Source organism: Pithys albifrons, chromosome 20 (assembly GCF_047495875.1).
Source record: "Pithys albifrons albifrons isolate INPA30051 chromosome 20, PitAlb_v1, whole genome shotgun sequence".
Lineage (NCBI taxonomy): Eukaryota > Metazoa > Chordata > Aves > Passeriformes > Thamnophilidae > Pithys > Pithys albifrons.
This window is the reverse complement of record NC_092477.1, coordinates 6,994,478-7,137,805: the sequence shown is the minus strand read 5'-3', so window position 1 is coordinate 7,137,805 and position 143,328 is coordinate 6,994,478. Positions and strand designations below refer to the sequence as shown.

Sequence of the window (143,328 nt, the reverse complement as noted above, 5' to 3'; positions counted from 1 at the left end):
TCTTTGCTTTTTCTGAAAGAAACAGAATGGCTTAAGATTAGGAATTGCTGATAAAGGTAGGATGGGTTGAATGTTCTTAAAGCAAAAGGCATTTGCTCTGTTGTGCCATGATCAAACTGAATTGACTGAACAACTCACTGGCATGTGCAGTGTGACCCTCTGGGTGCCAAACAGGGGGATGCAGGTGCTCACCCAACAATTCCTTGAGCACATTTCCTTCTCTGACCTCCTGTGTTGTTTTCCATCAGTATCAGGTGCCATCGTCTCTACCACCCCTGGGCTCCAGTGGCTTTATCAAGAGCATTGCTCGTATGGGCCAAGTGACAAGTTCATTGCAAGGCATGAGGTGACTGGTTTAGCAGTGGCTTTGGGATGCTCCCAGATGTCCATGTGGGATGCTCACATTACATCCTTTGTCTTTTGCCATAGGAGCTGTCAGGGATACAAGTTGGGGGGATTTTGTGTCTAATCCCTGTGCTGCCAGGGGCCACCCTCACCTCTGTGTTTCAGTTCTCACTTGCTAAATGGGATAATTGAGGATGAGCACTCCTCTCTGCCATCCCTGGGTGTGCTGAAGCCTGTATTGTGGAGGCCAGCATCACTCTTTGAAGTTTTAAAGTGCTAATTATTAATGGCTACAGCTGCTTGATCTCAAAATTGCTCTCTGATGCCTTTATGCTGTGTTGGTGGCCAGAGTAGGAATGCATGGGCAGATCATGTCTTCTCCAACAGGCCAGTTTGTTAGTCCTGAGGATGACAGTTCAGATTAGCCCTGGGCTGAGGAGGGATTGCCCCTGGGGAAGCAGCATCCCCCTGTGAGATGTGTGAGCTCGTGGAGGTGCTGTGGGTGGGTGGTACAGCTGGAGTCTGTGTGGGAGCTGGTCTCAGTGGGTTTTGTGGGGCTTCTCTGTGCTGCCATGGCTGCTTTGACACTGGAATCCTGTGCAGAGGTTTGCTCAGAAAGGGCATTAAAGCATGGAAGGTACAGCAAAGCCAGTGAACAAAGTGGGTTTAGCTGAAACCCTCCTTTTGCTTTAATTCAAGCATGTTTTCAACATTACTTTTCCGATTCAATAGGTAATTAATGCATTATATGCTCTGTTGCATGAAACAAATGGGCCTTTTCTCATGCACATTATTAGAACAGCTTCCCTTAATGCCCACGGTGTTATCACTGATGGGTGTGTGAGTCCTCACTGTCAGTGTTGTTCAGCACTACCAAGATTTCAAGTCTGACTACTATTCATTTCTCATTCCAATTTAAGAAGCACTTCTGCTTTCACTGAGCTGCCTGTTTGCTCCTCTATCCTCCCCTTCCCTCTCCCAGTTTCATGATGTTTATTTTTCTTTCCAAGCCTGTGATCATGTTAAAATCCCGGATTTTTTTAAGAGAAGCAAATTGCTAATCCTCATGTTTGTGGAGACAAGGTTAGAAGTATCCCCTGCGTTATCGCCAAAGCCTCCAACACCCGCCGTGGAGACTCTGCCTTCTTCCTTTTATCCACAATAGTCTTGTTTTAAGCAGGAGCTGGAGCTTTGCTGGGGAGGCTGTTCTGGGGGTGGCTGCTGCTCGGGTGGATGCTTGTGTTGGAGCAGAGATGCAGCTGCTGTGGCCAGTGTAGTCCTGGTTGGACTTTGCCTGCCTAAAGAACAAAACTGCTTTATTCCACCCATTTCTGTGGGGTGGTGTTGAACAATATGGGTCTCTTAAAAGGACATTTTGCTCTGACTCTTTTCCAGCCCCATGCACAGCTGATGGGTGGGCTGAAAACCCAAATCTGCTTTCACAGCCTCGCTGTGTCTATGCTGTGCTGGGTCAGCACAGGAGTTGCACCCAAACCTTTGGTTTAGGCATCTTTAGACTACACTAAATGTTTCAGATCCTGAGAACTGTTGCCTTCTCTCCTCCCTGGGTTTTCTGTTGTGCTCCACCTGCCTTGCAGGGTCACCAGCTCCCAGAGGCAATGCTGGGCCTGACTCCTCACTTCTGTACCTCGTAGGAGGGGACAATTTCTGCTGCAGCCACAGGGCAGGAAATGCAGCCACCCAATGGCTCAGAGCAGTTAACCACGGGAAGGTGTCACAGGCTGCTAAGGAAATGTGTGAAAGCTGAGTCAGGGTGTGCACTGATGTCTGATGGGTCTCTAACCTCTCACATGGGGCCACATCTTGCTGAGGTGCTGCAGCTCAGATGAAGTGCAGCCAAAGCCCCCTCCATGGGTGATAGCTGTGGCTTTGGGTGGGATTAGCTGATGGACTTAGCATGTAAAGAGGAGCCTGGCAAATCTGCAGGGGTGTAGGGGGTGACCTGAGTGACTGGCTGGGAGGAGGGAAGGTGGTGAGGTGAGGGGGCTGGTCAGTTTTGGCTTCAGCTCTTCATTAGAGAACAAGGAGGGTTTTATTTTTCTGCAGGTACATGGAGAAAGGGGTGTGCACTCTGTTCTTACACAATGTATAGTGGGGCCATGTTTGTGGGGGGGGTTCCTACAGTACCAACAGTATTGTTGTGGGGAAAAGACTTTGGTCCAAGCCATGGAGCCATCAGCAGCCAGACCTTGCCATGCTGGGGCTGTGCTTTTTGAGGGGTTGGGAGCGCTCCAATCCTGGTAGGACAAACAGCCAACTTGCTGAAGGCAGTGCCAGGACATTGTGCCAGTGCTGGTCCCTTCTGTAGCTCTGGGTGACTCCTTCCCTTGTCCCATTACACCCTTTGGGAGAGGTCTTCCCACCCATGTATGCCTTGAAACAGGTGCCTGCCTGAATGTCCCTGTTCTGCCTCAGACCCTATGGGGGGTGAGCTGGGGAGCCAGTGGGACTGAGCTGGAACTCTCTTCCTGCTCATTGCTTGGGAAGGCAGCTTAAGCTTTCCTTGTTTGAGGGCTTGGGATTGTGTTCAATGTGTTTACTGAGATAACTTGTGTTCAAGGTGTCAGCAGGATTAAAATTTATTTAAAGAAATGGAAATGAAGTTATGGATGTGAAGGCTGAGGATAAGAAGGATGGTCTGGTTCCTTGGGATGAGTATGGGAGCAGCCAGGGTAGAGAGTGCCTTTTTTCAATCAAGTAATAAATTGTGAGGTTTGTATCTTTGAGCTTAAAATAAAGGGATGTTGCCCACAGCAGAAAATGTCACTCCCTGCCTCCATGTTCCCGTCTGAGTCATTCTTACATCAGATACATCCAACTGTCCTGACTCAAGATTTTGAGATTCTGGGACTTAGTGATGCTCATGAATATCAGGATATTTTTGGGAGGATCTTCAGAGCATCCAAGGTCTTGTTTGTTACCTTCTCTTTGCTGGGATGCTGCTTTTCTCAATTTTATTTTAAATGATGGCTTAGATTCAGACATCACATCACTGAGTTGCCACTTGAAAAATGCCCTCTGTAAAATGGCACTGACACTGTGTGGTGATTTTACTTATCTGACTGCTCTTGGTAATACCCAAACACCAGCCTGTGGGGAGGCAAAGGTGCTGGAGCACTGAATAAAGTGGTTTGTCTGGAGCTGTGTGGTGGGCAGGAGTTATGTCAGTCTCTTGGCTGATGCCAGCTGTCCTCTGGGCAATGTGAGTGTGATGGGGACAGTTGGGGCAGTGCTGGAGTGTGACCGGGGGACTCTTGCATCACTGACTGGGGTTTGCATGGGGTGCAAAGGTTGTGCCTGTCCAAACAGCGGGGAAATGGGTGGCTGAGTGTGGGATGGGCTTCCTGGTCACCGGTTGATGTTGCCCTTGGAGTATCCTCCTGGTGCTGCCAGTTCCCAGAGAGGCACCTTGGCCTCAATCCTGTCGACTGCCTGGTTGTGCCAGAGGGGACAGGACCACTGTGGTTATGGAGTGATGGTGCTAAGCTGCCAGCAGAGCTCATTTCATGGGTCACACCGAGGTGTAACCTCAGGGCTGAATGACCCCATCCTGGGGGTGACCATGGTCCTCGTGCTGCTGCAGTACAGCCTTGGAAGTGTCTGCAGCATGCTGGGATCTGCCCAGCTGTGTGGTGGTGATGGTGGGCATCAAGCCTGTCCTGAAGTCTGTCCTCACCAGCTGCCTGTGGGTGAGCAGCATGACAGGGACATCCAGGACATCCCACACCCTGTGGCTATGGGCAGAGAAACACAGAACAAGCTGTCCCTGAGGAGCAGAGGGCCTGGATGCGAGTCTGCTGGAGTCAGGGGAAAGATTTCAGAGGGTTTTGATGGGAGCCTGTGGCCTATAAATACCCAGGGCTGAGGCACTGTGTGGCACTAACATTTGTGGAGCTGACGCCAGCTGACTGTCAGGAAGCGTTGCTGAGGATCCAAGGTGCTCTCTGGTGCTTCCAAGATCTTAGTGATGTGGTGCATCTGCCAGCATTAGGAATAAACTCATGCCAAGGCAGGGATTTCTCTTACAGCCGTCTGGCTGGATGGGAAGGCTCCTTCTGCTTTGCCTCTGTCAAGCACTTAAAAGATAAAACAAAAAAATTATGTTAAGGAACTGAATTGTTGTTCAGCACCTTGACTGCACCTGAGACTTCACTGAGCTCTGAGATGAGGATGGAGCAAGGGCTCAAACTTCCTTCAGAGGTCCTGGAAAGCCACAGGCTTTGCTGCCCTGGCAGGTGCTGCATGTCTGAGCTCAACAGGGCTGCCTTGTGCATTGAGGCATTGCTCGGTGGGAATAGGGGCCAGAGGGGCAGAGTCTGGCACTTTATAATTGGTTGGGGATATTAATATGTTTTATGAGCTAAAGGCGAGATTGCAATCCAGCCATCTGCCCTGCCTTGGGGGGCCGTGTGTCTCCACCACCCCAGGAGAACAGAACCAGTTGCTAGTCAGTCTCATTAAACTGCCTAAAAAACAGATTTCTGGTTCACAGGAAATTATTTTCTTTTCATTTTTTTTTTTAATTTGACTTTTGGGTTCTGTCAGACTGAAACGAAATGGTTGTTCTTACTTTTCTTCTGCTTGAGCTTCCAGTAAGGTCAAGGGCCCTGTGCCTGGAGGCTGCCCTGTAAGATTGATGTGCTTGTTGTGCTTGGGGCTAAATCCACCCCCAGTTTGGGGTTGGGGACTGCTGGGTCCCTGCCAGGGAAAGAAGCTCCCAAAATCCCAGCAGGGCTCGTCTGGAAGGGTCTTTTATTGGATTAGAGTTTGTCAGTCTGGAAGGGTTTCCAGCAAGATATTCTGGACTTGGAATAATTGAACTTCATTTGTCTGGCAGAACATTTTCCCCCCTATTCACTAGGAGACTTCCCAGTGGTGCTGGTCCTGGCTTCTCCACAGCCGCCTTTCCCAGAGGAGCAGTGGAGGCTGTCACCTCTTCTGATGGGGTCACTTGTTCTCCCATGGCTCTGCTCCCTGATTCTTCACAGTGAGGGATGCTGGAAGAGTGGTCCAGCTCCTCCTGCATCCCAGCTGGCTGGTGTCCTGGCGCTGAGGGACTGAGAGCAGCTTGGCTGTCTCCCCTTATTTTCTCCGGCGATTTAATAAAGGCAGGGAACAGAGAGGGGGATGCTGGATCCACGTGGTTTCCCGGGACTGCGCCTTGCTGCCTGCGAAGAATAGACCCTCCAAACACTCTGCCGGGGCACTAATCGCCTGGGGACCATTTGAGCTGCCCAAAGCGGCTCTTTTGTTGGAGGCTGAATTCCTCCTCTGGCTGGTGCTCATCCCGGATCTTCCCATGAAAAATTCCTATCGCCCTTCGTCACCCCTCACCCGAAATGCAGCAGCGTGGTGATGCCACGCAGGCTGCCAGCCCTCCTGTTTGGCAGCAGCTCTGCTCCAACCCTTCAGGGCTTTTATTCTCCTCTCTGGAACAGGTTTTTGAGGTCTCTGCTCCTGCTTCACACACACGGGTCCTATTTCAGTGAATGAGGAGCTTCCCCAGAGCTGCATGAACTAATGTAAAGCCTTAGTTTGGTCTTGTGCTGCTTAAAGGAGGATTTTTTTTTTTTTATTTCTGAACACCTGCTGTATGAATTACAATTTGCCTTGTAAATGTAACCAATTCAGAGTCTGAGCATGAGTGATGGGGGTTCACTTTTCTCCTGGAAAACCAAAAAGCTAAACCTTTTTCCTTTCTAGCATCTTGGCCTTAAAGCAGAGAAACTCAAGATGCTTTTTTATTTTTTTTTACCATTTTTAATTCAATTGCCCCCTGTCCTTATAAATAAGCCCCCAGACACATGACAAGGCAACCATCCCTGCTATTTATAGCTCGAGCTGCTCCACATGCCTGTTTTAAAAATCAGGCAGCTAAATGGCTCTGCAGCCTTTCAGCAAAAGGCTTAATGACACAGGCATTTTCTATGCATGGATGGCTGGATGTTTAAAGGCCATTGGTGTTGTGCCTTCACCCTGAGCAGGACGGATTGTTTCTGTAGGGGATGGTTTCTCCTGGGCAAAGGGGAGCCCCTGGGCACTGCCCTGACCCTGGGCAGGGGCTCTGGGTAGGCTCATACCCCATGACTCCCACCTGCTCCAGCCACTGGGGATGCTCCCAGCAGGATTGGTCCTCGCACCTTTCCCCCTCCTTACCGCTTCCTGGGTTACCACTAGACAAGATACATTGATATTCCCCAAGCTTTTTTTTTTTTTAAATGTTTTAAGCTGCATTAACCCTTTATATTTTAACCATTTTTTGATTCCTTTGTGGCATCACCTCCCTATAGTGATGAGGCTGCTGGTAACCTTTACCCGTTTAACTGGTTGTGCCACTTCTCAGATGAATCTGCTTTATTCCTGGCAAATTATACAGCCACAGTTTTCAGGCAGCTTTACTCTATTTTGACTGACTGGCTGACTATATTAACTGATAGTGCTGCTTGGGCTGCTTTGATCCTGTATTATTTATGGAAATGATGGCACATAACTCTGCGTAGCTGATTAATGCTGCATGTATTTTTAATATGCTAGTTCTCCTGTTTGATCTGTGCTAAATGATTATTCTCTGATGTGTTCCTGGGTTCATTTTGGCTCTTTATGAAAAAGAGATTGAAATGGACTGTTTGTTTTGTTGCCTTTTTTTTTTTCTCCCAGTGGTCTCATCGTGTGCTGGTTTTTAAGCTTTCACAGGACGTTTTCCCCAGCATGACTCTGCTGCTGCCACGTGGAGCACTTACACTTTATTGCTATTAATTTGTGCATTTCATTGGTGGCAATACTCTAAATTCATTGCTGTGTGTGCGGTTTTGTGAAATTCCAGGGAGATACAAGATGAAACAACCTTTTAGGTGATGCTCCCTCTTTCCTTGTGTGCAATTGCTGAATGCCAACTTGGCTGTGACTCAGGTCCAGCACCACCTGAATGAGAAAGAAATTGGTCTGAATTGGAAAGGGTGTCATTAATATTTTCTGTGGCCTGTCACAGGATGGCTGGGACTGGTGGATATGAAGATGACTTTAATTGCCAGGGAGGTTTGTGCCTGACCCACAGCTTCCTCCTGTGTGGTGTGAGATGTGGTTGTGATTGGGGAGGGATCAGAGGGCAAAGGTGGTGTTTCATCCCAGGAAATACCCACCACATCCCGTGGTGCATCCCATGGCATGCACAGCATGTGCAGAGTTGCTGCTGCTGACGTCGAGGGAGGGAGTCTGATGTCCTTCTTCACCCCTCCTCCAAAATCCTTCCCCATCACTAGACGTGGCCAGTGGGGTGGAAACTGGGAGGTTGTTCCAGACGAACCATCTGTGAGCTGGAAGATCAGCATTTCCCCCTCCCCAGGGGCAAAATGGAGGGGAGGAAGTTGATTATTTTTTTAAATACATATTTTTTCCCCTGTCTTTTGTAATACCTGCTCATTTTCATGATACAAGCAAGGGTTGTCTCCAAACCCCTGCCTGCACCTGGCATATGGTCAGACCCTCCTTCTCCTTGGGCACACCATGTTCCAGCAATAACAGGTTTGTGAGGATGCTTTCATGAGCAGCACTGTAAAGGTGCAAAGCAGTGCTTGTTAAAGACATTCAAATGAAAGCTTTTTTCCCCTCCTCTGAACAGGCCTTTTTGTCAGAATCAGCAAAATATGTATCTTTCTGCAAAAGATCCCTTTTCCTTTAATGGGCTTTTCCATTGAAAACAGTTTAAACTCGGTGTTTTGTTCCTTCCCTCCAGATTTTTCAAAGCTCCTTGGGCCATGGAAACTTCAATGATTCCATTTTCCTTCTTCCCTCAATTTCAAAAGAGGTATATAGATATACATATATATATTGTAATATTTTTTTCCTGCTTGTTAAAACTCTAGTCTTTTATCACCAGGAACAAAGCAAACATTAGAGACAGGTTTTTAGGATGTTCTTTTTCTGTCCCAAAATAGAGACATGCTCACCTGAGCAGTTATTTGGGGGGGGAAATCAGGAGGGATGCACCATGTTGGGTGCTGAGGAAACAGGCAGGATTTTGGGATGTGGCTCCTACAAACCAAACTGCCTCCCCAAACATGTCTCGATGGCAGATGTGTGAGTAATGGGGCAGAGCCACCCAACCTTTGTGTGGTGCCTTTTGTTTGGAGCATTGCTGGATGGGGAAAGGACACTGAGCCTTGTGCAACAGCGTGGCTGGGTGGGATGGGGGTGAGGGGGGGCATTTCCATGCTCCCCTTCCCACCCAAACTGTGGGCAGCTGGGCTGGGATGCAATAAGAACCCCAGGGTATCCCAGGAACGTGGAGGATCTGCCCCAGGTTGTTTATCAAAGCTAAAGAGTTATTGGAACTGAAGTGGAGCACAGCGACCTGTCAGCTCCTGCCTGGGCTGGGTGTTTGCTCACTCGCTGCCAACACAGGCAATGTCTCTGGAGCCTCCCCAGCTTCTGCTCTGCCCTTCCATGTCAAGGCCACTATTTTTTTTTCTTTTTGGTCCCATTGCTTAAGGAATGATTTGGGGAGGATTTTCCTTGTTTTTCAGCTCCCCAATTGACTTGGATGTGAGTGCAGCCATCCCAGCTCCCAGCACTCCCCTCCCTTCAACAGTTGTGTTAAGATCTGTCCTGTGGGGTTTTCCAGTGGTGTCCCCCTTTCCTGGATAGGGCTGGGGGTCCCTGTTTGTGTCTGGGGAGCCGGTGGGCTGTGTGGCATTGCCATGGCTTGCCCAGCATCCCCTGGGCTGCGGGGCCAGCTGGCACAGGGAGCAGATGGGGAGGTGGAGCTGGGCTGCTCGGCCGGGTTTCAGGCTACGATAAAGCGAAGTGACGTAGAAAACTAAATACCTGTTATCAGAGAACAGCAAACAGAGCCTCCACCTGCCTCCAGCCTTTCTCCCTTCAAGGGCAGGCTGCATGCCTGGCATGTAGCTCCCTGTAAACGATGTTCTGTTATTAATGTGCTTGCTTTGGCTTAGCTGTGTTGTTGAGAAATCCAAGTTTGACTCCAGATAATGAATGACAAATGCTTATCTGGTCTTAACTGTTTTATTCTGAGCATTTTTTCCCTCCTGGAAGTTTACAGTGAGTTGTTGACAGCGTGCCCTTTGACATGGATTACTGCTGATGCCTCGCATCTTGGTTGTTTCATTTCAAGGGAGGCTTTTGTACATGTCTAATCCATTTAAAATGAAAAATAAACAAGAAATGGACCAGTCTCTGAAGGGACAGTCGGTGGTACTGACTTCCCTACAGAGAAAGGCAAGCTCTGGGTTGGGATGGTCAGAATGACAGTCCTGCCATGCCCAGGAGAGGGCCTTTTCCCCCAGCACCCCAGTTTGGTGTCAAGGGATGCCTGGAGCAGTGGTTGTCTTTGATTTTTGCTTACAAATGCCTTAAAAGCTTTCCAGGAGGTGTGTAGATGGTGAGTTCAAATCTATGGGTTGGGGAGTTGTTGCTCTCCTCTCTCTTCTGCACCACCTATCACTTTGTGATCCCTCTTAGGGGATCCCTTGTGTATACATGGTGTAGGAGGTCTTTGCCTTACAGCTAATTCTCTCCCACCTGTATATATGTATTACCAGGTCATGTATTTGGCATTGGGTGCACTGTTGGCCATATCAAAGCAGAGCTTCAGGGTTGTGTCATGTGCCTGCACTCCCTGGGTTTGGTTGGATTTTGGATGTGTCTTTGCAGATGGCACTCAGATCATCTTTTTGCGGGTTTCTCATTAGCAGCAGAGCTGGTGGAAGAGGAAGAACCACTCCTCCTCCTCCTCCTGCAATGCCAAAACAGTCATTATGAAGCCCTCAAAAATGGGGAAATGGTCAGGATAGAAATGTCAACAAACCTCTTCTGGCTGCCCCACTGGCTGCTAAGGAAACTCTGTGGTTTTGAGCATCTCTTTGGATTGTGATTGGTCTTGGTTTTGCCAGCCTGAGACTGAGTGTGCTGCCTTTGCTGAGGGTAATTCCCCTTTGGTGATAATGGGAGGCTTGACTCTGACCCTGCAAATCACAGTTTGGTTTGAGACAAAGTCTGAGCCAAGATGCTAAGTGCCCAAGCTGTGGGAGAGACAGAGTGTGCTGCACAGGATGCCTGCAACTCTTGTGCCTGGCTGCCTCCATCCTTCCTGTCATGCTTTTAAGGGTTTTGCCTATTGAAAGAGGATTTGGGTGTTCTGTGGGACAGGGCTGTTACCTGTTGTACTCTACTGGATGTCCTGGTATTTATTGTGGGGGTTTCAGAGAATTGGCTTAGGCTTGAAGTCACTGTTTGTGGTTGCTGGGAACTTGTGCTGTTTAATGGAAACATTTCCCTTTGAAAGGTGAGCTATTGCTAGAAATAAGTACAGGTAAGGCAGGAGTTGGGACAGGATGGAGCTGCAGGGTCTGTCGTGGTGACTCAAGAGAGAGGAATGAAAAGCTGATGTGCAGCCCTGATTGGAGTCACTCATCTGCTACAGGGCTCAGGGGCTCAAAGCTGAGGTGAGGGAGAACCAGGGACTGGCAGCTGCCCTTAAACCCCTGTGGGTGGGCTCTGCCTCTGCTCTGTGGGCTGGGGTGGGGAGGATTTATGCTCTCTAAATTCATGCCATTGCTGCAGTTACTGGAGGAAAGTTTGGAGTTCAGTTTAGGTGCATCATGGTGGCTGCTCCCCCTCAGCAGGCCCTCAGCAGATGATCCTGGAGCTGCTGCAGTTCCCTGTTTCCAGTGGTAAGTGATGGCTTTCTCTGTCCAAGTGTCTTTTTCCATGATGTGTCCTGACCCGTATCAGTTCCCTCTTTGAAAGCTCAACTTCTCCTCCATGGATTTGCCAGCAGATTTTGTCTTGCTGCAGTATTTGCAACCCAGTTGGGCAGGTGCTGGATGAAGGTGTGAAACAAGTTCTGAGAGAGGGAATTTAAATCCCCTGATGTGAACTGGAGGTGGATACATCACCATGTGCCGTGCAAAGCACAGCAGGACAGGCACAAGGCTGCATTATAAAATAAGGGAATAAAACTTCTGGAGCAGGGAACTTCTCTTCCCAGCTCAGATGACATTCTGCTTGCTCTGTCCCAGCAGCTCTCCCTGCTTACAGCACGTTGTAGCTCACAACTCCCTGTCTGGCAGGAGTTCTGGTAACTCCAAACCAGCCCGTAGCACTATGTCATCATAACCTTGAAACAGGACCCAAATGGCAAAACCTGCCTGAAACCAGTTGTGATTACTCATGCCTCGTGCTATCCCTCTGCCCCGCTGGGGTTTCTGCTATGGTAATTCCACTTATTAAGCAAGGAGACAAAACACCTTTATTAAAGTTGGAACCAAGCTCAGGAGCAGTGAGAGAACTGGGACTTGCTGGCTGCAGGCTGGCAAAGGGTTTTCTTCTCTTCAAGTCCCTCTCCCTTCCTCTGCATGGCCTTTAAAGGTGTGATAAAGGAAGAAGGGATATTTTGCTGTTTGTGGTGAATAAAAGTCTGCATTTAAATATGTTTTGGAGTAGGAAAAGAAATTAGGAATGTGTATTGGGAATGAATCCTGTGATGTTGGGGCCTTCCAACTCAGAATATTCTGTGAAATCTCCAAGCTTGAAAATGCATTGAACTGAGATGGACTGGGGTCATAGCTCAGGCTCTGGAAAGCTTCTTTTTATTAACACTTTACTGAAAGTGTTTATTAACACCGTGGATAAAAGGGGCCTTTGTTAATGGAACTGTCCCTTTGCTCCTCAGCTGGAGGAGCCGAATCTTAAAAGGAACTGCCCTGGGCACCTGCTGGAGTTACTGATGAAAGTTTTCATTCCAGATTTTCCCAACAGGCTTAAACATAAAATAACCAGAAACCCTCCAAAGCAAGTCTGCCCTCTGTTCCTCATTAAAAAAAAAAAAAGGCAAAAAAAGTTGTTAAAATGCTTGGCACATGGGCAGTAAGAGGCGTGGTGGGCCCCTTCCCTGTGTGGAGAGCATCACATCTCACAGCAGTGTGACCCTCCTTTGGTCCATCCTCCACTTCTGGGTGCCCAGAGTCTCCTTCTGAGTGCATCTGTTGTCTTGGGGAATTATTAGAGCCATTTAAAAATCACTTCTGCTCACTCAGAGAGAAGGGTGGGCCTGATGCTTGTGAAGACCTTCTCCAGAAGTTGTGTGTACCCCAAAGCCATCTGGGGGGCTGTGGCAGCCATCTGAGGAGCATCTGCTGCTTCCAGGAGATGCAGAGTGTTCCTCTGCCTCTGGCTGGGGGAGAATGTGCTTCCCAGCATTTTTATATTGAATTATGGATTGACTGCACACCTGCACCGTTGCTGTTGGCATCTCCATGCTTTTGTTCTGTCTTCCCTCCCAGTGTAAGAGTGACTGCTGTAAAAGAGAAGGAGGGGAAGAATGACTTCCTACCACAGGCATTCTAATCTAGACTGAGCTTTGGTAACTCTGCCTGGTGTCAGTGGGGAGGCAAAGCTGCAGATCCCTCCACACATCAGTGAAGGACCTGGTTACACCACGGCTACACCTGCTGTAAAGAAATTGGGTTGTGTCTTTGCAACAAAAATAAGCTGCATTTTGCAGTGAGATCAGCCATGAGATCCTCCCTAGAGATCCAAGCCCTGCAGCTCGTACCGTGATGTACCTGCATGGAGGTGTGGAGGCTGTCACAGTCCCCACCAGCTCACCTCCCTTCAGTGCAGCTTTCAGCAGCTGATGGTGCTGAAGCAGGTGTGTTATCACCTAGTCTGTGATTTCTGTGCTAAGTGAAAAATGGCTTTCCAGCAGCCTGAACTTGGCCATTCCCTTTTCTTCTCACAGGCAGTGTGAGCACACCCAGGATCTGGAGCAGCAATGGCCGAGGGTGACAAACTCTGCTCACCTGCACCCACAGAGCTCTTGGAGTGGATAGTTCAGTGGATGCTCAGTGCCAAGCTGGGTTCAAGGTGATCTGGAAGGAGGAGCTTGGAGATCACATCCATTCCTGCCAGAGCTGAGGTTGTCACTGAGAGCATGAGGAGTTGATTGCAGTGATTTGGGAGAAGAGGAGCTGTTGTATCTGCAGGCAAGGTCCAGAGGGAAGAAGGCACTGGAAGGCTGAATGCCTTGCAGCAATGTATTTTGGTTTTAAGCAACTTAATTATGTCAGACAAATGTGCAGGCAGGAGGCAGCTCCTGTAGCTGGGCAGATTAGTTCCTTCCAAGCTGGATGAAGTCCCTGCTCTGCAGCCTGTGCAGCATCCCTGGAAGGGAGCCTTGGGAGTGCGGGGTGAGATGAACCAGCCACTGCTTTTGTGCAGAAAAGCTCTTGGATAGAGAGTAGGAGGCAAGCCCCGGTTTCATTAGTGGAGCAAAGGAGTCCTCTGCATTCTTCACCTGGGCTTTTGGTGTTGAAGATTTGCCTTTCTTGATGTGCAGTTTTGTAACCATCTCAGAAATGAAGGCACAGAGGGAGCAGGTCTCTGGTGATTCCTTCCTGAACTGCTCTATGCTTATGCAATGCAGTGGCTGCAATCTGCATCTTACTGGAGTTCCTTGCAAGGAAGTTTTTTATTTGTTAATTCAAGCAAGTACAAATAGGTTGTATAGTTTAACTTCCCAGCACACAGCTCTGCCAGGGAGGTGCTGCCTTAATGCACTGGGCCATGGTCAGAGCTGGATCTCCCCAAGGTCTCACTCAGAGGAGTCTGTAACGTGTCACTGGGAGCTGTGCTGGGAAGGCTGGGCTGTGATAAAGGGTGTTCATCCAAACTCATCCTCCAGCTCATCTCCTAACCCCTGTTTTCTTGCTGGTTGCTCATGCAGCACAACTTTATAGCCCAAACACAAATAGTTGGAAGGACGGTTCTTGCTCAGGGTTTTCTCCACAGTGTGTTAAAGCTCCTGTATAAATTAATGTGTTCGTTCATTAACTGCAACTCCCCAAAGCACTGAGCAAAGTTTGTGAGTTTAATTACTTTTTGCAGGAGTCTGAGCACACAGAGCCTTCAACAGATGATTATAGTTTGTATTATTCATGTAGCTCTTTTTAATCCCTCTCTCTGCTAGGGCATGGGACATAGATATTAAAATTGGAATCTGCAAATAAATTCCCAGCCCCATCCCGTGTGAGGTGTCTTGATCTTTGACTGAAAGCATTTTGCTGACAAAACAATTTAATTTCCTGAGAGGTGCCACACAAGTACATCTGTCAGGAGGGCACAAGCTGCCAGGGTTGCTGTGCTCTGATGGGGAGGTATTTGCCAAAGTGACTTTTCATCCTGTTTATTTCTAAACCCCGAGTTGGATTGTCTGTGTCACACACTGGGTGGTGAAAAATACGGAGGTTTTCAAACAGAAACATGGAATATTTATGTGGTTGCAGACATTTGTGGAAATATTAGTGGGAAAATCTAACCAACTAAAGTAAAATGCCAACAAAACTATTTTTAAATTAATTAAAAGGCTTGGATTTTTTTTAAACTGTAGAGGTTTTAATCCTCAAGCATTTATTTGGTCTATTTGAAGTTACTGTAGCTTCTTGTATCATAAACATTTTAGGGCCACATTCCACTTTGTACACAGTCTGCTTTGTAAGAGACCTGGAGGGTTTGTCTGCATATGGAAATTTATTGTTATATAGGGATGAATAATTCCTCAGCTGCAGCTGTGCAATCCTCCTGCAATCTCTCTGTGCAATCCCTCCTGCACAGCTTTCTGCGTTATAACCTGGAGCTTAATGACTCCAGGACCACTCCTTCTTCTCCTGACATCGCCTTGTCCCATCCATGGGAGCTCCTCAGGTGTTGTGCCCCAGCTGTGCTGTGACATGGGATCTCTCAGTGCAGGAGGAATACAAAGTTAATGAGAATCCATATTTTGCTTTTTCTTTTCTTTCCCCTAATGTTTGCAGAGCTTTATCCTTTAGTCTTCCAAGACAGTTTTACACCTGTGAGTCTGACTTTTAAAACATGTTTACTGGGGAATGAGCAGGTTCAAAGCTCCCTGTGCAGGTTGCTGACTTGTTTAGCATCAAAAAGGAAGAAAAAGCAACAAAATTCCTCTGTGTGGAGTATCTTTCAGGAACTCCTTGGAAGCCAAATGCCTGTATGTTCATTGCAGGTGCAGGGAAGGAATAGAAATAACTAATCCCAGGGAGTAAGCAGCCTCTGCATTTGGGGAGGGTCTGAGGGTGGATTTGCTGAGGGAGAAGGGGGTTCTGAGCTGTGATGGGTAGTGATGCTCCATCCCTTTAGAATGGCAGAAGTGTGACTGTGTTGGGATTGAGCTGGAGTTTGGCTGAAGCCCCAAACCTGCCTGCTTCATGCTGATGCAAAGTGCTTTTTGGTGACCCCAAGAGTTGGGGCCTTGGCTTTGTACTTCTTTCCAAGTGATAAGAGAGAGATTTAATCTGATTAAATTTTCCTCAACAAATATGCTTAATCTTTTAATGACATTAGAAGTGATGTATAAGCATTGAGAAATTCTTGTATTTTTCCCCTTGTTGACTCATAAAAACCTTTTATTGGAACAACACAAGTGGCTCATGTAAAGCTCTTAACAGTATTAATGTGGATGTTGTTGTTCTCTTCACCACCAACACACCTGACTCTGCAGTGCCCAGAGCTTGATGGAGTCTGTAAGTGCCCTGAATCTGGTGCACTCAGAAATAAAATGAGTGCAAAGTAACACAAGACACTCCTATAGGTGTATAAAATTTTTTTGGAGTAGGCAGAGATACTCTTCCTACCACTCTGGCTTTGCATTGTAGCCTCAAGGGAGAGTAAATTACAGGTCTGAGCACTTTAATGCACCTTCGTGACGCAAGAGTTGACTATTATTTTGTGCTGAGTGCTGTCTAGGTGGGAATGAGTCCTGGGACTTGGCAGAACACCTCTCTTTAGGAAGTTACAGTGCAACAGCTCATCTCTGATCCTGTTGTGGCAGGAGCTCTCACCCCATGGCAGATGTTCCTCAGCTCTGTGTGGGAGAGCTCAGCCAGGCTGTGCCCTCTCAGATGTGCTGCAGGCTGGGGGGGGAAGGTTGGAGGCCAAAACATCCTTACACTGGGATGGCAACAGCTCCCACACTCACCATCAGTGGGGGTTGTATCCAGGTGAGGAGTGCTGGAGTTGAACGCAAATACCAGTCCAGGGCTAGACTGGACCACACTGAGATGGTGCATTGGAGATGTGTGAGGGAGGGGCTGGAGCTCAGCGCGTTGTTTTACAAGGACTGTGTAAAGTAGGACCTTCTCTTTTAACAGGCAGCTCATGGGTACTCTTGTTATCCTGTGCTGGGACAGCACTGCCCTGACCTTCAGCCCATTGCTGGGGGAGATTTGGCTCATCAGTGGATTGTACTGAGGGGATGAATTGTCTTCTCAGGGGTAAGAGAAAGAGCCTGTTGAGAGGCAAGGGGGAAAGGAAGAGCACTGGTGCAGCACAGCTGTGCCTTTGGCTGTAATAAGAGAAAATTCCCACTGGAAAAAGCCATGCCTAAACTCTTTAAGGGGGATTTGTGTGTTTGAGGGGAGCACTGGAGCCTCCACCATCCCAAGTAGTGGAAATGAGGAGAAAATCAGAACTGCTAGGCTGGCTCAGAACAAAGCTTCACCCATCCAAGACTGGCCAGAAGAAGATGCCAAGAGGGCATGCCATAATCCTGACTTTTTGCAGCCAGCATTTCAGGGACTTTTCCATCAATACGCTTCCTTCAGATCCCTGTGTTTAACAGCTACCAGCAGACCTGTCCTCTGTGAGCTTTTCCAGTCCTGCTTTGAAACTGTAGGTATTTCTGGCAGCCAGAACATCCCCTGACAATGAGTTCCACAGTTTAATTACAAGGGGAAAGGAAATGACCTTGGATAGATTTTTAAACCTGCTGCCTGATCCCTTTATTCCTGTGTTGTCAGGAATAGGGTGCCTGGAGAGGGATTGAGAAGGGGAAATGAGAGAGAAGGGAGAGAAGGTAGGGCTTGAGTTTAGGAATGAAGTGTGGGGGTGGGAGGTGAAACTGCTAAATTAATACCAAAACGGAGCCTTTCCAGCCATGGGATGCTGTTGTGTGCAGTGGATATAGTGCCGTCATCCTCTCTGTGAAAGTGAATGGGATATCGAGTTGGAGCTGCCTTTGGAAGGTCAGGCTGGTGGGAAGGGAGGCTGGTTATAAACCCAGGGTAACTACAAGTGTTCTGTAATCAAGAAGCAGGTGTCTCCAGCCTTGGGCTGGGCTTAAGGATGCTCACCTTAGTGTGCAGGTGAGGGAGGGAGGAGGTGAGGACATCTGGCTTTGCCCCGAGTCCCCATCCCTGGAGGTGCTCAAGGAATGACTGGACGTGGTACTCAGTGCTCTGGTCTGGTTGACAAGGTGGTGGTCGGTCAAAGGTTGGACTCTGTGATCTTGGAAGTCTTTTCCAACCTTACTGATTCTGTGAAATGACAGGAGGTGCCCCTTGCCAGGCATCGTTCCTGCTGATTTAAATCCAGCAGGAGACTTGTGAGGTGCTTTGGAGGTCAAGTTCTTGTTGAACTGTGTATTGGCTCCAGTGCTGCCAAGGCTGTGCTATGACCCAAAACCACAGCAGTACCTCCAGGTTAGATATATTACTTTTTTTCCCTTCATCTAGTCCAGAGAACACAGAATGTCTGTCTCCTTGGAGGTGCTTTTGCAACAGGACAATAAATACCATCCCTGGAGTTTCACTTGCTCTTACAGCTGCATGTTCTTATGACAAAAAATGTGAATCTTAGATTTTCCATACTGGCTCTCAGAGAGCAGGTGAGTTTGTTCAGGATTTGCACTGTTTCAGGATGTCCCCAGCAAATATGGTTTCATAGAGACCTTCGTGCTTTTCACAGTGTTGGCTTCTTTATCCCTTTGTAAATATTTCACCTGTTTTTAAATTATTCATTCACTAAGTGGCTTGGAGGGGAGAAAGAATCATGCTTAAAATATGTGTGAGGACCTAAAACACTGCAAAGCTGAAAGCAGGTAAAAAAATAACTTGAGAAAGGATTTTTACACTGAAAGAAGCCCTGTTTAAGTACTAGGAGGGGATGGGAGATGAAGGGATGTGGTGTCATGATGGACCTGGCACAGGCTGAGATGTTGCTGGGGTTTGCAGAGCTGGGTTTTGCATTGGGGTGAGATTTGGAAGCTGAGATCCATGTTGGGGGGGGCTGTCACTGAGCTTGAGGTGGCCACACTGAGGGGTCACAGGGCACCTGAAAACCCAGAGGTTCTTGCTTTTGTCAGTGCTGTTTACAACCATGGTGTGCCTCCAGTGAAATGAAACATAGAAATATCTGTTCTCTGGTTTATTAATAACCTATGGGTTTTGTATAACAATAATTAATCAGTTTGGGGTTGGAGCTAACTGAAATTGCATATTAAATCTATGTCCCACCCAGCAGTGTGACCCTTGCTGTACCAAACTGGGAACTTTCACTCAAGCTGCCTCTAAGCAATGAAAAGTGAAGGTTAAATGTTGTTCCTGAAGGGAGTGGTGTTTGGGTTTTTGTTTGAAAGAGTAATATGTGGCAATGATGTGCAGTTTTATGGTGCCTCTATTCTGGGACCTCAAAATAGCATTGGGCTGTTAATTAATTAAAAGCTGCCCATGCCATCATGAGCAAAGGTGGTGGGTTTTATCAGTGAAAACCACATGCTTAGAGTTGTTGTGTGGTGCTTTGTGGGGAAGGAACGGGAACCTTGATGGTTTAATAATGGGAAGGGGCAGAGAGGAGCAGGGCTTGGAGGCCCTGGGGGGGTTGGTGAACACCCTGAGATGGGGAAACTGAGACAGGGCAAGGAGGAGTCAGTACAGCAAGCTGGGGAGAATCAGAGCTTGGACTCGTGCGCCATCCCTGAGAGGTTGTTGCCCTTGGCTCTCCTTGCTGGTGGTATTATGCCAACTTCAACACAATATCTCCAGCTGAGGCTGGGCAGCCAGAAGCAGGGACAGCTCCAGGGTTCATCCACCCCTGTTCATTCCTTTGTGCTCACAAAAGCTCTCAGTGAGGTGTTTTTGAAGGTTACCTTCAAAAGCAAAACATTTGCTTGAGAAAACTGAATAAAGGCTCCAAAAAGCCAGGATATGGCTTGGAGCCAGGACAATGTTCCCTAATTTTCTTCTGTAGTGCTCATCATCTGTGCTGTGTTCCCAGAGTCCAGGGCAGATGTTCCTTATCTGGCTGAAGGACCGTTCTTGCCTTCTCAAACCTGGCTGCTGTCAGGACACAAAGTGTCTTTTAAATTAGGCCTCGGGTTTTCAGAGTCTGGTACATCATCTTGTCAAGCCTGGACCTCAATGCCAGGGGATGGGTTTCAGTGCTGTGTCTGGATCTCCCCCACTGCCTGACCTTGGGGGCATCTGGGTTGCATCAGCCAAGTGAGCGTGTGAGCCGAGCTGGGAGCATTTGTGGTGGATGGGGACTGTTATCCCTGCTCAGAGATCTCTGGGGTGGTTTGGAGGAGGCAGAGCCCTCAAGGAAACAACCCTTTTTAGGATATGTCTTCTGGATTTGCCCCATTGTGTCTTGCATTCGGGGGTGATTTCGTGGCCTCTGCAGCTGACGGGCTCAGCTCTGTGCCCCCATCACCAGCAGAACCTGCCTTCCCTGGTGCTGCCAGTGCAGCTGGAGCTGGTGTTCTCCAGTCTCCCAAAAAAAAGCTACTTTTGCCGGTATTATTTTGGATTATTGCAGCAGTTCTTGCTCTCCTGAGGAGCCAGTGTTGCAGAGCTGGTGGTTTCTGCATGGCTGTTGGGTTCTGCCCATTGCTGCTGGTTTGCTGGGTGGAGAGGGCAGAAGCAGGACAGTGCTTACACATGGTCCCCACTGGCATGGGGGAGCTCCTCCCCATCACATCCACTCCAGCAGGATGGCAGCACTTGAAACAGGAGTTTGACTTGTAGCATTCATTGCTTCCTGACTGAAGGAGTTCAGCTCTCAGCTGGAGCAGTGGGATGGTCTCAGGTGACTCTGGCTTTGGTGCTTCTGGAGCCAAAGGGTGGTCTCCACGTGGAGCAGCTCATTACCTTTGTGGGATCTGCCCCCTCAGTGCCACCCATACCGTTGGAAGGGATATGATGCTTGTTTTTCTTTTCCTAATCAAGACTGGCAGGTCTAATGGCACCGCGCGTAATGAGCTTTGAAAGGGAAATTTGTTTTGAGGCATGTTTGACAAACACCAAAGTGCTTTTACTCAACAAGTTTTCCTGGCGTCTGTTGACAGGGGGAAGCCCAAGTGCCCAAATCGATAAGGTTCTGCTTGGATAATTGAGCTGGGAATTTGGTTCATTATGTGAAGTGGCTGCTGAAGTGGATAATTGCAGATCTTGAGGTGTTTGTCCTATTTGCTACTTTGGATTGAAGGAACTTTAGGTGCAATTTCACAGGTGTATAGGGACAACATGACTTCTGTGGGGATCCTGTGGTAGAGTAACAGAGCTAAATAACTCATATTTATTTGTGTGTTAGAAGGAAATGGATGACAAGGAAAAGTACTGGGAGCTGCTTAACAGGCCTTTGCTCCAGAATGGTCCCTTTTTGGGGAGAATGGGATCCTTCCTACGTGGCTTGTAGCGTTTCTTGAAAAGCCACTGCTGTGATGAGAAAGACTTTATTGTTTGTGTCTCCAAAGATACACTTAGGTCTTCAGTATGGTTTGATTTCAGCAAATCACTCACAGATTCATAAATCCATCTTTATTTGGTCACTGGGTTTTCAGTGTGTTTGGATCTGGGCACCTGCTGAGGCCCTTTCCATTGGATTGGGGCACAAGTGTGCAACATGAGTGTTGAGTAATCTGTAATACTTGTGCTGCTGCAGACAATTAGTGCTAGGTCTTCTTGGCATGAGTTGAGCTTTAAGTCAAGTTTTTTTGGGATGGAGGCCTGGCCTCTCCCCTCTCCACTGGCTCTTCTCAGACAATAACAAACACCAGCAGTTGCGTAAGGCCCCCGATACTTTATGCACTATTTCTGCAAATAATCCTTGTTTATAATTCACTCTTGGCAGAGAAAGACTTTAAATTATTAAGGCACTAAATATTTTGCAGTGAAAGAATGGAGATAAAGCTCTTGGCAGAAACAAATTGCTGAGGAGAAGTTGTTCTCTTCAGTGTGTTGGGGCTTTAAAGTATTATGAGAAATAACGTGTGAGGGGACTGGGAATTCATCACTTGATCAAAAGATTTACTTGTTTCTTAAAAAGCAGCTGCTCAGTGTGTGCTTTCCAGAACATCTGTAAGTAGAGTGTCCCCATATTAGAGGTGTGGGTCCCCAGAGCTGTCCCAGCTCACCTGTTGTGGTTTAGGTGGTGGAGGTCTCTGTTTGCCCACAGCTCAACCACCTTGGTTTTTAAAGCTGTTTTCACATGCTCAGTGCTCCCCTGGGGGCAGATTTTCAGGGGTGACCCTGCCATTGGCCCAAATGCCTGGAGCTCCTCCACTTCCCTGTCAGGGTATTCTGTATCCCTTCTTCAGGAATGGAAGATGCTGATTCCAGTTCATTGTGTGGGTGTGTGTCCTGTGCCAGAACGACCAGGAGTATTCCAGTGGTGTGAAATGGAGAGTCTTGTTTGATTTTGCCACCTGTTGCTGATTTTTATCCTAATATTATACAGGTAATGCTCCTGGAGTCACAGAACCAGACAGCCATGAGGGTGGATATGGATGTATATATATGCAGACATTATATAAAGCTACATACATATATATAACACATATGTATTTTAGGTAGCTGTACTTGTAATCATCTAGCTCTTCTTTGGAGAGATATTTAGATAATAAACCATGGGATTTCAAACCCCAATGTGCTCCCAATGTTCGTTTTTATCATGTCAACATTTTAAAGCAAAAATCATCCTTACAATGATGATGTTTCCAACCTGGGGTACACAAAGGGAATGATGAGGCCTTGGATCAGGTTGCCCAGAGAAGCTGAGGCTGCCCCATCCCGGGAAGTGTCCAAGGCCAGGTTGGATGGGGCTTGTAGCAACCTGGGCTAGTGGAAGGTGTCCTTGCCCATGAAAGTGGGTGGAACAAGATAAGCTTTAAGTTCCCTTCCAATCCAAGCCATTCTGTGATTCTATGATTGTGTTTCTCTTTGCCTTGCAGGAGACCTGTGCAACTGCAGCTCTGTGGGCAGTGCCAGCGTGGCCGAATGCAACCGCACGACGGGGCAGTGCCGGTGCCTCGCCGGGTACGTGGGGCTGCACTGCGAGAGCTGTGCCCATGGATTCTACCCAGAGCAGGGCACCCAGAGGTGCCAGCCCTGTGCCTGCAGCCCTTCTGGATCCACCAGTGCCCAGTGTGACCAGTGAGTAAGGCCAGGCGTCCATCCTGAGTGGACTCCGTGTGTGGTGTTGGGATTTTGGGGTATTTTGGAATTAGGGATTGGGCAAGAGTGGATCTTGTCATCTGGTGCCAGTATTTAAAAGAAAAATAAGAAAAAAAGGCAGGAAGGAAGCTGATCTTATAAAAATTCATGAAGATTATTCTTCCTCTTTCAAGGGCTGGATTATAAAAATATCCATAGCTGTGGCAAAAGCCCTGGCAGCCCCCAAGGGAGTCAACTTGCAGTTCTGAGTCTCACGGAAGCAGAACCTCTTGTCTAATGCCTTGTGCATCTGTTAGTCCCTGTCGGACAGGGCGGCCTTCACGCCTGAGCTGGGGAGGGGAGCGAAGGCTGGGGTGGAGCACAGGGGCTTTGGAAAGGTTTATCTTCCAAAGGCATATTCATTGTGCCAGAGGCAGGCGAAGCTTTTTGCCCTACTCTTGCTGAGCATCGAGATGGAAGCAGCAGCTTGACCGCAGAGTCGGCTCCTGCCTTGCCTGGTGTTTACAGTCACCGGAGCTGATGCTTTGAGCTCCTGTATAATGAATGTGTTCCTCTTCATTTCACCTCACCCACCCTCACATCTTGCCTTTTAGAACCTGGCACGCAAGTATTCTTCTCCAACCAGTGATCCATCAGCCATTAGAGATTTGTGGCGGAGTTGAGGGTGTCTCTGTATCCCTGCAAGAACAGACTGAGCAGCATCCTGACCCACTGGGTCCCCAACTCATGCTCACAGGCAGCAGGCTTCAAGGTCTGTCCTTGGAGGAGATCCCAACAAACCACCCTGCGGTGTCTTCCAGCCTTTCCCAGGCTCCTGCTGCCTTTTTGTCTTTTAGGGCTTGGTCTGGGCTCAGCGTGTGTTGAACACCTGCACTTCCCTGCCAAAGCTGGGGCTGAGTCAGAGTCGAAATGCTCTGCAGGGACATGCTGCCTGTAATTATTTTATACATTATCTTTTCCCAAACCCCCAAACCCTCTGTTGATGTCCTTCCTTTTTGTTTCAATGCTGCATTTTTCTGCTTGCATAAGCTCTGAAAAATCGGAACTTAAAAGTAACACTCCAGTTGTCTGAAGTGACCTTCTTACTAAAAAAGGTGATTCTTGGGGGTGGAAAGTATGGAGTTTTTCACCTTTTTTTTTAAGTGGCTGTTTTAGGTTTGGGAAGATGTGCCTGGAAGCATCAGGGTTTGTCACAGAATTGAGAGAGTGAGTTTGGTGGGATCTACTGGAAAGGCAAGTTGGGCAAAGGCAGATGGGGCAAATCTTATCTTTGAGAACTGGAAGAGGAGGGAAAGTTCTGCTGGAGCTACTGGGTTAACTGGGAGGGAGCATTCTTGCCCCAACTCTGAGTCACAGGGCAGTGGGTAAAGCATGAACATGTGTGATGTCTCCCCATGTCTCTCTGCATGGGGTGAGCCAAGAAATGCCCTTGAGAACTTCAGGTGAGGTGCTTTGAGTTGTGAAGGAGAACAAGGTGGAGTTGGTGCATGTAGTGAGCCATCACACCACACCCCAGCGTGTGTGCACCCAGAAAGGACAGGAACCTCCCTAGCTTCTCCTCAGCACCATTTCACAGCCTTGAAGTTTGTGGGAGATGCTCATTCCCAGCCATTTAGAAGAGGCAGCACAGGGCAAAATGTGGAGGAAGATTTGGGGAGGGGGGATGTTGCTAACAGAGGTTGCTCTGTGTTTCTCTCCCTGGCTCAGCAGGGTTTTGCTGCAGACGGAGATGACCTCTGGGTGTTTAAAAAGAGGAAAATTAGGTCAGTTGTCTGTGTTGTAGGGCTGGGGGCATCAGAATGGTTGCAAGACAGGCAGCCTCATGTGTGGTGATGTCTGGGAAAATAGAGTGGGACACAAAACCTGGTGGAGGCAAATTCTCTTCTTGTTTCTGTTGTGTTAAAGTGGGACCCTGTGGCTGGGCACAACTCCTGCCTGTGTGCAGCTGAGATGGATGGGATGTGGGTCCCAGGGTGGGATCTGTCCTGATGGGTGGTAGAGCCTCTTCTGCATTGCAGGGAAATTGGTGTGTGAATCCAGGAATGAGATTTTTGGCTCTCGTGCTGGAAGCCCTGGGTGTCTGCTGTCGACTCTGTGAGGAGCGGTGCGTGTGTGTCCCTCCGGGCAATCCCTGCTCGGGACAAGGCACGCAGGCATTGCCCAATACCAGCAGCCAGCTACTGTCTTGTTGACATGAAAAATCTTGTGAGCTGCATTATTTATTTATTTTTTTATCTAATCGAGCACCAGCCCAACTCTTAAGTTGCACAAGTGAATTCCTGCCTTCAGAGAAGTGTGGCCGCTGTTCAGATCAGTCTCTGGGTGAAGCAGCAGCCTCGTTTTTGGACTCTGACCCTTTTTGAGGGCAGCTTATTGGAGAGGCAAACTGCCCGAAGGCCAAGCCCTCGGGGCACACAAAACATGCCTGATAGGTTTCAATCAGCTTGCCCAGGCTTTTGTAAAACTGCCTTTTAAAGCACCACCATATGATGATTATTAGTATTATTTCTCAGCATGCTCTTGGGCCGTCCAGATGGCAACCCAAGTCTGCTGTTTGTTAACTAGACCTCAAATGCAGACCATCAAATAAAAATAAAAAAAATCCCTTTCCTGAGGCACAGAGTTGATTTTGGGAGTGAACATTGACCTGACATGCTGTCGCTATGAATGGGCTCCATGGCTGCTAATCAAAGGTCTGTTTTGGTGGTGGTTTAAATTTGATTATCTGGGAAGATCCACATAGATCCCCCTCTGGGATGGCACAGAATTTCTGTCCTCTGGTTTGGGTGATTATGTTTTTGTTAGATGAAGAGCTGTGTGTGGTTCAAGCTAGAGATTACTGTGAAGCTGGATGGAGTCCTGGGCTGCTCAGAGAGGGCTGACACATCTCAGAGAAGGGGAATGAGTTGTTCCTGTTGCGGTTAACGCCTAGAAACCTCAGAGAAAACCACATTTCTCTGGGTTGGATGCTGTGCAGATGCTTGCTAAACATAGCAGTGGCCTGGAAGTGTTCATAGTCCATAGAGGAAGGGTGGAGAATGAAGCTGAAGTTTCAAGGGCCATGGTCAAGGTCAGAGTAGTGAAGAATGAGGATGGTGACTCATGTGGGTGCACGGGCTGAGCTGGAAGGGCTGTGCTCCTGCTGCAAAGCCCCTGGGGATGGGATGGGAACAGGGAGGGGACGGTGGCTGGTGATGTAGCCCCAGCCAGGAGCTGCCCCCACCAACTGCATCTCACACCATCTTCTGGGCACCTCAAGTGGGAAGCTGTGTTATCTCTCTGTCCTCTGAGGAAGGAGGAGCCTCCCTCCTGGTGGAGGAGACAAAGGTGAAGCTGATGCTGCTGGAGAAGATGGTCACTGTGCCAGGGCTGCCCAGCCCACACCTCCTTCCAGCCTTGCATCCCTGGGTATTTATTTTTCCTTTTTTCTTCATGCGAGCAGAATCCTGTGCCTGAACTTCAACCTCCTGCTCTATAGGGCTGGGCAGGGGGCCAAGCCAGAGGCAGCAAAGGTGGGCTGGGGGCCTCCAGCCCCACCAGCTGGGGCAGCAGCGGGAGTGCTGGGGCTCCTTGCAATGTTTCTGGCTCTCTGCACCTTGTGCAGCTTTGCCCAAAATGCCACTTGTGTCCCCAGCAGAGTTGTGGCACACAGGCTGCTCCCCACAGCACCCCTGGGATGTGCAGGCTGAGGGGCAAAGGTTTAGTTTGAGTAATCCTTTTAGTTTCATAACCATGGTGCCCATGCAGGAGGAGCCCTGTGGGCACAGCTCCTTAACCACACACAGAAATAATTCTCCCGTGTAAACCTGTCCTCTGGCTGATGAATTTAAAGGAGCAGGACAAGGCCAGCCTGGATGAGGCAGCATGTGGTACCCTCCTGGGGAGCAGGAGACGTCAAATGACTCTGCAGTTTTGGATTTATTTATTTTTACCTCACTGCCAGCACTGCCCATCCCCACATGGGGCTGCCAACCCTGGTCAAGGGCAACCCAGTGTGACACAGTGGTGTGGGGCCCTGACAGCTCATCTGACAGGTGCTGCTTGGGGCTTTCCTGTAGCCAAGCAGAGAGGGAGAGGTGGGATGACCCTGATTTACCTCCTGCGAGTCGTTCCCCTGAGGCTTTCCTGGGCAGGCCTTTGTGGCTTTGCTTTTCTTGCAGCTTTGAAGGCAGTGAGTTGAGCCCAGGAGCAGCTGTCCCTGTGTGGGTGCTCCTGCTCCCCAGGATCTGGGATGTGCTTGGGGAGTAGAGCTGTGAAGTGGAGCTGGTGCCATGAGATGCCTGGCAGAAAGGTTCAGCCTCAATTCCCTATTTCCCTGGGAGGTTTTGTGTTTTAAACCCTTGCCCTGGCTCTAGGAAGACAAGGTGATGCACCCATCAACTTTTGGGGCACCGTTACCTGTGCCAGTGAACAAAGGAGAGCTGTGGCTGCCATGGGGTGTTCTAAGGATCAGAGAATCACAGAATATGCTGACTTGGAAGGGACGCACAAGGATCATAAAAGTCCAACTCCTGGCCCTGCACAGACACCCCAACAATCCCACCCTGTCCCTGAGAGTGTTGTACAAATGCTCCTGGAGCTCTGGCAGTCTTGGGCCATGACCACTGCCCTGGGGAGCCTGTTCAGTGCCTGATGAACCTCTGGGGGAGTGACCTTTTCCTGAGATCCAACCTAAATCTCCCCTGGCAGAGCTTCACTGCGTGGTTTACCTAAACCTGGGTTAAGCATCTAAATTGGGTGAGATTTTTCCAGTTCCCTTAAAAAGCTGTAGACTAAACACACATACTTGCTACCATTGTCCCAGTGAAAACAGATGATGTTAAATTGAAGTCTGTGGATTAATTCAAGTTGCTCTCTTTGCCTGTGCCTCAGTTTTCCCACAGTCAGAAAGGTGATGGGAAGCAGAGGTGATGTGAGCTTTGGTTCCTGTGAGCTGAAACCCACTGCCCAAGGGTGCAGTGCTCTGTTCCTTTGCTGTCTGAGCAGCTTTTCCTCGCTGCTGGCTGTGGAGACAGCTCTGTGCTCCTGGTTCCTGCACTGTTTGTGCTGTGGGCTTGGCATAAGTCATGTAAGAGACAGCTCCTGTCGCTCAGTTACAGTAACAAAAAAGAATAACACATGCATATAAATGCCCAAGTGTTAATTCAGAAACGTTTTGCCCCCTCAAGGGGACCTTGTGCTTTATGTTCATATTACAAAGAATGAAGGAAGGCAGAGTGTCCCTGAGGGCATCTGTATGTGGCTGTTCCCCAGAGCAGGGATGCTGAGATACTGAGCAGGGAGGGCAGTGACCATCCCTGTGTGCTGCCTTTGTGGTGGGAGTCTGTGTGGAGAGGCTGATCTTGTGACCCCTCCTCATGGGGGGTTGCAAGAGCCTTGCTGACAAGAGGAAGGTCAGCAGCACTGGACAATGGGTTTTGTTGAGGCCTTTGAATAAGGCCTGGGGTTTCTGGAGGAGATGGGCAGGGAGAGCCACACACTGGGCTTGCAGAGCTGGTGGGATGTGGAAAGATGCAAAGAGATCACGGAGAGAAAAGCAGTAAGGAACGTTGGTCCTGATGGTGTTGGGAGGCAGTCAGGTGGGTCACAGTCTAGAGGCACCTTCAGCATCACGTGGGGTAGAATTTGGTGTTGGCTTTGTTAGTCAGGAAGAGCAGATCCATTGAAATTCAAGGTTTTGGTGGTGCTCCACCAACATGCACAGGAAGGATGCTCATGGCTGTGGTTTGCGATCAGAGAAGCCTCATGTTCCCAGGGCTGCTGCCCATCCCAACCCCAGGAGGTTATTTGGGGAAAGTGATGGAGTTTTCATTTTGCATAGATAAAATCTTAGCTTTCTGTCTGTAGAGTGTCATCACACTTCTGAAATGTCTCCTCTTTGCGTGGGATCTGTATTTCCATTCTGCTATATTTTAGCAGCCCAGTAAACCACCTTGGGCGCTGCTCCCCTTTGGAGGTATGACCTTGGGAGCTCAAGTCCTTAAGGATTTGTGTTCTAAAACCCTCCAAAAAACAGACAAAAAGCCTCCCCCTTTTCCCCTTTAAAAAGACTGTTCTCCCTTTTATAGATCAGCTGAGCACAACCGGTGGCTCATTATCTCCCAGTAATGCCTTGTCAGCATCACTCTGCAGAGAACAGATCTTGTTTTGTAGCGGAAATTATTACATGTGGACGTCAGAAAAGCAGAAGAATACCCTGTTAGAGCCTATTTTTCTGCATCCTTTAATTATCTAAATCTCTCCTGTTCCAACCTCTTGCATCCTTTACATCTGATTAGCTCTCTGCTCTTCCCCCATAAACAGGTAAATATGGTACCTGCACCTGTTTTTATTTGGTGCAGACAGGGATAGGGAATGAATGAGTGACTGGACACAGCGTCAGGGAAAGGTGGATTGTTATCATCTCCCCTGTGGTAATTGTGGCTTCTCAGAAATCCTGTTGTTTTGTGGGTTTTCCAGTAGGCTTTGCTGCTCCTGTGTTGTTCTGCTGCAGACTTGCTGCTCTGGCAAACACTGACTGCCCTCAAAAAAAATATTGGCTCAATTGTTTAAGCTCTTGTGGCTGAATTCTGGTTTGGGGTCAGTGCCCAGCCTGACTTCAGGCACTGCTTGTAGCTCTTGTCTCCTGCTGCTGCCTGAGCAGGGACATCAGCAGAGGTCTGAGGGATGGGAGGACCATGATGGACAAGACTGGTGTGTCCAGTGGGACCAGCCCTATCTCCCTCACCCTCACTCTGTGCTGAGGTTTCCTGTCCCATCCCTGCATTGCTGTGACCTCCAGGGAACCTGTATGAAGTTGAGATTTTGCAGTTAAGTGAGGCTTTTGTTGCTCCTCCTCATGGAAACCATAAAGGACACCATCCAAACTCCTTTCTCAGGGCCATCGTGGTCTTCCCATTGCTTCCTCCCTCCCCAGCCTCCTTGGTCCTGGTGGGTGGTGCTGGGAGGGCACCCGGAGGAGGCATCACAGCCCCAGGGCTGGAGATTCCCGGCTCTCCCGGGGCTGTGGAGGCAGCAGTGGCCAGACAAGGTGGCCCTTTGACATTTACAGAGTGGCCTTTCAGAGCTGTGAAGTGTCCCTGCTCCACTGAGGGCTGCCACACAAACAGACGCCATCCCCCGGCAAGGAGTGAGGAATGTGGTGCACAATGGCCCAGTGTCGGCCCCCATAAAGCTCCACTTCTTCTGCCCTCCACAAAGGGACTCTGAAGGGGTTTCAGCCCTGGCCCCACTGACCCTCCCACGGAACTGCCTTGGCTGCCAGGGCTTTGGTTTGAGCTGAAGGAGCAGGGAGGAGAAACCCAGTGTGGGGCTTTCTCCTGCTCCCCCCTTCCCCATGTGCTCATATTCAAACCAGCTGACCTAAAGGAAGATCAGCACGTGGGTCATCAGGGTTTTTGGTTTCCTGAGGATGGGAGGACACAGCTTCAAGCTGTGCCCAGGGGAGGTTCAGGAAGATGTCCTGCATTGGAAGGGGCTGCCCAGGGAGGTGGTGGAGTCCCCGTCCCTGAAGGTGTTCAAGAAATTACTGGACATGCTCTCAGTGCTCTGGTTTAGTTTACAAGGTAGTGATCAGTCACAGGTTGGATTCAATGATCTTGGAGGTCTTTTCCAACCTAAATGATTCAGTGATTGAGTATTAACAGTGTTTGTTTTCCACCAAAGTGTCTTGGAGCATTTAGCTTTCAAATGTTAACTTTTCCACATTGCCCAGAAAAATGTAAGAGAGATTCATCCCCTGGCTGCTGTCAGACATCACAGAAAATCAGCACTAAAGGATCAGCTTGCTGGAGGAACACACCATTTTTAGAGACATCTCTTCTGAATCCTCCTAATCTTGTGCAGAATCCTTTTGTCTTATCCCATCAAAGTGTGACAAAGCCTTTTCATGGGGGTTGTTTTACAGCTGCTCGCAGCTCAATGCGATTTTCCTCATTCATACACTGTCACTGCCGTTAATTGTGTCTGTTCCAGGAACACCTCTGGGTCCTGCTGGGATGAATGATGGGCATAGGTGTCAATGAAGGTTTCCAAGGGAAAGGGGAGGGCATGGGATGCAGGAAAAGTTGGAAATGCTACCAGGATGGGGAAGGGCCCCTCACCTTTTCACCTGGGGCTGGTCCTGGCTGTGCTTCGGTATGAAAATTATAAATATATTTGGCAAAACTCTTCAAAGCTGTGGGGAGGTTGCAGGGCTCATCCCTGGTTTGAGACCCATGGAAGTTCCCTCGTGGTCTGACTGCCACAAAGTCTTACCAGTCTCTACTGTTTTAAAAATAAAGGCACAAAAATTGGTGCTCTGCTGTTTTGGCTGGTTCTGACGTGGTCAGGCAGTCCCTGGGCTTTCAATGACAGCTGGACATCCAGGCTTTTCTAGTGTCTGGGAAAACAGTCAAAATTAATTTCTCCCTCCCCTTCTCCTTGGGGGGAAAAAAAAGAGCAGAAAATAAATGATTGAAGCTTGCTAAGGGTTTTGTGTTACACCATTAACCACGCACAGCTTGTCTCCCCACAGCCCCTAAGGCCACGGTCCTTCATCCTCCCATCCATCTTATGCCTGTCGTGTCCCTGTTAAAATCAGGATGTTTCTGTGGAGGAGGAGTGGAGACCCCTTGCAGATGTGACTGCACAGTTTGGGCTGTCTCAGGTCACAGGTATTTTAATGCTTTGTTTCCCTCATGATGAGGCCCATCAGAGCTGGCAGAGAATTCTCTGCAGGATGCTCTGTGGCTTCAGGAGGTGTTCCCTGTTCTCCACGCTCTGCTCCTGGGATGCTTCTAAGTGGGGTCCACACTATCTGCAGTCCTCCTCTTTACCAGTAGCCAGGGTAGTGCAGGGGAGGGCTGGGCTGTCTCTGGCATATCCCCTTAACTTCTGTACCTGTGAAGCTACAGTTCCATGTAAAATCCCACCATGGGCAACATTTGGTTGCCACTAGTGGCCCAAATCACTTGGTGAGTGACAGGTTTTCCCACATCCTGTGGGTGTTTTCCCTTGGGAGGAGTGGAAGGGGGCTGTAGGGGGTGGAACTGAAACCAGACTGGCTTTTGCAGTGTGTTTTGGGGTTCAGCTGTTCTGTCACCCAATATTTGGCTTCTCTTTACAACCCACTGTCCTGTGTCTGTGGGACACAGATGGCATCCACAGGGTGGCTGCATCCTGGTCCAGCCCCAGGCTGCCTCCCTGCAGGAACAGCTGCTCCCAAGGCATAACATGGAACCCAAGAGCTGAGGGGGATCAGATGCACCAGCTCCTGCCTTTGGGGGATCCCAAACCTGGCATGTAGCTCCCACTCCTGGAGGGTCAGGTCATTCCTTGCTGGATCTGAACCTTGCACATGGTTTATTCCTGCCAACCAACAATCACTGCCAGCTCCTTCTGCCAGTGACTCGTGTGCTGGTGATGGTTTTAATCATTAGGAAACATGTATTAAGTTGATGGATGATGTGCTGCTGATCCCCACTACCTGCACAGTCCCTACAGTAAGCATATTCATAAAAACCTAATAGAAACCAAAGCTGGCAGGAGACTTTGGTTACTGGAAGTCTGGTTTTGTCCCAACACATCTTTCTATCAATTCTTTTTCAAGTGTTGAGAATTGGCTGGCTTCAGTGGAGTTAATCATCATCTGAAATGGAGTTGAGCAATTGATGTTGCTGCTTCAAAATGTTTTCCTCTTCCCTTCCCCTTTTTTCCCCCCACTTCCCCCAGAAAAGAAATTCCTGGCTGATACTCAAAATCCAGTTCAGTTCTCACTGTGCAAGTATTAAACTGTGGGTCTTTTCTTTCAAATTTCTGGATTTTTATGGGCACAATCGGTCTGTTAACAGGATTTTTTTTTGTGGTTTCAATGCATTTATATCATTGACCTTTGCTTTAAAAAGTGTCTGAAGGTCTTTGCTGGGCTGGAGCTATAAAAAGGAGTGTTGTAAGGGGGCTTTATTCTATGGAAGCAATGACCACAGGCAAAGCTTTATATTTGCTGAGTGATTTAATTCTTGCACATGCAGGACTTGGCTCTGTGCCATGTGTAACATGTTGAGAAAAGGTCTGCTCGAGAGGCATTCAAACCAAACTTTCCAAAACAGTCTTTTTTACTTCTTTGAAAAAAGAAAAGGAAAAAAAACTTTCTTTCCTGTTATTTTTAAGCTAACAAGTAAAACCAAGGGAGTCTGCCCCAAAATGCTGCATTGAGCTCTAGCAGAGTCATTGGGGAAATAAACGTCCTTTAAAAAAATGAAGTGGGAGTCTGGGTGGAAGGGGGCCAGCCAGGAGGAAGAGGAGGGTGTTACTAAGATAAAGGCTTGATCAGGAACAGGAGAGAGAGAGCAAAATGGAGCACCCTGGATTGCAGGAGGAATTCAGGGAAGGTGAAGATGATGCAGCTCTAATGCCTGGTCCTACAACCCCCTCCTTATGGAGTGCATCCCCAAAAGGTGTTTTCAGGCTAAACATCAGATTTTCCTCCCCCTATCATTTGCTTTGCCCTGCTTGGCTCTGCCTGTCCGCTGCCCTCTTACAGGAATATCTGTGCAGTAGCAGTCAGAAGCAAATAAAAACAAGCTGCTTTTTGTTTGTGCTTATTTTAAACGTTGTGACAATGTTTGGATTAATGTCCGGTCTTGTGAAAAGCTCTTTAAAAGTCAAACATACTGAGCTGCTTACCAGCATCCCTTTGAATCCTGCATCTGCCTGCTGCCCTTCCAGATAATGGTCTGGAGAGCAAGGAAACATCATATTTCTTTTTCCTTCTTGTAATCAGGCTATTAAATATGCTTGAGGTTTCAGATTCTGGAGCTATTTAATTGTGCAGCCACTTTGGCTGAGGTTTATGTTTCAGTGTTTCCTCTTCCTTTGGCAAACAAACAAACAACAGAAATATTAAATTATGCTGATTTCTAACAGAAGCAATGTCTTTCCCCAAACACTGCAATCCACTGCATTTTAATTAAAAACAACACATCAACAGTGCATCAAACCTCTATTAGTTTTAATCAGCAGATTTTTCTGGAGGCTTTTAGAAGCAAATTGTGCCCTGCTCGTTCTTCACCAGGAGGAGGGAGGGGGCAACAATGGATGAGCTTTGTGCAGACACAGTGAGCCCTGAAGTACCGAATTTAAAAGGTATTTCAAAGGTGTTTAAAAGGTGTTTGAATAGGGTGGAAGCTATAAAGGAGAGACCTGAGAGGAGGGTCATTCAGAGGTGTGCAGAGGTGTCCATGTGTGGTACCTGCCTTGTCTGCAGATAAATCCATCACTTGGAGAGACCAAGTCCTGTTTATTTGGGTTGCTGTCCTCGTTCCCTGTGCAGCAGGCAGGGTTGAGGTTCTCTGCAGGTCACCCCAGGGCTTTGGCAGATGTGGAGAGGCACTCAGTGCTCCCTGCCCCTCGGCTCACCTGTGTGCAGGTGGGATGAGCCACGGCCGTGCCCAGGGCTCGATGGGAAAGAGCATTTTATCCATTCCTGTGATTCCTCGGAGAGCTGAGCTAAATGCTGCCAGTGTATAGAGTCGCTTATGAAAGTGAAGGGTGTGAAGCCTCTGTGTGGAGAGAGTGGCAGGGAAAGCCAAAGGAATGAGGGTAACCTTTGCTTTTTATAGCTCCTGGTATTTGTTTGCTCGTGGCAGCCACCAGCAATGCCCTCTGTGTTCGCTGTGCAATGCTCCACCCTCCTGCAGTCACACTGTGCCCAAGTAAACAGCTCCTGTCTGGGATCAGCCGGAGTGGAAACCTTCGCTGGGGAAGGGAGAACCTTCTCCTGTCCTTCCCTGCCTCTGGTGGGTGGGAGAGGTCAACTGGAGAGGGGCTTTGTCCAGGTGTCCATGGAGATGTTGTGTGGAAGGGATAAATGGGATCATGGAGGAGAAGCGGAGGGAGTGCAGGTGGCTGACACCTGCCCTGGCTGGAACCTGAGCGAGACACCTGAGATCCTGTGCCAGCTCTCAGGGGAGCTGTGAGAGCAGCTGGTGAGCAGGGAATTATCTGCTCACCCAAAAATCTGAGAGATACTGCTTGGCACTGATGTGGAGGGCAGGTCATTATCCACGTGGGTGCTCTGCTTTTGTTTGGGCACAGTAACCACGGGTGTCCTGGTGTCCTACAAGGCCCAGGGCTGGTGCTCGGTGGAGCAGGGACTGGAGAGGGGCTGTCGGAGCATCTGCTGGGGCTGATGCAACGGGGTGGCTTTGGGCCAGGGCTTTCTAGAAAGAGCAGTGATTTCTGGTGCCCAGCTGGAAATTGCTGTCAGGGCAACTGGCTTGGCAGAGACTCAGCCTTTCTTGAACTCCCCATCACTTTTTGGAAATGGTTGCTCCTGGGTTTCATGTCCTGCTTCCAGGAGAAAGGAGGAAAAAGAGGAAAGGGAGCCCCAAACCCTGCCTGTAGGTTTATACCTTGGATGACTTCCAGTACAGCCAGATTTCAATTTGTTTTTCCTTCTGCAGCTCTGGGAAGTGCCAGTGTAAGGTTGGTGTCACAGACCTGAAGTGTGACCGGTGCAGTGAGGGATACTACAGGTTTAACGAAAACACGTGTGAGCCCTGTCAGTGCAACAACCACTCCCAGACCTGCAACAGCTCAACAGGTGAGTGCAGGGAGTGCAGACTTCACCTGTCTCCTTCCCTCTGTTTTTTGCTGTTTTCATTCACACACCTCTGCTCTTATCCCCTTCATCTACATCTTTATGCGTTGAATACCCAAAATCTTTACCTTAAAACTGAATTGGAAATGTGGGGTAAGGTTGGAGCTGGGCCTCTTTGAAGGAAGGCAATAAAGGCTGTGTGTTTTACCCCAGGCTGCAGAGCAGAGCCTTAATTCAGCAGTCTGTATCGAAAATCAGGGCTCTATTGTTCTGTACACTTACACAAACACAAAACCTGGGCTTTTAAAGAGCTTTTGTTTAACTGCTGTTTACCTGGAAACATACACTGTGCTGGCCCTGACTTAAGGCAGCTTACTGCCACAGACTGCAGGATTAGAGCTGGAAAAAGCTGGCAGCACCTAATTACTATTGCCCACTTTTTATAACTCGGTCTTGTTCGTTTTCCTGGAGCATTTCTATGAATGTCTCTTAATCAGATAGATGTTGATGAAGTGCAAATGTCGAGGCACCTGTGCTTGAATAGCTTATGGGAGGGCAGAGGGGAGCCTAATCACTTTTCCATCTCCACTAGAAGGAGAGATCCCAAAGGAGAGATCCCAGAGGAGGGATGTTATGTGATTGCCTGTGCAAATCCCACTTCAGCCACAGGACTCACTTCAAAATCCAAATTTTCATCAAAACTTCAGGTTGAAATGCAGTTCTGTAAAATTTATCCAGGAGCTTAGAAAGGGGTAGTAATTCAAAGTAATACTGCAGAGTTTTTGGGTGGCTGGCAGGGAGGCAGAGCCCATCAAATGAGGTGTTTCTGGGCCGATTCTGCCCCGCTGTTCCCTCCTGGGCTGTGTGTTTGCAGCAGAGGGACAGGCAGCTGCAGGGTCTGTGCCCTAATCCTGCTCGGTGTTAGTGGCAGGCACCGGATCTGTGCTCCCTGAGGATGAATTACTGCATTTCCTTCAGGATGAATTACTGCATTCACTCCTATGCTGAACTCAGTGTGCTTGTGTCCCACCAGTACTGAAGGATATAAGACTGTTCCTAAAGCTGTGCACACATCAGCTGTGTTACTGATTTGGAGCAGGGTGTGTGGGTTTTGTGAAGGAGGAGGATAATCTGCTCTTCCTTTTTTTTCCCCTCAATGTTCTCCCTGCTCTCGGTTTGCAAAACAAAATCCAAAGAAATCCCAGTACAGACCTTGTCTCTGGGATAGGACTGTTCAGGCAGCCTTTTTCTGCTGGTGCTGCCCATGGCATTGCAGTGAAAACCCCTTGTTTTGGTTAATGACCTTTCGTTGATTTGACAAAAATATCTTCTTTTATTTTTTTAAAAATTTTCCTCCATTTGCTTTATTTGCTATTGTAAATGGGGAACCTAACACATCCAGAACAGAGAACAGTTAATTAAAGATTAGATCTGATGCTTCATAAGTTAGGAGAACACTCAGCTTGCTCTAGAGACTGCACTCTGTGTGACCTCCCCAGCTTTGCACCAACTCTATGTAGTCTTTGTCAAATTTTCAGCGTTTTTTTCCCCATTAATTCTGTACTTTGGGCTCCCTCTGCCGGCTCTGCAGCTGGTTCCTGCTTGGCATTGCTCTGTCCAGGAGGAATATTTAAAATTACTGGGCATAAATAAATAAATTGGGCAGTGGGAGCTCCCCAGGCGACAGCACTTCCTCCAACATGACCCTTGTACCCCATGGTGTGTTTGTGCAATGAGGTGGGGTTGCTTCTTCACAGTTGGGGCACTTTGATCCTTCCTGAGGGCATTATTGGGATGAGAAGTGCTATTAATTATTAAGGCTTTCCCCAGCGATACCTGATTGCAAGTCCATGTGTGCTTTGCATGGCTGAGCAACGTGCTGACTCATGGAAACACAGCCATTTTGCAGGGCTGATGGGGATAAATGGCAATAATTTCTGCCCATGGGAAAGACACTGGTCCTGAAATGACCAAGAGTGTACAGACAATGCAGGTGTGATTCCAGATTTATGCCCCTATTAATGCCTGTGGAGGACAGACCAAGGCACCTGTGCTGTAACCGGGTGAATGAACTTCCCATGAGCTGCCCTGTCCCAGGAATCCATCCTGCTGAAACAGCTGATCAGGGTTTGCTGCTGGAGAAACCAAGCCCAGCAGATAATTTTCCCCTCTAACCCTGACATCTCTCCCACAAAAACCACTGGCTCGTGTCTGACAAGCTGCTGAGGGAAGAGCAAACAGTGTGTGGGAACTGATGCCGAGCAAGTGTTCATAGTCATCAGGGTGCTGTCAGAGTCCTGCTGGGTGGGTGAATCAGCCTCTTCCTGGGTTTGCTTCCATGGGAGTTGGCTGCAAGGATGCTCCAGGCTGGTTTGGGGATGCTCAGCTCCAGTGTCATTGCTGTGGAAAAAGAGGAGCAGGAGCTGTGCGGCATATCAGGCTTGTGAGAGAGCCCAACTGTTCTGATATTAATAAGAAATTATGCTGTGGGATTTTTCATAGTCAGCGTTAACCTAAATCAGGATTTTTTTCCTGTAGTTGATGTTGATATGAGACTTCTCCATCCCCCAGCAGCACTGCTGGATCAGCTCAGTGAATCTGTGCTCACATGCAGTGAATACACTGCTCTGTGCCACCCTGCTTTACAGAAGGAGGCTGTTGCCTTTGCAGAGTGTGGTACAGAGATTTAATCACACAAGGTTCCCTTAGCTCCCTGCCACCTCACTGAGGAGCTGGCTGAATTACAGCATGTTCCTGGTGATGGATGGGCTTTGGATAGAGGCTGTGTTTCTGTAACTAGGGAGATTTTTCTTCTCTGGTCACAGTGGTATCAAAATGCAATTTGGAGGCCATTAGGACACGGCCTCTGTGAAGACACAGCCTGTCGACTTTCTGATTTAGGGGCTTCCCCAGGAAGGGGAGGTGGCTCATGTGAGCCCCCAATTCTCCTCTGTTTCTTTGGGAAGGTCAGTGACTGCTGCTGCCTTCTGTGTTGGGGATGGAGAAGCTGGAGCCACACTGGTGGGATGGAGTTTCTGTCCCCAAAGTAAGACAGTGACATGTCCTTACCCCTGACCACCAGCTTTGGGTGTAGGAAGAGGCTGCACGCAAAAAACCCCAAAGGCATAAACCTGAGGGACCCTGTGTGGGAGTGGGGGACTTAAATCTTCAAAATTTAATCTCACAGGTAAAAAGGCAAACTGAAATTCTTTTGCTTGAGGAGAATTTAATATTGGTGGCACCTGTTTACCTGCAGTGACCTTTCAGTGATGAGCTGTGGGGCCTCTGCTGGGGCCACCTGCTTTTTCACGTGATCTGTGTCTGGAGCGAGGGGATGAGCATCAGAAGTTCATAAGAGGCCAGGATTGTGTTTTGGCCAGAGGGCATCCAAAACCACCTATGAGCTCTGATAATTGAGAGTGCTCCTTGCAGATTGTTGCTCCAAATGTTCTGCTCCAGTTCCTGCTGCTGAACCATTGCTTGTGCTCCTCTCCCTTCCCCAGGCACCTGCCTGAACTGCCAGGAGAACACCGAGGGGAACCACTGTGAGCTCTGCAAGGAGGGTTTCTACCGCAGCACCCATCCTGCCCAGGCCTGCCAGCGCTGCCCCTGCTCCATCGTGGCATCCACCGGCACCTGCCGCATACGTGAGCCTTTTGTTTTGGTCTAATTCCTCATAGTGGATCTCTCTTCTATTAGATTGCCATTCAGAGTGCATCAGCCTAGTGAGGTGTTTTACAGCCCGTGAATCTCCTGTGCTTGTGTTCCCTCTTGTGAGTGCATCTGCACAATGGAGGGATCAGAATCACAGAATGGTTTGGGTTGGAAGGGATCTTAAAGCTCATCTGGTTCCAACTCCCAGTGTGTCACTGCAGCCTTCTCTGGAGAACCTGCAAAGTTTTGCAGAGAGAAACTGCTGGGCTTGTGGCAGCCAGGAGAGATGCAGGAGGTGCCCAGTGGTGCCAGGTAGCCATCCACACCTCTGAGCCTGCTTCTGATCATCTCCATGGGACTCCAAGTAGAGATTCCTCAATGTAACCAAGAGAAGTCATAGCTGTAATAATCATATGTATCACTTTTTTTGGTACTTCGTTAATCAGTTTTGCAAGCAAGCTGCTTCTGGCTTCTTATAGGGCAAAAAGTTCTTGCAGATTACAAGCATCCCCAATATAGTTCCAGCTGTTCTCTGAATTTGCCTGTTTGAGATGGAAATATTCAGGACTAATAATCCATTTCCTTAGCAACGTGCTGAGTGTGCTCTGTGAGGCTGGTACAAGGCATCAGTAAAGCTGTTTTTTCCCCTGGGAACAGAGAAACTGCTGCAGTTCAAAAGTTGTGTTTTCAGCTCAAAATTGGAGGCTGGTTAACACTTGGTGGCTGCTGATTTTTGTCAGAGTGCCCTGTGGTTGGGTCCCATGGGACAAATCCCTGTGTCTCTGCAAGGGGCTGTGGCACACCCTGGTTTTCTTTCTGTGTTCCTCAGAGCCTGGTGAGACCGTGCCAAGGTGTGACAAGTGTAGAACAGGCTACACTGGCCTCAACTGCAACCAGTGTGACAGGGGCTACTACAACTCCGACAGCATCTGCGTGAGGTGTAACTGCAACGGGAACGTGGATCCCGCGCGCTCCCCCAGCGTGTGCCAGCCTGAGAGCGGCGAGTGCCTCGGCTGCCTGTACCACACCGCCGGCTTCCACTGCGAGCGCTGCGAGGAGGGCTACACCAGGGACCCCGAGGGCACCAACTGCACCAGGAAAGGTAAAATAGGCTCCTCAGGGCTGTCACAGCTTGCTCTGCAGCGGCCCAAAGGCTGGACAGGAAATGCTGTTGGGTTTAGATTTATTTGGCTTGTGGTGAAGAGAAGAAAGTTGGATCTTGGTGCCTACTAGTTGGGAGTTATCTCTGTAACCACCCAGATTCCAGGCTGTGGCAGGCACTGTTAGTGAACAAGCTGGAAAAGAAAACCCTATTTGCAGTGTATTTAAATGTAGGTTTTTAGACTTCCAGTGCTTGATGTCTTAGTGCCCAGTGAACTGTCCTTACTGACTGTTCCTTTCCATAGCACTGCCTGGTGCCCCAGAGGGGCTGTTCATAATAACTCTGCTGCACAGTAGAAGGTTTTGAGTAAAATGAGAGAAAATTCTGAAGTTGCTCTTTTGGGTGTTATCTGGAGGTTGGTCCTCATGGTGGATCTTCAGCTCCATGCATGGAAACATTACTGGTGTGATGTATCAGATGAGAGAACCCAGAGTTCAGGGCAAAAATTCGTCCTTGTCACCAAGAGAGTTTCAATTCAGATCTTCCATCAGGAGCAAATGTGGTTTTTACTCCCATGCTGTTCTCTGGACATGTAATCACAGAGTCCTTCCCTGCTCAGGGAGGTGATCAATACAGCAAAGTTGGAGGCTCATTAGCTGTAACTGTGCTGTCACAGGGCTGGAAATGGCACTTGCATCAGCTCATCCATTACCTACCTCTGCACAGCTCTGGCTTTGTGCAAAGATCCACATGACCTTGCTCCATTAAAATCCATATATATGGCTTTGCTTGTGTACTTGCAGTTTTCACCATTCGGTTTTCTTTTAATGGCATTGTTATAGCCCGTTCCTGATGTGGGGACAGACTGTCCCCTTTCACAGGGACTGGGACATGCTCTTTGAGCTTTCTTCTTTCCCTTACAACTTGTTTTTCCCCTTTCTTGTTAAGCAATTAAAAAAGTGTGTGGTTTCTTTCCATTTTCTTACACACAAATTGCCTGAAAATTGACTGAGATACTGACTATTAACTAGTTTTAGGTTAAGATTTTCCTTAACCACCAGTGCATTGGAGTGGCCTGATTCTGAGTGGCTTCTGGAGTGAAGTCATCACCCAAGTTCTGTTTCAGTGGTCACAAGTGAAATGAGACAGCAGGTTCTGTACAGCTTAGGCAAAGCTAAACCCACCCCTGGGTATCCAAAGGGGCCGTTCAGAGCCTTAAAACTGACTGGGATTCTGATGCTTTCAAGGCTGATGGAGAGAATATTCCAAGGACACGTGGGATGACCCAAGTCAGTGTTCCCAGCCCCACAGTAGCTGGTGTTCCTGCCTCCATGGGGAGGCAGAGGAAGGACTCAGTGGTGCAGTGTGGCTCTGTGCCACCCTGCCAGGCTCCACAGCCTTCCCGGGCGCTGGCGCGTGGGCTCCCGCCAGAGCTCATTCCTTGCAGGAGGCAGCAGAAGCTGTGCCGAGCTGGCATTTCAATCAAGCAGCTGGATGTGACGCTCACGTCAAAGCTGCCAAAGCAGCCCATTGAGTGAACAGCTGCTGCTCTCAAGGAGCTGCTCTGGGACATCTGGAGAGCTGGCACGGCCCTGGGAGCGGAACAGGCAGCGCCGTGTCACGGCCCAGGAGCGACGCCGCGGCCGGAGCTCGGCACTGCTCGCCCTGTCACTGGGAGCTGCAGGAAATGTCTTCACCCAGGGCCTCTGTGCCAGCACTGAGCTGATGCTGACTCACAAATAAAGCCCAGAAAAGTGCTGTTTCCTTGCTGGTGAATCAGCCATTGTCTCTGTTCTGGGTTTTTTTCCTGATTATAGCTGCTGGTGGGGTTTGCCAAGGATTGAGTATTGATGAAGGAATTTAGGAGGGATGACTGAATTCCTCATGCCCTTTTCCCAAAATCACAGCTTTTCCAGGAACCTCTTGCTCATGTCATGTTGCTTCCTACTGCAGAATTCTCTCCATTATCCCATTCAGAAATGCCTTCTGACATTCAGCATCCCGAGCATCCTTATCAGCCTAAGGCAGGACCTGCAGATAATGGAGAAGCTGCTGCAGGGAGGGAACTCTGAGCAGGAGGCTCAGTTAGGTGTGTGATGCCCATTCCAAAGGAATTTTTTCATTACATGAACTGGGAATGTGACAGCCCAAAGTTAACTTGTGGGAGTTCCCCTGAGGGCCTGTGGCAGGAGATGTGCTAAGTATTTCCAGCTCCTGTTGCCATTGGAGATGCAACATAGTGCAAAATTAGCCCTTCGGAAGTGACTCTCCTCCTCAGTCATAATTAGTAGATGTTCAGGAGAGCTGGATCTGTACAGCACAGCACCATCAGCTGTAATTGCTGCAGCTGTACATGGGTTTAAAATGAAGTTGCTTTTCCAAGAGCAGGAAGAGAGTGGGAAAGAGGGTGAAGAGAGTCCTGTGGAGCAATAGGTGTAGAGAACATGCTGGCTGATTGAGGCTTCAGCTTCTGGAGAGTTCCTGCTGCCAGGACTTGAGGTTCTAAAATAGATCAGGTTATTCATGTGAGGAAATGCTTTATTAGTTACTTTTGTGAGCTTAATACTCAGGATTTATGGTGCTCTCTGAGGGCTGTAGCTTAACCAGTTTGATGCAGGCGTAATGACTTTGCATCCCACTTATGAGAACTCCAGTGTTAACTTGTCACTGACTCCTAGATCTGAGAAAGGAGTTATCCCATGGCTGCTGGCAGCAAGGCAAGTTCTTGGATATTTACTGCCAAGAAGAAGGCAGAGCTCATGGCACACTCTGGTAGCTCTCATGTTCTCATCCTTCACATGTGCACACATCACAGCAGCTGAAGCCAACATGGGATCCCAGCTGGCCTCTGCTATGTTCAAAAGCTTCATAAGAACGTCCACAGTCTTATTTTTGTTGTGATTTGGTCACCTTCTGGCTCTGCAGGGAGGGGGTTTCCTTCAGGTTTATGTACAATTTCTTTATCCAAAAGCAGAACTGAGGTTATTTTGCCCTTTTACCTAAAGCAGTGCAAACACTGAAACCTGTTGCTAAAGGCTGTGACTGTGGAATACTTGTGGTTCATTTTTTCAGTTTTGATCTTCTTGTTTGTACAGGTAAAGCTGAAATAATAATATGAAAGTAACCCTACATCTGGTGCACTGGTTGTGAAGAGTTTAAGCTCCTGGAGTCACTGTGTCCTCCCAGCCTGACTGTGCAGCCCACACAGACACCAAGGGACGTGTTGGTTCAGAGTCTAAATGTGCTGATCTTGGCAAAGCCCTGTTTTCATGGGCTGAATAGGAGCTGAACTGGGTGACCTGATCTCATCATGAGCTCATGTATCAAACCCTGAGTCCTGACTACTGCACTTACCCCTCCAGTACCAGACATCTCATAGAAATGCTGCAGTCCATGGGCACTTGGCACACAGAATTAGTTAAAAATACCCCAAACCCAACCCTGGCCAACCGTTTTGTAAACAGTTTAAAAAAAATTATCATCTCTAACAGTGTTGACTTAATTGCCATAATAACTGTGATAGAAATGTCAAATCTCTTATGTTTGTGTTTGATTTCAGCTTAGCAGATTTTTATTGATCATTTTTTATTTGTTTTGTAGAAGCCACTCTTGGCCCAGAACCAAGGGAGTTTACAACCTCTGCTCCAAATGCCACCAAGGCAACATCACTTTCCACGGCAGTGCTAAACAGTACGTTGTCACCAACAACTCTGCAGACAATATTTCCTATAAGCTCCTCTGACAACAGCACCTCTGCTTTTGCAGACGTTTCATGGACTCAGTTTAACATCATTATCTTGACAGTGATCATCATTGTTGTGGTCCTGCTGATGGGCTTTGTGGGTGCTGTCTACATGTACCGTGAGTATCAGAACCGAAAACTTAATGCTCCTTTTTGGACCATTGAACTCAAGGAGGACAACATCAGCTTCAGCAGCTACCACGACAGCATTCCCAACGCCGACGTGTCGGGGCTGCTGGAGGACGATGGCAACGAAGTGGCACCGAATGGACAGCTAACGCTGACGACTCCCATGCATAATTTTAAAGCTTAGAAGTGATCCAGCTATTCCAAAGTTGGCTTCAAAAAGCTACAGGGCTTGTGGAAGGGGTATCAGGATCCGTGCCAAGGCTCCACACAGAGGAATTTGCTCTTCAGATACTCTAATGCTGGGCGTGCTGTAGCTTGCAGGGGAACAGAAAGCAGTGTAGTACATCCGAATTTCAGGTAATGTGGTGAAATGCATTCAGTGTCTTGTTCTCCATAAAGATCTATAGAATTCACTGTTGTTAAAAACATTTTTTTAGGAAGAAGTGGTGGGGTGGAGAGAGCAGAACCCCTGTGAGGAATCAGAAGCTACTTTGTTTCCAACCAACCCAACACTTGTGTCTGCATCCTTTAGTTTGAGAAGTAGCTCATGAATTAACAGTGGAATTTCAGGAAACACACTTTTGGAAAAGCATCATATTAGTTCCTGATAGAAATTTGAAAAGGAGGACAAAAAAAAAAAGGGGAAATAATTGTTCACTGTGCTACCAAAAGGCAAGTAGAGGAGTGAGTTGCACACTTGGAAAAAGTCACCGTTACCTGTTTCCACTAAGCAGGGAAACAGGAAAAAAAATCATGAGAACATTTGAGTTAGGGAAGAGGCCAAGCTTTTCCCTTTCTGACTATTTATACAGGGTGATGATGCTATTAAAACATAGCAATCCATTTTTTTCTAGAAGGAGTTAATGAACTTGTATAGTTTCTGTGCAAGGGAAGACGACAAGACATCTCAGGGTTGCCATGTAAAAATAAAAGCCAGGCTTAATACCCTACCCTGATAGAAATGGTGTGTTCTGTATATAAAATGTAATATATCTTCTTGGAATTGTATTTGTAATTATTTGTAAAAAAAGACAACCAACCAACCAAAAATCCCCCAAAAACAAAACCATGAACCCCTTCCCAACCTCCTTTACTCCCCAGGTCATGTTTTATCCTCTAGATTTTAATTGTACAGCGGTTAGTGGCGTTGTTAAAAAATACAAACAAAACATGAGGATTGTTTCAAATACTGTAAATGAGATGGCAATATTGTTGGAGCTGGGCCTCTGGCAAACAATGACTGCTTAAAGCTTTTCTTCTAGTGTCATTGAATTACTTTCTTTTTTAGAGAAAATGTGAGTGCTCCCTACTTGCATCTGTCAAATTTTGCCATTCCTTTAAATATAGAGTGAATATCAGTGTTGCCATGACTAGGGCTGAGTAGGTGTCCAAACATCGGATGTACCAATCTGTTGTTTGCTTTTAAATCTCTACAAAATGCAAATTCACTGTCACGAACACCCTGAGAGCCTGGTCTCGATGGCTGAGGTTCTCTGAAGCAGCTGCTCATCGTGTGAAGGGATCCCATTGCCATCTCTGATGGGGCAGAGGTGCCAGAGGGCTGAGTGCAGCCTCCGGGACTCCTGAGGGGCAAAAAACAAAGGGCTTCTGGATCTGGGTGGAAACAGCTTTGAGATGAAGAGCTCACAGAAGCAGATCTGCACTTCCAGGCTCAAAAGGTAAAAGTGCACCACGGATAGTTCCAGGAATTTAAAGTAGCACAAGATGGTGGTGAGGAATCATCAAACAAAGCTACAAGGAACAGGTTTCAGAGACTCCGGTGATTCCTGTGGGAGGCTGGTGGGCTGTTAGCAGAGGGAGAACAACTAATGGGCAGCACAGCACAGGGAGGTCACACCAGGGAGCACCTGGGTTGGCACCTGCAGCCTGTGAGCCTCAAGACAGGGGTCCCACCCCTGGAAAGCAAACCATTGTGTTGAAACACGGCATGGAACAAATATTTCACCTCAATCCTGCCCAGCCTCAGAGCTGCAGCTGTGCTGCTGTGCGTGGTGGGGCTTCACAAGCAGTTGATACTGAGGATCTATGAAGTACCTGCTAAAGGTCAGCAGGAGCTGGTGGGTGCATCCCCAGAGACAGGCAAAAGTGGGTGTGTCTCCAGATGAAAACTAGGAAGAATGTGGTGGTTATTTATTTGCTTTCTGGTGCTGCATGGGGAGGCTTTTCTTAACCTTGGAAACTTGGAAGGGGGTGAAATAGGTGCTTAAAACACATGCACAAAGATGCCACTTCTGCCTCAAAATTTGAATTGAAGATGAGGCACAGCAAGGCAGGAGGAAAATAGTTGAGGTTTACCAAGGAAAACTGAGGGCAGAATATGGAATTGCATATAGGCCCAAGCTGATGGAAAAGCTGCCGTTGCCTGCTCTGGGCCTGGGTGAGGTCCCATAGTTTAGGTGAGATATCTGGCTGATGTCATTCAGAACAAGGTTACTTTTAGTTATAAAATGGGGGAGGACTGAAGGAGAAAATCTGGTTGCTAATCCTGGAGTTACTCATCAAATTTTTAAAGAGCAGAGTGGTGATGAAGTAGAAAATTTCCTAAAAATTGTAATGTAGCAGTGCTAATTTAGGGATACACTTGCACTTGGTCACTTCATAGGGTGGGCAAAGGTAATTTAGGAAGTGTTAATTTTGGGGACTGGTAGTAGTGGGCAATGGAAAGACAGACTGTTCACTTTAATGTTTCTATAATACTTTAATCTCTGTCACAACACACCTCTTCCTCAAATCTTTGTATGACTGGGCTGCTTTGTAACAGGAACAGACTTGGATTTCTGTCTCACTGTAGAAATAAGGACCATCTGCACAACCAGAGCATGGGTTCATGTGCTGAGCCCTCCTAGTCCCTGCCTGCCACAGCACAGGAGGTGTTGGCACTTGGGCTGCTTCTGATCTCCAAAGTACTCCAAACTTTGTGCTTGGGCAGAGAAGGAGGGTGGGATGCCCTGCAGTCAGGATGCAAGGGAGGGTGTGACAGCTGTTGTCTGTGGGTTGCACATCTGGATGAAGGGGTGTGGATGGGCTGGCAGATGTGATGGGAGGCTTGGTGTGGCAGGAGGGACCTGTCTGTCTGGGCTTGGATGGCAGAGGAAAGCACAGGATGTTCTTTAGCAGGGCACAGCGAGGATGTGATGCTGGCACAAGGCTTGTCAGATGGCAGAATGATTCAGCAAGGACACACCAACCATCTCCTGCCACCCAGGCCTTGGCACACAGGAACAGCAGTTATAGAAGGAGATCAATGCCTCAGGAGGGAAAGACTAAAGAGCTTTGTGTTTGACTTTGGTGATGTGAGACCAGATTCTCCGTGCTCTCGTCAATCATGCAGCTTCCACTGGCACCACAGAGAGGAGGGAAAAGCTGAGCTAGTTCTGTCTCTACCGTCAGGTAAGGTTGGACCGTATGTAGAGGGAGTGCAGAGCTCAAATATCTGTGCTGGGCTACTGAAGGTCACCAGGGCCGTGACCTGTGTCACCACTTGTGATGAGGCTTCCCAGGTGCTGCAGTTTGCCCTGCACCTCATTGGGGTAAGGGCAGGTAAACCAGAAATGGACTCCCAGGGCTGCTTTGAGCCCCAGCTCAGGAACCAGTGAGGTCAGGGGAAGGCATCAGGTGGGGCTGAGGTGACGGTGCAGGTACACATGGCATTCCTGACGGACCACAATGCAGCACCCTTCTGCCTGGGCAGGAACTGCAGGGGTGCAACAGTGAGGGTGTCACAGAGAACATGGCGTGCGACAGCAGCTGCAGAGCTCAGAGAAGGCACAACAGGGCAGGGGAGGCTGGGTGGGTGTGGGTAACCACCTCAAGACACAATCCTTGGGGTCATGAGGGCCCAGATGGTCTGGATGGGGTGAGTTCCACAGTAAAGGTGAGATGCCAGAATGGAGCTGGTGAAGGGCACATGGGTGTGTTGGGGGCAGCCTGGAGGGCTCACAGCTCGGGAGAGTGTTTGGTGAACAGAGAGTGCAACAGACGTGCAAAGAAGTGGTTGGGCTAATGAGAATGGATGATCTCAAATCCCGTGAACCACTGTGGCTGGAAATAGCTGCAAGGAGTGCTGGCCCTGGGGAGCTGTCAGGAGATGTCAGCCACTGGAATGCGAATTCCCTTGGACCAGGCTGAGCAAACTTAGCACGCTGGAAGCATTTAGGAAAGAGGAGAGGATGTATTCAGCATCCTTCAGGCATCCTGGGCCAGTTAACCACTACTGTGCAGCACTGTTACCTTCAATGTTACAGGCAGTGTAAATGTGGCAGAAAGTTTGCACAGTCTCCTTTAAATAAAGGATATAAAAATACTTTTCTCTTTAAAGTGAAGTTTTAGAATGAGCTCCCACAGGACTCTGCTCTTTGTGTGTCAGAGGAATGGATTAAAATAAGAAAAATGTGGGCCTTAAAAGTTGTACTTGCTCCCAACTGTAACCCATCAATCTCACTACATGTCCAAATACGGCATCTCCCAAGCATAAGCTATGCTTACAAATGCATTTCTAAAAGAAAAAAAGTGTATGATTTGAATATATGTCAGAATTTATACAGAAGAATGTTATTTAAAATGAATAAAAATAAATGTATATAATTTGTATCTATGGCACTTGAATTTTTGCATTTGTATTTTTGTTCATTGAAGTTCTGCAGGAGTCTTCCCACTGACAGAAATGACTGAATCTGATCTCATCCTAGTAATGATATTTGTTCCAAGAGAATTATTCCTTCATTATAGCCCTGTATGCGAGATAAGAACCAAGACACAAAAATGTTCTTTAACATCAGATATTTATAAGTACAGTTTACATCCTGTGTTGGATAAGCCAGCTAAAAAATGAGCCCTCTGATCTCTTGTATCTGCTATGAACCATCTCAGCCTTCAGCTGCTCACAGTGATGTGTTTGAGAGCTCCACAGTCAATGTCTGTTTCCCACTGTTTTCTGTATCCTTCACATGGACACGTTTTGTCAGAGATGTGAGTCATTAACAACAAAACCCTCAGAGCAAAGCTAGAAATGTGATGAGGATATTGGATCAGATTTTAATTCATGACCACAAATGTCTTTCAAAGGCCATTTCTGCTATAGATCCTCAGAAATCCACATGTGTGGTGTCAGTAGTTTTCAACAGCTCAGGGAGTGTCTGTGCAAAACTTGTCTTTCTGTCTCACTTGGCAGCGTTAGGAAATTGATTTTATTTTTGCAAATACAACTGCTAAAGGCTCAGCTTTTCTGCTGAAAGCTGTGTCTGACTCTTCAGCCCTTATTAAGCAATGAACTTGGAGAAGTCAGGCTTCATAAACTAAGTGAGCACTTGGTTTTAAGTGTTCACTCAAATGTTTAACTGAGCCAGGGCTATATAAGTAAGGGCCACAGTGGTGAAATTCCAGGGAGTTTATTGAGACCTGATTTGCGTTAGCAGAGCAGTTGGATTGTGTATGACTTAAGTTAGGAAGAATCTTGCTGTGAGCTGTAAGAGGAGGAGACAGAACTGAGAGCTGAACCAGGTCCCCAGAGAAGGCAGTGAGGACAGGAGGGTCCGTGTTCTGCTGGCAGTGTCATCCATCCATGCCCCTTGTGCCACCAGAGCACAGAGAGCAGCTGGCCCTGGTCCTGCTCCTGGGCTGCCTGTGCTCAGCTCATCCCTATCACTGCATTCACCATAAGGACTTCCTTCCCAGACTCCCTTCAGGACTCTTCCCGAGGTGGGAAGGACCTCGGGCTGTGGAGCAGTAGGGAAGTTCCAACACGGCTTCCTGACAGGAGGATTTAGTGTAATCTCCCCAAATATGCTGCTAATTGAGCTAAGGTTAAACAACATTAAGCAGATTATCAGAAGGCAAGTTGTTAACTGCTTCTAAACGTCTTTCCCAGACCTTTCTGTCCCTCTCAGCTTCTTGGTGCTGCTGCAATGTTTTAAAACATTGGGCAGTGCAGTAACCCAGGGAAATTTCCCATCCTGTCTGTGTGTATATACACAGAGAATCCTGGAGCAGTTTGTGCTGGAAGGGACCTTAAAGATCATCTCATCCCACTCCCTGCCATGGGCAGGGACACCTTCCACTACACAGGGTTGCTTAGGGCCCCATCCAACCCATCCTTGAACACTTGCGGGGAAGATGGACATTGATTTATCTCTATATATCCATGTCTTTGTCCATTGGACAAACACTTTATGAAGTGATAAACTTGACAAGGAGGGCCCTGCTGATTTCCTTTCAAATAGTGTGTTGGGCATGGACTGTGGCCCTGCAGACAGAGGTGCTGAGTGTGCCCACAGCACTCGAACAGTGAGCGATTTGCTCTTTATTTGTAGCTGATGGACACTGATTTAAAGACGTGAAACCTTAAACCAGAGCAAATTGGTATCATCCCTTCAGTGAGTGGACTCATTGATTTTATGAAGATCTGCTCTGTAAAGGGAAGCCACATTTCAGCCTGGCTGGTCAGATCCTGGTGCCAGATGGCAGACCTGATTTTGTGAACTTAACTTCAGCTTGGCAGAGGCCACAGCAAAAGGGTCCCAGTCACATAAGGTGACCAGTGTCTCCTAAGGTCTCTCTTGGGGGAGTTGAAGGGACCAAACATCCCTTGGGGCCACCAGACCCCAAAAGCAAAGCATGAGGCATGTCCAATTGGACAGGAGATGGGATTAAGGGTTTACTTGTGCTAAGTAGTGCCTGGCATTTCCTGGCAGTTTGGGCTCTGACAGCTGCTCCATCCTGCACTCATAAAGCCAAAAGAACGAAGCAGGGATGGGAACCCACCATGAGTGTACAACACCCAGAGCTGCAGTGGTGCTACCACCAGCTTGAGGTGTTTGGCAGGTGGGAGCATTAACCTGTTCTGAACAAGGAGTGGAGCAACAGGACATGGAGGAAACAGATCTCAAAGGGCAGCAGGATGATTGGGAATGATACAACCCAACCCATGGTCAGCCGTCATCCATGGCTGATTCCTTGGTGGGTAAGAATCTCCTTGAGACTTTTACCCAGAGGATGGTGAGTGAAACCTGACACAGGGAGTGAAACCTGAGTGGAGCAGCAGTGCTGAAGGGGAAAGCACAGCTAGAAGAGGAAACCAAATCCAGAAGAGGAAAGCAAATCCAAGGCACGTGGTTATTCCCGTGGGTGAGGTGAGTGTCCCGCTGGGATGGATGAGCTCCCTCGTGTTACAGGGAGGGAACAGCCCCAGTTCCCGGCAAGGTGACGCTGTAAACATTGCAGGGAAATATTTCAATCCTACTCACGCAGCTCCCAAATAATGGATTAATAAAGAGGGCAAGGGGCTGTCTGGAGCTCCAGGGGGTCACCCCGGCCATGCCCTCGGGGACACGGCCTGGGAGGGGACACCACAGCGCTTAATCCCGTTTAGCATTTACAGACTGTCAGTATTCCGAAATGTTAAACACATTTGTATTTTCTCTCCCAAAAAGCAGGAGAGCCGAGATGCTTTATAAGAAAACAAAACTAAAAACAACAAAACCCCCAGGTTGTTTCAAAATCAGCCCGCACGGGTGGTGACAGCAGCTGGCTTCGCTTCGCCCCGCCGGCTACGGAGAGCAGCGACTTGGAACTAAAGCGTCATTATTTCTCCCGCCAAGTCTGATGATGGCTCGGCGCTGTGGGGGACATGGAATCCATCAGCTCCAGTGTCTCTTCCAGTCCCGGCAGGAGCACTGGGCTGTGCTGGATCGCCGCTAGAGCCTCTTCCAAATGGGTATTATTTTGGAGCAGGGCCCCAGGAGCGCCCCGTCCCCTCTGGAGCCCCACGACGGGCTCCTTCCCTCACTCAACATGGCGCCCGGCGGCTCCCTCCCCCTTTGCCCATCTGGCACCCGCCGCGCTCTGCCCTCAGCCAACATGGCGCCTTGCCCGCCCACCTTCCCCCGCCGCCCATAGCAAACATGGCGGCTCCCATTCGGTTTTCATTATGCCCGCCCTCTACGCGCCTCCGTGGCGGCTTCAGCAGCTTCAGCTGTGCGGACGCAAAGATGGCGGCAGCGATTGCGGGCGTTTGAATTCCAGGGAAGCCGCCAAGCGCGCACACAAAGGCGGCGGGATCGCTGGGATCGCCCCATGGATTCGCCGCCGGGGGATGACCCGACGCTGCCGCTGGTGTTCGAGGGCAGGTACGGCGGGAGCTGCACGGTGGGGCCGCGCTGGGGGACTGCGGGTGCGTGTGGCGGGGCTGGGCCCGCGGGTCAGCGGGACGAGACCGCCCGCGCTTGGCTCACAGCGCTTTCCTTCTCCTCTTCCTCCTCTTTCTCCTCCTCCTCCTCCTCCCACAGCGCCAGCGGCTCGCAGCTGCCGGACATCTCCCGCGGGGACCCCCAGCCCGGCCTGCCCGGCGGACAAGGTAAGGCTGGGTCGGGGGGGGGCGCGAACCCTGCAGGGAAACAACTCAGCCCTGCGGGAAAAAGGGAAAAAACCCCGGCTTTAAAGTGATGTGCTTTTGTGTCAGCCAAGAGCTCGGCTCCAGCCTTACATAAGGCGATCAGCGCTTTTGTGGAGCGCGTGCTTAAAATCCTTGGAAGCTGTAACTCAGTGCGGTTTTCTGTATGATGACCTTAAAATCACACAGTGGTTTGGGTTGGAAGGGACCTTAAAGATCATTTCATTCCAATCCACTGCCATGGGCAGGGACACCTTCCACTATCCCAGGTTGCTCCAAGCCCTGTCCAGCCTGGCCTTGGACACTTCCAGGGATGGGGCAGCCACAGCTTCTCTGGGCACCCTGTGCCAGAGGAATTTCTTCCGAATCTCTACTCTAATCCTGCCCTCTGTTAGTCTGAAGCCGTTCCCCTTGTCCTGTCGCTCTAGGCCCTTGTGAAACGCCCGTTTCCAGCTCTCTTGTAGCCCCATCAGGTATTCCAGGTGCCTATTCCAGGTGCTGTGCAACTAAGTTCATCTTATGTTGTGAGAGACTTGCAAAAACCCACTCAATTTAAGTAAAGTGTCTGGACAGGACTAGTTTGAAACCTGTCTCGGTTGTTTGCTGTCCTGTGCTCTGTTAGTGGAAATTTCAGGTGTTTGTTTTGATTTTCTTTATGCATTTGTGTATCCAGCAACATAACTTGGCTGACTTCATGGTATAGAGGAAGCAGGTAATTGAAACTAAGAGAAATTGAATGAAATAAATTAGTGTTACTCTATTGTGCATCTGCTCTAGAAAAGCTGCCCTGTGAAATTCATCAGACTTTCAGGATGTAAAAAACTCTTTGGTTCTCTTTGGGTGATATTCAATACTGCTCTGTACAATTGCATAACTTTGGAAGAAATTTAAAATTTTTTTTTAGTTAATATGAGAGTCAGTCTGAGCCCTCAGCTATGTCTTCATTAAGATAAGTGCTACATGTTTTATACATTGTCATTATTCTGATGGAAAGTTTACTCTCTCTGGTTTGAGTGGAACAAAGCAACGCCTCCTGTGCTTCCCCAAAGGTATTTTACTTTTATTATGTTTAGATTAGTGTAGACCTTTGCCAAATTAAAGCCTTGCTTAGGGATTCTGCTGTCTGAACTTGTTCTTGTCTAGTGTTGCCAGATGTGGCAGAAGACACAGCAGTCTCACCAACTCGAGCTCGGACCATGAAGGACTATGAAAATGTAAGTGGACTTTTAATATAGGCCTTGGTGACAGATTTATGGCCAAGATATTCCCACCATGCTGCCTGAAGTGTTGCCTCTGGGTGTCAGGTTCTTAGTTTGGGTCAGTTCACACACATCTGTTGGGGGTGTGACCAGGTGGATGTCCCTGCCAGTGCTTTGAACCTTCATTTAAGTCTTGCTTCCAAACTGAGACAGAAATTTGGTGCTGAGAGCAGCCAGCTGCTGTGCTGAAGTTGTGAAACAAAAATTGGCACCCTTTGCTCAAAAGTTCCTGCAAATCACCACAAACACCAGAGTGCACATCTGCTGCTGATTTATTTCAGAGAGGCATCGAGTTTATTTTCATTTAGGCTCGTGCAGGGTTTGGCTTTGTAATTTACTGTGCAGTATGTTGCCTTTTCACTTTATAATTACATACGAGAGTGCTTGGAATAGTTCTGTTATAAAGGTCTGTGTTATTGTGACTGTTCTTGTAGATAAAATTCCTTTGACACAAATATAAAGGAAACATTAGATTTTTAAAAAATATATTGATTGCATTAGTTGTTTATATTATATCTACTGAATGATAACTTGATTGGAATGTAGTTGTGTTGCAGGGCACCTTCCCTGTTAGATGTTTGACTTTTTTTTAACTCTGGTAATTATTGTGTGAAGAAGCTGTAGAGGGGAAAGCAATCCAAACTCTGAGAGAAGTGCTGCAGGTAAAGGCTGTGGCTGCTGGTTTGGGGCTGTGTGAAGTGTCTGCAGTTTTGGTGCACTGCTGTAGCTGCTGTTACCTTTTGTGGCATTGTTTTTGAAATGAGTGTTTCTTCTAAACTCTTTCAGCTTCTCTGTGGCCTTACATCCCTCTGAGGGGAAACTTTGCTCTTTGCTCAGAAGTTAGAGCTTGTTTTGGAAAGCCTCGGATGTTTTTTACAGTCTGTATCTATTTCACTTCCTCTTTCGTTGACTGGGGTAGACAGACACTGCCTTGGCATTAGGATATGCTTGAAATCTTTTATTGTGACACATCCCAAAGACCTCAGTCTAGAATATACTTTCTACAAGTGGGTTATTGTCTCCAGGGTTATTTTGCACAGGAGAGAAAAGTTGTAGCAGGGAGGGAAAATGTGTTGTGATGTAGAGGAGAAAGGTCCTCCCCACAGGTCTGTCATCCTGGTGTGTACAGAGCCCTCACATTAAACTGAGCTGTAAAACTTCTCACAGGCTTTTATGGATGCCAGCAGTGTGATGAAGCTCCAAGATCCACTCAAGTAAAGGAAGAAGAATCCATTAAACACAGAGTTATTTCTATAACAATGTTATTTATGTAGGATATGAGAAGGATGTAATGAGAAGAGTGGCTCCTGAGAGAGCAGGGTGGATGTAATGGGCTAAAAGGTGGATCCATGCAGGAAAGGTCCTTTAATGTTGAGACCTGGAGAAGGTGCTGAGCTGGATAATGTTCGAGGAGCAGATTGTTGAATTATTTATGGTGTGTCTCACTTCCTTGAATACAGAGGGAACCACCTTGTGATAGAAAACATGATTACCTGAGCACAGTGAAAGCCATCTCTGAGGACCTCCTTATGGGTTATTATGTGCTCATGAATAAAAAGGGTGATGGGTATCACTGTGGGTTTTTTCTTGTCTCTCCAAACCCACTGAAGAGTTTTGCTGCCTTGTAAAATGGCCTCTGCTGGGGAAAACTGGTGTGCTGTGAAACCACAGCCACTGCTGACAGATCCATTTTTCATGGAAGTGGCTCCAGGCAGGCTTGGAAAGGGGGTAATCTGAGTTAGGATTTCCAGCCATGCTGTCTGTGGTGTAGAATGTTCTGTGTATTGTGTATATCATTGTCCTGGTTTTCATTCTTTTTTTAAATACAGAAATCAAAATGCATAAAGGAATTAAGACTCAGTCTTCAAATGCATAAGCTGAGAGGGTTGCCATTAAAATCTCTTTGCAGTGCAGATTTACTCATGTTATACATGTTGTCTTTTATTAAGTAATAACTTTTTAATTGTCCTCTCCCTGAATTAACTTTCATCTGAGAAAATGAACATCAGAGATGACATTTGTTTCACTTCTTGTTTTATGGTTGCATAGTCTGTTTTACTTGCCTTTTGAAAATATTGCCCTTAAGCTCTTTGGTTTATTTCTGTTGCCACTGAAATACATGTGACTAAAATTATGGTATGATGAGTTTCTTGGAAATTGTTTTTTCCTTTTGACTCAGAGTGTGTGCAGACTGACTAGAAGTTCAACTGGTATAATCTCAGTGTCTTTGTCACTTGGACTTTTTCTGAATGAGCAGAGACTGTTAGGGATGCTCCAGGCTGTGGGAATGAGGCACAAAGTTTGTGTAGCCAACTGGATTTTCAGTCTCTTGGATGATACTCACTCGTGTGAATAATGACGAGGCATCTTGCTGGGCAGGGGTTATTAAACTGAAGAATTGTTTGCAGGTGCAGGTTCTGAGTGCAGTTACAGAAAGTAATCTTAGGTTTCACAAACCAAATATTTTAGAAGTTGTATTGCTAGTAATTTTTACAAATGGCACTGTACAGCTCTAGAAAAGCCTATATAAATATTTTATTAGTAGCTCTGTAACATATTAGATTTCCATTTGCTGAATGCATCTGGCAGGGGACACAAGTCTTATTTGAATGAATGTTTTATGCTTAGCCTTTTAAAAAAATTTAGAGGGAGACTCCTTTCTTTAATGAAACCATCAACTGTGTTACTGCCTCTACAAGAAGGTTAAAAATTATATGCAATTTTTTCCCAAAGAATTGCACAATGAAATATGGGATGGGATAAAGGTTTTATTGGTGTTCAACTGGGCTCACATGCCTTGTGTGCCTGTGGCTTTTCTTCCCATGAATAAGATTACCTGGGTCCCATGAATGAGGTTGCCTTCCCAGGCTTCTGCTTAGGAAATATTTGTTTCAACATGATGTCTTATATTTCATTCAAGTTCTATCTTATAGAAGAATTACCCAATATTTTTAGATTTTAAAAACTTGTTCGGATTCTATTTGTCAAGTCAGTCAATGTTTTAAAGAAGGGATATTCTAAAGAGCACTGTCTGCACAGCAGCTGGTATTATATATTTTTAAACAATACTATTTTATAATGGTTATTCACTTAAGTGCTGTGCAGGGCTGGAAATAAACATAAGAGGTTGTCATAAGTGATAACATCTTGGACAAACACACATTTATGTGTCTGCAAACATATCTTAAAACCAAACTAAAAGACAAATCCCAAAACATTCACAAGGGATAGGCTGGAATGGGATTTCTTGTTCAGGTGAGGAATGGAGTTGGGGGAAAATGTTATGGCTGAGATGGCAGGAGAAAAATCTGTTCTGTGCTGTGGGCTGAAGCTGTAGAAGTCAAAAACCTGTTGAAGGGCTTGGGGTGTTTATGTGTGGATGGCACAATCTTAGAGGGAAGGATATTTCATTTGGACTTGGGTGTCATGGTGCAGTTAACACTTTGACAATTAACATAGATCTGTGTGTGTCACCCCCATGTTTAACTATGACCAGTGAGTTGATTTCCAGCCTTGCACTGTGAAGTGCAAAACCAAATTGTAGTAGTTTTTACTCCTTATTTAATTTGAAACACAGGACATAATTTGCTCATTTCTTTCTTATTTCACAGCAAATCACTGATTTAAAAAAAGAAAATTTCAACCTGAAGCTTCGTATATATTTTCTGGAGGAGCGAATGCAGCAGAAGTTTGATGGTCCCACTGAAGAAATATATAAAATCGTATGCATTTAGATCAATTTTATAGAAATGTGTATCTTTTTGAAGAGTTTGTTTTGTGGGTTGCCTGTTTCACTTTTGAGTCTTTTTTGTTGTTGGAAATGGTCTCTATCAGCTTCCAGGCCAAGGAGTTCTTTGTACAATTATATCATGAGAGGTTTTCTCAGGCTGTAACAAAGCAATTATCAGATTGTTAAAAAATTCTGATACTTAAAGAAAAATTAACATTGCAAATATATTGGGGTCAGGTAATCTCTGGGTTCTCTCCAGACACTTTCATTCTTTTGTCATAGAACATTGAGCTGAAAGTTGAGATAGAAAGTCTGAAACGTGAACTGCAGGAGAGAGAGAAACTACTCATCAAGGCCTAGTAAGTACCAGAATATTTCTTGGTGTCCTTTACTTAGAATTTGTTTCTATTTGTTTTTCCCTAATGCTTTAGGAATAGAAGAATCTGAAGTAGTATTTTAGGGGTACTTTTCTAGAAATACCTGGTTTAAAACTAATCCAGTGACTCACAGAAGTTGCAGTAGAATTTTCTTTGTTTTCCTGAGAAGCACATCAGTTTTTGTTTGGTCTTTGAGGCAGCTCAGAGGATGTTGCTGGGCTTTGAAGGGAACCTTGCACAGGGTTATAATATGAAGCAAAATTTAGGGATCAGCCATAAGCAAGAGGTTGTCATCTGGTGTTCTACCACAAGGTATTAACAAATACTGCAAAGGCAGTTGGAGAGATCTCAGCAGCTGCCTGTCTTCAGTTTATTCCAGTGATGCTTCCTATAAAAAACACAACTCTACTGAAGGTTTGATACTGTATTTGGAAGCTTTAAAAATACAAAGGAAATGTTTCACTTTTTCATCATAAAAATGCTTCTTTATTCACTGTGACAAGGCCTGTGTGTGGAACTCTCAGCCTGCACCACCCAAATTGCTGTATAGTCTGTAGATGTTTGCATTTAACCTTAAAGTGACAAGCAGGTACAGATTAAGTGGAAGATGTTTGGGCATAATCCATCAGCCACTGGCACTTGAAATGCTTTCCACTTTGATATGCAATGGGATTTCTGTCTGTGTTATTGCCTTTCAGCAAGGCAGTTGAGAGCTTGGCCTGGGGTGGTGATGCTGAAGGGCAGCGTGTGAAAGAGGCACAAAAGAAGATGGGAGAGATGGAGGAAATGCTGACCAGCAGAATAAACCTTCTGGAAGAGGTGAGTGACTGGAGCTGAAGGAATAGTAAGGTATCAGTGCTGTCTTTGGAGTGTTGTCTGATATTTGATGGTGTGATCTACCTATATTTTCATAATTTTTTAATATTTTTAATTCCTTAGTATATGTAGTTGAGACAGTTTATTCCTGTATTTATAGTTGAGCCATTGCTGATGTCTTTAGAGGAGAATTATTTAATTTTTCTTCATTTTTGTAGTGTAAAGGCAAATTTGTATGAATAACATGATTCCTCTAAAGCAAGGAGAGGTTCAGTCCCCTGTGAAGAACTAATTTGATATTGGATAGTCTGTGCTGGAAGTGTTTGTGCCAAGTTGTTGAAAACAGAAGCTTGTGGCTGGTTTGCATCATTGACTGACTGCGTTTCTCTGCAGAAGTGGGATTTTGTAGCTGTGTTTGTGAGGGGATCCATGTCTGGTGCTTTTTCTGTACATAAATAGAAATAACACAAGTTGGTTAATTTCAATATTTGCTTTCCAGTCTCTAAAGGATGAATTGGCCAAGGAGATTGGTAGTGATCTCCTGATCATGTTTTTCTGTCAGGATCACAGAATCATAGATTATCCTGAGTTGGAAGGGACCCACAAGGATCATTAAAGTCCATTTAAAGCAGTGAGCTCCTTCAGGGAGGAGGGATTCTCCATGACCTTTTCTTCTCTTTAGTGGAACTGGAATTTCTGAAAGCAATTCTTTGTGCTGTTGGATTGGTAGAGAAGTTCCTAAATTACTTCCTTTGTACCAAACCAGCCAGTCACACTGGTGTTCTCACATCTGACAGCTAGAGGGGCAAATATTCCAATCTCATGGAGATTGAGTATTTTCTGTAGCCTGGGGATAGTGTTGACCTCTGACATTAATTTTATTATCCCTATGAATGTAAACACTGCAGTGTGGTGTTAGTCACTGGTTTACACAGCACCATGTAATTATATAGAGGCAGGTGATGCTAACAAGGATTAATTTCCTTCAGAGCTCTTGATTGACAGATGAAAGTTGGCAAAACAGCTTTTCAGGAGTGAGATTGAGTGGGAAAGTTTGATGGTGAAGGAGCTTTTCCTCCTCCTCCCCCAGAGAGACTATTTTTAGTTTGAACTTGAAGGTGAGAGGGGAATTACTTATGGGGCTACAAGGGAGCTTTTATTTCACAGAAAGCAAAATTGGGTGAGCACAGCAGGGAAGCTTAAACAAAAAAGAAGATCTGAAACAAATTTGATGTAGCATGAGGCAAGTGTGGTTTCTTTTTGGTGTTCCCTGTCTCTGAGCTGGGTCACACACAGGAAGTGGCTGCAATCTCTGGGTCTTATCTCCATTTCCGTTGCTGTTCAAGAGAAAAATGTCTGGTTCATACATTATCAATTCTTGCAAAATATTATAAATGATGTTGGGAAAAGTTCCAATTAGCTACAATGAGCCTGGGAATATTAATTTTATTGAATAAAACAGCCCTTCTTTAACCTTTTTAATTTAAGTGTAGCAATTTATTATGATAGAGGGATGACAGTGGGACAGAACCAAATTATAATAGCTAAATCTAAAACCACAGCATAAGGGCACTTTTCTTTCCAGTTCTGCTATCAGTCAGGGTATTTCTTTTATTTCTTTGAAACAAATTTCCCTTCTTTCTGTACCACAGAAAATGGATTAATCTTGAAAATGCAGACACAGAGTTCAGAAGCATTTGAAAAGCGATTGAAATGCTTGGTAAAAGTTCCTAAATTAAACTTCCTGACATATGTTTTGTAGAAAAAACTTCAATATGTGAAAAATTCCATGAGCATTTTGCTCTTATAGACATCAGGATTGTGTGTTGTTTTTTTCTTTTTTTTTAATTACAGAATCTTAAAGCTGCCCAAGAAGATGTGGAAAAAGCTGTTGCAATGACAGAGAAGGAGAAAGCTCTGAGAGTGGCAGCTGAGCAGAAACTTTCTTCAATTATGAATGCCCCTGCCAAGGATGTGGATATGGTTACAGCAGCTGAGAAAGACAGGTCAGAACTGTTGCCAGAGATGTTTCTGACTATTGGAATCCTTTATTGTTCAAGTGTGAAGAGTTGACATAGGACCCAACCATTAAAACATTTATTTACGCTCAGGTACAGGAGTGTTACTGTCCATCTTGCCTGTTCAGCTATGAAATGATAAACTACATACCTGGCAAGCCTTCCAGTAAAGCTTAGATAGTTTGGGGATGTGAAATGATCTGGAGTGGAAATCAAACGATTATTCTGAGTCTTTATGCTTTGGAGTGTCCTTTCCTGTCTGTTTGTGACAGAACCCTGCATGTAACTGCTCAGCCCTGTTTGCTTTAAAGTTATGTCTCTTTTTGTGGTTCTCTGGATGGAGAAGGAGTTGTGAAACTCCTCCCTAAATTTTACAGGTATTGTCTGGGATCTTCACCTTGTGAAGTTGTCTGCAGGATTTATTGATATGAATGATGAATTGGTGGTAGATGATGCAAGATTAATGTTAAAAATCTTATCATTTTAGACTTATAGAGCAACTGAATTTGTCACTGAAAATTAAAGAAGCTCTAATTCAACATCTCGAAGAGGAAAAGTCTAAGAGTGGATCTTATGATGGGAACTTACCAGCAGAAAAAATCAGAGAACTTACCATTGCTTTGAGGCATGAAAAAGATAGTGAGATAGAGGTGAGGAAACTGCCTGAACTGTTATAAATCTCATCTATGGTAGGATTTCAAAGGTTTTGTGCATGACAGTATGTGAATGACCTAAGCCAGTTTTTAAAAATATTACTTCCTCCTTCCTTCTCTGTTTCCTACCATTCATTGGTTATACTGTGGTTTGGTGGGCAATATTAATCTTTTTTATCCTTTCATTCAATGAGAGGTTATTTCCCATTGGCCTTATGCCTGTTACAGATACTGTGCAATTGCTTTACAGAAGTATATATTAAAGAAATAGTAAATGTTAATAGATCCCTCACCAGATGACATAACTGCTGTAAAAGTTAAGAATGTGAGTTTCTTCTTGGGAAGTGTCTCCACAGTTATGGTCTGGAAAAAAGGCTGTGGTAAGGGAGGTATAAAAAAATCTCATGAAATAAGTGAAAGTTTATCCTTTAGCTTACAAAAGGTGCAAGAGTCAGTCTCTTATTTCACTTGGCTCTTTAACAGGAAGGCAGATACCCTGAAAGCTGGAATACAGAAACAGGTCTTGAGGCTTGTTGTCTTTTTTTTTCTTTTTCCCCTTTGGGTATTCAAACAAAGAAACTAAAGGTGGAAGAATTAGGGAAGTTGGTCATGGAGGCTGTCAGGCTTCTGAGAAGTTCTCTTCAGTTTTGTTTTGGAGCTTAATCTTGCCCAGTACCTACACATTTTTTTTCTTTATGTCAAGAATAAATAAGAACCTTCAATAATTGGACTGATAAGTGAAATTATAATTTTTTCAGTCTGGGTGGTCTTGCAATTAAATCAGCGTGTGCCAGGGAACCCCCCCTGGTTTCACAAGAGTATTTGTGTGTCAAGGTGAAAACAGTGTCATCCTTAATCACTTTATGGGAGGTGGACAGCCTGTAAGATCATTTGAAATGCAGTGTTGGAGAAGAAAACCTGATTAATAGCTTTGCACAACTTTTTTTATATATGATTGCTTTTTTAAAACAAATAATTCTGTAGCCTCCCCAGGGAAAAGTGCTAATTAAAATCTGCCTTGATAAAACCATCTTGCTGGCAAAGATAAATGTCACATAAAAATGCACCTTTATTAACTCAGCAAGTACAGTTGTCCTGTCTCCTGAAAGAACATGTTGTGTGGGTTTTTGTTTTATTTTCTTTTTTTTTATTCCTTCTTAATTTGGACTGGCTCATACTGTGCTCAGGTAGATTTGTAGACTTATATGAATCAACTGATTCAACATATTCCTGTCAAAATATGTATACTAAATTTTCCTTCCACCCCCGAGGTTTTTAAGCTCGTTTTGTTTCTTTTTAATGCTAAACAAGTGTTGAGAATGAATTTTTTCATTCTTATATGAATTGTTTTGTTCTTATAGGCTCTTAAAATGGAGCTTAAAAATGAGAGAAATTCCTTTGAAAAAAAAATTCAGGTAAGTTCTAATTTTGTTTCTGTTTCCCTGACTCCTTACAGTGTGTGTTGGGCTTCCTCTGTTAATGCATTCATAGGTACAGACAGGCCTTGACTCTAAAGGAGACAGGGCAAGTCCTGTGGTAAAATCTCTTTTATGTGATATGACAAGAAGCCTCCTTTTTTTTTTGAAGCAATTTTCAGTAGAGCTGATAGGGCCACTCATCAAATATTGAGTCTGATACTCCTGGCCAGCCCATGAGATTAGCCTTCTTCTCCTATATTCCAGGCACATCCTTAAGATGATGACTCTCATTTTGGGACTGTATTTTATGTTGGCAATCTGAGTAATAACCCTCAAGAACTCCAAGGGAATGTTCTTATTAATGTGCAGTTACAGTGTCTCATAGTGGGAAGTTAATGCAACTTTCACATAATCTAATTTAGTCACTCCAAGAAGAGCTACAAGAGAGAGAAAATGAGCTTGCTATTGAAAAGAAGAATGGTTTGAAAAGGGATAAGACTATCCAAGGACTAACAGTTGCCTTAAAAGCAAAGGAGAGAGAGGTATGGGGGCTATGATCTTGCTGCTTTGTTGAGCTGTCCCAGGGAGGGGGATTGTGTGTTGAGTCTGATCTCACTGTAACCACGAGGAGGCTTCTCCTGGGTCCCTGATCAAAGCTCTAAGTGGTTCTGTTTGTCCGGAGCTTTGGCTCTTGGACTGGAGGAGAGAAGAAAAAAGATACTTAACCAATGCTTTCTTCCCTAAGAACTTTGGAGAAAAATGTTTTCCTCTACACACTGATTTTTATCAGCTCTGAGCACCACTTACATGGTATGAGGAGTATTTTCTGTGTTGTGTGAGTGGAGCTGTCAAGGGCAGCTAAAACAGGAGAGGTCAAGCTGAAATTCAGAATGTGTGGAAGAATGGGAAATACTTCACTTGAGTGATTGGCAGTCTAGGGAGTGTTGTATAAGAACAAGAATTTCTTTATATAAGATTTATTATGAGGTATTTGGTGTTTTTGTTCTTGAAAGTGCTTTGTGTAGTTGGATGGATGGATAATGAGGTGGAATAGTGATTACTGAATGGCCATCCCTTGGAAATAACTCTTTCTGCATTCCTTTTGCTTTGCTTAAAGAATGAGGAGCTTGGTTCTGAAATTGAAGAGTTAAATGCTTCATTGGCTAAGGCAAGAGAGGCAACTCACAAGGCACATGTCCAAAAATTCAAGGTAAGAACAAGCAATTTGATGTGGCATCTCCCATCCCTGCTCTTCCCTTCTCTGTAATTATACACAGTGGGTAGTGCTTTGTAACTTTGAAAGCAGAGGAATGGAAATCAATTTAAAATCTTGTTTAAAATGTTTTATTTTTTTTACTTTGGAAAAAAAATTCCTAGGTGAAATTGTTGAAACAATGGAATGTTAAAATTTCAGATTACTTGCCTTGTTTCTTGATATTTTTTCTTCAGTAAAAGCTGAATAACATTCAGGGAGAAGTGAATAAAAGGAAATGAAGTTAAAAAAAAAAGAAAGAGTTGTTGAGCTGAGATAATCTTGAGCTTTTTTTTTGTTGACCTAAGTTTTGTTTTTTCTTCTAAAAGTATGGTACCAGCACAGGCTTTCTGGTTAGCAGACTGGGCATGAGACACTTTTTTGGATTTGTTTATATAATAAATGTGAAACCACTATTTATAAAATAGTGGAATGTTGTTCTTGAAAAAGTGATTTAGTGCATGTGGAGGAGAAAGGACTTTATGATGATAATTTATGCATTATAAAGGTCTTGAAATGTAAAATGGGAGATAGTGAGAATTGGATACCAAAATAGACAATGAAATGTCTCTTGTAATGTTTTAAAAGTCATCTGAAGTTTGATAAAACTGATACTGATTAAAGGCAGTTATTGGGTGTTTGTTCATCCACCTGCTCTCAGCCCAGCAGGGAGGGCAGGGGTGGGGCTGGCAGGGGTGGATCCAGCTGCCCCTGAAGTGCTCACACTACAGCTCTTGTGACTGACTTGATTCCAGAGTCTGAGGGAATAGTCATGTTTAGTTGTCACAGAGCACCTCCATTTCTTCCAAAGCCATTTATTCCACTTAAACCCACATTTTAATTGTGCTCTCTTGAGACAAGTTTATCTTATTTCTCTTGCAGGTTGTTTTGGCCTGTATGTGACTCTATAGCTTGTTTACTTTTTCATACCATGCAAGTTCTGCTTTGAAATCTCTCTCTGATTTTACCTATTTTGTTTTTATGAGACCTTAATGAATTTTTAAAAGTTCTAAGCTTAAAAACTGTGCTACTAATCCCTCCTGTCCACAGAATCCCCACTGCATGGTGGGAGACAGAGCAGGCCCTTCTCATTACTCTGCTCCTTAGCTACAAACTTGAGTTGAAGGCAGTTCCTGTGAGTACATTGTGCTGCACAGCCCACTGCTGTCACCTTTGCCCTGAGCTTCAAAGCCACTTGTACCCGTGTGTGGTGGGGGAAGAACACAAATCAGACTTGCTATTTCATATTAAAACACTTGCTCATGCCCAGGGCAGTGGTGGAGTCACCATCCCTGGGAGTGTTCAGAAAATGTGGATGTGGCACTTGAGGACACGGGTTAGTGGTGAACACAGTGGTGGTGCTGGGTTGGTGGTTGGACTCTATAATCTTAAAGGTCTTTTCCAACCTTAATGATTCTATGAAAGACCTTTTAGTCCAGATTCAAACTGCCCCAAAAGTAGAGGTTTATGTAATTAAAGCTTTTTGAACCAGTAACACATGCATGACCTCATCTGCACCAGGGACTCCTTTGCTGGTCAACCTTTATCTCATTCTTTGTTATCTCAGGCTTTGTTATCCTGCACTGGATGTCATGGAAAGTTGTGTTACTTTAGTAGGGAAAATTCTCAGTGTAACACTTTGCATATTTTGTCATTTCATTTTTTTTTGTACCCCAACTCTGGAGAACTGTAAAGAGGGGCAGGGGAGCAAGTTTGGATGCAACAGACTTCCAGGCTCTACAAAACACCTTCTAGAGCCTGAAGGCTGCTTTGTGTTTCAGGGTGCTGCAGATTATCAAGCTCTGCTGATGGAAAAGGAGACCCTGTTAGCAGAACTTCGTTCAGAAAACCTCACTAAGGATGCTGAGAATCGCAGATTACAAAGGATAATTCAAGTGACGGGTCAAGAGCTGAGTGATCTGAATTTGGAAAGAGAGAAAATGGAGAAGGAGCTGGATGAAGCACAACTACAGAAGAGCAGAAGTGACAAAACCATTAATGTTATTATCATTTTTTTACTTCATTTCATGAAGTATAAAAATAATACTATGCTTTAGCAGGTTATTTTCTAACAAAATTAGTTTTTCATTTAAATAACTTTTGGAAAGGTAAATGCCTAACACTGCCTAATGCTGGTGTTAAAAGAATGTAGCCAAGAAGACTGAGGAAAATTCTGGCACATAGTCTGCATGGAAGAATATTTTAAAATAATTTTGGTAGTTTGGTCCTAGAAAAAATCATTAGCCTTTAGAAGAGGTAAATGGTTACTGTTGGTTTCAGTTTTCTAATGAGAGAATCTGAACATGCATCTCTGTATGTTTTATACTTCTGCTGTGTATATCTTGTTGCATGTCTGTAGATTATCTTAAATTGCACTACTTAAACTTCTTCTAACCGCTAATACAGCCCAGGAGGAAGCAGCCATTAGTTGTCACCTTAAGCCAAACTTCAGCTTGCTTTCTGCTCTCCCAGCAGGGTCACTGCAAAGACTGTATATTTAATAACTTCTGGTTGTAAAGGACCCGAAGCACAGGATTAATTGGTCACAATTTAACATGAAAATTATGTGCTGCTCATTAATTTTGCTGCTTGATATTCTGTAGAGGGTTTTTACCTTGCTGTAGGTGTTCAGATTAGGACTCCTGCTTCCAGCACTCAGAGCTGATGCAACAAAATGAATGATCAGGTTTCTTCTGTTCTCCCTTGGAGAAAAGGATGCTGAGGGTTTGACAGAAAACACACTTCTCACCTCTATGGTTTGTCACGTGGATTTTGCTAAATTCTTCCCACCATTGCTTCCATCAGGGCAGCATTTGCATAACAACCAGAGTCCCACCTGCATCCAGAGTCTGCTTCTCTTCAGTCAGGGATTAGTCTCCTGCTGTAGTAAATTACATAGAAGATTAAATGAGCCTGTCTTTATTCAGTGGATGTTTTGGTTCCCTTATTAAATAAGGACCTTAACAAAGCAGGGAGATGTGGAAATTGCAGCTCCTGCACTATCCCTTAAAACCAGCAGAGGGATCTCTTTACCTACAAACAAATTTAAGTTCTTCTCCCTCCTCCCACCCCTAATTGAAGGCATTTTTGTTTGATTGTCAACTGTGGTTTGGCTGCCGTCACAAAGTCTGTGTCTTTGGTGTGCTTTGAGATTTCTTCGGGGTGTTGAGGTTAAGGAGAGCGAGAACAGATCGCTCCTGTCAGTAAAACAGCCACAAAGAACATTTTATTGATTTGAAGTATTTTATATTTAACTGTCTTCTCTGTTCAGAATTTCTTTTCATCTTTCAGGAGAGCTAGAATATAACTGTATAGGAAAGACAGGAAAAACAGAACTGAGTAAGGAGGTGCCAGGGGATTTAAAGTTGCTTGGATTACAGAAGCCCTATTTGACTCCATTATGTCCAAGTTTTTCATGGAAATGACTGGCTCCTTGGGGAAAAGCATTCCTGCCAAAAGATGAGCAGTCTTATAAAAATTATATCCCTAACCTATTTCCTAGTCCTTGCAGAGCAGCTGCTTCAATTTCAGAGCTGTGAGTACATTGGGATATAACCACATTGCCTGTGAAGTGTTGCCCATTAAGTAGTAGATATGTGGGAGTAAAAAAATATGCTGTGAGATTTTTGTCTTTGACAAACAGGAAACTGCTTCAGTGATGTGATGCAAACTTTTTATGAGACAGCCTTAAAAATTGGGTTCTATTTATGCTCCAAGATACCTATTTATCAGTGTTTCTGTTTTGTTAGGCTAAAGCCAGCAACAGTGTGTATGTTCTGTAAGGACTTGCTGCCCTGGCTCTTCACTCAGGGAAATTTTCCATAACTTTCTGTGTACTGTAATAAGGATAATGCAAATTTTTGCATATATCTGTTAAAAATAACCCATCAGACCCCCCCAAAACACCACAAGAAACAAACCCCTGAAAAATTTGAAATCCAGAAAAAGTACTGCCCTATTGTAAAACCAGTTTGTCTGGCATGAATTGGGCATTACTGTCCTAGAATGGAAGGAGGTGGAACTAAATAAATTAAAAGACTGTTCCATATGAGCTGATCATCCAGATCACAAACTTTGTCCAGTATTAGGAGTCTTCTGGGGTGAGGGGCTTAGATGTCCTTAAACCATGTTCCTGCCTCAGGGTGGGCAACCTTAAAGGTCTCTGAAAGAGCTTTTAAAAGCTTTTAGTTCTGTACTTCCAGAAGCTGCTGTTAAGTGTCACTTTAAGCATCATCATTAAGATGCTGTTTAGTATCACTTTAAGCTCTTAGGAAAAGAAAGCTTGAGGTATATTCTTACCTACTGTTAGTGAGGAATAAACATCAACTCATCCTTAATGTTGCTTGTGTCTGCCATGTTCCTGTGCCTCTAACGGGGATTCAGTCCTTCATTGAGGAGTTTGTTCAAATTTACATGATTAAACACTTCATGTATCCACTCTCTCTCCAGGCCTAAATGTAGACAATTAGAGTGTATTTACTAGATATTCATATTTGATCAGTTGGTTGGGGAAATGCAGAAAAACTCATTAGGCAGAATTTATTATTTAGTCTTCCTACCTGTAGTTTAGCCTGAGAAGAAGGTTTTGGAGCTTCATGACTTAATTATTCACCAAACTGGTTTCCATCTGACAAGGAGGGGGAGGCATCTGCTCCAGTCTTTTATATTATAGTGTTTCACATTCATTTTTCTTAGTTCAGCTATCATTAATCATAGGAAGGTCTCTGGGGAAAAAGGTTGGCAGAGGGAATTGCAAAGTTTGTGCTCCGAGAGCTGTAGGTACTATATTACCCTTGCAACTCAATGTATAGAAACCAATAGATTTTCTCCCAGACAATTTGAGTGGTCAATGAGTTCAGACAACCTGCTATAGTGATGGATAGTTTGGTGTGTTGGAGAATTCAGCTCATGCAAAGGAGATCATTTTCAGTCTCACCTCCAGCTTGTTGTGGGAAGGATTTAGGGAACTCTGGGGGCAGAAATGGGCAGGGCAGAGTTACCTGCGAATTGCAAATCTCTCACAGCCTGTTTGGCTTTTTCTACAGTTGTATCCCTTGTCTATCCAGCTCTTTCCCTAAACTTGGCCATAACAGTTTTGCTGCATTAAAGGCAGAAACCTGGTTTCTGCACCTGACAAGTGTTGTACACAAAGAGGACTGAGATTGATAACAGGGGTGGGTGTTGGTGTTGCAGCAGCAGCTCTTCCATCTCTGCGTGTCTGTCACCTTCCTAAAGCTGTTTATGGTTTTCATAAAGGGAAGAATAGTCAGTGCTGGTCACTTGAAGTTACAGGACAGATCACAAATGTTCCTTGCACGAGTAGTTCCAGATACTTGATTCACTTAAAGCCTCTCAGTGAGGTAATAGTATAAAAACAATGTCAAAAAAACCCAGAGAGTGAACTTTGCAGTGTAGGGAAAGTCATAACACTGCTGTTGATTCTTTGCTTTCAATTCCCATGCTGGGAATGGGAATTCAGGCTTAATGTGACCCACTTGAAGAGCTCCATAACTTGAAGCCAAAAGCCTTTGCAGTCATCAGATGTTACACTACTTCCCACTGCAGTCTGTATTTATAGGTAGTAGGAAAAAAATAGGAACATCTTTGAGAGTTTGTGTGTATAGTCAAAACTTAGACCTGATTCTGCAGTTCTTCATTTTTCTTAGTCAAGCAAGTAGTTCTTTTGGTCCTGAAAAAATAACTTGAATAGTTTGCAGAACTGAAAGTCTAGACTTAATTGCTCTGAATAAAATTTGAAGGGAATTTTGGGAGCTGTTAGGGGTTTCTTAGCTGAATCCTGGTGATGAAGATAAAATGAAGCAAGTAAACCAAAAGGCATTGTTAATGGCAATTTGCATTTACTGTGCAGAATAAACAGAAGTAAAACAATGAAGTAATAAAATGATGTTAAGGATTTGATGTGAACCTGCATGAAGAGAGGTAATTAAGTCAAGAAAAGGACATAAAACAGTTTGTAAAGAGACTGCAATTAAAGTGTCACTAGTGCTGTTTCTTTGAACTTAGAAAAGGAAACACCTATTAAATTTTAAATCCCAGTGGAGGTGAATGTAAAGATAATAGGTGACTACCATATGTGCAAACTATTTAAAGGGCTTATGCTACTTCGAAAATGGGCCCTTTCAGGGAATAAATAGAAAACATTTATTTTAAGATGTGAGCTGTATTGCCTGGTTCTTTGGGTCTGAACAGAAGTTTAGATAGTATAAAGTCTTCTGTAAGTTTTAATTGTTTAATTTTAGGCAACAGCTTCTTTGTTATAAGTTTCTACTTCTTTTTCCACACAATCCATGCAGTAGATACAGAGGAAGCTCCATCTTTGGTGTAACCTGCAAGTCAGGAGATGCTGCTCTTTATATTGCACTGTTCCATGTTGGTCCTAACAGACCTGAGAGTCCTTTGGACTTGCTGCTGCATCAGACTGTTGAAAGAGGTTGTTTCTCTGGTTTAGAAGCAGAAGGCACAAGAGACACATATTTCTGATGGGGAGCTAAGATGTGGAGATAATGCAGCTAATCCTGGAGCTGCAGGAAGTAATTAACAGAGTTAGAATCAAGATCAAATTCTGTTCACCCTTTCTGATCACAAGACTGACCCACCTGGTCATTTGAAGTTTGTGCTCTTGTCAAAAGAAAAACTTTTAACATTCCTGACCTTTTGTTTGATGCAAAAGTAACCAGTAATACAATGTTAGTGCAACAATTTTCATGGTGTGATGAGGAAAAGAGCAAATGACAAACTGAATCACCCGTAACCAATTTTCTCCTCTTTCTAGCAAGGGAGTAAATTGACTCAGAAGTGAGTGTTCCTTCTGACAGCGGCAATATCTACGTGCATAATATTCCCAACAGCCTGGACTCCAGGCATTCTGTATGAAAAGCATTTAGACAACAACACCCACCTAGATTTTTAGAAGAAAATACTGACACCTCATCTAAAAGTTTCTTTTCTTTAATCGTGTTCATTGATGCCAAGAGAAAGGAAGTGGCCTCAGTACATTCTCCAGGCTGTTCAGTGATAGGAGTAATTTAAAGCAATGGAAAGATAAACTAATAATGTGGGTTGTTAGTCTTAAACATTTTTTAAAGTTGATTTGCTACATATTCAGTTTCATTTTTTTTTATTGCAGGACCTTAGAAATCAACTGGAGAAATTACACGGTGAAATGACTGAGAAAGAAAAAGCAGTTGAACACCATTACAATATTCTTTTGAGTGAAAGCAATCAGAAGCTGCAGAGCCAGGAGCTTGTTATCAAGCGGCTGACAGACAGTGTCAATCACAAGGATCTGCTGCTTGAGGTGGGCTGGAAATGAAAAATGGAAAGTTATCATTTGATTTTGTATGGGAAATTATTACAAAATGCCATTTGTATTTGCAGTTACTGTTGATTTTGCTGATAATCCTTCACTTTTTATAATACTGTATTTGCAGAACAGACATATAATTATGTAGAGTGTGTGGCACTCACAGGATTTCTCAGGGTTTTTTGAAGCGTGTGGACAGAGAGGGAAGGAAGCTTTGCTGATGCTTATGTAGAATTTTCACTGTTGGGGTAAAAAGCTCTGAAATTCCTATGATTTTCAGTTTATTGTGCAGAAACTGAAAGTTGAGGAATAGGTAGAGATATTGAAATATTTTATCTTCTTTTGTTGGAGCCCAAATGACCTATGTGAGGTTCCTGCCTAAGTGGTAACAGACCCTGCTCAGGTTTTTTTACAGCTGGAGATACAACCATGAAAAGTAGTTGAGGTTGCTCTGCACCTGGAGACCAAGGTGTATGCCTTGAGTTATTTTTTATTACTTCAAAAATTGGATAGCTGGACAAAGCTTCTGTGTTGTCTTCCTTTGTTTCCAGTATCTTAAATTTAGCTCTTTTTGTAACGTGTGTAAATAATACGTGCCAGGTCATCCTTGGATATTCTCCTGAATTTTGTTTGGTTTTCTATTCTGCAATTTAAAACTGGAGTAAATTTTTTAAAACTGGTTTTCTTTTGTTAGAAACTTGATGGAACAGTTAAAGAAAAAGATGCAGAATTGCAGGAGCTCTTGAATAAGTACAAGAACCTTCTAAGAGCTAATGAAGAACTTGAGCTGAAAAACGAGGGCCTAGTAAAGGAAAAATGTGCTGCACAGTCTCAACAGTCAATTATCAAGATAGTCAGAGAGTTAGAGGTGAGTTCTTCATAACTAATCATTTGCAAATAAATACCTTGACTTCAGATTGAAGAGAATTTTCACTTTGGCTTCAAAGCTGTGGACTCCTGTATGTTGTAATTCACCATGTATTGTACTCTGATGAGTTTGTTTGGCTTCACCAAGCTCTGGACTCTCAGAAGGCATGTGAAAGGTTTTGCTTGCCATAAAGAGGTGGAGTTTTTTGGTGGTTAGTGCAGACTCCTGAGTGGGATGATATCTGTGTTTCTGAAGAGGGCTACAGGGGAAGGTTTATGTACTTCTGATAGATAAGGGGAAAGATTGCACACAGCCAGTGATCACAGGAGATAAATGGAGTGTGAGGATAAATACAGGTAGAAGTGAAAATATGTGTAGGGCAAGAAGAAAACTGCTTTAAAGCAAAGAAGAAAGGAAATAGTACAGAAAAAAATGTATTTATGTAGCCATTTTATTTAATGAAATAAAATTAATAAACTTGTTAGTAACTGAAATCAGAGGTGAAAATTCCAAGACTTAAAATGTAGAGTTAGTTCCTTCACCCCAGCAAAAAAAAGTCAGGTACTGGTGAATTTTTGAATCACTTTCTGACTCCATCAGTGCATTATTGTGTATAGATTAGTGAACAAATAACCTGCTTTTGAGGTTACATTTCTTGTATTTCTTGTGTTGTTTGCAGCCTGGTGTGTTAAGGTTTCTAAAAGCATCAGGCAAAGTAAAAAGAGTTCAACTAGTATGTTGTGATGATGGAGAAAGCTTTTTCATTTCTTCAATAATATGTTGGTCATTAGTGAGATTTTCTGAAGGGAGTTCAAACTAGAGTGAGCCAGTGGCAAAGGAAATGTAAAGTGCAGTGTCTTGGGTTACATTCTGAACATGCTGGTGATGAAATGATTAATGTGATGGGCACTATTATTAAACATGGGAGAGAAAGCACATGTTGAATCACAGGTTTTAGGACAAGCTCAGAGGAAGGGAGGTGCAGCCCTGTTTGCCCAGGTACCAGTGGGGGTGCATCCCACTGCATCCCGCTGCATCCCACTGTATCCCAGTGTATGTGAATGTATAGACAGAAAATAGAGGCTGGGAAAGGTACATTCCACCTCTGTAAAACAAACTGCAGCACATGCACATAATCTCTGTCACAAAGGGACCTAAAAGTGATGGAAAATCATGCAGAATTAATGAAAATCAAACAGTGAGTTCTCTCTGTACACCTCACTTTCAGTTAAGATGTGTGAGAGGGGTGAGAGCAGTGGCGAGTGAAGCTGTGCATGGCAATCACCCCGACCCACCTCCTAATCATGGCCCATTCTCTGCTGCTGGTTCACTCTCTGCCTGTGAACAATGGCTAATCACAGCCCATTGTCCTCCCAGCTCACCCTCAGTGTCACGTATCTCCTGTAAGAACCCACTGTGGCATATTAATCATCACTTTTTGCTCACGGATTATCCAGAGCTCTGCTCTCATTGGCTGCCTGGGACTCTTGGATGGCTTTGTGGTGCTGCACCAACTCCCACCAAACCCACAGCTGGGTCCTCCCCACCAGAAGGAGCAGAAACCAAGCTCTTCCAGCCTTACTCATCTGTCAGGTTGAAGAACTGAACTGAGAGATGCAGAACTTTCTTTCATCATATCTTTGTACTCTATTTTAGTGTAATGATAAATTTTAAAGCAACCAGCATCCAGAGCTCTGCTGGGTGCCTTGGCCAGGCCAGGGAAGGTAAAGGACAGTTTCTAATTTTGCAGTTTGGATTCTTGAGCCACTTTATGGGCTGGAGAGAGAGTGAGCCAGGACATTGGTAATTATAGAGGAGTCAGATAACTGCTGACTCTGGGGCCTCTGAAGTCTCAGAATTAAATACATTTTACAGCCAAGGAATTTAGAAGTTAGAAGAAAATACCAAATTTTGGTACTGATGGATGGATAAATAAGGAGGTGTAGGTTGTCTCAGTCATTCATCCTCTAACCTTCAGAGATTATGAAATGATCCTGAGGGTTGTTGGAAGTAAGAGAATATTCAGTGAGGGAACCGGATATTCTTGTGACTTTGCCAGTAAGTTATTTATTGTGGAGGTATAAACCTTTTACTTTCATTGCTTACAATCTGAGAAACCTTTAATGAAAATAAGTTATGTTTTCCACCACTGCTGCTTAGCAATAGTATTTCAGACTTAAATATAGACTTTAATGTATTAGATTGCCTCCTTTCATGGGAGTATAAATCTTTCACTGCAATATGGTCCTGGATGTCTTGCAGCTATCTCCTCTAACACATTTTCCCTCACACCATGTGTCAAGAGGTTTAATGTTTCATTAACTCCCACAGCATTACAGTCTATTTAAGTTACTGAGCTGCCTTATGTTTTGTGTACCGTCGGGGAGTTGATTGAAATAATTCACTCCTACGCGTTATTTAGAAATGACAGTAATAATGTACAAAAAAAAGGATGTTCATGCTGGATCTTCTCATCCTTATTATTACTGGAAGATTCTGAAAAATCAGGAATGCGTCTTCGTGATTTTGCTAACCTTTACCTATTGCTGGTTGAATTTAGAATTTAATAATTTGTGTATAGTCTGTGACATTTGGAATTAATGAGCACCTCCTGTCTCCTGTTACGCAGGAAAAGAGTTGGGGGGATTTCACGAGTTTACTGAGATTTTGGTACAGATGTAGAACTCAATTAACATGTGAATTGTAAGAGGAGCAGGAAACTGGAGCAGAGTTGTGTGTTTAGCACTGCTTTGTTCATGCAGCAGTCACAGACCCTGAACGATGGTGACAACCATTACCTAATTTGTGCACCACAACTCTGCAGAGTGACACTGCTTTGCCAGGGCTTCAGAAAGAGCTTTTAATTAGGATATAGCTCTGTATGCCTTCAGTAATAATTGCAAGGCTTGTATCAGACATATGGGAGAGTTCACTAGAACTTTACACAGGCTGCCAACCGACTAAATTGAGTCAAAAGATTTATTTTTTCCTGTTGCTTTCTACGTCATTGATCAGCATTTTGTGATCAAACTTTTCCAAGTTAAATTGCAACCTGTGTATTTTATGTTTAGTGACTGTTCATGAAAGGCTGAGGTTCCAGCACATTGATAAGACTCCTTAATCCAGGCTGCAAGATGTACTTTTTAACATTTTTTTTCATGAGATTTTTTTGTTAATGGCCTCTGGATCACCCACCTCCATCTGTTTGCCTTTATGTTCCTCAGTCAGCAGAAGCTGTTGCTGTGAGCTCCTCCTCTGCTCATTTAGATAATAAACTCGATATGAATCTCAGGATTTTGCACTTGTATTTAATGTACAAATTGCACTAAAAACTGGAAGGATTTGTTAGAATACAGGTGCCTTTAGATGGCAGCTGAACACGGTGCCTGTGTCCAAAGGCAAGGTCACTTCTTCAAAGACTCTGTAGCCTTGGTAGAAGCTGCAGCAGGACCTGCCAGGCACGTTACCTGAGCAGGAGTCATTTGAGCAAAACTTGATTACACTTGCAAAATATTATTGAACATATTTGCAAGCATACAGTGAGGTACGAGTGTAAATAATTAAAAGTAAACACCAGTTGTCCTTGCTTTTGTACTGTTTGCCTTTGCAGAACACTGAATTTTTCAAATTAACAGTCTTTGCATCGTTAGTGTGAATTAACAAGATTCTACTGTAGCTGAATTTGTTTTTGTTGCAATGCCTTCCTTAGGAATTGCATTTGGAGTAATAACAGCTGCTTAAAACTCCTGGGTGCAGGTTTGTTCCGTGTTAATGATCTGTTCACTAATGATTTAGTATCTCTTAAGAGTTCCCTTAGCTGAAATTCCCCCTTAGCTGTGGTGCCTTTTTTGTTCTTCCTTTCAGTTTTCAGTTGAAAAAGATAACTGAGAGAGGCAACAGTTTTTAAACAAAGGCAGAATTTGTGCCTGGTATTAATACATCTAAATTTGCTACAGCCATTCCAGTGTTTTCTCTTCAGAGATGGCAGATATCTTAGATATTTTTATGTAATAAGTGCAAGCAAATAGTCCTTTAAATAGCTGCATTTTTTGCTTCCTGCTGAAGAAGTGGCTGTGTGGTTGTTTTGGATTAAAAAAGTCTGGGGAAATTAGGGGATCTTTACTGAGAATGTACCCTAAGAGTCTGGGTTTATTCTGATAATAATATCCTTTCTGTGAGCAAGGCTGCAGGTAAACCACGTTCTTGGCTTTGCACAAGTGAAGCAGCAGCTTGTGGTGACCCAGCTGAGTGCTGAGTGTGACTCACGTTGTGGCTGACACGTTCAGCCTTTAGTTGGGGCTCAACACAATCCCTTTTTTTTTTTTTTGTTCAGAAATGGAACAGAATTTGCAGGAACTTCTCACCCCCAAAAAGCCAGTTTTATCCAGAACAGAGAGAGGATTTGTTCTAAAATGTGTTCTTGCAGCTTGGGGTTGTCTGCTTTCCCTTCCCTCCCTTCCCCTCCTCTGGAATAGCTGCCTACTGGGTTGTTGGAACTTTGGGAGTGAGGATGCTTGGGTTGGGATGGGGGGAAGCTTCCTGACTGTGAAAAAAATGATGAATCACTGTCTAGTTGTGTGACTCACTTAAGGTAGGTAAATAGTGATACAATGCAAATTTAAAAATTCCATTGCGAGTTCAGTATGTTCTTGTTTTAATTTAGGAAAATAAAGAAGCTGAATATGAAAAGCTGATCCTTGCTTTGAGGAAAGAACAAAATATTTATTCTACCCTAGTGAAGACCTTCAAAGAATCAGATAGGTGAGTACTTCTGGTTTGGGGGATAATTAAATTCAAAGCGCAAAAGTCAAAAGTTGGGAGAAAAATGTGCGGCTTGACTGGAGATAAGTTTGTACTGGCCAGTTGTTCCTAAGGCAGAAAGTCCCTGCAATAGTTTCCTTAAAAGAGAAATATTTTTGTAAGCGACGTTCTGTTATCTAAATTACTTAAGTATTTCTGAAAATATTTGGATTGGAATCTCAAATGACCCAGATTTCCATTTAGGTACCAAAGTAAACAGCTGGATTTTCAGCAGTTACCTGTTATGTGTTGAAATGCAGGGGAAAAATTGAATTACAGTGAACTTGTGGGTGCTGGACAATTGGCCATGCTTTACTTCTGAAATACAGATAATGCTTATCTTAAAAGTGACACTTTGAGAATTTTGATGAGAATATAAACATGTAAGATTTTGGAAAAGGTTAAACAAAACAGAGTAATTGAAGTTTACATATACACTTTCAATGTAAAGCATTGAGAAGTAGGACAGGAGGAAGTGGCTTTTAACCTTTTAAAATCAAAGAACACAACATTGTAGAAAGAAATCTCTGGCCTACTTTGTATCCTGTGATTTCCTGACAGTTGAGGAGGAGATGTTATGATGAAATTAAGAAAATTCTTAGCCTTAAGGTAAAAGAAATATTTTATAAAAATTTTACTGTTGCTGGTATAATTACAAATCCCTTAATTAGGTATTGACAGCATTTGAGAGCCAGCTCCTCACTCTTCCTGCCTGAAGTCATTATCTTATACCTGCCAGTCTTGGGGGAACGTGTGTTTGCATTTTGCAGTTGGTTTATAGACCACTGTGGTTTGGAAACCATGAAGTGAGTAGCACTAGAGTAGATGAGATCTGTGTGTGAAATAAGCACATTAACAGCTGTGCCAGCTTGGGCTTGGCCACAGCTCAGAACCTGTTCTAGATACTAGAATTTTGTTAAATTAAAAGTAGTCAAATGATGGGGATTATTTCTTATTTTGAAACTTATGCCTGTAGCTGTAATGATTAGGGTCACAGGACTTGTGCAATTAACTTCTGTAGGATCAGGTGATCAGTTCTGATGTGCAGCCTGTTCTGCTCAGAGCAGGGTGTGTCCTGCAGCAGCTGCAGAGGGTGCACAGAGCTGGGATTTGGAGACTGGTCCTACTTCTCCCCCTCGCAGTTTTGGGGGCTGAGATGTGCCTTAAATCTCATCAAGGAACACTTGAGCACCCAAAGTTCTTGGAAATGGATAAACAAGCCCTGCAGATACACAGATGAGGAACTGAATTTAATTGCCATCAGCAGCAATGTGAATTTTAGGCAAACATGTGTTTTCTTGCTGACATACCTTCTTTAGGCATTATTTATTTTAAGCAACCTGGGTGGTTATTTTTCAAAATAAGGTACAGAATGTCAGAACCAAGACATTCCCTGTCTCTCCTAGTGGGGAATCAATGCTTTTTCTTATAAAACCTTTAACTCATGAAAAGGAGAAAATGTGCTTGCCTGGCTTCTAGTATTGTGTTAGTTTGTTTTTATTCTTAATTTTTTTGCTGAGCTTTTAAGAGAGGTCTCTCTTCAAAGAAGCTCTTGTGTGAGGGAGAGTTGGTTAGAGCAGTAGTTTCTCATGCAGGAAACCCTGACAACAGCACACTTGTCAGGAGACAGACTGAGAGTCTTTTCATACATGCAGCCTTTTAATTAATGTGCTTCAACAATCCGCTGTTATTCTCATGCAAGTATGATGTGCTCTGTGTTCCTGTACAGTCTCCTGTAAGATGGATTTAAATTTTTTAAAGATTCCTGAATTCTCTGGCATTTAGTGCAGTGGATTGGAAATTCTACAGCAGCTTCATTTATTTTAAAATACTGTGTGAAGTAAATGTGAAAATAAATAATACGATGAGTTCAGTAACACTTGGTTACTTATTTTTTATTTAATCCCATTTATTTCATTTTAGTTCAATTTGAGGTTGGTTTTTCAGTACTTAAGTGTTTTTGCAGATTGATCAGAACTGTCTTGATGTAGTTCAAAGGTGTGGGGAAGATTTAGAAAGGGACAGCTCCAGGTGCTGACACTGTGAGACCTGAGGGGCTGGTGCTGAAGAGCTTCAGTGGCAAAGCTGCTTAAAGAATTAGTTCACCTTGACAAATTATAAATTGTAAGTTTTGACATTTATGCCCTGTTGAGATAATTGAGACAATTTAGACCTCAAAAGGTCTTTTTACAGACTGTGTGGATAGATGCAGAAATAAAACAGTTAGTTATGTCGGGGTCATATTTTCAATGAAACAGGATTTTATGATATTTTTCTTAAGTGGAGCATTAGATTATGTAGAGTAGCTCTGTGGCAGGGAAATGAAGTTTCCATGGTCACCACATAATGGAGTACACAAAGCCATCAGCATTATGTGATGTTGATATTTTTCTGGCATACTTTCCAGAAGTTAGTAATTTTGATTTTCCTTAAAAAGAATTGCCTGGAGTTGTCTTGTGGAATAGCTCTGTCATGTGGAAGCTGATTTAGAAGCAGCACAGCTCAAAACAGCAGGAAAAGGCTGTGTATGTAAACATTGAGTCTCCTCTTCCTATGCAGGGATTTGTTTGTGCTTGTGCATCAAAATGATGTAACTGTGGTGAAAGCCACCGATCGGGAATGTGAGATGGGCTCTTGGTGCAAACCCAGATGGATAAAACATGTTGAGCTGCACACCAAAATGTTCTGAACTGAATCTCAAAGATTTCTTCCCCCTCTTTTTTTTCCAGCATAAATAGTTTGCAGGTGGAACTGAACAACATTTTCATGTTGAGAAAACAACTGGAGGAAGATGTTTTAGGTAATCGGAATCTGCAGAAGGTCTTGGAAGATCAGATCAAGGACATGAAAAACCGCCGAGGTCGGTATCCATGTGCAGCCCAACCTTCTCCTTGAACAAAAAAACCCCCTGGTTTTATTATTGTCAGTTTGCTGTGATGCAGAAGAAATATTTGAGGGTAAAACAGGTGTGAAAAGATTTCTTTTTGGCTTTCTGTGCTGTAGAAGATTTGGAGGATTTGTAACAGAATGTCTTGGAGCAATCAGGGCACATCCAGGGGGAGAACTTCTCTTGTTCCATGCAGCAAATATTGGTAAATCTGTGGCAGTTCTGTTTCAGGGATCATTCCATGCTGCCTGAAGTTTTAGAATTTACTGGTTTTTGCAGAAGTCTGAGATTCCTCTCTTGGGATCAATCTGTGGCCATGGAATCACTTTCTGATCGTGGGATGTAATTATTTCCCAAAGAGCTTGTGTCTCAGACAATGGCTAGACTCCTCCTAACAGAAGAAGTATTTCCAGAGAAAGAAAAAATAACCAGAGGTTTTATTATTTAGTGATTCAGATGGTAGAGCTTTCAAATATAACTTTATCTTCAGGCTTTTTTATTGTATGTCTTGGGAGGTGCTTTTGGTATATTCTTAGATATAGAAAAGAATAATGTAAGTGGGCACTGTTAAATATAGTTTACTGCATATGTACAAGATGTGTCTGGTTTGTTCCTTAGGGAATGTATAAATAACAATAAAGCCTGTTCACTTTCCCCTTGCAACTTGGATTTTCAATTTTAGCATCACTCCCTTGACAGCTCTGATAAGTGACAAAGGTAAACTTTGGCTGTTTCAGAGTTTCCAACCTCAAAAGCTCAGGGATGATCCACAACCAGGGTGGGCCAAAGGGTCCTGTGGTTCCTCCTGGGTTCTCAGGAGCAATTGTGCTGAGGCTGAGGCTGCTGGGAATGAGGACTCTGAAAAATTAATGATCATTTGTGAGTTTTGGGTCCTTGCAGCAGCCATGGGATCACTGTCAGAGCTGGGAGTAGGATCTGAGTGTCTCTTCTTTGCCCTAGTTTGGATGTGCTTTCTCCCTGTCTAATGAGATCCATTTATAGAATTAACTGTCATCTATATTTTAAATAAGCAGGTGTTTATTGAAACACAACAAATCATTCCTGCAGTTATAGAGGAAATGAATAAGTAACTATTTACAATACAATTTTGACCCCATAGCAAAATAAATTAATTAACTTTTTCTAACCTGGCCTTTTGCCTTGAGAGCTTGAGTTCATAAAAGTATAGTTAAAACAGAATAACTACTCATGCCTAACTTATCCTTCCTAAAAATTATTTCTAATTGTAAATGCTAAATATGCAAATTATAATTCAGAATTACATTCACAGCTCTTGCTGATAACCACAGAAAATACAGCCACAGGAAATGCAGCATGTCTGTGTGTCAGAAGCACAAAGAAATATGAGGACAAAATTTTTTTCAATTAAACAGAAAGCTTATTTTGGGAATGAAGCATTTTAACTGGCCTCCCACAGACTTACTGGAAGGTTCTTATTCCAAAAGTCCTGTCTGTGCATTTTGTGCAGTGTTTTCCTGCAAATAGAGTTTCTGAAATAATGTCTGTCCTTGGTTATTTTGGCAGATGAAACACTATCTTTCTGTGGTGATCAAACATCTTATATGAGTATCTGTTTAGGAGAACAAGATCATTTAAGCCTACAGATAGACCATCTATCTCTTGAAGAACTTAAGAAAAAGGTATTGATCTTTTTTATTGTTTACTGTTTCTAATAGCTTTATTCTGCTTTGTTTACAGTTTCTGTATCTCTCACAGAAATGTCATTTAGGTACAGCTGGGTAGTTCTGAAAGGATTAGAAGGAAACATCTCTGTGGTTTTTGACCCACCTTTTATGAACTATTTAGCCTTTGTTACACCACATGGGCTTCAGAATGAGATGGAAGGTGAGGGGGTTGCTGCCAAGGTTTTATGATACTGAACATCTGGATTCAAGTTTTAGACTCAATTCCATATTTCAGATATCATGTACATCAACTGCAAAGGAAGGTTGTTACATTAAATGTAGTTCATTAATCATAAAGTTGGTGGTGTCTATAGTTTGTGCTTTTGTGTAGCACTCTCCATCCCAGGACTTGCAAAACCTTTTGGTAAATAGGACATGTTATAAAAAAGGTAAGTCAGTGTAAGGAGAACTGAAATTCCCAGGGATTAAATGTGCAGAGCTCTGGCATATATCAGAGTTCAGAAACTTGTTCTCATACTCCTTACCCTGTGCAGTGACCTCTGATTCATGCACCAGTTTGTGACAAGGAACTATTTTGAATATGGTTGGTTGGGAGTGAACAGAAGTGGAGTTTTATATTTCTCAGGGCCAGCTGAATTGTAGGCAGGTGCTCACACTGTGAGGGTGGGTAATCTAAAGGAAGGAATTTTGCCTTACACTGAACAGGTTTCTCTAAAAAAAACCCAGATTGTGTCCCAGTGCCATTCTCTGGTTACACCACTTTTACCTCTGAGCATATTCCTTTCAGTAGCTTCAGGGACACTCATTAGCAAAAGACATTTCTAAATCATTTCTGATTAGAAAAAGAGTTAATTTCGTACTGGAAGAAGATCACCTGAAAGCTGACCTGTTTTTCCAAGTTTATTAATTGGTCTAATAAAAAGATTTCACCTTCTCCAAACTGTGCCTTCTTGATATATTAAATGGATTTGTGACTGTAATGTCTGTTCAGGAGTTTTGAACATGACTGTCCCTTCAGATTTTGTGTTTGTGAAGCTGCTCAGGATGAGAGTGGCTTATAAATGAGGTTGGAGACAGAAGAGCAGGTTGTTTCTGGATGCTGCTATTTCTCTGCAATGCTGTTTTTTCTTGCATTAGATGTTTCTTCTCAAATCTGTTGCTGTGAGGTGCCCTCAGGTTTATTCTTGCCAATGAGCTGTGCATTTAATACCTGAGCTTAATAACTGATAGAAAACTACAGTCTTACAAGTTCCTTGAGCACTGTCTCATGTTTCCATACAGAGGGAGTTTGCCTCATGAGCAGATACACAAACTCAGCCTTTCCAGCTCTGCAGTTTGGATTTAGCTGGACATTTATACATCATTTGTTTTCATACTAGTTTGGATATTACCAGTTCTGGTTGTTCTCCCTTTGATTACTCAGGTATCTGATCTGCTCCTGATGGTAAAGGAACTACAGTCAATTAATCAAGAACTTAAAGAAAAACAGTCTGGATGTTGTACAACAGATTCTCAAGGGAAGGAAGCACTGAAAATATTAAACCACAGAGAGGTAGGTTTTTTATTTTGAAGTGCTGAGTCTGACTCTCCCTCTAATGTACCTTTTGGAGTCATTTACATCAGTGCAGAAGGAGTGTAAAGCCCTTGGGGCTGAGGTTGGTAATTCCTTATAATAACTTTTTAAATTAATGATGTAAACAACTTTAACATGTTAGCACAACAGAGAATCAGCTCAATGCAAGTATTCAGTGATGTGTCAAGTTGATTTTAAGGAAGCAACATACTCATTTAAATATTAATTTGGTCTGTGATCTATTCATTTTGTCAATCGAAAGGGAAGGAAATAGTTAATTTTACAGAAAAAGCAGTATCTTCTATAACATTTTTGGTATCACTGAAAGGTTATTTGCTCTTGCAGAATCATTCTCATGCTCTGCATCTTCAAAACAAGAGAGTTCAATGTAGCCAAAAAACAGAGAATAGCACTACAGGCCACCTAAATGTGTGGCTGTTTCTTCATCTACAATAGAGAGGCACAAGAAGAAGGGGCCAGCACTGTGGGAGTTTGGTGAGAGGTGCAAGGAAATAATCTTTGCTGGTGTTTCCTTCTTTTTCCTGAGTCTGACACTGTTTTTAGCTGTGGGAAAGAGCAAATTCCACTGAGAAGCATTTTGGGTGCTGGGTCCCCACGTGTTACTGTGTGTGAGTGGTGAAGGATGTTCAGGAGGCTCTGGGAGATTCTGGTGACCCCTCCAGCTTGTTGGAAATCACTTCAGGAAATGTGGCTGGTGGTGCTTCTCTTTATATTCCTTTGTGGTTTTTGCTTTCAGTTCCATTGTTGTTTGCAGAACATATTGGATAGGAAGGGAAGAATGTGAAAGGAATAATGATGGTGCTGGTATTTTGTGTCTTGAATTCCTGAATTAAAAGAACAAGATTAGGAATAGTTTGAATTACTTACATGTGGGGACTGGCTGACTCAAGAACTGGGACTGTGATATTGATGATTTTTCTGCAGGAGTCAGGAAAGAGGCTCCTATCTCTTCCTGGATGTGCTGTGGATGCACTGAAACAATCCTCAAAAGTCACCAAATATTCTTGCTTTTTCAATTTTAAGACTTACTCATTACAATATTAATATATATAATACATATATATTAATATGTTTTAAATGAGAAATAGACTTTTAGGGGTGCCATGGTTTTATTGAAATAGTGAATTTATGTGTCGCTGGGGTTTGGATGCAGAGCCTTTCTGAGAGCCTGCACGTCCCATAATTAATATTTTTAGCAATTTGCCTCCTCATCCTGCAGAGGGTGCTGCATCCCCATGGATGCTGCAGTTTATTCCAAAGGAATTCCTGGCCTGCGCTGGAATTATCATGACAGGACACTGTGCTCTCCTGCTTGTCTCGACATGACAAGTACACACAGGGCTGCTCTCTGAAAGCTGCCTACATGGAATTACATGTGGAATGACAAAGAGTGAAGCTTGTAAATCTATAAATAAACCTCAAAATTCTGGGAAAGGAAATAGGAAAATTAAATATGGGTTTTAACCTGTGCCAGAATGATAGTAGTGCTATGGAGCTCACAAGTGAAGGGTTCTCTAGTTAAAGGTTTTTAGAGGAAAAGTTTTTATCATTTATCTTTTATGCCATTAATCATTTTATCAGGCTTGGCAGTAAATGACAACCTGGATTTCGGGTTATGAATTGTGACAACACTGTCTTGTATATTAATAACCACTTTCAAAAAACCCCTATGTTCTGCTTTTTGTGTGGGTTTTGAACTAGAATTTGCTGGCAGGTAGTGCTGGGATGACATTACCATGTGTTAGAAGAGGAATTTGGACAGACACAGGAAGATGAATCTTCCTCAGGTTCCCGTTTTGCTTTTCTTTCCCAAAGCCGGAGCACAAATCAGATGAATCTGCATGTCAGTGCCTCTGCAGGGTCTGACAGCCCCTAGTCCTGTTTCTTGGCTTCATGTTCATGCTGGGAGGGAGAAGGAGGAGAGGAAAAGGTTGTTTTTGTGCTGTCCTCTGAACATCTGCTTTCTTGGAGAGAAGCAGCCTCAGTGATTTCAGCCTCCAGGGCTCGGGGGATCTTTGCAAACCAAGCATATCAGTGGTTCATTTAGGAAAAACATTCTCAAGGTTTTCAGTCTCCAAGGAAATAGTTTAAAACAGGCAGCTTATTCTTGGTAGGCTTATTTTTCTGGCCTTAAGACACTTATTTTCTTTTAATATTTTGTTGCACATTAGGTTATATTCCTTGGAGCACAGAAAGTTTCTCTGCAGCCTCTCACAGAGAGAGGACCAGGCTCAGCCTGCAGTGACTCACTGTGATAGTGTATTTATAACCTGTTGGTCTTATGTAGTATTTTCATTCTAAGAATCCTCACCTGTAAAACCAAATACTGGCCTTGGAAAAGCAGGTGCTAAAAAATGTTGAGTTACAGAAGGTAGTTGCATTGGATGGATAAGTTACTTATGCAAGTAAGTGGGTTTTTTAATACACAAATGCAGGGTTAGTCCTTAACCTACACATGGAACATTAAATCTAAACAGTTTGGGGGTTTTTATAATAACTAACATTACTGGACTTTTGGCATCCCATGATGACAAGAAGATTTTTTTTTTATGATGCTTTGCTATATACCACAATCTCATCTGTGTCCTCCTCCAGTTTTCAGATTGTCTTTCTCTGTGTTGTCCTAGAAAATACCAAAATAATCCAAACATGACTTGGAAGTTAGTTTTTCATATTGAATTCTAATTGTAAAAGGCAAATATATTAATACACTGCACCATCCGGTTTCTGCCTTTTAAAATTCATACTTAAAGCCATTAGGGTTGCTTAGACTGCAAGGGGTTGGGAGCTAAAAAGGTTTTTCTCATTAATTTCATATATATATATATATATATATGCATACATTCAATGCCTGCTCAATTAAAAAATCAAACCCCACACATGCATTCAATTCCCAATGTTCTTAGGAAGCAAAAATACCTCTGCTCACAGAATCCTTTTTGTCTGCAATGGGAGTGACTTGTGAGCCAGGACTTTGCAGAGTGTGGTCCTGGGCAAGCAGATTTCTCTCTCTCTGAGTTTCAGCTCTGTGCTCTGGATCCATCCCAGCTATAAATGCCACATCCACGACCCCTGGACTCTGGTTTCTTTCCCTCCAGTCTGTTCAGCCTGGAGAAGAGAAGGCTCCAGGGAGACCTGAGAGCCCCTTCCAGTGCCTGAAGGGGCTCCAGGAGAGCTGCAGAGGGACTTGAGACAAGGGATGGAGGGACAGGACAAGGGGGAATGGCCTCAGACCGGCAGAGGGTGGGGTTAGGTGGGATATTGGGATGGAATTCTTGGCTGTGATGGTGGGCAGGCCCTGCTCGTGCTGTCAGTAATGATGTCAGGAACTTGGGTTCTGCTCCCAAAAAGGCTGAGTCCTCCTCTTTGCTCAGGCAATGTTAGTGATGAGACAGACATGGGTTGAGTTCTGTGGAAAACAAGGAGTAAAAGATGATTTGGCACCGTTTGCTACAAATGGGCAAATTCGAGCAGGACGCAGCAGATTGTGACCTTCAGTGGTACAGTAAATCTTCTCAGTGTCCAGCCAGCCACATGTGCCTTAGTTTTAAAAGCATCTCTTTCTTGGATGCTGGAGGAGAGCCTTAATTGTGTAGCAAATGAATATAAATTCTGGAAATTGAAAAATAAAATGGGCACAATGAGAACATGACTGAGGATAAAGAGCTCCTTTGCCACAGGGGGTTGACTGGTTTTTATATGTTTTATAAATTCTGAGGAGAAAGGGTTAAATAAAAATAAAGGAATGTATAAGATAAAGTTTCACTGTATTTGAGAGAAATCATTCCTGAGGTTTATATTAATTTTCTTTGATCTTGTTGAAGAAATCTAATTCAGTGTTTGTTACTTTGTATTACAGGCTTTTTTTATTTTTCTTTTAAGACATGTCACTGACTTATTTATGCATGTTTCATATCACAGTATTTTTTTGTGCTACATTTTCACATCATTCCATACTTTGTGTAGTGTCTTGAAACAACAGAGGAGCCTCTGATGCAGACTGAAGATGGTGACAATGACAGGAAGATGCAGAACAGTCAGTTTTGTGAGAGGGTCAGTCAGGTAGGACTTTGCTCAGGGTACATTGTGTTACAGTGCTCTCTGCATGCCTTTAAAACCTCTTGTTTTCTTAGAACACAATATCTTTTGTAACCAAAACATATTTTTCTTCGTATCTGATTTGACTTCCAACTGATTGTTACCCTAAAGAATTTGTGGAATCTTTTTCCCTGTATTTTTCTGCTGGCTTTGCAGTCAAAAGAGATTTCATTCAGTAATCTTGAATGGGGATGACAGAGAATGCCTTGAAGTTGTGTTTCTTTAGATACAACACTGATCTTCTGCCTCCATTGCACTCAGGCCTAAGGTACAAATCGTGTGAGATTCACTTGCTGCTGTGGTTGAGGAAAAAATGCTGCAGATCTTTCTTCAGGTTTCAAACACTTGATATTTTGGTAACTTGTAGACGACATTTTCATACACACAGAAATGTTCTGTCTCATATTCTAAGCAATGTAATATAAAGCATCATGGAATCATAAAATCAGCTCACAAGGGATCTTAGAGTTGAACCTTTCTGGTTTAAAAATTGTAACATGCTAAAATATGAAACAAAATGGGACATTTTGTGTATTAATGGTGAGGAATAATGATGGAATTTGTAATTTCTCTGTTTGTTTTCCAGGTATGCCTTCAAGTATCTTTGGATTTTCCTTGTGAGGTGGATAAACAGGTAAGTGATGTATTGTTAAGATTCTCTCAGGTCTTTAACATCATCATCTCTTGCTGCTGATGGAAATTGTATCCCAGTCTGAATTCTCATGTGATTGATACTGACTTTGATTGTTTTAATGGGGGCTAAATGACTGCAGAGATCCCAGGCAGAAATTTTTTAGGACACATCTGGAGTGTTTTATACAAGAAGCTGGCAGCTTGTAAATACTTCAAGTTGCATCCTGTCCCAGCCATCAGCTGTGTCTGGAGATCCCAGGACAGAATTTGTGCTGTAAATACAGATGATTCCAAGTTGAACTAATAAAATGTTAGCTGCAGTTTGCAGGCAACATTCCAGAAGTTTCGTACCTCTTCACAGACAAAGACCTTCAGGGAAATCTTCTTACTCCTTCCTAAACAACTGATTGCTATGAATTAATCATATGAAATAGATGTTAATTAGTTTTCCTATTAATAAATAGTCAGCGAAATGTCTGTGGGTGCTTCTTAATGCAGATAAAGAGCATCAGGAATTACAAAACCCGATTACAAAAAGATTACAGCCCTGAATTTAATAGAACATTACATACCTGTGTAATAAGACAATGTTTGCAATTTTTTAACAGATAACTCCATCAGGCTATTCAGAGAGTTTCTGCAAAGACAGACATTATAGGAGTCCAATTAAGCCTCAATTTGAGCATGATACAACTGACAAACACTTGGGCAGAATAGGAATGAGTGAACATGAAACAGAGGAGAACTTGCTCACATCTCTTTTAAGAGAAAATGGAACATCTGTGCTGGAATCTACGTAAGTATGAGGGATATGCACTGCTTCTGACAGTATTTCTATTTGAGAAGAGAATAAAGTAATTTTGCTAAAGTGAATTTAGATAATGGCACTGTCTAATTTACCTGAGAGATTGGCAAGGCACCTTCAGAGCCATTTTAGTCTATCATGCAATTAAGTAATTAGGAAACATACTATCAGTAGAAATCCTTAAGAAAAACCCATTGCAAGAAAGAAACTCTCCAAAGTTACTGATACATGGAGTTTTACTGCAGGGACTGAGTGTTTCCAGGATGGGGTCCAGCAGAGTTAAAGGGCTCAGGTGGTATTTTTCTTTAAAAACCCCAAATACCTGAGAGCACAGGCCAGTGAAAGATGATGTGGAGGGGGCAACACTTTACTGTTCTAAAAATCCTGTGGGTCGGGATCTGAGGATGGAGGAATTGGAATTACAGTGATTTTTACAGGGATAATTTTGCATGGATGTTACTGTACACTTGGTGCCCTTTGCCATTTCACCTGAACTGCCTGGACAGAGGTTTGTTCTCTGTCTGTGGCTCAGGGAATTGGGGCCCATGTCCTGCAGTTCACTAACAGGTTTCTCCAATGCAACCACTTACAGGACTGTCCCGACATGAACCATTTTGTAAGTACTTGGATCACTTTCAATGCCAGAGAAATTACTTGTGTATCAAAATCTGTGTAAGTCCTGGTGCAACCAGTGTTTTTCAAGTGTGTGTGTGTGTTACACTCTGATTTGATGCATTCCCAGCTGAAATGCTCATTTCCATTGGAACTGGCCAATACAAGAAATGGCTGAATAGAAAAACCACGTGCCCTGACTAATTTCCTCCAATTTCATGCTTAACACCAGTTAATCTCCTGGTTGAGAACTGAATTAGAGCCTTGGTGGGAATCATTCTCATTTTCCTTTCTCAGTTCTCTCCACTGCAATGACTGTGTACAGTATTTTGTAACTTTTCCAGTGCCTTTCAGTGCTGTTCCTACACTGTCCACAGTGGTTTCTGGAGGGTGAAGGGAATGACCTTCCCTATAAACTGTGCTAAGCAATGCTGGGAGCACAATATCCCATGGAGCTACACAAGTCAACTCCTGGTTTCTGTGTTCACCATCCTGCACTTGGCTTTGCTCCAGCAATTCTATATTTTTACATTACTATTTAAAACTCTCCCAACAGGCATAAATAGTCTTACTTGTCACAGCATTAGTTAGTGGTGAATAATGAGAAGGTACTAGTCCTTTACAAGATGAACAAATAACATTGTTTATTTGTTAACTTTATTTAAAAGTCTGCTGAGTGATTCCAGCACCATCATGTTTACCACTCCAGTGTGTAGTTTTTTTTTTTATGTTCCAGGATAAATGACCAGATTGACGGGTGATGAGCCTGTACTTTGCATAACTGAATTCTCACTAATGACATTAGATGCCAGAGAAAGCCATAAAAAGCCTAGTTAGCTTCTACCATTTCAAATGCTAAACTATACAAATGCAGTTGTTTAAAATGCTGGTTTATATGTTTCATGGCACAAACAGGTCTCTATTGGACACACAAAATTATCTGTAGAATTTGAGAGCTTACTTATGCTCTTAATGCCTCTGATTTGGCTTTAATTTCTCTCAAACATTGCTTTCCAAACTGTTGTCCATGAACCACTAGTTATCTGTGGGGCAGTTTGGTGGTCTGTAGTGAGCTGGTTTTGCAGGTTTTTAGCTGCTTTCTCAGTTTCCATCTTCCCTGGTACATTAGAAATACATGAAGGGATAGATTTTCAGAAAAACTCACCATCAGGGCCAGGCATTGGACTTGGATGATCCTTGTGGGCGCTTCCAGTTCAGGATATTCTATGAATCCATGATCTGGAGTCTCCTGGTTTTGTATCAATTAATTTTTGAGGTAGAGAGTGAACTTTTTTGAAAATTCATTTGTATTTCTTATATTTCTGTGTTATGTAAGCAATTAATTGGATTACCAGAGGTTAAGTGGCTATTCATGAATGGGACAGTAGAGCATATATGGCCATAAATAAGGGAAAAGCACTGATGAGGTAATTTATGATATAATTCGAGCTGTGAGAAGGTTTCAAAAACTCTGTTAGTAATTCATTAATGAGCAAAGTGGAATCTCCTGGGAGTTTCAAATGTGTCACGACACAGCAGAAGAGTTTCTTAGAAGGTATTTTTGTTTGCTTAAATAAAAATCTAAATTCATGGCTTTTCTTTCCTCTTTCCTGAGTGCAGCAGACAAGAACAAATGAAAATTGTAAATGAACTGTTAGATCATCTGAACACGACGGAGGAAGAATGTTCAAGTCGAGATATAGAGAAAAAGGATGAAAAAGATCTTAAGCAAATGATTATTCAACTAAGAGCTGAACTCAAACATTTCAAGCAGGTCACTAAATTCTTAAAGCAGCAAGTAGAACTGAAATCAACTTTTGATGGGAAAGAGCAGCTTTACCCAGATGCAGTGCCACAGATTAATAAGGCTATTCAGTTGTTGAAAGTGGAATTGAAAGATGCAGCTACACAAACAATGACTTTAGAGAGTAATGTCATGAGATTCAAACATGAAGGCAAAAAAGGAGCCTCAGAAGAAAAGTCAAAACATTCAAGATTAAATGCAGAAAGAGAACATCAGCAAGAAAATGTGTATAAGAAGGGTGAACAGCATGAAAGACTTTTTTTTACAAGAACAAATGAAGTAAGTTTATTCTCTTTCTGGTACTTAGGGAATAGATGTATAAAAGGGAAAAATATGTTTCATTTCTAATACTAAATCTTGCTTTTGTGTAATTTTTAATATTAGGAAAAGAGATGTAAGCCAAGTATAGTTTAGATAATTGTTCTTAATGTTCGGAGCTTTTCATCACATACTTCAGTGTGCTTTAGAACATTAATTAATTGAATTTCAATCCTCACCGGGACCAGATACTGGTAAATATTACAGCGTTTGGAAAAAGAGTTTGTAGCATCATGGCCTGACTCTGCACTGCCTTGTGTTCTGCAGAGATGTTCCCAGCCTGCAGACCCCGAGCACTGGGAACTGATAAAGTCCAAATGGCAAATGTGTTCTAGACAATCCCAGACTCGCACCATGGCTGAGAACAGGCTGGTGAGGAGTCAGTGCTGGACTTCCACAAACTCCAATCTTCATTTTAGGCTTCTATTAACATCTTATTGTGTCTTGCTTTTAGAGAAGTGTGGCCAGTAGTGCAGTGTGAAACTGGGGGCGGGTTGTCATGTTGGTTTGGATCCTGAGAGCACAGAATCTGTTCTGTCAGCACAGACAGGAGGAGCTTTCAAGCCTTCTGTCTGCAGGCAGTCTGTGATCCCAAACAAAGAGGTGGGAAAACAGTGTCTGCTAAAGAGTTCCCGTGTATTGTTTCAGTAGCAGTGATAGAAGTGAAGTTGAAAACTCTTTGAAGATTTTGGCTCCTGCAGAGCAGACAAAGGAGAGCTTTGCTTTTGATTTTGTGCTTTGCTAAATAGGGAATGTTGTGGCACCTCCTGCAAAGAGTGGCTTCCATGACTTTAGTGATCAAGAGAATTATGTGAGGCAGCAATTAAGAACTGTTCATTTTTATTCTGGCTTGTTCCTTTTGGATTCATTTTTCTGAATGGCTGCCCCATCCCTGGAAGTGTCCAAGGCCAGGCTGAACAGGGCTTGGAGCAACCTGGGAGACTGGAAGGTGTCCCTGCCCATGGCAGGGGGTGGAGTGAGATGATCTTTAAGGTCCTTTCCAACCCAAACCATTCTATGATTGTTTCTCTTTTTTCTCAAGTTCCTGTTTTCCCTCAGTTTTAGTATATTCCTTTGATTCCTCTCTAATTTAATCAGTTGCAACCTCACTACAATCCCTGAACCAGTTCCTTTAAAAGCTTTCTTGTTTGGACTAATGCAGTGTATCTTTAGCTCTGGAATGGCTTTTATAAATAATGTGGTGTAGCCAGCCTTGGATAATCTGGGTGACATGTGTGTCTGTGCCATGTTATTAAGGCAGTTTAGTTAGCAGGAAGTTCTGAATTTATATTTCAGCCTATGAATGATGTTGCATTCATGTATGTACAAAAGGAATTGAGTATGGCATTAGGAAAATGGAACTTGCTTTTTATTATTTGAAATTGTGTAAAGACCATAATTGCTAAGAAGTGAATGTGAAAAGGTATTTCAGAGTACATTGGGTAGTGAAAGAAATTAGTGGACTCAGGACACTGGTAGAGCAAATGCACAGCAAAAAAATAACCCTAAATCTATCTGAACATGCCATTATTAATTTTTATTATTATTACCCACAATTCCATAATTTTCATCAACACATAGCATGCTTTTATCCTTTTGGAGATAGCACTATTTTCTGCTGTGTGGCTTAAACAAGGACCTGTTTATGCAGTGTCTCTGAAAAGTGGGAGGCTAAAATGTAGTGATTTCAGAAATTTAACTTGCCCCAACTCCAGTGGGGGAATGTCTGCTGCAGGAGGAACTGGGGATCCTGCAGGAGCAATTTATAGGGTGTGTGGGTGAAGAAGCTGAGTTTGTTCATAAAGAATTTCTCTGTGGCAGGATAAATGTCCTCTGTGGCTGATGCACAGCTGTATTGATTTTCTCAGAGTTATGAAAATAGGGCATCTCAGGTGGAATGAAAAGGAAGAAAGGAAAATAAGCTCAGGAATTTTTTAAAAATGTGGAGGATCCTCAACTTAAAAGGGTCTAAGGAAAATGGGTTTTAAGGTTAACTTAGATGTTTTAAATTGCTGTGCTGGCAAACATTTATGATATAAATGACAGTGGGAAGGAGCAGTTAGAGAGGTCAGTTTGGGTGAAAAGCTATTTTCCTAGGGCACACAAAAATTCAGAACTAACTAACAGACCTGCTGGTTAAAAGCCTTTGCTGGCCACTGCTGGATTTGCTGTCTTGGTTCCTCAGCTGGAAACCAGTCTCTGGGAGGCTGTGTATGCATGAGCAGCTGGTACTTACAGAAAATTGTACCACTAGAATGGGTTTTTTGCCTCTCTGAATGTTTGTTTTTCATGTAGCCAAGGCTATTGCAGACTTAGTTTCAAAACTAATGTGTCAGCTGACTGATCTTCCCGGAAAGTTTTTATTTTCCCCAGAATGTTTGTTTATAGTTCCTGTACTTGACTGTTACAAGTGAGCTCCAACTGCCCATTTTATTCCATGCCTTTTTCAGGCTGACTCTTCTTCCCTACCCAAGAGGTCCCGTTTGCCTGTGCCCTTAAAACCCTCCAGACCCTTAGGAAATGTGCCTTTGAACTCCTGGCTGCAGAAATCAGAGCCAGAACCACAACGTCAAACCAGCGCACTTTGTGGAGGTCTGAAAAGTTGTGAAGCACAAACCAAACCATTTCAGGCACAAACTAATGGAGACTTACTGGAGGAGTCTGGAGCTGAGAACCTTGGAGAAGAGCCTGTCCAGGGAAGAACATCAGGGAGAGGTAAAAAATGAACAGACATGGTGATTGTGCTGCTTGGAATAGTGGCCTAAACCCAGATCAGCTTCATATGTCTACACTGCTGCTTAACCTTGTGGGGTTTTTGAGTAAGCAAATATGTACAGGTCTTTAAAAACACCTTTTTGTTCCTCTTTGCCACTAAAATGTAAACCAGCTTTTTCTGGAATGGGAAGTGCTGTGTACACATGGCATAAAGCCTGTAATAAATGAGAGATGCCCACATGTGCACACATATATGTCAATGTTTAGGTAAATGAAAAACTTCCTTTATAGAATGCCAAGTTTAATGAAAACTGTCTAATGGAGACAAGAGAGTATAAAAATACTGTATTTGTTTAGGCTGCATAATTAAGTTTTTCCTACATTCCACTGATCAGTCAAGTCACCCCATTGTGGTGGGTTAATCTAAAGTCAGTTGTTGACAAAGTGTCAGGATCAGCAAAGTATGACAAATTGTAAGGCAGAGAGCAGTGGGTATTAGAGACAGAGTTGGAGTGGTAAAACAATAAAAATGCACTTAGCAGTTAGATTAAAAACTGAGCAGAGATGTGAAGGATAGGGGAGGGAGTGTCAATGTAAGAAATAAGATTCAGCCAAGTGGTGAGTGAGCCACTGTCAAACACAGAGTTTGCAGAGGCTTTGTTGTTAATAATGTTATTGTGATAAGGACAGATATGGTACAATTTATTGCAAATACTTAAGGTGATGGGATTGGAACAATTAATTCTGGTAGGTGCAAAATCCATGGAGTATTCTGAGAAGGGCAGTACTTGTGAATTGAATCCTGAGATGAATCAGAAGCTGCACTCCTGTGATTTCCTTTCCACACTGATTTCTTTCCCTTGGGTAACAGTTGTCCTGGTAATTCCAAGACTTGCTGCAATGGGAGATTGTAGATTAGTTTATGATCAATGTTCATGCTGGAAAAACTTTGAAGCCTTTTCTTTAAACTTAATATAAACCATTTAAAAATGCACTAAATTTGGTGAACTGTTACATTACAAAGGGGATGTGCAAATGTTTATCTTCATTTGTTAGTAGAACCATTTACAATTCATTCTTAGTAGTTATAATTAGTTCAAATATTTTAAAAGCACTGTTTCCTATGACCAACAAAGATTTTCCTGTTCCAAATTGTCAGAGAACCAGGTTGGGATTTGTGAGGTGGGTTTTTTTTTGCTTTTTGTTTTTTTTTTTGTGGTGTGGTTTGGTTGTTTAGTTTCTGGTTTGGGGCTTTTTTTAACTATCTCCACTTAATTTTTTTTCAGTCACTTACTGACTTCTGTTTTACCTTCCCCCACTGTTCCCCAGTTGATTCACTGCTCAAACTGGAGAATAGTGAGATCCAGGTGGAATTGCAAGGTGTTGATCCAGGTGCAGGGGACAAGAATGGATATGTGGTGGACAAAAATCAGCAAAACTGTCAAGGTAGAGAATTTTTATGGTACAGTATAAGAAAAAAGAAAATTTTAAAATCCTTGTTTCCTCTGAGTTGTACAAAATGGTAAATTGCTGCAGGTAATCATCTCCCTTGCTCTTACTTGTGGGTTTTAAATCTCATTTTCTTAGCCAGTATGGATTAATTGCTCCAAGGATCCAAGTGGTCTTTCAGGGTTGTGCTTTCATAATGGCCATAGGGATTTATGAGTCTGGTTTCCAGTAAAAATAATGAGTTGTATGCCTGACTCTGATCTCTGTTGCTAATGTCCTCACTTCTGAACTCTCTTCTGAATTAAATGTTTGTTACTTATTGCTTCTGCATCTGGTTCTGAACTATTGGATTGAGGCAACTGAATGATAGAATTTTGCTTATCTGAGTTATTTGAAGGCATTCAATTAGGTTGAAACCTAATGGAATAGTTTAATGAAAATATAAATAGGCTTAATAGTGTGTGTTTCATGTTTCTGCATCATGCATTAGTCTTTCTTGGAAGGGCTTGAATAACCTGATTAACACTGTACAGAGTAGAGAGGGTATGGCCCAAACTGTGCTCCTTTGGTGTGCAGGGTCATGCTCCATGGGTGGCCACATATGCACAGAGAGCTTATTAGTTCTCATTTAATTAAAGGGCACTGGTTCATTAAAACTACAGCCATTGCTCTAATCTGAAATATTTCTCCCTTAATATCTGGTTTTATTTTCTCTGTTGGTTATCTGGAATGTTTGCATGGGATCCGGATTTCAGAGTTTGAGTTCACCGAGTATTTGGGGTTTTTGACATCTGTGTTACTGCAGCAACCAACTGGTGGAGAAGAAGGAGAAGCTGATGAATGTTGTGTTGCATAGAGACACAAACCAGTTTGGGTTGGAAGGGACCTTAAAGATCCCATTTCAACCCCCTGCCCTTGGATACCTTCCACTCTCCCAGGTTGCTCCAAGCCCTGTCCAACCAGGCCTTGGACTCTTCCAGGGATGGGGCAGCCACAGCTTGTCTGGGCAAAGTTCATATTCCAGTCTCACAGCTTCATTTTTATTCTGGCTTTGAGGTTATATTTATTTTTATTCTTTTGTGCTTGAACTTGACTTAGGCCTTCATATAGAGCTGCCCCCCCTGAGATTTTGTGCTGATTTAGAGCTTGAACCTGGGCATTCAAATTCTCCATGGAAACCAATCTGAAGTATTAAGACCTCTGAAAGATCAATGAATGACTCCCAAAAGGGAAGTTCTAATTCATAGTGATCTTTTGCAGAACTAATAGAGGGGGAAAATTTAATTTAGTGGTAACTAGAAAGTAATCATTTTGCTAGCTACTTACACATACAGCTCTCAACATGCACACAAGTATAAACATGGATTATATGTAGGAATATATGACTTTTATTGGGCTGAATCTGGAGTGATTGCATTACATAGGAATGGCAAAGTCACCTGAGGGATGTGATGTGCATGTCAAATGTGTGCCAGTAAAACCTTTAACACCAAACACTTTAATGGATTTTTTTTAGAGCAACCTTTTAAAAAGAAGTTATTAAAGCCTCTTCTGCAAATTTTACTATTTTGTTGATAATCTTTTTAAAATTCCACTGACTTTATGCTCCAATTGCTTTTGTATAGATTTTTGAAGTGAAGAAGAATATTTAATTAGGAGCTTTAGGAAGAACAATGTAAAGTTCTTTGAAGTCTCAGTGCTTCATGTTTGAGGTTGTATCTTTGTGGCTGGGAGAGTCTGGGCTTCATTGGTGTCTCATTCAGGACAGCATATGGCAAAAGGAACTTCCAGTCACTTGGGAAAAGAAAGTGGGTGTATTTTGACTATTGTTTATTTGAAAGGCGATAAGGGGTTGAATTACTGAATTAATGAACAAATCAAAGAAAGGAGTCAAAAGTCTCAAACTAATATTGTATAGCTGGTAATTATCTGCATTTTTATTGTGCTATTGTGGAATTAAATGAATTCATTCTGGTGCTATTAAGAACTGAATGTCAGTTATAGAAATATTAATATTCACTCACAAACCTCCTGTTTTTCAGAAATGGAAAATCATCACAACATTAGCAATGGGAATATCCAGAGTTCCTTAAAAGAGATGGAAGGGGGGGTTTATCCCAAGGGACACGAGGACAGTGACTCAGCCATGGCACGTTCGGGCTCCGAGCGCCCACGTTCCTGCAAGGGGAGTGGAACAAGTTCAGATGCACTCGATGACTGTGAAGCCACAGATGATATAGAAGAACTGAAACAAAGAATTAAGAATATGGAGTCTGAGCTTGAAAAGTACAAACTGTTCCTGGTTCAGTTGCAGAGCTCTGCCTATCCTGTGTTCAGTGGTGTTCCTGGTGAGGTTGTGAGGGATTCAGCCTTGGCTGTGGAAGGGTTTGGAGCACAAGTGCCAGGCACAGCTGTGCAAGAAATCAAAGCATGTTCTGGTGTCCATCAGCTGGATTATGAGATCCATGCTGAAAATGGGAACTCAGAGTCTTCAAAAGCAGCTGATACATGGGCAACACAAAACCTTAAGGAACTACTCTTGGAAAATGAGGGAGAACTTGAGAAAGAGCAAGTTGCAAATATGCATCTTCATGAAGGGTATCATCTTCAGAACAAACTGGGAGAAATATCACCATCCAAGTGAGTAAACCTGTGTCTGTTTCAGGTTGTATTTTATAAACAGCAATAGCAAATAGCATAGGAACATAATATGAAGATAATTTTATTCACATGGGCGTGTGTGATAGTAAAGGCTAAATTTCACCCACATTACCATCAATTAACTGAAATGTTTAGTTAAACAGCACCTTGAATCACAAAACAATATTTCTCTACCACAGAACTGCTCCTGATAAGTTCATGTCATCACCTGTGACCATCCTGTGCCACACACCTTTGTCTCTGCCCACACCTCAGTCCACAAGTCTCTTTGCTGAAAGACACCCAGTTTTGCATCACTCAGGGTTTTTTCAGGTGACAAGTGTAGGAAAATGGAACATTCCATTTAAGACAGAAATGTTTCCATGGGCAATTGGCTGGCACATCCCTGCTGGCCCTTCTGTTCCTGTGACCAGACTTGATGTGTAAAATAAGACGTTTACGCTCCAGTTCCCATTCATTTTGCAGTTGAGGGCCATAGTGCCTTCCTAGGAGGGATGGGAAAGTGGATATATATAGCAATTAATGAAGGAAATGTTACAGCATAAGCTCATAAGCTGGAAAATCATTTATGGGAGGCTGGAAAGTATCACTCTTGTGATAAGACTAGGGGCAGCATTTTGGCTACTTATCACAGACATGGAATGGGGGCTCATAAGAGTGAGCCTTTTCTAACATCCACCCCACTTTTTCCCCCTTTTAATGTTGTTATTGTCCTGAGGGCCTGTAGAATGCCAGGAAGTGTAACAAAGAAAGGGATTCAGCCTTGTGGCTTTCTTCCAAATGCTTGAATAGAAATACTTGGAGACATTGAGCAACCACCTACATGGACTGTTATGTATTTGGGCCTTGCTGCTGTAAAATACAATCGTGTTACATAGTCCATATAAATTTACATGCCTTGAAAATATACCTCATCCATTTTACAAAGGAAGCTCTAACTGTAAATTAAGCAATGAGACAGTATGGATCACTGTGAGGTTTTTATGGCCACTGTCTAGGACAACATCAGGAGTCACCAGTGACAGACCCAAAAATGAATTATTTTGTATACAAGTGACAATAAAAATTCTATAACAACCCAGAGCATCAGAGATTTTGGTTGATCCCTGCATCTTTTCAGATCCTCTCTATTTTTCTCTCCACTAGTGTATGATCCTGTAGAAAGAGCTCTACTTGTGGTACAGACAGTGGCAGTATAAAGGGGATGTCTATATTTACAAGTGTAAATTCAATGAATGAATTCAGTTGAGTTGAAATTTATATCCTGGATTGTGGATTGCAGGAGTTTGGACCCTACAGTCATTGTCATGGTCATGTCTCTGGTAATAAACATACAGAACAAACATGTACAGAATTTTCAAACTGAGTGAAACTATCAGTTCAGAAAGTCCATTATTGTGCTTTTGCAAGGAAATACATAGAATTTCAGAAAGGACAGCTCTCTTCTTCCATAGTGAGTTAAGAGAAAACCCACAAAGCACCAAGAAACCCACCCTGAAAAAACCCAACAACATCAGTCAGGAAAAATATGTCTATTATTAAAAATTCTTTTCATGTATTCACTCTTATTTGTCTTGATTTGGCACCTTTGCTGCCATCCAGGTTCTTTCCAACCAGGCCATTGAGTCATTCCCTTAGTTTTAGCCCATCTTATAAATTAAGCAGTTAAATGAAGGAGAATAACCCACAAGTTAAGCCCATAAATACAAAACTCAACAATTAGAGGCAATGCATCTCTCATTGAGGCTGTAAAAGCATTTTAAAAAGCAAATTGAGTCCATAAAATTATAATTTAGGAATATAAGTTTAATTCGCTTTTTATTTATATTTAAATGCCGTTTATGGTCAGGAAATTGCTTTACAGATAATTTCATTTTCGCAGATATGATTCATTAGTTCATTCACAAGCTCGAGAACTCTCCTTCCAATGCCAACAAATCAAAGAGATCCGCTGTGGCTGTGTCACTTACCACCAGCACCTGACAAGGCTGGTTAAAGCCTTTGAGGAGCTGCTTCAAGCCAGTGATGTTGATTATTATGTTGCTGAAGGATTCCGTGAGCAGCTGAATCAAAGTGTGCTGTTGTTTGAGAAGCTGGAAATGAAGTTCCTCTATGGTGAGTAGCAATATTTTGTGCTTATTGTCACATATATTTGTGTTCTTGAAATGGGAAGGACTTTGCTTTTAGTGGAAGGGAAACCTTGCTCTTTGTTGCTTTGAGATGGTTTATAGGGAGGACTGTCTTGGAACGTAGTTGTGCTCCAACAAGAATCATGGAGTCATTGGGGTTGGAAGGGCGCTCTGGAGATCATCCAGTCCAACCCCAGCCCAGGCAGGGTGACACAGGAACATGTCTTCAGTGGGGAGACTCCACCCCCTCCCTGGGCAGCTGTTGCAGAGCTCTGCCACCCTCTACGGAAAGTTCTTCCCCATCTTGAGGTGGAACTTCTTGTGTTTTAGGTTGTGGCTGTTACTCCATGACTGAATTTTGTTAGTTGTGCTCTTTATTGACACCTGCTGTTTGAAGTTGTTTATCTTAACACAAGCATATTTTAACTGTCCAAAATATAGTGGTTATAATTAGTTTGCTAAAAGTTTTGTTACCTGTAGCTGACTCTGTTGGAAGACACCTGGGGACATTGTTAGTGCTGGGCTTGGCAGTGCTGGGGTAACTGTTGGACTCAACGGTCTAAGAGGTCTTTTTCAACCTAAATTATTCCATGATTTTCCTAAGGGAGCTTAATCTTGCTGCCTGATAGTCTGACTGGTTAGGAAATGCACACTGTCTTTCATAACAAATAGCTAAAATGCAACCATGTTTGGGAAAATGAGCCTCAAAATTGACATTGGTCACCTGAAGGAAGATTATATCCTGCATCTTGCCTTCAGTCTGTAGCTTGAAGAAAGTGAGCAGGAGAGTGATGGAAAAGGGATGTTACCGTGAGTAATTCAGCAAGAAAAACCTTTTCCTGGCATCACAAGTGTTGCTCTTGCTGACCCAAACAACCAGCTGCAAAACTGACATCTTCAGCAAAACACTTGAGGCACCTGAAATAGGGCCCCTGACCCCTACATCCTCCTGGAATTGCCTCTGAAGATGACTTTGTTCAGCCCCATTCAGGGCCACCATACCATGATCTGTGCTCTGCCTTTCATTAAAGATCTCAGCAGCATGTTGCAGTTTTGATTGCTCATATAAAGCAGCTGTATATGAGAAAAAGGTATTACAGCCAGTGTGTCATAGCAGAGTGATAAAAGATTGAGTGTATTCAACGATTTCCGTGGCTACAGAGATTCCTTGCATTACAAATGAGAAGTCTGTAGTGAATAAACATTAAATGCCTTTAAGCCAACAGATGGTATCCTATATACTATGAAAAGTCTCTGACAACCGAGACAATTCAATATATCTAACACAATGGTGTTGCATTGAATCACCCATTAAAATAAAATGATGTTTGTAGGGTTGTAAAGAACATCCAGTGTACTAAGAATTGACTGTAAAGAAGCAGCATAAACAACCGTCTGTCTCTGCATTTCCAATCCTGACCTTCAGTTCATTCCCCTGAAATTTCAGCTGTGCAACTCTACCTGCCACTTTTGCTTAATTGCACAAAAACTTCAAAGTCTTGGAAGCCAAGGTGACACTACAAAACTCTTATTTTCTTATTCAAATCAGTGTCTTGAGTCCAGGTCTCTGGCACTGAATTGTGTGCCCCTTTATTAAGAATAACTGGTTAACATGACTCTGGGTGGACAAAATCCAAGTGCAATGGAATTGGTTTTATGTAATTTTATTTATGTAATTTTTTACTGAAACATTTACCCTTAATCCCTTTGCATACAGGATAATTATTTCACATCTACAGGCTAACTAAAACACCAAAGCTGTAAAATCTGGCACCTGTGGTCCCTAATAATTTTTTTTGAGCTCCACAGCAAGATATTGCTTTGTTGCTGAGCTGTAAATAGTTTTACTCAAGTACAACATTTGACATTAATACACAATGTGTTAATATCTGTTGACTTCTCTAATTTCTCATTAATTTGCCATTCTGTATTTAAATAGAGTAAGATGGAGGAGAAAAAAATTGTAATTCTCAGTATGTGTGTTTAATCAACTGTTTTTGCTTTGCAGGAGAATCAATAGGAACAGAAGTTACTATACTTTATGAATTAGCTCAAAGGTAAGGGTGCAACTGAATGTTTAGTAAATATCTGGTTCTTTCCTAGGTTGATAAGAATGCTCCATGTTTTGTAGCACAGCTTCCACTGTTTTGTTTTTTGGCAGGGCTTTGCTCATTAATATCCATTTTGTTAATAAAATATCCATCGAAAACAAACTAAGGCTTTTTTCCCCACTTCTTAACAAGAAGCTGAGGTACTGAAAGAGAAACATCATACTACCAGGATTGTTGCTTGGATGAACAAACAAAACATGTGCCATGGTCCACCGTGGTGAATGTTCCCACGTTGTCCTGGTTGCCAGGAGGGACAGTGAGCTCCCTGTGTGTCCCCATGACCCTGGGACTGGCTCAGGTCTCTGAACTGCAGCTCTGCTGAGGTTCATTCTCAAGGACCCCTTAGCTGAAGGTGAAGAGAGCAGGTGTTGCTGTGCTGCATGTGTTGGTTTTATGCCAGCCTGGGATTCTTCTATGCTGCAGAAACCCTCAGCTGCCTGTTCAAGGCAGCTTGAGGTCCCCTAAACACAAAGGTGAATACCTGGTGCAGGAAAATACAAAGTAAGCTGGAGATCCAGTGATTATTCCTGCTGACTTCTCTGAGTTCTCAATTTCAGTCTTGATACAACCCCTGATGTGTCATGGTTTGTAACATCCTGTCTCATAAACTCACTTGCTTTACCTGTAAATTTGACACTGTACCCTCTGCCTGTGCTTCTAAAGTCATAAAACAGTGTTTTATATTTTAAACCATTTTGTTTGGCACAAAAGGGATAACGAGAAGAACGCCACGATGTACCAGCAGCTGCAGGAGGAGTCCCCTGGACCATCTGCTCTTCATAGCTTGTCTGACCTTGATTTGTCAGAGAAGTCTCCCCTTGGCTCCCCTGAGCACAGGCGTGACCTGCAAGGCCAGCACAGCACACTGCCAAGCAAGTTCCCCCCAGGTAATGTTTTTCCCACTGAAGATCCGCTGGATATTGGGAAAAGCTGATAAATAACACACAAGGGAACTAATTAAGAAATAATGAAGAATGTTTTTCTGCTTCAGCCTTCCAGTTCCTCGCATAATCATTGCAATTCCAGTGATAAGGCACACAGAGATGGCAGGGATCTGAACTGCCTCCTGTTTGAGGCAGAATGAACGGGGATCGTTGGAGTCTTTGTTGTTTTAGGCTCTCAGCTTTTACAGTGCTCCAGACAGTCCTTAAATAGACGGGTTATAGGGGGAAAATAGACAATTGTCAAGGGATTATTATGTTGAAAAAGAGAGATTTTCCTATTTTATAGAAGCCAGTGTTGTGTTTCCTCAAGAATTGTTCAGTGCTGCATAATTAATAAGTGGTGTCATGTTTGACCTGGATAGTTTCACTGAGCACAAGTGATGCTTGCAGTACTTTATCGGCAGCGATGAAAATTTAATGTCTGAGCTGGCACCTACTGCTCAGGGAGAAATACTGCAGAGTAAACCAGGAGTGTGTGACATGGATAAACTGACAAATCAGACAGTGACAGGTAGAACAGATCAGTTCCTGGGGAAAGCTGAAACTTGCAGCCAATGGAAGAAAAATGGTAGAATGGCAAAGCAAGAAGGAAAAGGTACAGTAATGAAACTTGATTCAACAGATTTATTTATTGTGGTATGCATTGTGTAAGTCAAAGTCAAATTTCTGTCTGAGTTGCTCTGGGAGCTTCCTATTGTTGTAAGGAAAAATGTGTATGATTGGTGTGTTGAGCCGGAATGTGGAGCTGCACTGCAGAGTTTGAATTCATTTCTCAGTACAGGGAATGTTTAACTAGATAAAATTATTATCTACCCCAGTTTTGTAGGAAGAAGAAATGTGAAGAGCTTTAAAACTGGAATATTGTTTAAGTTAAAATGTAGAGTAGGAGTTGTCACTAAATGCATGGCTTGAGCACTCTACATAAAAAGACTGTTGTGGAGTCACATATTTAATATCTGCCTTTTTAATAGCTCTATATTATCTTTTAATATTAACACCCATTAGATTTGACAGCAGTACACAGTGTAAAAGAATGCAATCATTTGCTGTAAATAAGAAGTGGTCTCCTGCTTTATTTAGAGTTATTAATGGAGCATCTGCAAGAAATTAGAATCCTGAGACAGCGTTTAGAATACTCCATAAAAACTAATGAGAGACTGAGGAAGCAGCTTGAGAGACAAGTAACAGACAAGGAACTAGATCAAGGTAAGGATTTATTTTGAGAGAAATAAAGTCCACCTCTCCTGAGGGATCCAATGCCACTGGAAATGTTTTGTGTGGTTTTATTAATAACCCCACCCCTTAAAATGATGTGCCTTTCTTTGAGTCCTGCTGCATCCTGGGCTCTGCCAGCAGACACACCTTTCCCACACTGCCTGTGGAGTGGCATAAATACAGATCTGATTTGCCTTTTCCTTGAGTCCAGTGCTGGAAGTGTACCCAGTAGTGATGCACAAACCTTTTATGGGATACACGTACACCACAGAGCCTCAAACCTGCACTTGCACAGATTGCTCAGAGAGTGGGATTGCCAGAGAGTTTTATGATATTTGATGGTGCTGTGGTTGAATTTCATACAGAGAATTAAAAGACCCTTCTAGTTCTGTTAGCAGCAAACAGCCTGCTTTTTTCTTCTTTTTATTTTTGTGCCTTTGGGATATCATTATTATTTCCATGTTGTTGTATTTTAGGATGTCCTCTTTTATTTCTCAGCCATGTCCAGCCAGGGACAGTTGCAGGAGAGGAAGCCCATTTTATCAACATAATTTCAGCATGAACTTTTCTCTCCGAATAGACAAGAAGGTGCTTTGCTCTAAATTACTTTGCTGCTATTGATCCAAAGAAGGAATTGTGTGGAATTTGCTTTCCTGCACCTATGCCATGTATATCTGGGGTGGTCAGCACAACAGGACTGCTGGACGTGCCTTCCCTGGAATTTTCTGGCTCCTTCAAAGCCAGCTTGTGTTTACACACAGGGACAGAATGCCTGTCAGAGAGAGCTTAGGCTGTGCCAGCCTGTCATTGGAGTTGTTTGGTGGGATAAATGTGTCCTGGACAAAATACCACCGTGATTTAATGAGAAGTACCTGACAAGCAACTGATGGAAATTTTAACACAGGGTTGGTTTTAATTCCAAACTCTAAAATAAAGCAGTGGATGAAAAATGCTAAAAATAGGTATGCAGATTGGGAGTCAGTGCTCTCTGCTGCTGGTGTTCAACATCTCTGAAAGCCAAGCTCTGAGGTGTGTTTAAAATTTTCCACAAGGAGGTAGCCAGCCTTCTGAAGCACCTTCTGAAGCACCCCATACCTGTATATCCCTACACTTTGCTCTCACTTTCCTTCCCACATTCCCCCCACAGAGTAAATGATTAATATGCAATATTACTCAGACTGGAAGCAGGCAATAAATACAGACATACTTTCCTTTTCCTCAGTTTCACTAATACTGACATTAGATTCATTATGCTTTACATCACCCCGTGATCCATTTCTGTTGTTGTTTAAATGGAGGCAACCTGCACATGGCAGTTTGCTTTCAGGGATAATTTACAGTGATGGAAAGGTGGATAAAAAGCATCCATTTCATCCATGAAGTATTTACACTGCTGGAATGGCATTCTGTGCTCATGAAATAACCACACTGAAACACTTCCAACTCTTTTACAGCTTCATAAAGATTCTGGCAAGGGCATCCATTAATGCAGTGAAAGTATATTTTCTTTATAAACTGTCTTATGCCTTCCATCTGTCTTGTTGTTGCCTTAGCACATCTACCAATGCATGGAGGAGGAATTTGGAAAAGTAAAGGAAAAAACAACTACCTGTTAGAACCGGTCCTTTTTCTTACTATGTACTTTTAGTTCTTCATGTTTCTCTCTGTACGGAAGATCTCTTTCACAAGATCATGCTCCCTTCAACTAATGGTGCTTCTTTTTTCCTAATAGATGAGATTTCTTTGATTTTCAGTGTAAAAAGAAGTTGCCAAGTGAAGCTGAGGGAGATTCACAAGGGCATGGGGTGATAGGATGAGAGGGAGTGGCCTTAAGCTGAAGGATGGTAGGTTTAAATTAGATATTAGGAAGAAATCCTAATAATGAGGGTGATGAGGCCCTGGCACAGGGTGCCCAGAGAAGCTGTGGCTGCCCCATCCCTGGAAGTGTCCAAGACCAGGTTGGATGGGGCTTGGAGCAACCTGGTCTGGTGGGAGGTGCCCCTGCCCATGGCAGGGGAGGGAACGAGGTGAGCTTTAAGGTCTCTTCCAACCCAAACCACTCTTTGATTCCATGTATTCAATATTTTTACTTTAACCTTAGTTTGTTTTCCTTTAAAACACAAAGCCAAGTTGTAACATACTTAATTGTTGATGAGAGCCTGCTAAATTCATGATATTGGATCGTTTGTTCAACTAAAGTTGTTGCATAAATTTAATTGTATAATAAATATTATATGGATGTACATACACACATCTGCCCACTATTTTTGCCATGTTACTTTTAATATTTGGATTCTCTAAGTGTTTAAATGCCTCTGGGCTTCCAAGTATTCTATAAATGACTCGAGTGCTGGTAATGACTACATCATTCCTGTAGAGCTGAGGTTTGCAGTGCAAGTAGAACTAAAATAATTGCTTCAATCATTTCAAATGTTAGGCTTCAAAATAAAATCAAAGGTTTAATTTTGAGTTTCCCAGGTTTCAAATGTTGTTAATGTCAGGTAACATTAAAATAGGGGGGTGTTTGCTTTTTTAACCCATAAGTAACTCTGTCTACTCAGACTTCCCTTCAGCTTTTCATGCCTTTATTTTGCTTTACCTGGAATGAATATTTTCTTCCTCTTTGCTGTGATTTTCAATAATGCCTTTCTTTCAGTCAGTGTTTCCTTTGAAACCTTCAAGGTATGCTTCCTTCAGCACTCACTTTTTCAGCACAAAACAGAATGAAAACTCAAGTGTATTGCAATTGTGGGCCCTGATGCTCCAATTTCCTCTGCTTAGGTGGACCTTTGCCTCTGTGGAGAGTGTAATTGATGTCAGCAGGGCTCTGCACAGAAGTAGTAGTCTCAATGGTGGGTCAAATTGCAGGATTGTGTCCCTATTACCACTGGCTCTACATTATCCCTTATTATGTAAGATAACTACTAGTTATATTCTAAAGCCTTTCAGTAGAACTGTGATAGCACAACTTTTCAAATAGGATAAAGCTGGGTGATGGGCAATAAATTAAATTAGAATCAAGATGAGACCATCAAGCCTTGCCACTTCAACTTGAATTGCTTTGTTACAGTCTGAAAGGAAAAAGCCTTTTGAGTTCACATAGCTGCCTCAACTCTTTAACATATAGATAGTAAAATGCCATTAGTGCCAGACTTCTGGAGCCTTTGAGTCTTTCAGTAGTGACAAGAGGTGCATATCATGGCACGCTACATCCCAGTTAGGTAGTGGGTAAAAGCTTCAATTGGGATTACAATAAAATGAGATTACTCAGAGGAAGTGCAGCACATCAAATTGAATTGAACTGGCAGAGCTGAAAGGCATCCTCCTCATACATTCAGCTAATTTTTTTGCCAGCTGGTTGTTTCTCTATTAACCAAATAGTTGGCACTCCTGTGGTTATCTCAGGCTTTAAAGCATAGGAGATACTGGGATAACCAATCAACTGAAAAATACTTTTAATTCCAGTGGGCCCTGAAGTGTTTTACTGACTATGAGAAGGTTGTAAAGGGCAATAACAATTACTTGACTTGCATTTCAGAGGCAGCACCTTGAGAGTGGAATGTGGCACTTTCCAGGCTGTACTGTAACAGTGCACAATGGGGGATGAGTAACATAAATACAGCACATTATGAGAATTGCATGGGCTGGAATTTGACTGACTGGATACAGGATTTAACACTTATATTCATATGACTAATGCAAGAAGATCCTCAGAGTAGGAGTCATCACCCTTATGTTTCTAAAAGTCAGACATCTAAGTTTGTGCAAGTTACCCAGAGGTTCTTGTGGAGGCCCTGGAGGTGAGGACAGGGCATCTCACCCACAGAGAGGACAGGAGAAGACACATGGGGTGAGCTGCTCTCTGGAGAGGCTGTTTCTCCCCATGGCCATTGATGGCTGATCAAGACTGGCTCAGTTATCTAAATTTTAGATACACAAATTTAAGAGGGATGGATCTTCATCCCTGTGGTCATAAACGTGTTCTCAGTTTGTAATCAGAGACCAAGACAGTGACTCTTGACTGTGTGGTAAGAGGTCTATTACCAGATTGCTTATGTTACTTCTGCATTAACCTCCATGGATTAGTTGGTAGAATCCAATTGTTCTCTCATTAAATACAATGGAGTATGGGCAGAGTAAGGCTAAAATATATGGTAAAGCCTCCTAAAGTTTGCCTTTCAAATGTCACAAAATAATCCTGCATTTTGTCCTATTGGGATATTGGCTGCTAGGTAAAGACTGCCAGGGATAATTCTGCAATTTTGGTAATAGTTGCCCAGCAATGAGAGGTACTTGTGATGCTCAGGGCTTTGGATTACTTGGCATTAACCTGAGCTGCCTTTTAGCCTGTAGTGATAACCTTCAAAATATATAGTGGAGAAATAGCTTTCATAACATGTTTTTCTGCAATTTTTTAAATTGTTCTTGTCTGGAAAGTTTAATCTTTAATGACCTAGAGATGACTCATAAATCATCTTTTATGTATATATTTATAGGTTCTGCAAACATTTTTATCCATGGCTCTGAGCAGCATAATTCCCTGACTTCTGAAATACATTTCCTGAGGAAGCAAAATCAAGTTCTGAATGCAATGCTAGCAAAAGGATCCAGAGGTAAAAATGTAAACTGTGCTTTACAGGAATAGCCTGCAACTCATCCCAGATCAGAAAACAATAAAATACTCACAGTTCATTTATTAAACTGACTTAACTGTTCTCCCCACCCCTGAAATTCCATGCTCAACTATAAGCATTCAAGCTGGGATTAACAATAATAGAGTAGCAGCTGTTATTTTCTGATAGCCTATGGAAAAGCACATTTAGTTAAAAATCATAGCTCTTAGTAGGTGTTACAGATACCTTGTGTTTCTTCTTGTTTCAGATAAACAAAAGGAAAATGAAAAGTTAAGAGAATCTCTTTCTAAAAAGAATGCAATCATTGAGCATCTTCAGGAGGATCATGAGTGCATCAAGAAGGAAAACGAGAAGTTGCAAAAACAAATTTGCCAAAAGGAAGATGAAATCAGATACCTGACATGTCAGATTTACAGCAGTCGTAATGAATTGAACAGGTATTGATTCTGCCCACATTTAAACAGTCGTTTAGAGAAGAAGATTGTCAGTGTGACAAGCACGTGTTTAGCCATAGGCATTAACATTAATGAGGTGCATGGATATATTCAAAAGGCAAGGGAAGCATTATGGACAGAAAGAGGAATGGATTTTAGATTTTGGGAAAAAAAAAGAAAAGAATTTAACTCAGCTGTTTCTTGGGACTAACAGGTTACAGACAGAAATTAATGTAAAGCAACATCAGATCTCTGAGAGTGAGAAGTTACTGCAGTCGCTGCGGACTGAGATCAAGGTGTATGAAAAGATGGAAGAAGCAAGAAGGAAGAGGACAGGTATATAAATGCACTCTTGGCTCTTCCCTTTGCACCCCTTCCCTCTGAATATGATCTTGTCAAAGAACAGTAGGGCTGGGTCACCATTTCTTTGCTTCTACTTGTGTCTGCTGTGCAAAGAGAGCTGACAACTTGCTGATCAAATGCTGCCTTTTTACTTGGTGTCACTGCAAGGCTGAGATGTGTGACATGTTGACTACACCCCCCAAGTTTCCTTTATCTTTTTAGCTAAGCTAAAAACAAGAATTGAAGATTTAGTGGCTCAGGCTGGATAAGCTTCATGGGGATCTTAGATATTTACTTGTCATCTAAATACCTGCTGCTGTGTCCTCACAGGTCCTGCTTACTCAGGTACCTTGTGCTTTGTCTTGGCTGAAGGTGAGGGTATGGCTTCTCCCTGGGGCTGGGAGAAGTGCTGGCACTGCTTTCTGAACGAGCTGTTTAATAATTTCTCATCCACTTTGCTGTCACCAAAGATGAGAGGAGGACTGAAGCTCACCTGAGTTCTTCCTACCCCTTGTAAGGGAGCTGTACCACCTGTGTGCTGAAGTGAAAGGGTGGAATGCTGTTCATTCCTGCATACCCCTTTCAGATCCAACAAAATCCCTATTGGACCTTCTTGTAAAAGTTGATTTTTAATCCCTGTTTCTCTTATATGCTCTGCTGCCACTGGATTTCCTGCCTGGCTGCAGCAGAAGAGCCCTGTTGGCACAAGGCTTTAAGCCAGAGTTGGCTCAGGGTGGAAAAGATTCTCCTTGTGGAACTGGTGATGCCATCAGGGAGTACCAGCACCCTCCTCGGGCAGCTGAGCCCTTTCCCACTGGCTGATGAGTTTGATCTCAGCAGGAAAGAATTGTTTGTGTGCTGATCTCCTTTTATGAAAAGGCAAACACAGTCCTTGCTTTTTTTCAAGGTTCAGATTTGCTCCCCTGGTTGCCAGGTGATCACTACTTTCTGTGTATAAAATTTAACTCCCATTTCTACTTCCTTTGCACTCTGAGATCACCCCATTCCTTTTTCTTTCCCCAAACTGTGCATTACTGAGCTTCAAATTTTGTAAATCCTATTCATTCTCTTTTTATAACAGTTGTTAGCTCTTGGCATGAGACTTAGTGGCTTTTAAGTGCAAATTGAAAAATAATTTTCAGCTCTTTAAATCTTTCAAGGTTAGAAGCAATTAAGACATGTTTTTTTGTTTATCTTAATGCTGTTTGTAGTTAATTCTTAGTATTGAGGATAACACTGGCTATAACTTACTAGCTGAGCATTCTAGTGGCTAATACTTTTAAATTGTTAAAGGTGTTTAAAATTTTTAAAATTGTCTCAGATCCCAGATGTGATACCTCAGAAGAATTCCGAAAAGATCAGAATAATCCACTTGACTTACACGAACTCTTGACTGAAATCCAGAGTCTGCGAGTCCAGCTGGAAAGAAGCATCGAGACCAACAAGTCCTTGCATGAGAAGTTAGAGGAACAGCTTTCAAAAGGAAAGAGAGAACAAGTGGAATCAGTGTCAGCTGTTAATATCAACTGTCTTCTCAAGCAAGGATCTCAGCACTGTGCAGGAGTGAATGGTACTGTGCTTTATGTGCTTTTGTTGCCCTGTAGAACCTGTGCCTTGCTCTTTAAAGATGCTCTGAAAGCCTTATACAACATCAGCTGCTCTCAAATCCCCTTCCTCTCAGAGCTGTTAGTGCAGGGGTGTGAAGTGCACACTGCACTGTCTTAGAGCCTCCAGCTTCCTTTTCCTTCAAGGAAAGCATTTGCAGAGTCTTTGGGATAGGAGGATGCCTGCAATAAATTGCTATAAATTTTGCTTATCCAGGGGTTCTATTTTCACTCCAGAGCTCTGCAGTGTTTGCTAAGGGTGAGTTTGTGTTACTCAAGAATGATCAATAAGTGCACTAAGTGGGCTCTGGATAAATCAGTTGTCCCCTTCTTGCCCTTGAGGAATATTTTACCTTTATTTCAATCACTGCTAAGTGATGCTGTTTTAGCAAATGAAGGGAAATGTAATGTTTACTCTCAGGGTTAGGTCATTGTTCCAGTATAAATGTACAGGGGATACAGAGGGCATGGGAATCTTCTTCCTTACTGCTTAAAGAGCTCTGCATAGTAACAGCTTTCCACACATTCAGCATAAAGCCACATGGACCAGAAAAACTCCTTGGAATGTCAACAGCTGACACTTGTTAGCTTTTTAGATATGCTGTCTTTACTCATAGGTGCTTAGGGAATTTGAAGAGGGTGTTAGGGACAATCTTTAGCCTGGTACTGTGGAGAGTGTCATAGTTCTTGTGGAGTTAATGGGAGGCTTACATTTGTTATTAAAATACGCTCATCAGGATGTATTTTAGATTTTTCTACTATGATGTGATTTTGGGACATATATAGAGCTTTGGATAGATGCTAAAATATAAGGGTAGGTAAATACTGGAAGATGCATGGCATAATAGTAGAAAATTAGCTATTTTTCCCTGTTTCCCGAGTCTAAGTGCAGCATCAGCAATAAAAGGAACAGAAGCAGAGCTAGGAAGTATTTTTAATGCACATAAACATCTACTGATAGAGTTTTCCTTCTTCCTTTGTATATATATAGAAAATGTTTGCAGATGCCCTGCTGCCAGCAGAAACATTTGTGAGCAGCAGAAGCAGAGGAGTGGACACTGCATTTCACTGGGTAAACCAGGTACATCCAAGTGTACTTTAAGTGTCTGTTACGACCCTGAGATTAGCTCAGTTGTCTAGTGCTAATAATGCCAAGCTTGTGGGTTCAGTCCCTGTATGAGACATTCACTTTGGTCCCTTCCAACTCAGAATATTCTATGATTCTCTAAATGTCAGTACCAATACCACAGACTTGCTGTTTAAGAGAAATCTAGTGTAAATTATATAGGCCTGCCCAGAGCAGGGGTGGATTCCCCATCCCTGGAGGTTTTTAAACTGAGATTGGCTGTGGCACTGAGTGCCATGATCTGGTAAAGGGACTGGAGTTGGACCAAGGGTTGGACTTGAAGATCTTGGAGGTCTTTTCCAACCCAATCGATTCTACAATTCTATGATTCTATAAAAAGAATGCCACTATTTTTCTGTCCCAGGTACTCTGCCAGCCCCTAAGGGTGACTCAGACAATGCTTCCCAGTGCAGCAGCACCTCCTGCTCCAGCACCACGTGCACCCCTCGCCTGGTGCCCGGGCACGGCGTGTGGGCAGACAAGAACGGGCGCCACGTGCTCGGGCTCATCGAGGACTACGAGGCCCTGAGGAAGCAGATCACAGAGGGGCAGCAGGTCCTGGCAGAGATGGACATTTCTCTGAGAGACATCACTGGTACGAAGCTGCAGGAGCCTGGAGTGAAGGTGAGCAGGGAAAGCTGCAAGAGGAGGGTGGATTTCTAGAAGCAGCAGGTTTATTGTGCAGCAGGCAGTGAATAACTCAGGACACCTCAACCTGGACAGTCCAAGTCTCATCTAGATGCAGGCAATTATTTGTGATTCTGAGTTAATGAGGCTGCAGATAAATTAGTTAATTCTGGTGCTTTAAGCAATCTTACTTTTACTTGCAACTGTAAATGAGGTAAAACTACTTGCTTTAATATGAAAATTGGTGTTTGTTATACTGGAAATGATAAAAAGGCTGAATAAAAGCAACAGCAGAAAACCCCAGGTAAAAGTTTAAAATACTTAATGAAGGCTGAAAGTAGGGGTGTATAAAAATAAATTAAGGTTAAGAATAATTGAGATTTTCTTGTAATGAAGGTTTGAGATAAATGCAGGAAATATGAGACAATTAAAAGAAATGTGATATAGAGCTGAGAGAGTTCCCCTGTACATTAATGATTGATATATGCTAATGAGGGTTGTTTCATATTACATTCCTACTCAGGGAAGCTTTTTAATGTTTTTCCCCTTCATGGTATCAATTGAACATTGTAGCAATATAGTGACTAGTCCAGAAACTTTGAATTTCTCATTAATGATCAAATATTGTCATCTGGAACACGGTGTATCATCCTTTCTGCATCCTGTGACACAGTGAGAGCAAGTCATGATGCTCTTGCTGTAATCTTAAACATCACCAATGAAATGTTTGTGCTGTCTTGCATAATGTCCGTCCTTTTCCTGCAGAATCAGAAGAACTACTTAGTGTTTATTTCTGCTCCTTTTTTCTTATGTAATATTGCTCATTTCTGGACACAGTTAATGATGGCATATTTTGGGTGGACTGAAAAGATAAATTTGCCTACAAGCTTCAATTAAAAAGAAGGGACACTCTGTACATGTCTGTGGCATCTAATGAAGAACTAAGAAACTTAAACCCCAACAGGAAAGGCTTGGAACAGGCATTGGAAACAACAGCCAGTGGTAAAAATAATGAACCACTGGCATGGAGGGTGCTCAGAGACACTGGAGGCAATTTTAAGAATAGATTATGCCAGTGTTTGAAAATTCCATGTAATGCTTTCCTGCCTTGGAGTGGGAAAGGAAACTAAGTGACTAATGAAGGTCCTTTTCACCCCTATGATTTATGATAATATATAAATTGTAAAAGTCATTCTCGCTGTTCTTCAAAGACCAGAAGGTCTTCACTGCAGGGATAAATTTGTGCTGCTTGTTTTTGCAGTTATAATTAGTGAAGCTATTGAAGGTGCAGCCTTCAACAATTCTGAAATTCTTTTTGTGGTATCTTATGTGTGCTCACCCAGGAAAATGATGCCTGAATGACAGTTAAGACTCTCTGAAGTATCATATATTTCCAAATGACCTAGTTAACATACTGATAATGACTGAAAAAGTAATCTCTCTAAGTTTTTAACTTGTTTTGTTGGTGTAAAGATAAAAGCAGTAAGAGTCACAATTTGCAGTTTCCTATCAAGCTTTACATCAGTGAATTTTCAGACTACTTAGCAAATGGGATGTTTTATGTGACAGGAGGATTCTGGTTAGATAACAATGCTAATAAATATTCAGACTCTATCCTGCATGGGGCAGGAACTGCAAATGCTTTTCTTTCATTACCCTTCCCCCTTCTGTAGCACCATTGCTTTGGCAATTCATTTGCTTCCCTCGCATTCTCTCCCTCCTTTATTTCACATTTATGCAATTTCTTCAATTTGGTTTTCTCATCTGTCAGCAGAGGAAAACATTTTATGTGTGTCCTGATGGTTATTTTAGCATTAAATGGAACAGTTTAAAGGGTCTGCTAAGGAGAAACATCTATATTGCTTAAACTGATGTCTGTAATCATTGACTTTCAAATAACATGACACAAAATGCAAATGGAGAAAGAAGAGAGTTGCCAACTGTTACCATGTGGCAGAGCAAATCTAGTAAATATAATCTATTGTTAATCATGGTTATTGATTAGGATAAATCCCCTCCCTCCCTGAAATTCTCAGATAATGCATAATTCAGCAGCCTTTGTTAACTAACAAATTAGTTTTTATGGCACACAATGACTGTGTACATTATCTTAAATATGAAATCACACCAACTGGATTAAAGCCATTCATTAAAGCTGCATTTTCATAATGTTTTAAGTATAAAATATAACATGTCTCTACTCCTATGATACAGGTACCAGACCAGGCCTCCCTGCATGGCTTTTCCACGAATACTCACACAGTACAGCAGATTTTAGAAGAGGCTGCACGTTTACTGAAGCTCCTCTGGAGAGTTTCCCTGCCCCTGAAAGCTGCACATGGTGCTGCTCAGGGCACTCAGGTACTGCTGGGTTCCACTGGCCTTTGTTGGCTTGGAGGGTTCTTTGGAACTGTGGAAATGTGTCATGGCAGATGGACCAGTTACAAACATGGCATTTGGGAAGACCTTTTGAAAATCCTGAACCCAGGCTGCCCAGGGTGTGGATTTAGGCTGAGTGTGTGTTGGCTTCCTGTCCTGAGCATTCTGTGTGCCCAGCTGTTAATTTACAGCATACTTTATATTAAAGATGTAATCTCTAACCCTGCCACAGGATAGTCAGGAAACCCAGACAGGTGGCAAATGTTCTACTTCCACAAGAAAAGGTTTGGATTCCCTGTTGTTTGAGCCAAATTTAATTTCATTATGTGTATACCAGTAAGAACAGAAACATCAGCAACTTTGATGTAATCTCAGCTACAAAATGTTGTTGATGCCAAAGCAGTAAAAGAGAATGCTTTTGTAGAAGTGTGACAAAACCTCAAGACAAGTTTTATAACATTTTAACTAAAAAGGATTGCACTATGCAAATGAATGAAAGTAAACTAAATGAGGAATGAATTATTTCTACTGTCAGAATACCACCACTCAGCAATGAAACTGTTGCAAACTCTGGCTTTAAAATAAATCCAAAGTGTTTTCATGTAGGTTTCTGTTTGTGTTTTTTAAGGGAAGTGGGATATTCCTCAAAAAAGCTCAAACTTTAGGAAAATTAACATTTTATATATAATACCTTAACATTTTTGGTGGTATTTTCTGGCATCCTTATAGAGAATCACAAAAGCAGAAGGATTTGGCTGTCTGATATATTCACTGATGTTTCAGCTCTATATTTGGAATGTCTTGGCAAGTGTGTGTGGTTCCATTTTTACCCTTCTGAGTGTAATCATATAGACAGCTCCATGTTGGGCTGGATGGCAACACCTGAACATTCCTCACACACACTCACAGGGCTCTCAGTACATGGGTGCTGCATCTAAACCTTGATTTGGATCAGTCACTTAGGAGAATCTGACCTTAATGTGTGTGGGCATCTGAGTTCCCAGGATGCAACTAATTAGAGCCCAATGGAATCTTTTCTAGAGCTTCTTATCCAGCATCCTGAGATCTTAAGGGTATTAGATTGCTTCTGATGTCTTAAATTCAGTCTATGAAAGAATGTCTCTTGAAGCTTGATTCTAAAAGATACTGAGCATTCACTGCCCTCTCTGCAGCCCCACAGGAGTTGTGAGGAATCAGTTCTGCAGAGCTAAACACTGAGGGCAGATTCCAGAGACACATTATTAACAAGTGGCACAACATTAAAAATGTGCAAGCCTAACTTTGCACAAGGATCCAAACTGGTGACACTGTCAGATGTGCCAGGGCTACTCAGCATCCTGTTTTACAAGTTACTAACCATAACTTGGTTGGAACTGCTGAAAACTGAACCTTAATAACGATACTGTGTAATAGTTTTGCAATTAAACCATCCTGTTCAAATGTCCAGTGCCTTTTATCCATTTGATGAAAGCAGCATCAACTGTTAACAGAGCACTGGAGAAGGAGGCTGAAGTTCTGAACCCACAGACAGGACACTTGCTGATCCCATGGCACTGCCCTTCCTTAACTTTTCTAGTTTAGAAACAAAAATAGGCACTGGTGTTAAGACTTTCCTCTGACTAGCAGAAAAATCATTTGCACTGAAAGCCAGCTAAGAATTGTAATTGTCTCTTGACAGATGTCACAGAATCTTACGTGCCATCAGGGGTGTGAGTGAGGAAGGACAGGACTGTGATCTTTCACTCCTTTAAGTTGCTCATACTCTCAGGAAGTTTGAGGGTACTTGTACAAAAGTATTGAGCAATTCCCAATGTATTAGAAAGTATTTTATATTATAGTTTAATATATTTTCTTCTCTTAATTTAGGATGAAGGAATGAAAGCAGAAATATTTCGATTACGTAAGAAACTGTCTGAGCAAGAGAAGAAGTTGCACAGCACAGTGAAACGCTTGCACTCCACAAACCAGCTGAAGGAAAACATGGAGAAAGTCATCATTAACCAGTGTAAGTGTGTGCTTTGTTGATGATTCTTACTTTATTTTTGTAGTCTGCAGCCATTACAATTGGCATTCCCTTGTGCACTCTCAGCTGATGGTGACAAAACAGCTCAAGAGGTCCAGGCTGTGCCAGACTGATGGAGCCTCGTTCCAGTGCAAAGAAGTTGCTCAAAGTACAAAAGGCTGCAGAGAATGTCATGGGAAGCAGTTCATGGTTTTACACACACCACTGACAACGTGTCAATCTATGCAGCTGTCACTAATTGCCACTTGAGCTATTGCATTTTGGATACTACTTTTTCTGTCTTACAACAGTTCTGGACAGAGGCAAAGTTACTGTTACTGGAGACCTTTTCAGTCAAAGCTTTTGACCTTGTCCTTCTTAGAATTGTGATTTTTGCCTCAGTCTTAATAAACATGGAATTAGGCTTTTAGATTTTCTGAGGTACTGCCCTGCAGTAAAGATGATCTGTCAGTGCTCTGCACCAGACTGGGAAGTGCAGGAGAACAAGGCTCAGAATGAAAGAAACAAAAACTTACTATGAGTCTCTTTTTAAAGAAAAATTAGGATATGCTGTGAAATGGTATTTTACCCTTAGTAGCCCATATCTAGGAAATTATCTGAAAACATGAAAACAAGGAGACACAGGCAGTATAAGAGCTGTGTTAAGCCAGGTGTCTGTTTGGAGAGATCCATCTCTGCTGATTAGAGTTTAATCACTCACCAGAAGAGCTCTGAATGGATCTCTTCTCTACCTTCATGCCACAGCAATATGTGTATTCTGGGAGAAGGATTTAATTTTCTTCTTAAAAAAAAGAATTAAAAATCCATCCTTACCTTTTGTGAAGAAGTGAGACTGAATTAGTCTGTGCTGGAGTGGCACTTGTGTTACCAGTAATTCATCTAGACTGGGAAATGTTCCACACCATACAAAGTTATAAAAATGGCCATAATACTATATGTGACTCAAGTCATTTAAATTCAGTGTGGAGTGATAGATGTTATTTTACTCCACAGCCTGTAATTTTTATATCTAAGGTTCATATATCTCCTGCCTGCAGATTTTTGTTGTTTTAAGCATTTATGGGCTGGTTTTTGGTCACTTCTTTCAGAATTGTTACATTAAACGATGTACAAATTACTTATATGAAATCATAAATTATGTTTTGTTCAAGTTTTAAAGCTGAATAGCTCAGTTTAGGGTTGTCATATAAAAATCAAAGCTATTGTAGTATGTCTTTCCAAATAATATCCCTGGGGTAGATTTACTGGTGTGGTTCCAGTGTCGTCTGGGACACACTGGGTAATTTCAGAGCTAGGCAGGGTATAAATCAACAGAGGTTTTACCCAGATAGCCAAAATGTTCTCCCTCAGCCCCTTTACCACTGTGCAGCAAACAGCACATCTGCCCCTAATTTTGCTCCCTCTTTTCAGGGTGTTCAGCCTCATCTAAACAAGGGCTTGAGAAACTGAAACCTGCCTTTTCTGCAGCCTCTGTAGTGCAAAGTGCTGCCTGGTGAGCAGCAGCTGTGCCAGCAGAGTCACAGTCTCCAACCTCCCTTCATGGCTGAATTCAACATTTTTGGTTCAGAAAAATCTGGTTTGCCAGGTGAAATGAATTTACTAGCAGAGCTCTTACAAGCAGAGAGCACTCTGCTGTACAAAAGTGCCTGGGGATGATATTCTCTAAGTTTCATGGATTGTGGGAATTAGGGATGTCGAGTTGCCTTTGCCTTAAAGAGCAGTTTGATAAATGTTTCTGATTTGCATCTGTACACAAATTCCTGAACAAGCATATACAGCAAAACTGGGGGATCACGTGAAGCTGCTGGATTTTATCAGGTTTTGAGATTTCTTCCTTTCCCCTTTTGCTGGTAAGACAGGAAAAGCATTGCTTTCCTTTCCATAGGTGACCTTGCCTGCCTTCTTTCTCCACACATCCTGTTACCTGGCCATTCCACTGAGGATATTCAGGTTCCCTCTGTTATTTAGCTGAACATTGCTAAATATATTTAGAGGCAGAGACTGGAACATTCTTGTGGCTCAGAATCTTGTGTGTGCTTTCTCTGGCAAGAGATCTCATTGCTTATAAACCCTGTCTGAACCTCTGAACGTGGAACAATGTGGTGCCAAATTGAAGTAATTTGCCAAGGGTATAATTATCTCATGACAGCTCTACCCTTGGAGTTGTTGAGTTCTTAGTGTTGTAATGAAAAATCCTTACTATGGCTAAATTGTTTGTTTTTGAGACTGGAATATTGAATTGGTACTTGTGAGTGGTGTATTTCAGCAGTTATGGAGCTGACAGAGATTAGAGACTCACAGATTTAACTTGACATCTCTAAATACCAGTTTTGTTTAGGAGCATCCCCTCCTCCATTCACAGCTCTCCTGCTTGTCCCCACAGGGACAAAGGAGCTGGATGAGTAGAGAAAACCTGGAACCCTTCAGGAGAAGCACTGACATGATTTCTCCATGGCACAGAGAGGTTGCTTTGTCCTTGAACTGCTGGAGGATCTGGCTGACTTCTCTTGCCATCTGTCCATGGTCCCCACAACCTCTCCACTGCAGATTCTCCTCCCTACTAACTGCCCTCCCCAGCCCAAGGAGGCTACTTAAAGGATCAAACTGGAGTTAGACCCTTCACCACCTCCCCCTAAAATGAGCAGAAACCCTTCCTTTCTGCCTTAGCTGGAGGGAACCAGGAGCTCAGGACTGCAGGGGATACCTGGGATGTTACACATAGTGCTGAGCTATTCCTGTTTGACATGGAATGTTCTTGATATGGCAGAAAACCTTTAAAAACACCTTCATGGTGTTTAGATTTGGAAAGCAGATTATGGATCATAGGCCAGGAGTGGGAAATGGCATTCCAGAGGTGCCACCTCTCTGGACCTGCCCTGTGGTCCTGAGGGAATCCTCCTGTTTAGACATTGTTTAATATTTGGTCATAAGACTTGAATGCAAGGACTTTAGAGAGACTTGCAGTATTCTTTTTAATCTCCTCTTTCTTTCCAGTGGTTTTAACTCATGATGTCTTGAAGAAGGCTCGAGGAAACCTGGAAGTAAGTAAAATTTTTGCTTGTCTTTACTTCCTTGGTATATGTAAATCAGAAATCTGCATTGCTGTGTCAGGAGTGTTTTGCAGAATTAGTCTGATTTGCTTTAGGTTTGCTACCTAATCAAGTCTGTGTGACAGCAGTTTAGTATGATAAATAGTCTGCTGTGTTTGATGTCTGAATTAAGAGTTTTATGACTGACCACATAAACAGCTAAACCCTCTCCTTCCTGATGCTTCCCTGGATTAATACTCATGTCTGTCATCACCTTCCAGCAGTTTATTTTCAGATCACAGCCTGATAACCTGCCTGCTGAACAAGTTTACAAAGACACCCTTATTTAAAGCTGGAGTTTGTGTTAATAACTGGGGAGAGCTTTTATTTTTTAAATATAGACCAAACAGGCAAAGCTTTTGCAACCAGCTCTTTGCTGGTGCAAGGTATTACATTACTGGGAGTGTTGAAATAATCACCACTCAGATACAGTTTCTCCCAGAAGGTTCAGACTTTGCTCCTAGAAGGATGTAATACACTTCTTGACTGCTAAATCCCATCCTTCTCCTCACACCACTCTACTCTGAATGACTGTACAATTCCCAGCCCCTCCTTGACTTTTCCTCTAACCTTTTCTGTGCCTCCCTTCTCCCTCACCCCCATCAGTGCCTCCTTCAGCATTTCCCTGTGCAGCTGCTGTGCTGTTGGCTCAGCCCTACCTGAGCTGGAAAATGATGACATAAAACAGTCTTTCTGCTTACAAAAGTCTTATCACTTTAATTTGAAGATCTGCTGAACACAGAAGCTCCTATTTGCAGATCCCTGTGCAGCAGAATGGGGACAAATTGTGGGCATTAAAGTACTGAACAATAATAGAAATTACGACTTTTCCAACCAGGTCCCACCAGCTGAGAATCAAAAATCTCCTTCCTACACCAGCAAAAAGAGGATTCTCTAAAGGAGAAAGTTCTGCTAACAAAGACTGGTCCTGGAGTTGTTTGCTTCATGCTGCCTTACTATTTATTGATGTAAAAATATTTGTTCAGCTCCTTTAATGGAATCGGCCATTGACCAAAAAAAGAAAAAAAGGGCAAAAAAGACTTATTTTGGTAAATAACTTATTTAACATTTTCTGTAATGTAAAGATGGTTTTTAATATTTATTATAGAAGCAAGGTACTGTGGGTATTGAAGAAAAATCCAGATTTTTTTAAAGTTGGCACGTTTGGAATTTTATATTTGTACTTGTCGTGTTTTAAACTTGTTGTTATAGTCAAACAGGTCCTGAAAGAATCAAGAATGTGATCCACCTTCCATTGTTTCTCTACTGCTAAAAGAATGTAGGTTAAAAAACCCCAACTGATTCTGCCAGTTGTCATTGTTTTGTAGAAATGTGAAAGATGTTCAATATTTTAAAGCATTTTAACCATCCCTGGAAGATTCTTCTGGAAGCTGCCTGATGCTGTGCTTTCTTACTGTCCTGTTAGGATCTTAGATTGATGCTGTGTCTGAAAATGTTACATAGAATCAGACAATTAAAATGAAAACTACTCCCACATGTGTTTGTGTTATTTTGTTTAAAATTTCAGACTTGGAGCATTACTGAAAACACTGGAAAATAATTTAGTGTAACACTAACATGACCACCATGTAGTGATTTTTAGTTACAAAACTAAACTTGGTGCTGCAATCATGGTTTTATTGAACTAATTTCATAGAATCCCAGAATGGTTTGGGTTGGAAGGGACCTTAAAACTCATCTCATCCCCCCCCTCCCTGCCATGGGCAGGGACACCTCCCACCAGCCCAGGTTGCTCCAAGTTCCATCCAACCTGGCCTCGGACACTTCCAGGGATGAGGCAGCCACAGCTTCTCTGGGCCCCCTGTGCCAGGGCCTGCCCACCCTCACAGGGAAGAATTTTATCCTAATATCCAGCCTGACCCTCCTCTCTGTCAGTCTGAATCCATTCCCCTTTGTTCTGTTACATATAAATAGTCCCTTTCCATCTTTCTTGTCAGCTCCCTTCAGGTACTGGAATGCCACACTTAGGTCACCCCAAAGCTTCTCTTCTCCAGGCTGAACACTCCCAATTCCCTCAGCCTTTCCTCATGGGACAGGTCACAGGTAATCTGGTCCTTGGCACTGGGGATGGTCTCTCACATTCACATTCCACATTTTCACACAACCACCATTGTGCATGTGAGTTTTTACTGGAGAAAACCAAGCTCAAGCCCTGCATTTCCCCAGTGCCCCTTTGTGTTCCCTGCTGTGACCTGCTTTTCAAGGATACAGAGGGATTTAGTGGGAGGTCCCACCGCCTTCCAGGAGATGTCATGCTCTGTCCCTTGGGTATCCCAACCTGCAGTCCAGGTTATCCTGGACCTCCCTGTGGCACCTTCTGGTCCATCCCGGGCTGTGCAGGCTCAGCCCAACCCGGCGTTGCCTTTCTGTGCCAGAAGGGGGAGCCAAACCCATTCGCCTGGATTCGGGGAAAGATGCCAGGAAAATGGGCAAAGTTAAAAATAAACTTTGCAAATTGGAAAAAGGGGTGAGGTAAGGGAAGGAGCGTGCAGTCAAACTTGTTCTTCAGTCTCTTCACACATTATTGTCCTCACAGCTCACTAAAAACGTCAAGTTAATTTTACTAAGTAGCTAAATTATAGACACTCAGCTGTAATCAGAATCCGCTATACATTTCAACTTTCAGAATTAATCATCCTACGTTTCTGAGTTATAACACCTGAAGGAAACAGCTGTACAGCTATATATAGCACTCCCATGCCTCTTGGTCTTCTTGCAGCCTTTTTCTCCCCCCACACCATCTGTACTTAAAAATAAATAAAGAAGGAGGTTAAATGTTTCCCTTTCCTGAGATGATTTGCCACTTAGTTCTTAATGGTCCCTGCTGTGCTCTCTCAGAGCTCTTCCCCTGACCCCTTTTTCCTTCTGATGGGCTCTGATTGCTGCACCAGGTTCACAGCAGAGCAAACACCTGGGCAGGTCCAGGGGACACAGTCACCACTGAGACTGGAGAGAAAAACCTGTAGTTCTTATCATTATCTCCTTAAAAACAGATGATCCAACAAGATCAAAGTATTTCATCTTAATGAGAAGTGCCTCTTAACCACACACAATTTACTGGGCCGGTTTAAAAATAATTAGAAAAAAAAAACCAAACCAAAACAAAAACCGTGAATAAAAGCTCACCAGATGGAGGCTGCAGAAGACAAAGCTTACAGAGTGTTAAACTTTGTTCCCATTAAACAAAATTAAATTTTCCTTTAAAAATAATTATGCAGGAGAAAAATAAGCAGCATAAGCAAATGGAATTAAAGGAGGGGCTCATTTGCTTAGTGAGTTCCTGCCTGTACGTTCATTATATGTGCAAGGTGATTGGAAACATTGCTGAGAGAGTAGTTCAGGGACGAGCATTGGAGAGGGTGAGGGGAGACCTGCTGGTATTACCTGTGACCTTGAACCTCTCTGCTCATTTCCCAGACTCACAGGACATAAACAGGCTGAGGTCTTTCTCAGAGGCCATCTAAGACTAAGGGGGGAAAAGGGAAGAAAATAAGAAAATAAAAAAACCCAAAGGAAAACAAGCCAAAAAAAAAAAAAGGAAAAAGCCAAAGAAAAGGAAAAAAAAACAAAGAAAAAGCTTTCCCTTTCTGTTTAGCCCCCCTACAACATGTGGAGCTGCACAGGACCTCTGAGAAAAGGAAATATTTAGTGCCCTGGGGACACAGCATCCCATCAGGAGGCCACTGAAGACCCTCACTCTGCCAAAGGGAACAAGCAGAAATAATATCCAAAGCTCACAGGTGGCTGGTTGTATTAAAAATAAATCAGTGCTAATGCATTTGGGTGTTTAAAAACAAAAACCGCAGCAGAGTTGTGGTGTTTTGATCCCTACAAAAGCTGCTGGTTCTGTTTTCAGGAGAGAGCAGGTGAGGCTTTTTGGGTGGTGCTTGCTGGGGTGGAGAGGGATGGGACATCCTGGGGCTCCTGAGGGGTCACAGGGAGATTTGGGGATGGGGCAAAAACGCTGAGCAGAGGGAACATGCCCTCTCCACATTTTGGGTTTATTTTAACACTCCTGAACTAGACACAAAGCAAATCCTGTCATCACTCCCAAATCCCACAGAAATGACAGTACGGGAAGAGAAATATAAAAGGTAAGTGACAACACTCTGGAGTTCTACTGGCATCAAATTCCCAGTGTACAAACAGCCCAAACCTCAGCCCTGGGCCCCCGTGGGCAGCACCTCTTTGATGCCATGAGTGCCCTGAGCTTTTCCACCATGGGCTGTGGGTGAAAAAACAGGGACCTGGAGGCAGGTCAGGGCTTTGCTGTGAGCAAGATCAGACCACCCCAGTGCCAACAAGCCCAAACTGCTCCTGGTATTATTAAACCCCAGCACCCACTTTTAAGTGGCTCTTCACGGTGATTTGCATCTTTAACCCTGGGGTTTGCTGCTGGTGGAGGGAGTTTGGCCCCTGCATGTTTGGAACACACACAACCATAGAATCATAGAATCAGTTGGGTTGGAAGAGACCCCCAAGATCATCAAGTCCAACTCAATCCAAGCCCACTTTGATTACCAGATCATGGCACTCAGTGCCACGTCCAGTCTCACCTTAAAAACCTCCAGGGTCGGAGAATCCACCCCCTCCCTGGGCAGGCCATTCCAATGCCTGACCACGCTCTCTGTAAAGAATTTCTTCCTGATATCCAACCTAGACCTCCCCTGGCAGAGCTTAAGCCCCCGCCTTCTTGTCCTACTGCTGGTTGCCTGAGAGAAGAGACCAATCCCCACCTGGCTACAACATCCTTTCAGGTAGTTGTAGAGAGTGATAAGGTCTCCCCTGAGCCTCCTCCAGGCTAAACAACCCCAGGTCCCTCAGCCTTTCCTCATAGGACTTGTGCTCAAGTCACACTGGGGGTGATACCTGGCACTAACACAGCAGAGCCCGTCACGCTGGGCTGTAGCAACGTGGAAAAAAAGCTGCTCGAATAGCACAAACCCCTCATTCATTTCTTCCCTCGCCTGACCTCATCCTTAGTTCTCCAGGTCCATTTTGGAGCCTCCCTGGGCTCAGCAGCCACTAGATGGCAAAAGCGGGTTGTGCTGGCGGGGCTGTGCCGGTTCGGACCCAGGTGCGCTGAGCCCAGCGCGGACCCGCGGCCGCTGCGCTGCCCTTGGGCTCCTGCCCATCTCCTGCCTGCAGGGAGCTGAACGAAACCCAAACACACCCTGCCTGCCCTCATTAGTGTGAATGACGGGAATAAGATGAGATTTGGAGCCTGAGTTATTACTCAAATGAGAAAAACACCCAACCATCCCAGTCTCAAAGTGTGCCCTGCATGGATCAGAGTGATCCAGAAGCCGTGGGCATTGTTGTCATGGTGAAATCAGCAAGTTTAGTCCTTGCTGAAGTTTTGGGGCTGCCCCTCTGCTTTCCTGGCAGTAAATTCCCCTCTCCGGCCCCTTTCAACTGGTTTGGCTTCCAGAAGAGTAAGTGCCACCAAACCCCTCGGTGCTGCCAACACAGAAGCTCTGGGTGATGGGCCAACTCCACCCCCCAGGGTGAAGCAAAAGCAATCCAAACTAGTCCTAAAATGCCCCTTTTCTCCACCACAGAGTTTCACCCTGAACCCACAGCTCAGGTTTCAGGCTAGGAACAGACTGCGGTGCCTTCTGCAGAGGGAAGCACTCTGGGAATGGGCAGGGGCTGCTCCCTGCCCTGCCAACCTGCAGAGAACAGTCTGGATTCAGCAGGGGCAAGGCACAGAGCACAGGGATGGAACGTGGTCACCTAATTTAGCATCTGTTTGCAGAAAACTCCCCTTGTGAGGAGCGGAGGCTGCATCCTCCGTCTGGCAACAGTGGGGGAAGCCAAGACTGCTCCTGGGCTGGTGACACCGAGACAAGAAGAAAGATTTTACTGGCCCATTCCCACCTTTCTGTCCCCTTTCTTGCCATCCTCCAACACATAAAATCTGTATTTTGTTTTGCAGGGCTCACTCCCGTTTCCAGAAAAGCAGCACAGAATCCAGTGTCACAGCAGCACAGAGCTGCAACACATCCCTGCAAACCAGCTCATCAAAAGTGATAAATAAACCAAGTAATCCCTTTTCCTACCTATCTCCACAGGATGTCACTCCTTTAAGAAGTTCCCAACACTAAATCAAGCCCTCGGACACCTCTGCAGGGAGCTCTGGGCTCCCCCTGTTATCCAGGAGCCTCAAGACCTGCAGCTCCCCTGCCCCATCCCACCTTCAGACCTGCTGCTCAACTCTTGCAGCCACATCATCCTTATCTTTAATTTCTGAATTGACCCCCTCGAGAAAAGCTCTGCGTGCCTATTTTTTATGTGTTTATCTTGTCATTTCTTTAGGATGATACTTGTTACAATATTTTTTTCCCCTCCTTCCCCCTAGCCCTGTCGGAGGCATCTACTTGGGTAATTTGTTGAGCGGGTTGCTGGGCCATGCATTATGCATGAGATGCAATCTTGATTTTTGCACTCCACTGTGTGCATTCTGTAACAGGAACAGCATCATGCCCGCACGCAAAATGAACATTAACAGCTCAACAAAACACCCAAAGAAAACAGAAAATGCCCATTTATTTAGAGGAAAACAAAGAAACACCCTCCATTCGCTCAAGCTGTTCTAGCTGGGATTGCTCAGCGCAGTCAGGTTGTTCCTGTCTAGGCTGTGGTGTTGAGTAACTGGGTTTGGAGCTGCTGTGCTCGGTGTGACACCATGATGGTGGTGTTGCAGTGTCCAAGGCCAGGCTGGACAGGGCTTGGAGCAAACTGGGCTAGTGGAAGGTGTCCCTGCCCACGCCAGGGGGTTGGAATAAGATAATCTTTGGGGCCCTTCCAACCCAAACCATTCTGTGATTTTATGGGAGCCCAAAGGCTTCACTGTGCAGCATCACCAACCCCTGCAGTGATGGAGCTCAGGTGGCACATACCTGCTCCTGGGAGGAGGATCACCTTCTCCTTCCCTCCTGGGATCCATACATATATTTACACACACTACTCACCCCCATAACCATGTACACTTGCATTTTGAGCCCATTCTTTCTTTGGTAGAGACAAACAAAGCCTGGAGCAGCCCCTCTGCTCACATGGTTTGTGCTGCAACAGCTTTCAGAGCACATCATTGGGCCAAATCCCAAAGGCCACATTCATCAAGGCTTTGAGCCATTTTTTACAGATCTGCCCTTATTAGTCCACTTCTACCCCACAACACATCCTTATTTACCTTCTCCCAGAAGGACTGGATGCCCAGCTGTTTGTCCAGGTACACTGGAAGCAGATGTGGACATGGTGGGAGCAGGTGACACCAGGAGGTGATGTGACTGAGGGCACATGCTGCTAAAAGTTGTGTCAAAAGCCTTTGGGTTAGATGCATAAAGCAGAACCACACAAAACGATGCAGAAGATTCACAGCCCATCAACCACCCCCCAGCCCCCTGCCCCGTTGTATTTCATGCTTGGAGACCATCCAGTAATTCAGAGCAATAAGATGTGGAGCTCATTTTAAAGTCCATTTAAAATCCGGCTGTGACACTGATTGATGTCTTTACCAACCTCTGCTGTGGCACTGCCCTTGGCACCTCCATCACTTCCTTTGGGCAGGGGGTTCTCCTCCAGCCCCCCAAGGTGGGTCACAGTGGGCTACACTGATCTGGGAGAAGGGCAGGATCTCCTCCTCCTCCCCCAGCCATGGCACAGCTCATGGGCACAGCAGCTGGAAACAGCTGGAGGAGAAAAGAAAGGACAAGAAACCAGATCTGTTAATCCCAAGAAGAGCATGAGGAGTGGGAAAGAATCCCAAAGTGGCCACTGAGAAGAAATTAAAGGGGAAAAAATGTCAGAGAATGAATAAGAGGGAGAGAGAGGACAGGTGGAAAAGAAAAAGGAACAGGATAAAATGGGCACCAAGATGTAAAGCCAATTATTTTTGATTCTTTGGCTTAGGGGCTAATTTATTACAGCACTAAATCATGCTTAGGACAGGTAATACAGCAGCCAGAGCCTGGACATTATTTAGACAGTGTGATCATGATATTAGCGCTCAGAAAAGTGGAAAATTTTAAATTTTAACTGCCTAGAGGCCAGTCTCACCCTTTACACTCTCCCCTTTGCTCAGCATGAAAAAAACACAGCACTTTCCCAGAGCCAGGGGCTTCACCTGGAGGCAGAAAGGTTTTGGGGGAAGGCACAGGGCTGGATTTCCTCACCTTGAGGAAACCCAGGCTGGGATGAGGCTGCAGCCCCACATTCTCTTCTCCCAACCCCTACCTGGTGCCAGGGATGTGCTTACCCACACATTAAGCCCTGGCAGCTGCTTGGGCACCCACCAGGGCAGAGGTAAAGATGTAAAAATTCCCCAAAACATCTCTGTGCTGGCTGGTGTGTCCCACTCACAGGGGTGAAGGGGGAGGCCGGATAGGAGAGGTTCAGCCGTGATTGCAGCAGGGGACACTGACTGGATGAATAAACCAGGTGAGGCTGAGTCTCTCCTCACACCTCCACAGCATGTCTTGGTTGACAGGGATAAATCTTTATGCTATATAAAGATAGTGTATATATAGAAAGAAACTTTCTAGGGGTTAGAAGAGACAAAGTGGTTCCTTACAGACACAGGGAGGTGTGGGAGTGGCCCATGCTCACGTCCCTCCTGGTTCAGTGGGAGAACCTGCTGAACAGCAGTTTGTTAAGGTTCCATTCCAATCCCTGGACTTCACAGGGATCACACCCTGACACTGTTCCTGGCTCTGCACCTCATCCATCCCATGCCCTCCTGTCCTGGCTGCAGCCTGACCTGCCTGAGCATCCCACAGCTCCCAAACATTCCAAGGCACAGGCAGGCATCCCATTGCTCAGCACTGAACTGTGCTGGCCCTCAGGGCAGCAAGTGATGCTGGCAGCCTTGAAAAATGATGTCAAAGATGAGAAAAATCTGCTTTGCCTCGAGTTATGAGAGCAAATTATGCATTGTCCAGCCCTGTGAAATATGAAATTAAATAACTGCATTGAGCACTGGCCTCGCTGATGATGGGAGAGGCACGTTCGCAGCTCCCCCTGAGCACAGGCTGAGCACATTTGCTCCTCATTTCCCTCCGGTGTCACCTGCTGTGAAAGCCACGATATGATCCCAAGGTTAGTACAGACATCAGCACGTCCCCTCACAGCCCTTCCCGGAGCCCTTCCCTGTGTTTTCCTGCCCTCAAGGCATGAGAAAAGAAAGAAGTCGGAGACAGATTGCACCATCCCTCCAACCCAACCCATACCAGTCCTGCCTGTGGCACACACTGGTGCTCTGACACTCCCCACCAGGATCCTGCTTGCCTAAAGCCACAGCAGGATATTTTTTTTGTAGATGGGAATATATTTAAGAAATGTGTTTACTTATGTCCCGTAAAAGCACAATAAACTCATCTCCAGACATTGCATTAAAGAAACATTGTGATTTTCAAAGTTACTTTGTTCAAAAACTCCTCCAGGCAGAAAAGATAATAAAAACTAGCAAGGCATTGGTGGTTAAGGAGAAAACCAGAACCATGCTGTTATAATTTCACTCCACAGCCTATCCCTAACGGAGTGACACACACAATGCATGTGTGGGATAATAAGTTAAAATAACTTGGAGAAAGCTATTAATTTATAACAATGGCAATCTTGGGTTGCTGGGGACAGCAGAGGTGTTTGAAAGCACCATTTGAGTTACTGAGCCCACCAGATGCCACACTGGCACTTGGAAGCCTCAGGTGGTGTGAAAAGCAGCACAGATTGTCCCACATTTGATCTTCTCCACTCGCCTCGATCCATCCTTGTCAGCAGTTGCCAAGATAACAGGGGACAAGACTTGATTGCAGCCTGATTGGGTTTTGTTGGTGTAAAGATACTGATACATCCGGTCCCAAAACCTGACATTCCTTACCTCTTCTGCTGGAAAAAATGTGACTTTGAGCAGAAACAGGGCCAACTTCCACCCCAAACCCAATTTATCTGATGGAATTCAGCCTGCAGAGCAGGAAGGATATTTGTATTTATGTCCTCTTGAAGGCAGGATTGGTTTTAGTTACAGCTGATGATAATGCAGAGAGAAGGATCAATATGAAGTGAGCTGGCCTGGCAACCTCCACAAACTGCAGAACTTGCACTGAGATGTGACAGGAGTAAACTGAGAAACACCAAGAAAGTTTTAAACAGCCAGAGCAGCTCTGAGATGATCTGCTCTCCAAAGGCCCCCAGGGTCTCTGGGCTGGGCTGGTTTTACCTGCAGGCTCCAGTTCTCAGGAGGGATTTTGCACCTGCTCATGGAGTTTCTCAACAGTGACAAACTGCTGAGAGACCCTCAGTGAGCAGAGTCTGACCAGGTACCTCCACGCTCTCCTACATGCAGAGGTGAACCCAAAATCTTCTTTCTCCTGAGGGTGGGCAGTCCCTGGCACAGGGTGCCCAGAGAAGCTGTGGCTGCCCCATCCCTGGAAGTGTCCAAGGCCAGGTTGGACAGGGCTTGGAGCAACCTGTTCTGGTGGAAGGTGTCCCTGCCCATGGCAGGGGGTGGAACAAGATGAGCTTTATGCCCCTTTCCAACCCAAACCATTCCATGAGTTGATAGTCTAAATGCATCCTCTGCCCATCAGAGGGCTGGACCACCCCAAGTTGCAGGCAGTGGCCAACCCTAGGCATTGTATGGCCACCACCCCCGGCATCATGTGGCCATTGTCCTTGTCATAGCTTCTCCACCAGACATGCAGCCTCCAAGCCCACCTGACCTGATACTTCTAGAGAAACCACACATGTCTCCTCAAAGCAAAGAGCAAAGAACTCCCACCTTGTGAAAGAGCAAAACCATATTCCAGCCTGGTGAAAAGCAAAGCTTTGTGGCTGCTGGGCCCAGCATACCCCTTACTTTGCATGGTAATGTAGCTGAGGAGCCAAGGACATTGACTTGGCTCCTTTCCCAGGGTGCCCCACCAGGTCCCCAGGGATGTGTTTCCTGACTGAGGGCAACAGGACTTGGTCAATTAAAGGTTTTATTAGCACAAGCTTGTGTGGCAATTGCATTGCTCACAGGTGCCAATAAACCCCTCATACCACACCATTAACTGGTCTATATATGCCACATCATTCTTCTGTAAAATACTTCATAAAGTGTTTTAAATTTTCCTGCTGTCTTTTTTCCCTTGTACCTCTTGGCCATAAAACTAAGCTGAGTTTAACAGCCAAGAGCTCAGCTGGCTGGGAGGGGGGAGCCACCACCACCTTTTCATTGATTTCAGGGTCTTAAAAAATTCTTGGCTGTGAAAGCATGAAATGGAATAAAATTGAGCAATGTGATCTCCTGTATAAAATATGCCATCCAAAGTGATCCCGGAATTCCTCTCCAGCTTGATGGTGAATGTTTAGACTCAGGGTTTGGGGCTGCTGTTTGGAGAGCTCTCAACTTCACTGGTTTCACAGAGCAAGGCAGAGGATGCTCTGGAATTCTTGAATTTTCAATCTACTTTCACTGAAGGCTCCAAAGGACTGATTTGAACACGTGCACAGGTAGAAACAGAACAACTGATCTCCAGCAGTGATGGGAATTGTGTACAAAATATCAGGGAAACAGACCATAATAACCTCCCAAACACAACCCAGGGCCAAGAGCACATGGTCCAAGTGAACACTTCCCAACACTGCTCAATAGGCACTGAATGGGAAAAGCCCAGAATGTGGTCACTCCTAAAGCTCTAGGAAAAGGGAAATAGCACAGGGCTGGCAGGGAGAACATACCTTTTCCAAATAGCCAGTTTTAAAACACTTCCTTTTGCTATCCTTGCACTACCACTTCTAGTGCATTGATTCAACTGTATTTTCTTTTTTTTAATCCTTATTTTTTTAATTTTCTCTTTTTTTCTTTTGTCCCTCCAGGAACTGACACAGTTGAGAGAGCAGAGAAATTAAACTGTGCAGGGCTGCCTCCTGCATTGATAGACTCAGATTCTTATTCACACAGAGGCTTATAAAAAGCAAAAAAAATATTAAAAAAATCACTGGGATCTCTCTTTGCTCAGAAATCTGTATTCCATTAACTCCAGAATAAGGCACAAAGCAAACCAAAAGAAAGAGTAACTCACCCCAGTGGGTGGCTGGAAAACAGAGGCAGAGCCCATTAGCATACTCAGTGTGCACATGAACAGAGGGCTTGGGCTGGAACAAAGTGATCCTGATGGAAGAAACAGTCAATCCCTCCTCGGAGCTGCAGTAAAAGCACATTGCCGAGAGGGTCTGCGTGGATTTGGGAGCAGAGATAAGACAGAGCCACATTCCAGTGAGCACCACCTTCCCACAACTGATTAGCTGCTCTGCTCCAAGCTGGAAAACACAAGCACCACACTGGTAAAAATCAGAGTTGAGAGCACCCTGGCAGCAAACCACTGTGCACAGACACCTGGGGGGGACTGGGGATTAAGAAAGCAACAATAATCCCATTATCAGTGACAAAAAGTTTGGTTCTGTCCCTTGGAGGGCAGAAAACACATAGCCAGGTCCATCCCCACCTGGTGAGATGCAGGCTCTGGGGGCTGGAGAGCCCAGGAGGGGCTGCAGGAGCAACCCCCAGGCACACACTTGGCAAACATGTGCCATGGTAATTACCCACTGAGAGTGGCCAGGCATCGTGTCCAGCCTCAGGCACGTGGCTCCACAGGGATGGGAGCTGGGCTGTGGCTCTCCAGCTCCCCAGGATGTGGCACAAGCAGTGTGAGAAATCCGTCCTGGCGCTTCCCAGGGAGGCCTCTTGGCAAAGCTGCCTGGATGCCCCTCCTTGTTGCCTCCAGGAACCAGAGCCCACCTCCACAGAATGCTGAGACTTCCCAGCTGGATGGGCACGATCAGAAAATACAGGAGCAGGACAATTTCTGGTGGTTTGGCTGTGGACACCCAACCTGCCCAAATGCCTGTGGGCACCACAGGCCCCTGTTCCCCTCACACCTCCCCACCTGGCAGCTCCTGTTGGACAAGCACTGGCACAGGGGAGGACAATGTTTACCTCAACATCACCAGAGCTCTGGGCATGGCCTGTGGGTATCACAGGTTCACCTGCTGCAGTAGTGATGGCACACCAAGCCACAGCCTCAGTCAGGTCTTGGTCCCCCCGCACCACACCAGTGACCTGTGGGGACCAATCAACAATTGCCATGCATATACTCCTTATTTTCTCTATGTGGTGCCCTCAGGTGCCAGTGTCACCCCTCCAGCAGCAACACGAATGACAGACTACGTCCCATGGATTTGTCTCTTAGGCCAAGCTGCAAGATTTCCTTGAAACATTTCCTACGGTGGGGACATTCATAAATGCCTTTCCTACATGGCAACATTGGGATCTAATGAACAGCTCAGGGTGTGAGGCTGCTCTTTCTTCAGCTCAGGCATGAATGTTACACCTCTGCGCTCTTCCACGTCCATGGATGGGATAACAGGATACAGGATGTTTTCAGGCAGAGCAAATAAAGGTGGCTGCAGCAGCAGTGAGAGGGGAGAAGAGGGAGATACAAGGTTGTGAGAGAGCAGCATGGGGGACCCTCAATGTCTGTGCTGGATTCTAGTTTGAAATCATTTTAAAGCTAAGGCCAGGTACCATTTTGCAGGAGTGCAAAATCAAGTTGTTCATATGCATTAATTGCCTAGAGAAGCTGTGGCTGCCACATCCCTGGAAGTGCCCAAGGCCAGGTTGGATGGGGCTTGGAGCAACTTGGGCTAGTGGAAGGTGTCCCTGCCCATCGCAGGGGCTTGAAATGAGATGATCTTTAAGGTCCCTTCCAACCCAAACCATTCTGTGATTAATGAAAACATATTTGGGCCATCTCTGTCAAACTGGGCTGAAATCCAGCAAAGCAATTAAGATGTGTGTACATACATGTAGAGACTAATCACATCACCTGCTTCTGACAACATCTGCCTGTAAAAGATACTTTAAAACAGAACATTCCCCCAGGGTGCTGCAGAGCACACCTTCCCTATTAACAAGTTCCCTTCATGAGTGAGGCTCCCAGCACTTCTGTGCAGTTCTGCACAGGGATGAATTTCACTAGAAGACAAAGAAAGAAAGCAATAGTTCAAATGCCAGAATGGCTCCCTCAGCCCCAGCAGCCCTCATGGGAGCCCTGTCAGAGACCAGCCAGAAAGTGAGACCATCACACAAGCCAAATGGCACAGTTTCCAGAGGTGCACACAGGCAGAGGTGATGACGGGATGCATGCACGGATCCTTCCAGCTGGAGGTATTTTAAACAACCAGGAAATAATGTCGGAATCATAGGACCACAATCTTTAAATTATACTCAAAAAAGATGCTCAAAGCATATATCATTGAATTATGAACAGCTTTGGCAGCTTTATTGATGATGTTGAATCTGGTTGACAGATGCATTTACACTGCATAAGCATTTGAGATGCAAGAGTAATTGCTTATTAGTCTTGTTGTGAGGCAAAACACCAGATTGAAATAAATAGGAGCTCATGAACACAGAATTTTGCTGCCTCTTTGATTATTTTTTCAAGCTAACCATCTGCTAAGCATCTGGGATTCTTAGAATCCAAGATCCGTACCCCACACAGGTGGGAATTAAAAAATACAAATAGAAAGAGCTTAGGAACCCAAACAAACTATAATATGAAATTGTCCAAAATGACTAGGGAGGTTGTTTCCCAGCTTGCATACAAATGTAGGGAGTTTGGTTCTTACAGGTTGCACAGAGCAGATGCACAACCAGGGGACTGAGTCCACTTTGTGGTGCTCCTCAACATGTGCCAGAGCCAAAAAGTTGTCTGTAGGGTACCCCAAGAACATGAGGGGACTGCAGAGAAGCTGCTGAGCAGGGTGCTCATCACAAGGGTCTTCTCCACAATGAGACTTAACAGGAGAATCCAAGTTCCCCCGAGGTCTCCAGAAAGACTTACAGGACTCTCAAGGGCTTTGCCTTCAAGACTTTTGGTGTCACTGAGAGACTTCAGGTTATTTCTCTGTCCCGTGTTAATAACTTTTTAAACTTCAATCAAAATATAAAGAAAAAAATGTGGAAAGGAATTAAAAACAAACACAGGAAAGAGAAGAAAACCCCACAAACACAGGAAAGAGAAAAAACCAAACACAGGAAAGAGAAAAAGAAATGCCAACAGTGAGAAAGAGGCTGCTGTGACTCCTCAGCCCTTTTTCTGGTGGTTCCTCCCCTCTGCCCAGGAGTGTTGGGTACCCACACATCATCCATCAGGATGGAGATCCAGCTTTTTACACCCCCTGCTTGTCCCTGATCCTCACAGATACCCTGTCCCTGTGAAGGTCCATGTCAGCACAGCCACCAGCAGAGGACAAGGACAAACCTCCATCAGGACAAACCCAGGAGCCAGAATGAAGTTTGCTGCACGGTTTATTGCAGCCTGTGGGATGGCAGCTCTGATAAGAACATAAAATTGATATTTGAATTTTCCCCAGCTGCCATTGCACTCGATGCTGAGAACATGAGTTAATAAAAACAGCCAGTTAAATAACTGTCAAACTCAGGCAAATACCCATAAAGCAAATGTTCATTTAAAAAAAGCAAATTAGACATGCATTTTTCTCCATGAAAAAGGGCAATTAGAGAAGCTTTATTACTAATATTTGGTTTTGGTTCTATAATATTAAGAATCTTTCTTAAACACAGCACAGTGAAAGTTTTCAATTAATCTCCTTTGAACACACACATTCAGGTGTTTGAAAAGAAAAAAAAAAGAAGAAAGAATGATTTGTGCATCACGATCTGTCATCTCCAGAAAGCTGTAAACAGTATCTTAGAGAGCAGAGTTTGTGTGACAAATTTGAGATTAGACGGATTCTGATCTAAAAATTAACTTGCTTATCAGAGAAATAATATTAGAGTAAAATAAATTAGAATCTCTACTGAAGACTCTAAAAGTAATTTTTAAAATTAATTAGAATCAAAAAGATGGATCTCAAAGGATAGGACAACTCTAATTTAGACAGACGGTAATTAATTCCTTATTTCAGAAATTCATTAACAGGCTGTAAGAGCAAATCATTCCTTTGCTGGAGTGAAGCTCCAGAGGGAAAGATTCATCTGGAAAGGGGCTGTGGGAACTCCCTTGCTGCTGGCAGGGAGAGCAGGGGGAGCCTCATGGGCAGCAGGTCTGGCTAAGGAAGGGTCATGGGGGTTTATTTGGGGTGAGCAGGGTTTGGACCCACAGCTGCTCACACTGTGGGGCGTGGGGAGGGGGCTGCAAGCACAGAGGCTTGGACCTTGCAAGGGTCTGTGGCTGGGGAAAATAAATAAACCACAAAATATTGCTCTTATTTGCTGTGAAAAGCAGCATGATGTGCTCCCTCTTGCCCTGTCTTGGTTGGAGCAGCAGCTTCCCTGTCTTGTTTCACCTCCCCTGAGCCCCACCAGAGCAGCACAGACACACCACGGGTCCTCAGGCCCTGGTGTGGGGGCAAAACCCCTAAAGATTTGGGGAATTTCACCATAAAACTCCATCAGGCAGCAACAAGGAACCGAACTCAGAGTGAGCATTTTTCCATCTTTCTGCTCCCACCTCCAGCCAACAAACACATTTCACAGCTCCAGAAGAACCAACCAAGCCCACCATTTCCCAGAGCAATATCCACGGAGAAAACACACCCGTGCACCTCTACAGACGCAGAGTGTGAGTTCCCATCACCACTAACTGGATGCTCTGGCAGCTGGTGTGCTGCCAGCCCCCCGGGGTGATCCCACCCTGCCACTCCACATCCTTTGGAGAGGCCAAGGTGTCCCTGCCAGCGCACACCCGGCTGGCAGCTGGATCCCTTTGATAACTGGCTCAGCCCGGAGCGTGTCCTCAGAGCTGGAGGGCTCTTCAAGGGGAGGATAAGCAATGCAGAAATCTGCTGCCTGTACCCAACTGGAGAGAAGCCCAAACCTAAATCCTTCTCTGAGAAGAGCTGAGCTCTGGATCTGGATGCGAGGAGCATCCTGCTGGCCTTCCCATCTGCGAGAGGCTGTCCCAGCCCCTGAGCTGAGCGAGGTGGGAGGGAGGCAGCTGTGAAGATGGATTTATTCCATGGGGCTGAGCACTGCCACATGCTGCATGGCAGCAGTGGGCCTGGGCTGGCTTCTTGGCCCTGCTGCAACAGAGAGGATTAAGTGGCCATTTCTCCAGGGAAGCAGCCTGGTGACCCGTGCAGAGGATGGACAGACGGCTCCCAAGCTCTTCAGCCAGAGAAAGGAGGCAGAGACACACCAGGATTAGCTAGTGCTGGCTGCAAACCAGCCCCTCTGCAACTCAACTTGAGGTCCCCAGGCCCTGAAGGGTGAAGCAGCTTCCAGAGAGGAGGAGAGGTCACCTGGCAGTGGGACTTCACCATCTGGGATGAAGGAATCACACAACAGGACATACAGAGCAAAATAAGCTTAACACAAGATCCCACATTTTGCTCACACTTCTCTGCCACAAGCTTAGGGACAGGTTCACTCGCCCTCACCACAAGGCTTTTAAGCCCAGTTTTATTTCACAGAAACTGTGAAAATAAGTGTTTGCAGTTTCTTTTTGCCAAGTCAGCCTAAACTAACTTTGTTGGAAAAGGCAAGTTGTTCAGGTTACAGAGCCCTCAGCTCAGAGCACTGCACTCCAGGGGCTCCAGAAAATAAAGACAATTAGTTCCTACCTCTGAAAAATTAATTTAAGTGACAGACTGTGAAGCTGCCAAAAACTAACAAGCATGTGAAAACTGACTTAAAAAATAAATTATAGCAGTCTGTTTATTTTTCTTTTCTTCCTTTCAGAAATCACCAATGCTACCTTAAAAGTCCTTACTCAAAGTAAAAAAAAAATGGAAAAACACCAACAGCTGATTAAAAAAGGAGTGTAAAGATCTCTTTTCTCCCACAGTTTTTCTCTGAAGTTTCCTGGGATGTTTTAGCTTCAGGCAATCACACTGGCACAGACTGGTGAGGGTGTAAAACTGATACAAAGCACTAAAACAAGGACATTTTGGGGACAGGTGGCACCACCCCACGTGCACAGCACTTTGTGTTTGAAGCAGGGTCTGTGTGCTGGGTAACATCTTTTCCTTTCTCCCAGCGGCATGAACAGGTTAAAAAAGACACATTGTCTTCCTCACGAGCCTTGTGTGTGTCTTTAGAGAGCCAGACCTGCAGGAATTGCACATGGATAAAGCCACTACAGGGGAAGGCAGGAGCTCATCATCTCCCAGGCTGAGCACAAACTGCTCCATTTTCCTTGGAGAAGAGACCTGGAGGTCTGGACAGAGCAGGAGGGGGAAGAAGGGATGGTGGTGGAGATGTCTCTACCTCTTTCAAGCCTTCATGTCCTGAGATCCAACTCCCCCAGCCAGTTCCACTCCACACCACACCCAGGTGACACCTGGACTCTGCCTCTCATTCCCTTTCCCACTACTGTGACTCCCTGGCTGGTTCTCCATCCACAGCCTGGGAGGAAACAACTGTCCAAGCACGAGAAGCTGCAGATAGTTGGTCCTTCTCCACTGTACCAAGAGTCCCTCTGCTCCCTTCACAAATGTCTAGGTAGTCCTTAGCTGCCTCTTAATCATCAGGAGGCCTCTGGATCTCTGTATTGATACCAGAAAGGATTTCCACTACAGTGTAAGCTCCTTATCTCACCAAAGAATGTGCTCAGTGTCTCTTATCCCATTACCAAATATGAAGAACTTCCATTCTACCACTACCAGAAAGATGCGGGGTGGGCTCTTTTTTTTTTTGTGTCCTTACAGTTTTGTTACCCAAATACCTCCCTCCCACCCACCTTTCCCTGATTGTTGATAAACATGAAAATCCATTCCCCTCCTAGCAAGGGGACCAGGGGATCTTTTATCCTCCCCTGATAAACAGCAATAAGCTTCTTATCCTCTTACCAAAAACCGAGAGCGTTGCAAATCCTGTATCAGACACACCAGGGTTAGGGTTGTTTGCATTACGTGAAGGGATTTTGTAAAGTGGCAAATAAAAGGCATATCATTTTGTTCTTTTATCTGAAGCTTCCTTCTAGGAGGGAAGGCAGAGCTGTTTAGAAGTACATTTAATTGGGTATTATTCAGTATCAGGTTGAGGCAAGTTCTCCTGTCTCCCACAAAGAACTTCTGCACTAATTTGTTCCTACTTGTGGATGAAAGGTCATTGTGCTGACTAGGAAGTTAAGTAAACAAAATTAGCATCTGATTTAAGAGACTTCTTATTCCCTCTGGTGTAAATTAGTGTAAAAATTAGCAAGACTTTCCGTTGCTTCTGTTTTCTGCATTTGAAATGCATCACTTCCCTGAATTTAATGGTGTGGAGGCTTATTATTTCCTTATTTATGGAAGTACATACAGATGGGTGGTGAGATGGAAGGGACCATCAGTATCAGCAGTGAAAGTCATTCAAGGTCAGCAAAAGCAGGACAGAGGAGCTCCCAGCAGCACTGAGACCTGAAGGGGTCACGACTCCACACTCGCAGATTGGAAGACATTTCTAAAAAGCAACATGGGCTTTATTTCTGAAATTCAGCACCACACAACAACCCAGGGCCAAGCAAACCCACCTTTACTACAGAGGATACATGGACCTTCACTAAAGGAATTTATTTTATTCTTAAAAATTAAAATAAAAATATTCTTTCAAGTGTCCTTATCACATTCAAATCACTTTGAGAACTTTGTAGAGAGGAGAAGAAAACCCCAGCCACTGCTGGGAGTTAAGGTAGAAAATCCCAACAAATGTATTGCAGAAGCAGGTTCCTGGTAAGTTGCTCATTAAAAACCTTTAAACTTCTTTCAAGTCATCTATTATTGATTATTGCTGCCCATTCTAACAAATAACCTGATTCTACTGCAGCTTTCCCTGGTGAGCTCAACTTTGTACTGCACTCCTGAAAACATCCTGAAAAAGGTAAACTAGACAATAACCTCAGAGAAGGAAAGCAAAAGGGGAATATTTTTCTATCCTGTGGTGTGGAACAGTCTTCAGAAAGCAAAAGGGGAATATTTTTCTATCCTGTGGTGTGGAACAGTCTTCCAAATAGCAAATCATTCCTGGGGCAAAAGGAGGAGTTGAATTGGCAGAAAGGGAGCACCTGAGCCTTGGTACCTTCCAACATGAGTGTGAGGAGATTTTTCCTAATCATTGGTTTCAAGACTATTCCCAGCATGCCACAGATGGTATTTCAGCAACAGAGAGGAGGTATGAAGACAACTATTAAATTGGAAGGCTAAGAAGGAAAACCAAGGAGTGGTTTTGTGGGGGAGTTGCTCTGGCACAAATCTTTGACTACATCAACCCAAAGTGGAGCTGAACCTTTGGGCATCCCATTCGTTCCCAAGATATTCTTGCTTGGAAAAAAAAAATCAAACCAAACCCAAAAAAACCCCAAACAAACAACCTCCCCAAATCAGGATGGGCTGCAGATATTGGCAAGAGATGCTGAAGTTCTGCTATTTCTGTCCCCCTGCACCTGATGATCTGCAGAGACCCAACTGTGGCCTCACTGCAGTGACCCCAGAGAAGGGTTTCTCCTCCAGAGCTGCTGTGGCTGCAGCTCTGCCCAGGGATGGTGCTCTGAGCCCATCATAAGCTTTTCCAAGGACAAACATTGTGCAAAGGGAGCAAAACCAGCTCCCCTAGACTGCTTTGTTGAGGTGGGGGTTACACTGGCCTCTGGTGAGGTCCTGTGGTAAAAATACCACAGTATTTTTAATCTCACATGGTACTAATTTGGATGTTGATTTTCCACTGTGCAGTTCAAACATATTTCCACCTTAATTGGTAAAACTCAGTCCCTGGACCCCAAAGAGAGGGGCAGCATTTGCAACCAAGCTCATCATTTTGAGTCTGCAATTGCTTGTTAAACCAAAAAATGTGGAACTGACAGTAATATGTTAAACTTAATAACATGAACATTAATTCCCTGAAGAGTTACAGGATGTATCTCTTCCACCAGCTAAGTAAAGGTAATGCTCCTCCAGCCCCATAAGAGAAAGGCAGGCATTGAAGTAATAGTTTGCATTTCTTACTGACTCAGTTTAAAATGTGAGCAGAAACACTGGTTTTCTAATTAGGAAGAGAGCAGACATTGCAATGACCATGAAGGGCTTTCTTCAGGAGAGGTTTGGGACCTCTCAGATTTGGTTGGGCGCACCATGGCAAAAAGACCCATCCCTCCCCTCAGAGAGAAGTTGAGAGACAGTGCCATGTGCTGAAATTCCCAATATTAGAGCTGTCAGAAATCACAGAGCTGCTGGCAAAGCCTTGGCCTGAGTGCCCAGCTCTGGTTTGTGTGTCACCAGGTCCTTTTCTGTCTTTGCACAATGACTCCTGGACTCCTTCCTTGCTCACAGTTCTTCCAGGAGAACCACACTGTGAACTTTTTCCTATGATTCCAGAGACAACATCTGGTGGGAATACTCCAATATTCCAATGGGATAAAAATGCCTGCTACTTCAGAGACTTAAATAAGTCAATAAACCCCCCAGACCAAAAGGTTCAGGCACCTCCAGACCCAACTGACAGCTGAGCAGGGGTTTGGGGAAATAACCTCAGTGAAATGGTACCTGCAGTTCTCCCAAAGGATCCTCAAAGTGCACTTTTTCCTATATGGGGTCCTACATCCACAGTCATCATACAAAGCATCTCGGGTACTGGAATATCCAAAAAAAAAAGAAGCAGCAACAGATTTTTGTCTCACATGGGGAGAGCTGTAACCTCTCAGCTGGCTCTGGGGGAGCTGGAATATTTTCTTCTCTTGCCCAGATCATCTTTGAGCCCTCTCTGATGGGTCTGATCCCACCCTGAGCCAGGACTTCTTGCTGTAGCCCTTTCCCTCACCATTGTATTGTTCCTTGCAGTTCATCAGCCAAAAGCAGTACCAGAGAGGAGGACAAAAGTTCAAAGCCTGCCACAACAGGGACCTCTTGCAAAAAGGTCAGCAGCCCTTGCCAGGGAGAGACAGTTTGTGACTGCTCTGGCCACAATGTTTTACAGAAACAGCAATGAAAACCACAGAGAAAGAGATGAGCAGGAGAGTCATTAAGCATATGTTGGGCACAAGCTCATAAACACATAAACAACAACAATTGCTGGTTAACCACAGGCAAGAACTTTCTACAAGCTGCAGGTACGAGGCACAAATTGACAATAATCAGGTTTAATGGGTTTGCTTTACAGTCTCACTGGTTTGCATGTTTTATTATTTTCTGCAAAATTAACCAGTAAAATGAAGTCTCTCTCTCTACTTGCAAGTCTGTCAGGGTGGGAGAGTCCCAGATGTTGAAAGAGTCATAGTCAATAGAGATCCCCAGGGACTGGGAATTCTTCTGCTGAGGCCTCAGTGTGAGTGTGAGAAGTGCAGTAACAAGAAGGAAATTCAAATCCAACCCAGAAGTTACAGCTAACTAAAGTTCTCAAGTCCAAGGAAATAAAGTCAAACTTTAATTTTCACTCAGATGGAAAGCCCTTTGCACTTGTTTTATGAGTATCTGTTGTTAAGTTCTGCCAGCTGAGTGCACTTGGAATCAGAAAACAATGACATGACTTACCTGTTTGCACAAACCAAGGCCAGGTCTCAGGTAGGTCCTTGCTCCAGGCCAACCCCAATAACCAATAAAGGTGGAGAGCACCCAGGCAGCCCCTCCGCCAAAGCAGAACAACCTTCCACACTTCACCTTCCAACT

General features: G+C 43.9%; 2 protein-coding genes across 5 annotated transcripts in view; both read left to right on the top strand.

The window, feature by feature from the left end:
- MEGF9 (multiple EGF like domains 9) overlaps window positions 1-48,461 on the top strand; it is a 50,271-nt gene extending 1,810 nt beyond the window's left edge. Inside the window, exons 2-6 of the mRNA XM_071574227.1 lie at window positions 22,406-22,607; window positions 35,072-35,211; window positions 38,712-38,855; window positions 39,692-39,964; window positions 43,565-48,461. Coding sequence (XP_071430328.1) covers window positions 22,406-22,607; window positions 35,072-35,211; window positions 38,712-38,855; window positions 39,692-39,964; window positions 43,565-44,019 — 1,214 coding nt within the window. The 3' untranslated portion in view covers window positions 44,020-48,461. The remainder of the gene's footprint in view (window positions 1-22,405; window positions 22,608-35,071; window positions 35,212-38,711; window positions 38,856-39,691; window positions 39,965-43,564) is intronic.
- Window positions 48,462-51,846: 3,385 nt separating this feature from the next.
- Window positions 51,847-122,149, top strand: CDK5RAP2 (CDK5 regulatory subunit associated protein 2). 4 transcript variants are annotated; one of them, XM_071574296.1, is made up of 39 exons: window positions 51,847-51,979; window positions 52,139-52,206; window positions 53,386-53,456; window positions 57,113-57,223; window positions 57,514-57,590; window positions 58,307-58,427; window positions 60,279-60,430; window positions 60,930-61,092; window positions 62,457-62,510; window positions 62,936-63,055; window positions 63,631-63,723; window positions 65,547-65,765; window positions 70,913-71,083; window positions 71,784-71,957; window positions 76,621-76,718; window positions 79,487-79,617; window positions 81,190-81,305; window positions 82,735-82,863; window positions 86,872-86,967; window positions 87,590-87,637; window positions 88,245-88,432; window positions 90,674-91,136; window positions 93,626-93,890; window positions 95,220-95,336; window positions 97,382-97,979; window positions 99,883-100,115; window positions 102,138-102,186; window positions 102,952-103,127; window positions 104,265-104,390; window positions 108,896-109,012; window positions 109,281-109,470; window positions 109,682-109,803; window positions 111,131-111,379; window positions 112,405-112,494; window positions 112,904-113,163; window positions 115,381-115,527; window positions 117,412-117,550; window positions 120,563-120,609; window positions 121,496-122,149. In XM_071574296.1, the coding sequence occupies exons 1-39, from the start codon at window positions 51,927-51,929 to the stop codon at window positions 121,553-121,555; spliced, it is 5,901 nt and encodes a 1,966-aa protein (XP_071430397.1). In that variant the 5' UTR covers window positions 51,847-51,926; the 3' UTR covers window positions 121,556-122,149. The 4 variants fall into 4 exon arrangements, with proteins under 4 accessions (XP_071430397.1, XP_071430398.1, XP_071430399.1 ...); XM_071574297.1 differs by lacking the exon at window positions 86,872-86,967; XM_071574298.1 differs by lacking the exon at window positions 104,265-104,390.
- The last annotated feature ends 21,179 nt before the right edge of the window (window positions 122,150-143,328 follow it).

Bases quoted from the DNA above. Each gene is read 5' to 3' on its own strand.
- CDK5RAP2 (XM_071574296.1), top strand. From the start codon at position 51,927: ATGGATTCGCCGCCGGGGGATGACCCGACGCTGCCGCTGGTGTTCGAG. The intron at 53,457-57,112 runs GTAAGTGGACTT...CTTATTTCACAG, and splicing joins CCATGAAGGACTATGAAAAT to CAAATCACTGATTTAAAAAA. The intron at 71,958-76,620 runs GTGAGTTCTTCA...GTTTTAATTTAG, and splicing joins AGATAGTCAGAGAGTTAGAG to GAAAATAAAGAAGCTGAATA.